At 41.9% G+C, this 126,413-nt stretch overlaps 1 protein-coding gene and 1 pseudogene across 2 annotated transcripts; one reads left to right on the top strand and one right to left on the bottom strand.

Annotated features, from left to right (window-relative positions):
• The first annotated feature begins 18,277 nt into the window (after positions 1-18,277).
• On the top strand, positions 18,278-119,861 carry PAPSS2 (3'-phosphoadenosine 5'-phosphosulfate synthase 2). 2 transcript variants are annotated; one of them, XM_068961222.1, is made up of 13 exons: positions 18,278-18,392; positions 86,447-86,564; positions 91,115-91,350; positions 92,742-92,880; positions 93,404-93,522; positions 93,648-93,761; positions 95,755-95,866; positions 99,034-99,048; positions 102,844-103,049; positions 112,715-112,850; positions 115,744-116,012; positions 117,425-117,654; positions 118,194-119,861. In XM_068961222.1, the coding sequence occupies exons 1-13, from the start codon at positions 18,366-18,368 to the stop codon at positions 118,333-118,335; spliced, it is 1,863 nt and encodes a 620-aa protein (XP_068817323.1). In that variant the 5' UTR covers positions 18,278-18,365; the 3' UTR covers positions 118,336-119,861. The 2 variants fall into 2 exon arrangements, with proteins under 2 accessions (XP_068817323.1, XP_068817324.1); XM_068961223.1 differs by lacking the exon at positions 99,034-99,048.
• LOC138070605 (U6atac minor spliceosomal RNA) lies at positions 110,061-110,178 on the bottom strand (annotated as a pseudogene).
• Positions 119,862-126,413: the final 6,552 nt, after the last annotated feature.

The following is a 126,413-nucleotide window of genomic DNA, read 5'->3' on the forward strand; positions in this document are numbered from 1 at the left end:
TGGATGGGTCAGAGTTCTTTAAAGATATTCCTATAGATTCAACCAAAACCCTGGAAAATAAGAAGAACTCAGCAAACAAGTTCTATTCAGGCTTGCCTTTGCCTGTAGTGGAAGGGTAGGTGAGTCATCACTTAGTTTTACACCACAGTGAAAGAAACTTAAAATCCTTGGAACTTCCCCAGCTGACAAAGAGGGAGGAGCTGATGAGGTGGCAACTTTTTGAGCTTGAGTTTGAGATAACCTTGTTGAGTCAGGAGGTTTGCAATGTTGTCTTAGCTATACAGTAAAACAGAAGCAAGGCTTAGGACACTCTCTTCTTTCTTTCTTTTTAAAATGAATTTTGGAAATATAAGTCATATACCATAAAGTTCACCCGTTCAAAGTGTACATTTCCATGGATTTCAGTATATTTATAGAGTTGTACAGTACATCCACCACCAAAATCAAATTTAGAATATTTCATTTCTCCTTAAAGAAACTCTGCACTCATTGGCCATCACCCCATAATTCCCTCATCCTCCAGCAGGTAACCAGTAATCTACTTTTTATCTCTACAGACTTGCTTATTCTGGATATTTCATGCAAACAGAGTCATACAATATGTGGCCTTTTTAGTCTGGCTTCTTTCACTTAGCATAACAGTTCAAGGTTCACCCATGTTGCAGCATGTATCAGTACTTCATTTCTTCTTATGGCTAAATAATATTCCATTATATGAAAAGATCACTTTATTATTTTTTAATTAATTTATTAAAAAAAAAACTTATTTGCTGATTTGGCTGCACTAGGTCTTAGTTGCAGCATGTAAACTTTTATTGCGGTATGCGAAATCTAGATCCCTGACCAGGGATTGAGCCCAGGCTCCCTGCATTGGGTGCAGAATCTTTGCCACTGGACGACCAGAGAAGTCCCTCTTTATCCAGTGCCGGTGGACATTTGAGTAGTTTCTACCTTTTGGCCTTTACAAATGACACTATTACGGACATTTATGTGTGAGTTTTTGCGTAAGCATAGTTTTCCATTTCTCTTGGGTACACACCTAGAAGTGAAATTGCTAGGTTGTATGCTAACTGTACGCTTAATGATTTAAGGAACTGCCAGACTGTGTTCTGAAGTGGCTGCATTGTTTTACATTCCCACAATGTGTGAGGGGTCCTATTTCTCCATATCTTTCTCCATATCTGTTATTGTCCATCTTTTTTATTAGAGCCATGTTGGTGGGTGTGAAGGAATATCTCATTGTAGTTTTGCTTTGCATTTCCCTGATGGCAAATGATGTTAAACGTTATTTCATGTCTAATTGGCCATTTGTATAACTTTGAAGAACTTCCTATATATCACATAGTTTTTTTCTGCTTTGGTTTTCTCTCTCACAGGAAAAGTATTGCAATATATTGTCACTAGCTTTGTTCGCCTTGTTACAGAACAAGATCTCTAGCCAGTCATGGGAACAGATTTATTCAGCATATAAATCAGTCAGTGATTATACACATTATCAAAGTATTGATTTTAATAGAGTTCAAGACTTCAATAAAAACTTGAGTAGAGAGCTCAAAGGTCATTGTAAACGGCTTGTCTTAGGTCTCCTAGATTCTAATGGCCTATTTTAAATTTCAAGGCATTATTCTTGAATCTATCACTCAGAACAAGGTCCAGTCACAGAATATCAGAGGAAACACTCCAAATAGAAAGATCAATGAAATGGGACGGTCACATCATGTGACTCAGAGCCTTTCAAAACCCAAATCAGGTAAGTAACCATCACAGTTTGCCTGAGACAATCCTAATTTTAAATCCTGCACCCACAGAGATGTTATGGGGAGGGAGGTGGGAGGGGGGTTCATGTTTGGGAACACATGTAAGAATTAAAGATTTTAAAATTTAAAATAAATAAATAAATAAATAAATAAATCCTGGGACACCCTTTAGTCCTCAGTAGACCCAGTTGGTTGGTTAGCACAGAGCCACCCTCCATCTCCTAGTTACATAGGTAATGGAATTATGAAAGAGGACACAGTAAATATCAGAGGCTACATCTTTTGGCCTTGCTGGCAGCATGGGTTTGAATTCTGGACAAATATTGGCCTGTGAATTGTGGCTTGCTACTTCATCTCCGCAAGCCTCAGGGAAATTTCAGTGAAATATGCTGGGTCATACCTAATGTGTTTTAAGTTCAACCATGTTAAGTGTGCAGTTCATATCTTGTCAAAGGTAACTTTGAAAATCCTTCAAATACAAAACCAAGTATAATTCCATAAAAATACATGGTTTAGTGTGGTCAGTGTTGAAGATAATTTTAATAGATTGCCTAACTCTTCACTGATTACTCTCAATGAATTCCTCCCTTTCTTCTATCTCCACTCTTATACCCAACACCAGGAAAAATGGTTTGACTTTTTGGATCAAACCTTTGCAATCACTCACACAGCCTTCCTTAAGTTTTCAGACAAGCAGCATTGCCAGTTTTAGGCACAGTTGTATCCACTTCTGGGCAGATGTTCATTGGGTAGAATAGGAGGGCTGTTCCCTGCATTAGTTGAATTCTTTTCTTTGTTGCTCAGGACACATGATGGAATTCTCGCAAGGTAAACGTGTGTATGACGTTACTCCATGGTGAAGTTTCTAAACCACTCACAGAAAGCTGAGTAAGCTTCGGTAGAAAGACCTCAGACATGTCCAAGAAGAGGTCAAAGCCCCCACCCCCTCCAAATGATTGAGCTCATAAGTTCGCCTCCCAAGGAAAGAGTCGTGTGTGAGAGCGCAGAGCCCAGTTCACCACTCTGCAAGTGGTCCCACTTTGATGACTCTCCTACCGCCACTGTTCTGGAAGCTTGCCCAGGTCTGCCCCACCTAGCCTGTCATTTCACACACCGATCCATGATTGGCATGTGTTATGTGCTGGTCTCAGCCTATCCATAACCAGTGGTGTGGCTGGGCCAGCTCTTGTGGTTCTCATTGTGATTGCAAGATGTCTTTTCACAATAACGACCCGGAAACTCTCAAAAAGTAAAGGTTTATTATTTACAGTACCTGGAAATTACACAGCACACCTGGGGCTACACCACAAGGTCACAGGCAGGAAAAGAGAGAGGGTGTGTGTGAGGGCCTGGGATTCTGCTTTTACTGGGGTCAAGTGTGAGGGCCTAACGTTTGGAGGGCTCATCCTTTATTGGTGAATTTAGAACATGAGAGTGGAATTTAAATCACATGAAGAGAAAAAACAAATGCCCCAAATAGCTTCCAAAATAACTAAGATCTTTAAAACAAAGGAGCCTCAATAAGGGAGATGGCCTGGCTCCTTATCTGCTCGTGACTGGCAATGTGTTTATTCCAGATAGCCATCTTTGAAGTGGCTGCCTCTCTGTGGCAACTGAAGCTTAAGTCAGGTACTTGCTTACAAAAAGAACCAAAAAACAACAAAACACAGCCATCAGTGTTCACACTCCAACGTGACATGGTCATGCAGTTCAGGAAAGCAGTTGAGTTCAATCTGGTTGGGTCTAGAGTGTCAGCGTCCACTCTGGGGAGCAGCAGGTTTCCAGAACTGTCAATAAGGACCTCAGGAAGAATATAATATTCCTCCCCTTATCATCCAACAGGAGTAGGTAGAAACAGAGTATGAGGACAAAGGAACCATTTGCCAGGAAAACTAGGGGACTCAGAACTTTACCTGGAACTACAAAGTGGTACTTTGCAGTGCCATGCATGAAGTGTTAAGTCGCTTCTGTCGTGTCTGACTCTTTGTGACCCTATGGACTGTAGCCTACCAGGCTCCTCCGTCCTTGGGATTCTCCAGGTACAAATTGGAGTGGGTTGCCATGCCCTCCTCCAGGGGATCTTCCTAATGCAGGGATCAAACCTGCATCTCTTACATCTCCTGCATTGGCAGAAAAATTCTTTACCAATAGGGCCACCTGGAAAGCCCTGCCGATGCCGCGGCTTTAGATTTTTTGTTATTCTTATTTTTATTTATTCTTTGGGATGTTCCCCAGTGATGCTTTTTAATAAAAGGCAAACACTTTGTGTCAGCTGAAGCAGAAAGCCCTTATTGATGAGGTAGCAAAAGACCCTAATAACTTAGATGCCCATCAGCAGAGAGTAGTTGAGAGGATTACAGAATAGTCTTACATTAAAATACTGTGCACTCACTAAAAAGAACAAGGTGGGGCTTCCTTGGTGGTTCAGTGGTTAAGAATCCTCCTGCCAGGGCAGGAGACACGGGTCTGATCCCTGGTCTGGGAAGATCCCACATGCCGAGGAGTAGCTAAGCCCATGAGCCACAACTACTCAGCTACTGAAAGAGCAGCCCACGCACTGCAAGAAGAGAAAGTCCATGCAGCAACGAAGACATAGCACAGCCAAAAACAGATAAATAACATTATATGTTACAAAAACCCAGCTCATTTCTTTAAAAAATAAAAATAAAAAAGAACAATCTGAAGCCATCTTCTAAGATGGAACTCCCTGTGAGGCATATTAAGTGAACAAAACAAGGAACATGGTGGGTACATGGATCCTACCATTTATGTAGAAAGAGAAAGGGGAGCTATGGAGTTAAGTACATATAGATATGCTTATAAATATATAATATATTTAATATCTCTAGAAAGATACATAAAAAACTATTAGTAGTGGCTGCCTCCGTGGTGAGGAATCAAGGATAGAAGAGTTGCCTGTTCTTTTGTGCTGCTTGATTTTCTTGTTTTACTTGTGCTTGTATGAAACTTTAAAAAAAAACAATAACATGGAAGTCCAATTACAAGAGGAAAACAATCCCTGCATCTTATCTACATGAAAGCAGAATTGTGAGGAATAGAGTTTCTACTGCTCTTTTTTTTTCTTCTTCTTTTCTGGCAAAAGCGTTTTGCAATCTTTAAGTAAAGCAGTCTATGTTTGAGTTGGACTATTTCCCACATACTATTAGAAAAACTTTTCCAACAGTTTTTCAAAGACAAAATGTAAATCAATTAATAATATTGCCTGTATTGGAATTTAGAATTATGACAGTCATGCTCATTTTGTATTAATCCAATAGAAATTCTCATTTGATGGTTAGAAAACGAATATGGAATAAAGGCTGAAGAGGAAAATGATTTCATAAAAAACCTTCAAATTTCTATTAGTAGCTAAGATTAAAAATTATTTGAAAAACTGACTGAGCCACAACTTACAATCATAGAAAACATGAGGGCACCCAAAGGATCAGAATTTGGTGAGATTTAAGTTTCTTGGTGGAGAAAAAAGTGACAATTTACATTGGTCCTTCATTCTACAAGCTTTTTAGTGAGTCCTCATCCAGTTAATCGGAGAAGGCAATGGCAACCCACTCCAGTACTCTTGTCTGGAAAATCCCATGGATGGAGGAGCCTGTTGGGCTACAGTCCATGGAGTCGCTAAGAGTCGGACACGACTGAGCGATTTCACTTTCACTTTCACTTTCGTGCATTGGAGAAGGAGATGGCAACCCATTCCAGTGTTCTTGCCTGGAGAATCCCAGGGAGGGGGAGCCTGGTGGGCTGCCGTCTATGGAGTCGCACAGAGTCGGACAGGACTGAAGTGACTTAGCAGCAGCAGCAGCAGCAGCATCCAGTTAATACCAGACAAGATGCAAGGTGGTAAAGGTACAAATGAAAAGAGGTACGGTTATCATTTTTACTTGCTCAGAATTCATTTCTCCTTTTCATGGTGACAGCACCTTGATTTTCCTCTGGGAAACCACTCATTCCCCATTTTTGCTTCATGTGGTTCCTTCAGGAGAGACTAGCCTACACTCTGTCCCCCCGTGACCACCACCAACTACGGTTTCAGAAGGGGTACCTGGCAATTCTAAGCCCCTGGCTATAGTGCTGCATGTGGACCTCAAGAAAAGTAAGCTGGGACTTCTGTGGAACTACCAAAAAGATAAAGAACTCCCTACAAAGGAGACTGAAGCTATGAGAATGTGAGGCTGCCGGTAGCCTGCCAAGGAGGCCAACAGAAACAAAGGGAGAGCAGAGACAGAGTCCAGGTACCACCGTTTGAATATTAGATCCAGTCACGCCTGAACTAGATTGCCCCTGGACTTTCTAGCGCTAATATTAATTAGTTTCTCCCCTCTTCCTTTTTTTTTTTTTTTTTTTTTGCTTAAGTTAGTTTGAGTAATACCTTTTTTTTTCTTTTTTGAGTAATATCTTAATATTTGTCTCTTGAAACCAGAATGCTCCTGGCAAGTGGAGGAACAACAAGACTGTTCCTTCCTCTAAGATGCCCAAGTCCTTCAGGAAGAGGCAGACACCGGGTAATTAAAGGAGAAGTTACTTTGTGATGGGTGGCACCATGACAAAGTATGTACCCAGCGCTCTGGCAACAGCAGAAAGGCACAGAGAATGAGGTAAAACATCTCAGACTTGTAAATGGTGTTAGAGTTTATGGAACTAAACTCGTTCCTCTCATTCAAGTAAAGACTCTGAAGCCCAGACTCCTCCAATAAATGCAAAGGGGCTAAGAATGCTTCTGAACTGTACTCTAACCTCTGGTGTAAAAGCAATTATTTTAATAGCACTTTTTTCCTAGTAGGTAAAAATTATGCATACTCATTATAGAAAATTAAGAAAATATAAGAAAAGTCAAAGAATAATATTTAAATCATGCATATTACTCACTTTTACTCACATCATCCATGGAATTGCTAGATCAAAGAATTCACATATCTCAAAATTTCACATTTCAATTGTAAGTGAAATAGGTAAATATTTTACAACACAAACTTAACCTTTACTAGAAGGGGCACAAAACTCAAGTGAGTTGCACATAAGAAGCTACATGTATTATAATAGTAGAGATTATCAGCCTAAGGAGAGGAGGAGGGAATAATACAATACATTGCAATATATTACTGCATACGTATGTGCTAAGTCACTTCACTCATGTCTGACTCTTTTGTGACCCCATGGACTATAGCCTGCCAGGCTCCTCTGTCTATGGAATTCTCCAGGCAAGAATATTGGAGTGGGTTGCCATGCCCTCCTCCAGGGGATCTTCCTGACCCAAGGATCAAACCTAGGTCTCCTGCATTGCAGGCAGGTTCTTTTCCATCTGAACCACCAGGGAAACCCAGTTGTTCCCTACCTGGCTGCAAAGTGGAATCACCCCCAGGTTTAACATAGCCTATTTTGGGCCCCATCCCAGAACTCTGTAGATTTAGAGGGAGAGAGAGAAGTACAGACCCCTGATTTTTTTTTTTAAGCTTCCAATGTGATTTTAATGATTAGTCAGTGTTGAGAATTCCTGATAAGGCTTTTTTCCTTCCTCATTAATCCTGTAAGACATTTTATTCACTGTAGTGGGATGATTTTTAAGAACATTATTCAAGGTTATCTCCCCAACATAGCTATTTCTTCTCTTTCTACTTACTTTTAAAATTTCCTATAAAAAAGTAAAACAAGTGGGTGAGTTGGAAGACCCATATCTAAGACAATGATCTGCAGAACCTGGCCCCTGGATTAGCAGCATCAGGATCCCCTGGAAATTGATTGGAAATGAAACCTACCCTAGACCAGGTGGGAAACTCTGGTGGTGAGGGAGGGGCAGCAGTTGGTAATTTCACACAAACCCTCTAGATTTTGAGAACCAGTGATTCTCTTAAAGACAAACTTGGCTACTATGTATAAAATGGATGATTAATGAGAACCTACTGCGTAGTACAAGGCGCTCGCTCAGCGCTCTGTGGCGACAGAGGGATAGATGTGTATGCGTGGCTGATTCACTCTGCCGTCCGCAGAAACTAACACAACAGTGTGAAGCTACTATACTCCAATTAAAAAAAAAAAAAGACAAGCTTTGAAAACTACCAGTGCCTGAGACTCACCCCCAGATTTTGGTTTAATGAGGTGTGTGGTTTCCTCAGATGGTTATATTAGTAATATACAGTGAAGTTTGAGAACTCTTGGGGCTTGAAAAGAGCTTCCCCTATTCAGAACAGAATCGTCTTTCTAAAGTAAAAGTGAGAGGAAAAAAAAAAGTGTGTGTGGTGGGAGGGGTGGGGTGGCTTTAATGAAGGAAAGAAGGTGTTTTAAGAATAAGGAGATTTCAAGGTTCAAAACTAAGTTTGTTTCAGTAGTGCATATAATAATTTGGGCCAACGTTTATTTTTTATTATAATGGGACTATTGCTCCATTTATCTTTAGGAGACTATGATTACCCTTATGATTATAGCTGCATTTTTAGTATTTGATGATTGAAAATATTATATGAAGATCAGGAAATGAATTTGATAACATTGTGTATTTTATTTTTACTGCAGCACCTAAAGACATTTGAAAAATAGAAATATATACGTAGAACTATTACATTTTAAGAAAATGCTTAGCATTCATATGAACTTTCTTATAATACTTTCAGGAGGCCTGATGCTTATAAGTTGGTGACTGTTAAGGATTTTTATACTTTATGTAAAAGAGATGGAAAGAATGGGAGATTATATCGATGTTTTTATTGCTTATCTTCCTATGATGTGAATGCCCAAATTTATATATCCTTCCAGAAGGTTTGTGACCCACTAATAAATTATGCTTAACATATTATATTCCAGTCATTTGCAAATTCAGTTCAGTTCAGTTCAGTCGCTCAGTCGTGTCCGACTCTTTGTGACCCCATGAATCGCAGCACGCCATCACCAACTCCCTGTCCATCACCAACTCCCAGAGTTCACTCAGACTCACGTCCATCGACTCAGTGATGCCATCCAGCCATCTCATCCTCTGTCGTCCCCTTCTCCTCCTGCCCCCAATCCCTCCCAGCATCGAGTCTTTTCCGATGAGTCAACTCTTTGCATGAGGTGGCCAAAGTACTGGAGTTTCAGCTTTAGCATCGTTCCTTCCAAAGAAATCCCAGGGCTGATCTCCTTTAGAATGGATTGGTTGGATCTCCTTGCAGTCCAAGGGACTCTCAAGAGTCTTCTCCAACACCACAGTTCAAAAGCATCCATTCTTCGGTGTTCAGCCTTCTTCACAGTCCAACTCTCACATCCATACATGACCACAGGAAAAACCACAGCCTTGACTAGATGGACCTTAGTTGGCAAAGTAATGTCTCTGCTTTTGAATATGCTATCTAGGTTGGTCATAACTTTTCTTCCAAGGAGTAAGTGTCTTTTAATTTCATGGCTGTAATCACCATCTGCAGTGATTTTGGAGCCCAAATTAGCCATCCATTTATAGTATCTATGATATTGCCTAATAATTATAATCTGAATTTATTACATCACCATATTTATCAGTTATGTTGAGAGCATTTACCATATAACCCCATATAAGTTATTACTAAATGGAATATCTTTGTCCCTCTATAATTATAAACACTTTTCTCAAATTATAACTCTAATTTCTTGAAATATGTCATGTTTTATGATATTTTCTCAATTTTAGGCCAAATGTCAGAGTTTCCACTTCTTTCTTCTTGTTTTTCCTTCTCTCTTTCCTTTCTTCCATCTTGCCTTCCTTCCTTTAATATATTGTCTTAAAATATACTAAGTTTGGGGCTTCCCTAGTGGCTCAGTGGTGAAGAATCCACCCACCAAAGCCAGAGACACGGGCTTGATCCCTGGGCCGGCAAGATCCCACGTGCCGAGGAGCAACTAAGTCCATGGCCCACAATTACTTAGCCTGTGCTCTAGAGCCCAGGAGCCAAAACTGCTGAGCCCCTGTGCCACCTCTGCTGAAGCCTGTGGGCTTTGAACCTGTGCTCCACAACAGAAGCCAGCACGATGAGAACCCTGCACCCCACAGCTAGAGAGTGGCCCCCACTCGTCACCACTAGAGAAAAGCCCAGAAGCAGTAAAGCAGAGCCAAAAATAAATAAATACTTTTTAAAAGATTTAAAAGTTCTACTAAGTTCAGTTGGATATTTTTCTACTAATTTAATGCCTCTAAGTCACATGGATCAGGATATCTTCCACATCTTTTGAAAGAACCTGCAAGGAGAGATAAAAAAAAGCCTTCCTCAGTGATCAATGCAAAGAAATAGAGGAAAACAATAGAATGGGAAAGACTAGAGATCTAGTCAACAAAATTAGAGATACCAAGGGAATATCTCATGTAAAGATGGGCACAATAAAGGATAGAAATGGTATGGACCTAACGGAAGCAGAAGATATTAAGAAAAGGTGGCAAGAATACACGGAAGAACTGTACAAAAAAGATCTTCACGACCCAGATAATAATGATGATGTGATCACTCACCTAGAGCCAGACATCCTGGAATGTGAAGTCAAGTGGGCCTTAGGAAGCATCACTACGAACAAAACTAGTGGAGGTGATGGAATTCCAGTTGAGCTATTTCAAATCCTGAAAGATGATGCTGTGAAAGTGCTGCACTCAATATGCCAGCAAATTTGGAAAACTCAGCAGTGGCCACAGGACTGGAAAAGGGCAGTTTTCATTCCAATCCCAAAGAAAGGCAATGCCAAAGAATGCTCAAACTACCGCACAATTGCACTCATCTTACACGCTAGTAAAGTAATGCTCAAAATTCTCCAAGCCAGGTTTTAACAGTACGTGAACTGAAAACTTCCAGATGTTCAGGCTGGATTTAGAAAAGGCAGAGGAGCCAGAGATCAAATTGCCAACATCTGTTGGATCATCGAAAAAGCAAAAGAGTTCCAGAAAAATATCTCTTTCTGCTTTATTGACTATGCCAAAGCCTTTGACTGTGTGGATCACAGCAAACTGTGGAAAATTCTTAAAGAGATGGGAATTCCAGACCACCTTATCTGCCTCCCGAGAAATCTGTATGCAGGTCAGGAAGCAACAGTTATAACTGAACATGGAATAACAGACTGGTTCCAGATCGGGAAAGGAGTATGTCAAGACTGTATATTGTCACCCCACTTATTTAACTCTTATGCAGAATGCATCATGTGAAATGCTGGGCTGGATGAAGAACAAGCTGGAATCAAGATTGCTGGGAGAAATATCAATAACCTCAGATATGCAGATGACACCACCCTTATGGCAGAAAGCGAAAAAGAACTAAAGAGGTTCTTGTTGTAAGTGAAAGAGGAGAGTGAAAAAGTTGGCTTAAAACTCAACATTCAGAAAACTAAAATCATGGCATCTGGTCCTATCACTTCAAGGCAAATATATGGGGAAACAATGGAAACAGTGACAGACTTTATTTTCTTGGGCTCCCAAAAAACTGCAGATGGTGACTGCAGCTAGGAAATTAAAAGATGCTTGCTTCTTGGAAGAAAAGCTATGACCAACCTAGAGAGCATATTAAAAAGCAGAGACATTACTTTGCCAACAAAGGTCTATCTAGTCAAACCTGTGGTTTTTCCAGTAGTCACGTCTGGATGTAACATTTAGACTGTAAAGAAAGCTGAGTGCCGAAGAATTGATGCTTTTGAAGTGTGGCATTAGAGAAGACTCTTGAGAGTCCCTTGGACAGCAAGGAGATCCAACCAGTCCATCCTAAAGGAAATCAGTCCTGAATATTCATTGGAAGGACTGATGCTGAAGCTGAAACTCCAATACGCTGGCCACCTGATGCAAAGAACTGACTCACTGGAAAGGACCCTGATGCCAGGAAAGATTGAAGGCGGGAGGAGAAGGGGATGACAGAGGATGAGATGGTGGATGGCATCACCGACTCAATGAACATGAGTTTGAGCAAGCTCCGGGAGCTGGTGATGGACAGGGAAGCATGGTGTGCTGCAGTCCATGGGGTTGCAAAGAGTCAGACATGACTGAGCAAGTGAACTGAACTGAACTGCCTGAAGACAGAAAATGCAGCCAATTAATAGACTCAAACCATTAAACAAATACAACTTGTTTTCACTGAGGTTTGTTGAATTTTGGAGTGAATTTCCCTAAACACCCTAAGTGTTTCTGTTTTCCAAAATATGTACATATATTAATAAACATATTTCTTTTAAAAATAATACAAAGAGGAGACAAAAATCTATGTCCTAGATTCCACCCAGGAAATGGCAGAAGAGCACTGCTTCTGCCTGGAAGTGTGTGGGCTTTTCCTCTGGGCGCCTAAGTTCTGTGAGCAGCCTTTTGGTGACTGGGTCATAGTTGTTGTGCAGTCTGGGTGTCAGTGGCTTTTCTCTGCTCTACCTGGGTCATCAGTGACAGGCTGGGACACTTGAAAGAGGCATAGGGTATAGCAGGCTAGGAAGTGAGAGCTTCGTGCAGCTGGGGACATCAGCCCAGGCAGCCTGGACCGTTGGTGGGGCAACAGATCGCCCTCCTATCTGGCTTTCTCTTAGCCTTGAAATGCAGGCTAAATTACCACGACCCACTGATCTCTTCATAGGCATCACCTTTGTCTCGTGTGTGTGTGTGTATGCACACACTTCCCCTACAACTTCAGTTCAGTTACTGAACTTATATGTTACATGCTCTGCATATAAGATAAACAACAGGGTGACAATATAGGCCTTGACGCGCTCCTTTCCCAATTTGGAGCCAGTCTTTTGTTCCATGTCCAGTTCTAACTGTTGCTTCCTGACCTTTATTCAGGCATTCCCTTGGAATTACTTGTGTACATATCCATCTCCTTCACCTCCTTCTCATCCTTGGGCACAGCAAGTGTCTCTATGACTAATGAACAGCTACATGGCTAATGCACCCTGATGGGCATAAAGAGATCATGCAAAGTTGCTCCCTGATGGCACATGGCACGTCCTCTATTACAGCCTTCCGCCTTCCCCCGAGCTCCTCTGCTGTTTCTCCTAAAGTCAGCGATACAGATACTTATAATTTCCTGAACATACCATGTTATTTCATGCAGCTCTCTGCCTTTAACTTTTCAAATTTCCACATGCCCCTACTTTGGGGAGGGGAGGGCTGACAAGCCCTACCCTTCTTTCAAGTCTCAGCTTATGTATCATTTTTGCCAAGTAAAATCCTAGCATCTCTCTCCACTCTCCCTCCTTTCAAAGTTGAACTGGATATCCCCTCCTCTGTGCCCCCACAATATCCTTCCTTTTAATTTACTGGCCAGTTTAATCTGTGCTCTCCATCTCTTCAGGAAAAGATAACGACCGATGCCCACAGCACACTCCGTGTTCTTTGACAGTGGGACACCCACACACTTTAGCACGTGCACTCCCTAGGAGCTGGGCACTTGCTGAGATCCACTGTGCTTGTTCCCAGACTCATTTATGCCACTTGTAGCTGTTAGTGTAACTAAGTAATTTACTTAGATGTGACTTAAGTGAATAGTATATGAGTGGGGAAAAGAGAGATGTGTTTTCCATGAGAACAGATGGATGCTTTGGAAAGACAAGCTGCTAAAAATGTGTACTGCTGAATTAGGGACAGGCAAGAGAGCAGATAAAGATGGGGGAGGAGTATATAGAAACTTGAAGAAATCTTCTCTCAAATTCTTTCCTCCCTTAGTATTTAACTCTATAAAATTCCAAACTGGAAATTGTTGAAGATGCCTTTGGAGAGTGGTTTTTGGAATTCCCATCAGTATACCCACACCACAATAGAAGCCTTTAGCCCTACCTCAAAGATTAGTGAAGTGCATGTGTTTTTAAGTTAAAATAAAATGTCTAAGTTATCCATGTATCATTTTTACCTGTCCCAGTAATATACTGTGGGCTTCCCAGGTGGCACTAGGGATAAAGAACCCACCTGCCAATGCAGGAGATGTAAGAAACATGAGATCACTCTCTGGGTCAGGAAGATTCCCTGGAGGAAGGCATGGCAACCCACTCCAGTATTCTTGCCTGGAGAATCCCACGGACAGAGGAACCTGGAGGGCTACAGTCCAGAGGGTCCCAAAGAGTCAGACAAGATTGAAGTAACTTAGCATGTACCTATGCAGTAATATGGAGAAGGAAATGGCAACCCACTCCAGTGTTCTTGCCTAGAGAATCCCAGGGACGGCAGAGCCTGGTGGGCTGCCGTCTATGGGGTCGCACAGAGTCGGACACGACTAAAGTGACTTAGCAATAGCAATAGACCTATGGACGGAGGAGCCTGGTAGGCTGCAGTCTATGGGGTCACGAAGAGTTGGGCACGACTAAGCGAATTCACTTTCACTTTTCACTTTCATGCATTGGAGAAGGAAATGGCAACCCACTCCAGTGTTCTTGCCTGGAGAATCCCAGGGATGGGGGAGCCTGGTGGGCTGCCATCTGTGGGGTCGCACAGAGTTGGACACAACTGAAGTGACTTAGCAGCAGCAGCAGCATACAGTAATATATTGCAGTGTATTGGGGTGGAGTTGGGAGGCAGAGACTATCTCCTTTTGATTGTTTCTTGAAGACAGGGACCGTGTCTTGCTTGTCTTGGTAGTATCTGTGCCTAAGACTGGGAAGAATATCTGAATCCTAGAGAACTTTCTGTAAGGATTTCTTGACCCACGGGGATTGCTGTACTTATTATTGTACAGGTGCTTGTGTGTGTTCAGTTGTGCCCAGCTCTTGATGACCCCATGGTTTGTTGCATGCCAGGCTCCTATGCCCATGGAATTTTCTAGGCAAGAATACTGGAGTGGGTTGCCATGTCCTTCTCCAGGGGATCTTCCCAACCCAGGGATCGAACCCAGGTCTCCTGCATTGCAGGCAGATTCTCTACCATCTATACCTCCCCGGTAGGCTTAGGAAGTGCTTAGTTGCTCAGCCATGTCATGTCCGACTCTTTGCAACCCAAGGACTGTGGCCCGCCAGGCTCCTCTGTCATGGGATTCTCCAGGAAAGAATACTGGAGTGGGTTGTCATTTCCTTCTCCAGGGGATCTTCCCCACCCAGGGACGGAACATGGGTTTCCTGTAGGCAGATTCTTTAATCATCTGATCCACCAGGGACGGTTCAACAATTAGGTCTCTTTTATGCATTACAGCCACTAGGCGGCAGTGCAGCTGCATTCCTTTGGAAAGGCCAACCCAGGGAAGATGCCTCCAAGCTACATCCCGCAAAATTGATGAGCTTCCTTAAAGTGTATTGGTGGAGAAGGGCATGGCAACCCACTCCAGTACTCTTGCCTAGAAAATCCCATGGACAGAGGAGCCTGGTGGGCTGCAGTCCATGGGGTCGCTAAGAGTCAGACACGACTGAATGACTTCACTTTAACTTTTCACTTTCATGCATTGGAGAAGGAAATGGCAACCCACTCCAGTGTTCTTGCTTGGAGAATCCCAGGGACGGGGGAGCCTGGTGGGCTGCCGTCTATGGAGTTGCACAGAGTCGGACACGACTGAAGCGACTTAGCGGCACAGTGTGTTGGAGAATCTGTGGCATAAACGTCTCACTTTGTAAATGTGTTTCCCCTTGTTTATTTGGGGAAGTTGACTCCATTGTTTTTAAACAATGAAAAGCCCAAGTAGAAATCACCACCTCATTAAGTTAGTTATTAAAGCCAAGCCAATTTCTGGAAGGGAAAAAACAAGAAAATAGGAAGAAAAGCTTAATACCGTCATGCAAATGTTACGACCAGCATCAAGGATTTTAAATTGATACCAGCAGGCCACAGAGTCTTACAGCGGAATCTCACAGGCAACATTACTGAGAAACTTATGGAGACTGTGTCCAGATGACCAGACAGATCTCAACCCTGCCTTCCTTCCCTGAATGAGTGTTCTCCAGTTCTGATGTGCTAGAGTCACAGATTTCAACACTTCAGTGCTAGCTGCTCATATCTTTGCGAAGGAGTGTCCTCTCCCAGAAGAAAGAGCATAGTAAGATGAAAAAGAATTCCAAACATCACCGTTAAAAGAAAGACCTTGGAAAAATAAAAAAGAATGATTATTTTACTTTTCAGTGGGTTGCCAGGCTGAATTACAACTATACTGATGATCTATCAAGTTAAAGGGTCTTAATGCAGTTTGGGTCCAAGGGAGCTGAGGCATCCTATTTCCACAAGTCTTTGAAAGCAGTGAAAGAATATCTGTTCCGAAGTACTCTGTTTGAGAATTAAATAAATCTAAAACAAGATAAAACAGTCCAGTTTATAATTACCATAGGGGCTTTGAAATGACTCACCTAGAGGCTGAGTGATTCACTGCATCTGGGGTGCCAGCTGACCTGGGCTTGAGACTGAACACTGCCCCTAACAGTGACCAATCAGTTTACCTTCCTCTCTCAGCACCACATGGTGCATCTGTGAAATACATGGAGAGGGAAACTGGACAGCTGATCTCAAAACCTCCCCCAGGTCTAAACAATCATATATTCCTTTTCCAGGAAGTTACCCTTACAGTTAAACTTGACTTCCTTCTGTTTCGGCTTAAAAAAAAAAAAATTATTTATTGGCTGTGCTGGGTTTCCGCTGCTGCGCAGGCTTTCTCTAGTTGTAGCGAGCATGAGTTATTCCCTAGTTGTGGTGCCAGGGCTTCTCAATGCAGTGGCATCTCTTGTTGCAGAACACAGGCTCTAGGGCCCATGGGCTTTAGCTCTAGAGAGTGGCCTCAGTAGTCACGGTGCACAGGCTTAGTTGCCCCTCAGCACATGGAATCTTCCTAGACTATGGATTGAACTCGTGTCCCCCGCATTGGCAGGTGGATTCTTATCCATTGGACCACCATGGAAGTGCTGTTTCAGCTTTTAAAGACATAATATGAAATAAACCAAACATGAAAATTGCTATTTCTCTATCCAAACTTAGTTTTCTCTTAGGGCAGGATCTGGCAGGGTTCCAAATACAGTTGGAACTGATACCAAAGGATTTTTTTCAATAAAATTAGAATGAGATGTTACAATTTAAACCCCATAAAATCAAAACATGTTAGTTCGTGTGCAGAACAGAAACTCAAACCCAGCATTTGCCCTCCAGTTGCTCACAGTTGAAGGGAGTCGTGGCTGCTTACTCTAAATGAGTAAGAAAATAAATATACTGATATCTCAAGACTGGACAAACATATGAGTTCCCATTTAGGTTTCTGACTCCTGATTTATTTTCCCACTTTCCATGGAGAAGGGCGGTCAGCTCAGATCTTCAGTGTCTGTCTGGAAAGCTGGCAGTCTTCCAGAACTACAACTGGATATGGAAGTGAAGTTCCAGTCCTCACCTCCTTAGGCCTTTATTTCAACCTTTCCACAGAAGGAAGACCAGCGTCGGAATGGGCAGTGTGGCCCTTGTACATCTTCATGGTGCCTTTGTTCCTGAAGTCCCATCGATCTGTTTGTCACTTTGTGCGCAGAATTAAGGTACAAAGGGTTGGCCTTGGGACTGCCCTCAAGGCGTTATCCCTAACCATAGCTTCTCCTTCCTTCCCTTTGATTGTCCCAGATATTTGAGTTAAAAGCGCTGCCCTCTGATAAAACTTTAAAGCCCTAGGATGTAGTCCATAAACCAAGACAACTGGGCCTTCTCTTGCTTTTCCTCCTCAGGGCCCTTGCTGGTTGCTGACCACAGGGAAGTACTATAGAAAAGGTTTGGAACATGGATTGAAAGAAGCCGCTGGGCTACCGTTTACCATTTTCAGGGGCTGGAGTTGCTTACTCAACCGGGTGAATAGGAGCAGCGCTTCAGCCCGCCCATCTGCAGCAGGAGGCAAATATTGTGGGCTCCAAAGGAGTGATTGCATGTAGAGCCCTTAGTCCCCGGCCTGGCGCCGAAGATGCAGGCCGGCCTTGCCCATCGACACTTCTTCATCAGCGTCATCCATGATGATGCTGGTGCAGAAAGACTTGACAGTGGAGGCCGGCCTGGGCCTGGGCGTCAGTCCCCTCACTTGGAATATCATCTTGATAAAGTCTGAAAGCCTCCACTGGTTCACGGGAGAAGGCAGGATTCGATGCCTGGGGCGAGGGGTGCCGGAGGCTTAAGGCAAAGGTCAGCGGAGCGCAGAGTGAGAACCAGAAAATGTTAGCCCTCGCTGTGATCACTGCCCAGGAAGACGAGCTGGGGCAGCGGCGCCCACGGAGGACCCTGACGACCAGCTTGGCGGTTTCAAGCAGGTCCCAGAGGCAGGAAGCCTTCCTTGAGAGGCGCACGGCTGGGGTGAGAGGTGAGGGGACGCTCAGGCACCCGCTGGGAGTGGGAACTGGGAGACGCGGACTTGACCTCCGACTACGCGCGGGGCGTGTCTGTCCGCGCCTTCGGCTGCAAGGTCCTGCCTCCAGCCTCGGCGGGCCCAGCGGAGCCGCTCCCGGGCGTCGGGGGCCGGGCCCGGGACCCCGCCCAGGCGGCGGCGGGGTACCCTGGGCTGGGCGCTGCTGGCGGAGCCGACGGGGCGGAGAGGAGCGCGGCGGGAGGCGGGGGAGGAGGGGGCCGGTCAAGGGAAGTGCGACGTGTCTGCGGAGCCTTTTTATACCTCCTTCCCCGCGAGTCCCGCAGCCGCCGCCGCCGCCGCCCGCGCGTCCTAGCGCCTCCGCTCCAGGGCTGGGCTCCGAGTTGCAGCGCGCCGGGCGCCGCCGTAGCCAGCCAGCATGGCCGAGGTCAAGAAGCAGAAGACGGTAGGCTGCCTCGCCTGCCTTCCTCCTCCGCTCTCGGCCCCGGACGCTCGGATCCCATCCTCCCCGGGAGGAGGCGAGCAGCCCGGGCGCGGAGGCTGGGGAGCAGGAAGGGGCGGAGGGAGGCAGGCGGGAGAGGCGCGGCCGGGATTCCCGGGGCAGCCCTGGCGGGGCAGTCCCTCCCCGCCCCGCGCCGCGGGGAGCCTGCGCCCGGTGGGGTCGTCACGGCCGGGCTAGACCTCCGGAGCCGGAGCATGGGCCCCCGTCCAGAGAGGTCCAGAGATGGGAAATGTCCTTTCTTCCCCCGAGAACTTTTTCTGGACCCGTCTTTCCTTCTGAATGGACTCCGCACGGGTCCAAGCGGTGGGGGTTGAGGGCCTGAGGGGACCCCGGTCCTGCCAGGTCTGGACGCTGGCGACACTCAGGGACAGTCACTGGGGTTTTGTCCACGGAACCTCCTCGGAGCGGACTTGAGTGACAGACGTTCATAAAGGGCAAACTACGGCTGTCTAGACGAGGGAGGGAAAGTGCCTTTCTACACACCGGCAGGGTTCTAGCTCCTTGTTGGGATAGGATGGCACCTTAAGTTCAGCCATGGGGTTGGGTGGCGCGGGGGGCTCCTCAGCCTGGGGGAGTGAAATGAGCGGACTGTTTTGAGGCGGTTCAATTTTATCCACAATGAATCCAGGTCACCCCCATTTGTAGGAAATAGATGGTTGTTGAAAAGTTCCATTCCCACTTAGTGATAGGATAGGGGCTCCTGTAAATCCTGCATCCTTAAAAATGGCAGCGATGATCACAGACTCTTTTAAAGCTTGAAAGAGCCTCGTATAGACAGCATTGGGGCCACACCAGGGGTGGTGTGCAAGCCAGCCTCTGATGGCTGAACACTCATCTTTTTTTAACTACCAGACTGAAAGCTTCAGGTGATTATGGAGGTCAGGGAAAGGGCTGACCTCTCTCAAACAGATTTGTGCTTGGCACATAGTAGGTGGTCAATAAATGTTTTATTACTATTATGTAATACTTATCACTGAAATCTCTTTGAGGTGTTTTTGTGGCAGAAGAGATGAAAAAACGTAAATGGGGAAGGGGAGTGGAGGGGGCACACAGGGGCTAGGAGTGTGGGCTTGAGCAGCAAGGAAAAGGGGATGGGGGCTCTGTGGTTTCAGGGACCACACAGCCCTCAGGAAGGTTCAGGAGGAAGGAGGTATCTATTTGAGAAGGGAGAATGGTCAGGATTCTGTTGCCCTTTATAGGAGCGATTTTAAAGTGGGGAGTCTCTTGGTATTATATTTGAAAAGACTTAAGTGCAAATCACTTGTGTTTTATTCCTATTTAATTGTATTAATTTCTGTAACATTCTAAATGGTGTCTTCTAAGCGACAAGCTGCTGAGGCACTTAGTAGCCTTTTATATCAGTGAGGTTTCAATTATTACCTCCAGCATCAAGAATTCCTTCCAAATGAGATTGCTTTCTCAAGCATCAGTAATGAGGGGGCAGGCGGTCTCTCCCTTTCTTGCCTCCAGTCAGCAAGAGCCTGTGAAGTGAAAGGCTTGAAAACAGGGGCTTTACACACAAATCATGGCAACTGCACAGACAGAGAGAGCGAGAAACCTGAGGACCAGAAGATTTTATTTTTGTATTTACTCATTTCACTTCAGTTCAGTTCAGTCGCTCAGTCGTGTCCAACTCTGTGTGACCCCATGAATTGCAGCATGCCAGGCCTCCCTGTCCATCACCAGCTCCCGGAGTTCACTCAGATTCACCTCCATCGAGTCAGTGATGCCATCCAGCCATCTCATCCTCGGTCGTCCCCTTCTCCTCCTGCCCTCAATCCCTCCCGGCATCAGAGTCTTTTCCAATGAGTCAACTCTTCGCATGAGGTGACCAAAGTACTGGAGTTTCAGCTTTAGCATCATTCCTTCCAAAGAAATCCCAGGGTTGATCTCCTTCAGAATGGACTGGTTGGGTCTCCTTGGAGTCCAAGGGACTCTCAAGAGTCTTCTCCAACACCGCAGTTCAAAAGCATCAATTCTCAGCCTTCTTCACAGTCCAACTCTCACATCCATACACGACCACAGGAAAAACCATAGCCTTGACTAGACGGACCTTAGTCGGCAAAGTAATGTCTCTGCTTTTGAATATACTATCTAGGTTGGTCATAAATTTTCTTCCAAGGAGTAAATGTCTTTTAATTTCATGGCTGCAATCACCATCCGCAGTGATTTGGGAGCCCCCAAAAATAAAGTCTGACACTGTTTCCACTGTTTCCCCATCTATTTCCCATGAAGTGATGGGACCTGGTGCCATGATCTTCCTTTTCTGAATGTTGAGCTTTAAGCTAATTTCTTCACTTTCCACTTTCACTTTCATCAAGAGGCTTTTAGAACCCTCTATTTTTTTAATTTGAGGTGTGTGTGTGTTCTGCATAGGATTAAATTAATAGCACGACTTGGGAACTTTTATATAGCTGACATGATTATAACACAGGGGACCAGTATAAGTCCCCCAAAGTGCCAGATAGATACTATTGGGTCAAACGAGGCAGCTGTAAATGCAGCTGAAATCTCTCATGCTTTAAATGTTAACGCAAACTGTGTTTTGAAACTTTGCAGGCCAAAACAAAATCTGCCCACATGTGTGACCTCTGAACTAATCAATTATTTGAAAAATGAGTCTTGCTGTCCTAGGAAGCTTTCCTGGAAGTGAGTCTGTGATCTGAGTTTCTGATCTTTTTCAGAAACTCACAGAAATCATTGCCTTATTTTCTATATTGTCAACTGAGGATGTCAGTTCACACCCCAGTGACTGCAGTCACTCTAAATATTTGTTGAGCCCCTACTGTGTGCCAGACAGTCTACTAGGACAAACACATTGTCCCCGTATATATATATATATATATATATATTTTTTTTTTTGGCCTCACTCTCTGGATGAATATAGCCTTTCAGTTCAGACCACTCTAAGAAGAGTAAGTACTTGTGGTTTAAATGTGAGAATGTAAGATGATTTTCTCACAAACTTGAAAAAATAAAAAAGGAAAAGTTCTGTTATGAAGGAAGGTAGTACATTCCTGCTGTGTTAGGCATCTTTACCATGGAATCCAAAGACAGCTAGGTGTCACAGCCCTCCCCGCTACCCTTGACTTCCCTCCAAACTTGGCCACCTCCCATCCCCTTGACACACACATCGATCCCAGGAGAAGGAAGGAGGCAGACAGCAGCCAGAGGATGGAAAGAGACGCAAAGGTCTGGTCCGTTCTTCTTGAAGCCTTTCCTGGATTAGCATTTTTCAAGGTCCACAGACAATGTTATTATGTCCTGGAGACAACCAATCTGAAAACTCTGAGAAAGTCAACTGAGATATTAAAGTATTTCCTAAAGGGTCAAAGAAGCCAGTGTTTGGGAGGGAGTGAAGAGCTATTGAAAAGTTAAAACTCCCCATAAATGTAAGCCATTATTCATCTTTTATTATATTAAAGATTCTGTACAATATCACGTTATTTTCCTGGAAGTGGCTACTTTTAAAACTATTTGAAGATACTGTGTGAGGCAAGACATGAATTTCCAACTGGAAGGAAGGAGAAACAAGTACTTCCTAGAGGCCAGGCCCTTTGCCTCATCCTTATAGCAGCCTTTACCCAGAAAATGGAGCCTCACCTCTAGGAGAGGAGAAATGCCAGCAGCAGTTCAGGATTTAAATTCAAGTTTGTCCAGGGACTTCAACAGTGATCCAGTGGTTAAGACTCCGAGCTTGCATTGCAAGGGGCACATGTTTGATCCCTGGTTGGGGAACTAAATTCCAGTTTGTCCAACTGTGAAGTTCCTGTTCCTTTAGCCCCTCTATTTCTCAGGCCCATGCATTTTCTCATCCATAATGACTTGCCCCTTACAGTTGCTGTGAGGAGTAAATAGCTCCTAAACACTGTCTCACTCAGTCCTAGACCCATATGCAGTCGCTACTGTTACTATTTTTTATTATACTATATTGTCTTGGTTTGCCCAGCAAGGAGAAGAATGTACAGGTCAGACCATTCCAAAGGCCCAGTAAATGACAACCATCAGAATATCTAATAACAGCAAACAAATACAGAAGTAGAGAGGTGATGACTTGATCTAATTGTAAAAACTGAATAGAAGATAAAGGTCAATAATTAGTGCAGGCTTACCAGAGAAACCCAAATAATCAGCAAGATTTTGTCAGCAACCTTGGCCAAGAAAGGCAATCTATATATAAGTAAATATTATACCAACTTCTCTCCACCCTTCCTGCACCTTCAGCTATTTCCAGATTTATCTTAAAATTAATGTTGTCCGATTCATGCTGTTATTCCACGACCATCTCTTTGGACTTTTGCCGTTACAGATAAATGTAGCTAACTATGAGTTTTATATCTCTGAGATAGTTATCTTTATCTTTCAGCCCTTTGTCTTCCTGTTTAGTGTGCGTGGTTATCTGGTTTGCCTAGGGGATAATTAGACTGAACTCAAACCTGGAAACCTGAGGGGATGAGAGTCCGAGAAAGGAATCAGTGATGTCAATCTTGGCCTTAGATTACTGTTTATTTCAAAACCTGTCACTAAATAATAATGGGCACTGTCTTTGTGTTTGGAAGTCTTCAGAAAACACAGAAAGGGAAAGTAAATAAACATACATGTAATGCCATTTCAACTAACCTTCCATCACTTGGGTGCTTTGCTCATGACAAGTGAAATGGCATGTTATCTCGGCAATCCTACATACAGCCTGGCACCGAGTAGGTGCTCAATAAATATTTTTTCCATATTAGGCTATAAAATTGATTCATGGATGAATTTGCTTTTGGACATCTCTATTGTTAGATTTCTCCCAGCCCCTCTTATCTGTCTGCTCTCATGTGCTGGCTCATTTTTGCCTGGAAATCCGTCAGTACCACTGAAAACTTACCTGCAGGGATTCTTGAGGCTGAGAGTGAATACCTCCAAACCCCACCCCAGAGGAGTTACTTTCGTTTCTGCCAGATGCCTGGTGACGCTACTACTCGGGCACCACTTTGGGATTCTCCAGGAAAGAATACTGGAGTGGGTTGCCCTGCCCTTCTCCAGGGGATCTTCCCAACTCTGGGGATCAAATCCGCGTCCCCTGTATCTCCTGCAATGCAGACAGATTCTTTACTCACTGAGCCACCTGGGAAGCCCCCTTTAACCTAAAGAAAGAAAGTGAAGTCACTCAGTCGTGTCCGACTCTTTGTGACCCTGTGGACTGTAGCCCGCCAGGCTCCTCTGTCCATGGGATTCTCCAGGCAAGAATACTGGAGTGGGTTGCCATTTCCTTCTCCAGGGGATCTTCCAGGTACCATTTAAAGTTTTTTAGACCACCTAGGTGATGAGCGTTTGAGTTGCACTTTTACACACAGGGACCAACTTGTGCAGGCAAGTCCTCATGAACCACCTACCCCTGTTGTACCCCTTCAGTGTCAAGGCAGCCGTCCCTGCAGTCTCTTGGAGTGGGAAGTGACTTAATTCTGGTTCACTCTTATTTTTAGGGAGTGACTCTTAGGAACCTCAGCCTACGGCAGACAGCAGCCTTTTCATTCTCCCCACTTGCGTATGTTCGAGGCTTTCTTGTCTCTTTCACCTCCGCTGTGAGGTTGTCAAAATCAGTGCAGATCTGCCCCTGGTAGGACAGAAGCCCCTTGTGCTTGCTTACATCTGAGGTTCTTGCTTTCCTGCAGATTTTGGCCAGGTGGTTCCTTACTATCTTATTGGCTATTTGATGTTTCTAATTAGGTTATTTTATATTATAACCTGAATTTTATTTTTTAATTTTTCTGAAGCCTTTATTGAATTTGTAACAGTATTGCTTCTATTTTATGTGTTGGTCTTTTTGCCACAAGGCATATGAGATCTTAGCTCTCTAACCAGGGACTGAACCCACAGCCCCTGCATTGGAAGGGGAAGTTTTAACCACTGGACTATTAGGGAAGTCCTCATAAACTGCATTTTAAATTTGTTTCTATGGAAAGATTGGATGGTTTAACCTAAAACCAGCATTGGTGGAAACAAAAATCTCTGCCTTTTCTCGATTCCTGATTATCATTAACTTATGTTGTGTATATGGATAGGGCAATGGCAACCCATTCCAGTACTCTTGCCTGGCAAATCCCATGGACGGAGGAGCCTGGTAGGCTGCAGTCCATGGGGTCGCTAGGAGTCAGAGACGACTGAGCAACTTCACTTTCACTTTTCACTTTCATGCATTGGAGAAGGAAATGGCAACTCACTCCAGTATTCTTGCCTGGAGGATCCCAGGGACGGGGGAACCTGGTGGGCTGCCGTCTATGGGGTCGCACAGAATCGGACATGACTGAAGCGACTTAGCAGCAGCATGATGTGTATATCATACCTTTCCCTTATACCTATAACACTTATTAAAGGAGTACTTTCAGAACAAGTAAACTGAAGTTAGGTTGCTAGTCAGAAAAATTTAATTGAGTCCTTTTTTCCCCTACAAAGTGCTAAAGTCTGGGCTAGAGGGAGAGGGGGTTGGTGCTCACCTTATCTTAGAGTTTCTGCCTATATGGACATCCTTAGAGCTGTGCATTGTCCTGTCTCATCCTCAGCTGTTGGTCCAGCTCAAGGGCATTCCTGTCTGAAAGCCCCTTCAGTTCAACACCTCTCTTTGCTTCTCCCAAGCTCTTGTGGGTACCCTGAGGTCACTACACTGCATTCTTGTGGTAACTCAGTAAGGCTATTGAAGATATTTGATGTTGTCCCCTGACTTCCAGAAGGGAGAGAGCTGTGCCCCTACTCTGGTGTGACCACGCTGGGACTTTGAGCAACTCTGGGGCTGCTCGAGTCTATCCCTGTCCCCTCTCCCTAGGGGGTCTGTCAAAAATCAGAAGCACAGCCAGTGCCCCCTCCTTTCAGAGTCCCCAAAGCTAGTTGATTCCTCTTACCCCAAGCCCAGCACCAGGCCCAGAACACCACTCCCCTTCTCAGACTCACACTGGCATCTGAGCTCCTTCTGCTTCTAATAAATATTAAACAGAGCTTTTCCAGAAAGGTTATTTAACATTAACATTGGGTTCCTTACAAATGTGGTCTTCTTGTTCCTCTTTCGTGCCTTTTGATCATTAAATATTTCTTTTCAATTTAGAATAAATTGGCACACAAGATGGAAATATCTTTTTCTATCTGCAAAAGAACCATTGTATTAAAACCTGACCTCTAAGTTGCCTCTGATAATACATGGTGTGTAAACTGACTTTCATCAGTTGGCTGATGTGACTTCCTTTAAAATCTAATCAGAAGCTCTTTCTGCACTTTACTTTTACTTTTGAAGTGGATTTTGCTATTACTGGTATCGTGAAAACATGACTGCAGCATAAACATGGCAAGCTCAATCTGTCTAGCACCAAATAAATTTTGGCCAAAAAAAATAAAAAGTTACCTGTTATAAAACTTCCCTAAAATATATCAAATGCTAATAATGAAAAGTGATCATTTCTATGCTAGGTTAGTATTTGTTTTAAATATATAGTTAACATCTTTGTATGTTTTGTTATAAAAATACGGATTTTTATCTACCAAGCATCTATGTTCAGTCTAATAGTACAATTACTTTTTCTTTTCTTTTTAATGTGTGCCAAGTGAGGGCTCGAAAAATTATTTGCAGACTTTGTTTGGAGACTTAAACCACCTACAGTGAAGATTTTGTCTCCATTACTTTATTCATCTGTACCTTTCCCAAACATTTATTTGTGGGTAATTTGTGTCTTCTCAACTTATAGCAAAATAAGCAACTAAGATGTTGGTGATGATTTTTATTTTTATATATTTCCTACTGTTAAAAACCTGAATTAACTTTTTGGTCCTCTACTATGATCCCACTTTGTTTTCCTTCAAGGGCTCTGAAAACCTTTCTTTTTATTTCCTGTCTGATCCTCACTTATGAATTTGTTCACTTCATTTACTCAACAGATATTTTTTAAATACCCAACTAGGACCTGTGCTTGCCATAATTTACCAGAGCTACCAAAGCCTTATATTCGTTAATTATAGTTTTTTAGATTGTTCAAATACTGTCTTTAAACTACTGTAAGCATAGCGTTTACGTTTTTCTAATTGCAACACCCCACCCACAAACTTTATATTCTTTCAACCTTCTGCCCAGTCAGTATTACAGTGGCCTTGAGCCAAAAGCAATAAAATTCTCAACTGATTTTTCATACATTTAAAAAAATCTTTTTCTCCCCCAAATTAAAATTTTAAATTATTTACTTTTTATTCAAGTTGTTCCTACTTTAAAAATATATTTTTTCCCCAAGACCCCTAGCATTTTCCTTCTGGGAGGAAAATGAAGAGCCCATCTTCAAGCCATACAGGTTGATACACAGAGCTTTGCTGAGGCACATGACTGTCTTCCTGGCCAGTTGGTGGTGATACCACCAATGAGCTGGAACTCTGCTCACATAACTAGAGGCCTAGCACTTTTCTCTTTTTTGCATGCCCTTGAAAAGAGGCCCTACCCATTTTCTGTAGCTCTGTCTTTTCTTTCACATACTGGGAAGTATTTTACATTAAAAAAAAAAACTTCCAAGTCGGTTATCAGTGAATCACAGTTACACTTTAAATTAGCTTTAGCATCTTGTTCTGATATTCTGAAGATAGAAAGCATGGACCAGAGAGAAGTGTTTGAAAAAGGAAGGACTACCCTATGGGTCCAGTGGTTAAGACTCCATGCTTCTGCTGCAGGGGACACAGGTTTGATCCCTAGTCAGGGAACCTAAGATCCCACATGCTGTGAGGCACGGCCAAAATGAATGAATACATAATTTTTTAAAAAGAGAAAAAAATGTAATTGACCATTTTGGAATATGTTTGATGGTCCAGTCTGTTACTCTTTAGAAAATTCAACTTATACCCTCTTAAACTCCTCAACCTCACTCACTCTTTCTTAAGCCTTCTCAAGCAGTTTAACCATTTTATCAAAAAAAAGAGAAAAAAGATAGTAATGATTGCATAGTGTGCAATACAGATAAATTTATATGAGGCAAATTTGAGGCAAATTCAGTTGTACATTGAATCCTCAGTTCTGGTTGTAGAATTTCCAGTTTTATCTCTTAATCCCTTCATTTCCATTGTTTCCTAAGTTCATGAAGTTGGTTACACATAACTATGTGGTCCAGCCAACTAAATCTAACTAAATTGCTGAGTTCCAATATTCTTTTCCTAAATAGTATGAATAAGTACAGCTGTTGGGCCCTTGTGCCGCTAATACAACGATGCTTTAAGTAGTTACTAAAAAAAAATAAAAAATAAAACACTTGCATTCCTCTATTGTGTTTAAATTCACCATGCACCTGAGAACTAATGAAACATAGATATTAAAATTCTCTCTATGGGATTTGCATATTTACCAGGAGTTTCGATTTTTAGAACATGTTTTGTTAGAAAATTCCTACTCTGTTGTGACTTATCTCTGCATTGAGCCCTTATGATGCGGCAGGCTTTGCCTCTGCATTAACTCACGTAGTCCTCACAGTCTCCTGAAGGAAGTTGGTGAGCAAATAGTCAGGAGGGAACTCATTTAACCGAAATAAGGCTTTAGAGAGTTCCCACAGGAGAAGCTAAAATCTTATTAGCTGCTCTGTGGTTAAGAAGTTGTTTATTTCATAGAGGGAATGAGACAAACGCCAAGAAGCAAACGCAGTAGGATTAGGCAACTAGTAATATACTACTGCTTCATTTGTAAAATATTTTGGCAGCTGCCTACTGCTAATATCTCAAGATAGTAATAATGAATTCTATTAAGAGACATTCCCCAGCACTTCTGTAAAAAGAGGAAATGGTACATGTGTGCAAACGCATGTTACCCTTGCTGTCACACACGTTTCTTTTCTTATGGTGACATAAAGCGAATAATTGGAAAGTAAATTTTCTTTGTGCTCAGACTCAACAAGTAGGGGTAATAGTTTTTATTGCCTAGTTTTACCACTGGGTCAGTATTCAACAAATGTGAACGGAATGATTTGTTTCCACTAAAGCTCCTAATACCTGAGCCAAGTTGTAACTGTGATTTGTCGATGATAAAAGGAAACCAGGCCACCCGTGTGTTTTTCACAAAATAAAAATTTGACCTAGCTGGAAGTCAAGGCTTAAGGATGTTGGCAAACTGGATAATGCTTCCGTTTTCACTGGGGACCAATAAGGAGTGCCTGGAAATTGTGAGATCGTGAATGACAGTTTCCAAGATGTTTGGAAGAAGTGTTTTGGGGAGTTTGTCTCATTCTGTCATCATCGGTTGGAAAAGTTTAAGATTTCAGCAATCCTGAGCCATAGACTCAGGGACCGCTTCTAGGAGGGCCTGGATTCTGATTGTCAGAAGACCATTGTGTTAAGAGGCCAGGGCCCATGCTCACAGGGAAGAGAGTGGCATTGGCTGCCCGTGATTGTAGGGGCTGAGATGGAAGTCCTTTAGTAGAGAGAGTTTACCTCATTTAAAGGAGAAGGAAATGGCAACCCACTCCCGTATTCTTGCCTGGAGAATTCTATCGACAGAGGAGCCTAGTGGGGAGATCGCAAAAGAGTCAGACACGACTTAGCGACTTCATTTAAAGGGGACTCCCAGGTGGCTCAGTGGTAAAGAAACCGCCTGCCAAATGGGAGACTTGGGTTCGATCCCTGGCTTGGGAAGATCCCCTGGAGAAGGAAATGGTAACCCATTCCGCTATTCTTGCCTGGGAAATCCCATGGACAGAGGAGCCCAGTGGGCTTACAGCCATGGGGTCTCAAAAGAGTTGGAGACAACTTAGTGACTAAACAACCTTATTTAAATAACAGGAGTGGTAGTGACAACATAGAAATTAAACCACAAAATCCATTGCTTCACAGTGTGAAACACCTTGGATACAAAATTCTGTCTAAAGGATGTGTTGTCTCTGCTTAGCTATTCAGTGAATGAAAAAATCCGGTCATAATGAACACCTGGTTTCTTTTATTTTCTTCTCAGTGTTAAGGCTCTGGTTTAAAAAGTCCTTTACACTTCACGCTATGATATGTATTCCTTTTATTTTATTTTCACTCAAATCTCCATTTTATTGACAACAACATGAACCTCCTAAAAAGATAAAACTTCAGAGATTTCCCTTTATACAAGCATTTTTCTTAGCTCTCAAATACACTAAACATTTTAAAGTCTCTTTGAAGAAAGAATAGAGAATATGTGTTATCTCCCCCTTTCTTTTCATTTTTGAAATTATTTTCTTCAAAGTTAAAAATTTGAAAGTATCTTATATTGGAATATAGCCAACTAATAATATCGTGATAGTTTCAGGTAGACAGCAAAGAGACCCAGCCATACATATACGTGTATCCATTCTCCCCCAAACTCTCCTCCCATCCAGGCTTCCACATAACATTGAGCAGAGTTCCCTGTGCTATGCAGTAGGACCTTATTGGTTATCCATTTAAAATATAGTGGTATGTACATGTCCATCCCAAATTCCCTAACTATCCCTTCCTCCCACCCTTTCCCCCAGCAACCATAAATTCATTCTCTAAGTCTGTGAGTCTGTTTCATAGAGAAGTTCATTTGTATCATTTCTTTTTAGATTCTGTGTATAGGGGATGTCATAACGATATTTCTTATTCTCTGGCTTATTTCACTCGACTTGACACTCTCTAGGTCCGTCCACGTTGCTGCAGATGGCCTTATTTCACCCTTTTTAATGGCTGAATAATATCCCATTGTATGCGTGTACCACGTCTTCTTTATCCGGTCCTCTGTCAATGGGCATTTGTGTTGCTTCTACGTCTTGGCTGTTGTAAACAGTGCTGCAATGAACATTGGGCTGCGTGCATCCTTTCAGATCATGTTTTCTCTGGGTATATGCCTGGGAGTGGGATTGCAGGGTCATATGGTAGCTAGATCCCTCAAGGCTGAGGAAGGAAACTTGTTGGTCCAGCTAGGTTTCTAAATAGGAGGAGGGAATAAGCGTTTATTCAGGGACTTTCGAGGCAGTCCCTCATGTCCTCCTCATAGTAACCTAGGGAGTAGTTGATGTTCTTATCCCCATTTTATAGTTGAGAGCAGTAAAGCTTACTGATAGGAAATAACTTGCCTTAGGATGTACCAGTGCAAGTGTCAGGGCTGACTCCCTCCTAATTCTAATGCCCTGTTTTCAATCTTTCTTTCCTCTTACATCTGTTAATGTAACAGATGTCAGGTACGCTACCATTGTCAAAATGAAGATTATTCTGATGATTGAAACATACACATAAACTGTCTTTGTGGATGCAGATGAAGGCAGGGAAGAAACCGAGAAGATAAGGTGGTCGCTTTGAAAGTGACTTCTCAGGGGCTTTTTGGAATGTTGTGTGTAATCTTTAAAAGATGTGGATTTGAGCAAATGCTGTTAAGAGGCAATAAACGTTAGTCTGGAGGAGGCTCTGCAGCCATTTTTAGAATGGTAGTGTTTGGAACTGAACCCAGCGTTTCACCTCAATCATACAAAGCTTCAGTGTTCTAGTGGGTGAATGCATACACTCAGGAATGAGTGTCCTTAGAAATAATCACAGTGACTTACATGTAACTCTAAACCTGGCCTTGTTCATTATGTGGGAGCTGCACAGTTGAGCATTCATGAGTTACAAGTTCCCAAAGCCCCACAAGCTACAGGCCTGTTCTCTGGATGTACTAGAGGTTTCACTGACATTTCCCCAGCTCAGCACAGAAGTTTAATCTTTCATGGTTCAAGGGGCCTGTGTCATATACACAGCCTCATTACCAGAACAAATTGCAAAAGAAGATGAAGAAAATACACCGAGGTCATGAAACACAGCCTTCAGCGGAACACTTACAGGGCTAGTATTTAGAGGGGCAGCTAAGACCTGTGCTGAACACTGTACTTGTGTGGTTCAGAGCATCTTCTGAAGGTAGTTACACATTTCTAGGGGACTCCACTTGATATGCGTTGTGTTTCCATGAGGGTAATTGCCACCTCCCAGAATTACTGCTAGGTTCCTCTGGGTATTCATGATACCTTCCTTTCATCATGCTCATCAAGGCTTTTTCATAAATTCTTTTTAATTATCCTAGCAACTCTCTGGAATAGGTGGGTAAAAGTATTATAAATCTATACTAAAATTAAGTGATGTTAAAAATTCCCTAAGGCCTTTTTATGAGCCCATATAATAACAGAGATAACCCAAGTTTGCTGAGTTTAGTTGGCCTAGTACTACATTTTGTCTCAGAACAGACAGACGCCCAGGGACACCTGAATGATATTTGGAATGAAGTCTTTCTTATTGGGACCAAGATAACTGTGCGCTGTGAAACACGATATGGCCTCATTTTCATTTTGAGAGCTGGTGCTGTAAACACTATAATAGATGAATTAAGTGATTCAGCTAATTATACTCTTTTTTTTTTTTTTAACATTCACCTGCAAAACTAACATGTGATCCCTGAAATAGAGAAGGTTATACGGTAAAATTTTTCTGCCTTTATTTTGATGTGATGTATGTGTTCATTTTAATGAGACTGGAAACTAAATCATTTCTTTGCTGCTGATTAATGCTGGATCACCTTCTTATTTCCATGAGACATAAAAATTTTGAAGTATGTCTACATGACAGCACCCTGCTTGGATCTGTGTGTAGCTGCTATGAAGTACAGAAAGAGTTATTACCTTAAGAAGCTGATTCAGACAGGGGCTTGAGGAAAGTGAAGGACGCAAGAGTCAAGGAGATATCTAACTTGATCCCATAGACCAGGAGTTAAGAAATTCAGTCCTGTGGCCAAATCCAGCCCAGACAATTTTGGTATAACCTGTAAGCTAAGAACGATTTTTTAAAAGTTCTGGGGAACTCATTGTCTGTCTCCTTTAATGATATCATTGAAAATATTGTTCATTAATTACAACACATGATATACTCTTCATAAAGATCTGTGGAAGAAATTTCTATTCGGTCTTAGTATCAGTAGCAGAAAGGTTGTATTTTTTCTGAGGATTTTTTTTTTTTTTTGTATAATCCTTTGGGACCTGTACACTCCATGACTGTCCAGGTCAGTCCGCTTCAAGATGCCTGCCAGAAAGCTCGGAAGTGGGTTTGTGGCTCATTTTCTATTTTTGTGCCAGTTTCGTGCTTGGTATCACTCACGTTATGCCCCTGTGTTATTTTCTCTTTTCTTTTTCGCATCTACTCAGAAGTGAGGCTTTGCTATGCTTGATGGATCTAGTAAGTCATGAACATATATTAAACATGACACATATATTAAGAACATTAAAACATATATTAAGGGGACTTACCTAACAGTCCAGTGGTTAAGACTTCGCCTTCCAATATAGTGGGTATGGGTTTGATCTCTGGTCAGGGAACTAAGATCATATATGCCTCATGGACAAAAAATCCAAAACATAAAGCGGAAGCAATATTGTCATAAATTCAATAAATACTGTAAATAAAAATGTTTTTAAAATATATGTATATTAAATTAAAAATAAGATGTATTGAAACTTTAGCTCCAGAAACTCACAGAGCATTCCTTACGGTCTCATCTCAGAGAACTCTTCACCTTTTCCTGACTGTTCTATGACTTTCCAGGGCTTTGTGTCTGTAGGACCTTATAGAAACCAATCCTGAAAATGCTTATTAAGTGCTTTGCGGTCTAATGATTTGTCCTTGCTGAAGGCTTATCAGCAAACCCCCTGAAGTTGGATAAAGATGTAGATCAGATGTTCTTCATCTAGAGTCTAGAGGACTTAGGAGGGTTGTGAACTTGGATGGAGAAATTATTTTTATAACCTATAATGAAAATTTATCACTTCCTTCAATGATGATCACAGACAACAAATTATCACATTATTAATAGTGCTTGTGATTATGTCAACAATAGAAGACACAGATATTTTCAGATCCCATAGTTTGTTGCTTATGTTTCTGATGTCTTGAAAATTTCTGTGTTCTTTATTTCTCTGAAAATAAGATAATTATTATAGCTACCCATCTAAACATCAGTATTTTTTAATTTAATATCCTGATAAGTATATTTATTACTGCCCTGTAATTTTTTAAAAAATTGCTAACTGTAATTCATTTTTTCCTTTGCAATCCTGTGTCTTTTATTTTACGCATTTAAAAATATTTTTCTGAGAAGGGTCAATAGTCCACCAAAGGAATTCTTCTAAAAGGATAAGAAAGTTCTGCACATGAGTACACCCACATAGGCCCACACACACAGTTTTTACAAGCAGTTCCAGAGGGTTCACAGAAGTCCAGACAAGGTTCATATCTAATAAGCAGTTTAGAAACTCAGGCCCTGTTAGCTAAAATCCATGATAGAAGATCCACATGAGGGAGGAGGTTTATTTTATTTTTTATTTTTTTGAGGCTCAGTTCAAATGAATCACTTTTAGGAATCAACCTACAGTGTTTAGTCATAATCTTAGACATAGTATTGATTCCAGCTGTCATCGTTTAGAATTATCTTTTATCCATTAAGCAAGGAATGTACAAATCTTCATAAAGATAATCTCTTGGCTTTTGCCATATCAACTCTTGACATTTTTCAGTGAGGAATTACAAATTTGCTACTTCGGGGACTTCCCTGGCTGTCTAGAGATTACGAATTCGCCTTCCAATGCAGAGGACTGAAGTTTGATCCCTGGTTGGGAAATTAAGATCCCACATGCCAACGGGCAACTAAGCCTGCATGTCACATGAAAAGATCCCACATGTCACAGCTAAGACCTGATGCAGCCAAATAAATAAATAAATATTTTTAAAAAATCTACCACTTCGCACTCTTTGATTTCTAGTTTGTATTGGAAAGAGCTTTGAGTCTTTGAATGGTCAGAGGTGGATATGTACATATTTCATAAATTTGGAATTGGATAAAGAGTACAAATGCCGCCAGATGTTAAGTACATGAAACTTTTCCTATCGTTCTGTTCTGCGTGGTTTTGTTGGTGGTGCCTGTAGTAATCGAGCACACGTTTTTGTTCATGAAGCCCCGGCTCGAGCATGTGTTTTGTTTGTGAAGCCCCGGCTCACTGAGAGTGTCATTCTCTGCTGATATCTGTGTGCTGTGCACCCCTGGTTAGGAGCTGCTTTACACTAGCATGGCGTTTATGTGCTCTTCTGTCCCTTTTATGGTACTGGAATTCTGAATTCTCTCCTTATTTTATTGAGATATGAGGGGGACCTTAGAGATTATCTAGTCTGCTGTTTCTCAACTCTGCTAAACTTTACAAAATACTGATGACACCACTCCCAGAAAACTGGATTAAATTGGTCTGCATGGGGCTCTTCAAAACTTGGGTAAGAGGTTCCTTGGTCTGGCCTGGCTAGAGAACCATCACCTAGCTTACTTCCTACCCCATACAAATGTGAAGCATGGTGACATGCCTGAGGTCCTCCAGCTAGCTAGTAACAGATGGGTTTTCCCTACTTCAGAATGCTATTTGCTCTTTAAAGATTTTTTTTTTCCCCCTAAAAAAATGCTAGGCCATTTACCAGCTAACTCAGACTTTTGTGATGGCCACAATCCTCATGGAATATTTAAGATTAAATAGTACAACTGCAATATTTAAAAACTTGCCATCCTTGTCCTATTTTAACATTACCTAATGAATAGACAGCTTTCTGGAAAAACCTGGAGATCGTTCTTTCTTAGTCAGTTGTTCCTGGCTGTGGTAACAATTTATCCCTGGACATTTGCCCCATTCCTGAATCACAATTAAGAGAGTGGCTTATTTTTGTAAGTAGCTTATAATTCTTAATAGTGCAAGTCTCTAGACCTTTCTGTTGAACCTAATGTGTCCCAGTGGGAATAAATCTAAAAAGAGCCCCTTGTCACATTTGATGGCTTTGAATATTAAAGATCCACGTTGGAAGAACTCTCCAAAAATAAGCCTGCCTTTCCATGTGATTTGCCAGCATAAATCCAACATTTCTGGGATATACATATAAGTACCTCATCAGCAGAAATGCTGTTCATTTATATATTTCATGCCTATCATCTGAACTTACTAAAGAAAGAAAGTGAAGTCGCTCAGTTGTGTCCGACTCTTTGCGACCCCATGGACTGTAGCCTACCAGGCTCCTCCATCCATGGGATTTTCCAGGCAAGAGTACTAGAGCGGGTTGCCTTTTCCTTCTCCAGGAGATCTTCCCAACCCAGGGATTGAACCTTTGGGTCTCCCGCATTGTAAGCAGATGCGTCTGAGCCACCAGGGAAGTTACTAAATGAATCAACTTACTGAAATGAATCAAATCAATTTATAACCATTCTGACTTTTTCACCCACACTGATAAACTTCTTGCCTTGTTTTATCTGATCAAGGATTTTGGTCAAGTTTATATATCTCATTTTGCCTTATATAACACATCTTCACAGAGATTATTCATTCTTAATGCAGTAAATGAGAGGGGAAAAAACAGATTTAATATAGATAATAGGTTTAAAAAGATTATATGACTCAAGCTAGTGCAATTCCTTTTTTCTAATTTATTTTTTATTGCAGTATAGTTGGTTGACAATGTTGTGTTAGTTTCAAGCGTGCAGCAAAGTGATTCAGTTTTATGTATGGGGGGGAGAGAGAGGGAGAGGGAGGCAGGGGAGAGCCACCAGGGAATCATATATATATATTCTTTTTTAGGCTCTTTTCCCATATAGATTATTACAAAATATTGAGTATAGTTCCCTGTGCTATACAGTAGGTTCTTGTTGGTTATTTATTTTATATATGGCAGTGTGTATATTCTAATACTATCACTCAGATATGTTTGACTCTTTGCGACCCCATGGACTCTAGCCCACCAGGATTCTCTGTCCATGGGATTGTCCAGGAAAGATTACTGGAGTGAGTTGCCATTTCCTCCTCCAGGGGATCTTCCTGACCCAGGGATTGAACCCCCATCTCCTGTGTCTCCTGCATCATACATGAATTCTCTACCCGCTGAGCCATAGAGGAAGCGTATATTTTACTCCCAAATTCTTAATTTATCCCTTCCCCTGCTTATGACAATTCTTAAATCAATGGCAGGTTTTCTGATCTACAGTTGGTTTCTTTATGACAGAAGCTTCCATTTACCTTCTTTTTCCTTCTGTCTCATTTTGAAATGAGTTTGGTTATAACTATTTTGAAAAAGACCCTGATACTGGGAAAGATTGAGGGCAGGAGGAGAAGAGGGTGACAGAGGATTAGATGGTGGGATGGCGTTACGACTGAGCAAATTCCAGGAGATAGTGAGGGACAGGGCAGCTTGGTGTGCTGCAGTCCATGGGGGTGCAAAGAGTTGAACACAACTTAGTGTCTGAACAACAATTTCGAAAACAATGTGTCATATATATTAAACGTAACAAAATTCAAATTCTCCTTTTCCTATAATTCTCTTTAAAACTATCAGGACAGAAAATAAACTTCACCTGTAGCAGGTCAGAATATCTTAGAATCAAAAATGACATAGATTAACTGGCTTGGCCTCTAGTAACCAGGATAGAGAAGAAAAGGGAATTCTACGCTAAGCCCTCTCACCATCCCTGTGGAGAATCAGCACGGAGAATTGCCTCCCCAGGAAAAAGCTGTGTTTCTCTTCTAGATCATCTTCATTTTTGCAGGCAATTTAATTTCAAAGTTTTGTAGAGTAGAATCCCTTAATCAAGTTACTCTGGGAGAGCTATCTGCTTTCTCTTTATGGGACAACAACATTATCTATGCCGTGCATAAGGTTTATGCTATACACGTGATTGTGAATTGCACTTTGAACCACTCCATATCTAGGGCTGATTCTAGATCTCTACCTGCCAAAGGATGAACGTTTAAAAAACGTGATCACAGAGATGAGAAAACAGTCTTTTTTTAAAAGCTATGCTTAGCCTTATGAATATAGATAAGCATTTTAATGAATTAATTTTGTTTTTTTAATGAATTAATTTTGATAAGACTTGATGGAAGAAAGATTTAAGCATAGAAAAATAAAACCAAAAAGCTACAAGAAAAAAAAAAGAATCTTATGATCTCATAGTTGGGAAGACCTAAGTATGACACAAATTCAGATACCACACACACACAAATACATGTACAAAAATTTTTTTAATTAAAGTAAAAGACAACCTGTGGGAAATTTTATAACTCAGAGAAGACATAGTTCTGCTTTTCAAAATATACAGCATTCCTACTTTAAATTATCAACAATCCAATAGGGGAAAAATTGTGGGAAAAGAATATGAAGTTCACAGAAGAGGAAATGCAAATGATTCTTAAATATATGATAAGATGCTGAGTCTCATTTATTGTAAGAAATACAAATTAAAAGTATGAGATTGAATTTTTCACCTATCAGACTGGCACAGGTGAAAACTTAACATATTGGCAAATGTGTGAGAGAAAAAACATTCTTGTACATTGCTCGTGAGATATATATACATATATTAGTAAAATCTCCATAAAGATGTTTAGAAATGTCTATTAAAGTGAAAACTTTGAGCATATTCTTTGACCTAGCAATTCAAATTCTAGAACTCTTTTCTATAGAGATCTTTCAAATGAGTGAGGTGACATATATAAAGATATTCTTGCTAGCATTTTGTAACAAAGGGTTGCTGCTGCTGCTGCTGCTGCTAAGTCGCTTCAGTCGTGTCTGACTCTGTGCGACCCCATAGACAGCAGCCCACCAGGCTCCCCCGTCCCTGGGATTCTCCAGACAAGAACACTGGAGTGGGTTGCCATTTCCTTCTCCAATGCATGAAAGTGAAAAGTGAAAGGGAAGTCGCTCAGTCATGTCTGACTCTTTGCAACCCCATGGACTGCAGCCTACCAGGCTCCTCCATCCATGGGATTTTCCAGGCAAGAGTACTGGAGTGGGGTGCCATTGCCTTCTCCAAACAAAGGGTTGGAAACAGCCTAAATATCAATCAAGGAGGATTGTTTTAGTACATACTATGTTCTCTTCTGTTATTACTGTAATATATACATAGTACAAATTAATTTGCCACCGTTTAAAAGAATGAAGTATCCCTGAATTATACCAATCTGGAAAGATTTCCAAGCATTTTATTAAGTAAAAAGGGCCTGATATAAAAGAGTGTCTGGTTACATTTGGAAGAAAAAGGAAAAAAGATGTACATAGTTATAAGCACATAGAATATCCCTGGAAGGATACATAGTAAATTAATAGTATTTCTGCCTGCAGCAAAGAGAACTGAGTGGCTGGGTAGGAAATTTACTTTTCAAAACGAGAAAGCTGTATTTATCTATCTTTCTAGATAATGTATATCGAGTCAGGAACTGTGAAGGGTCTGTGATTTTATCTCACTTGCAGTCTAATTACCTTGCCATAATTTCATGGATAGTGGCAGAAAATAGCTCCTGAGTCAGAGACAAAGGGCTTTATTACTTACAGCGCAGCAATCATGAGCATCAGCTTTCGTGTTGGTTTCTCTTGCCCCCATCTCCCAAAAGGGGCATGCATCTAGATGGATACCTGCACGAACAGTGAGCCATATTTCAGGAAAGAAACTGTAAGTGAAGGGAACCTCAATCTTTTTCACAATGGGCAGTAGGGAGGCTGGGCTTCCCAGGTGGCTCGGTGGTAAAGAATATGCCTGCTGATGCAGGAGACACAAGACACTCGGCTCAGTCCCTGGGTCGGGAAGATCCCCTGAAGAAGGAAGTGCCAACACACTCCAGTATTCTTGCCATGAGATCATGGACAGGGGAGCCTGGCTGGCTACAGTCCATGGGCCGCAAAGAGCTGGACATGATGGAGCACACACACACGCAACACTCGCCCTTTGTTCTGGAGGGGATGTTATCTCTCTCAACCAAGACTATTCACTATACAAACATCCTTGAAAAGATAATCTGAAATAAAAAGCAATTAACGCTCTGCACAGCAAAAGATGGGCAGTGACACAAGAGAACAGTGGAGAATTATCTGAATCTCTTATTTATTTGTAATGTTGCGCATTCATATACATTTATGGGCTTTTTTCGGGGGTTGGATATTTTATATATTTTATAAATGTGTATATACACACATGCATTTGGCCACTCGGTGCGGCATGCAGAATCTTAGTTCCTTAACCAGGAATGGAACCCGTGCCATTAGGACCACCAGGGAAGTTCCCATATATGAGGTTTGAAGACTAACAGTAACTTGATCATTTGAGCCTCTCAGATAAATTGTGTGGAGTGTGAACTCGTTGGTCATTGGTCACGTTACTAGCCCCAGATCTGGTGTCACTTAACTACCTCGATCAAAGAATGCAATGGCCACAAACTGCACTCTGCACCCGGTCCCCTACTATAAGGGTGAGTTGCTGATCAGGAGGAGCCCCAACCAAGAGTAAGAGCATGCATGAATCACCACAGCTGCTTCTCCCCGACTGCAACAGACAACAGGAGCTGCCGCTTTGGGCATTGCAGTACTGTCGCTTTGGGGGATTAGACCCATTATTTTCTTTAGCATTGGAGTGAATGCTAAAGAAAGTGCGTCCTTTATTTGGCTTCATTTAGCTCCATTTCACACTGAAATCAGTTTCAGGCCTTTCCTTTGCAAAGTATGAATTGAAAATGGGTGATGAGGAGGGAGAGACTTTCTTGGCTTTGGCACCTGGATAACACAGTAGCCCAGGAACAAGCTTTCATTCATCCGTGGGACACACTGGATTTGTGTCTTAGAGTTCAGGGTGGGCCCAGAGGAGTCACGATGGGTCTGTGAAGGGATGAATTAGCGTCCTGTTAGAAAGGTGCTGAGCCCCTTCTCAGTCACCTTGAATGCCCTCTTTTTGCAGCAGCCACAGCAGTGGCCCACATTTTTAAACTTTTTATTGAAGTATAGTACATGTATATGAAAGTATATAAATCTTAAGTGTTCTGCTCGATACATTTTCAAAAAGTGAATATAGTTGTGTAACCAGCACCTGGATTAAGAAACAGAATATTATCCGAATCGCAGAAGCCCCTTTCAATTGCTAACTCTTCCTCCACAGGTTATAATCTGATTATTTTTGCTTGTACAAGTTCAGTTCAGTTCAGTCGCTCAGTCGTGTCCAACTCTTTGCGACTCCATGAATCACAGCACGCCAGGCCTCCCTGTCCATCACCAACTCCTGGAGTTCACTCAGACTCACGTCCATCGAGTCCGTGATGCCATCCAGCCATCTCATCCTCTGTCATCCCCTTCTCCTCCTGCCCCCAATCCCTCCCAGCATCAGAGTCTTTTCCAATGAGTCAACTCTTCACATGAGGTGTCCAAAGTACTGGAGTTTCAGCTTTAGCATCATTCCTTCCAAAGAACACCCAGGGCTGATCTCCTTCAGAATGGACTGGTTGGATCTCCTTGCAGTCCAAGGGACTCTCAAGAGTCTTCTCCAACACCACACTTCAAAAGCATCAATTCTTCAGCGCTCAGCCTTCTTCACAGTCCAACTCTCACATCCATACATGACCACTGGAAAAACCATAGCCTTGACTAGACAGACCTTAGTCGGCAAAGTAATGTCTCTGCTTTTCAATATGCTATCTAGGTTGGCATAATTTTTCTTCCAAGGAGTAAGTGTCTTAATTTCACGGCTGCAGTCACCACCGAGTACAAATAGAATGTCGTACCATGCACTCTGTATATGGCTTCTTTTGCCCCAAGTTATGTCTCTGAGAGTCCTCCATATTGCTGTACTGTTTGAGTGGGATTGGAATTTGTTTACCCTTATTGCTGCATAGCAGTCATTCTCAGTCAGGGTGATTTTCTCCTCGGGACATTTGGCATTGTTTGGAGACACTTTCTTGAGGTTACAACTAGGGAAGGAGGGAAGTTACTGCTAACCATCTTATATTGCACAAGACACCCTCCCGCAGCAAAAGCCCAAAATGTCAATAGTGCTGAGGTTGTAAAACCCTGCTGTATAATAATAATATCCCATCATGTGAATATACCACAGTTTTTTACTCACATATTTCTTAGAGCCTCAACTATAGCATTCATGAACATTATACAACTCAGGCCTGGCTTCAAAATTCTGGAAACCATGGTTACCACAGTCTCATCAAAATAAAAAATTACCAAATAAGATATGCTTTTTATATTCAGAATAAGTGTTAAAGTCAAAATGAATTACTATGTACAGTCTTAGTCATAGACAAAAATTGTGTATTTTGGAATCACTACAAGAATTTGAAGAGATTCTGAATGAGAAGTTGGAATGTGCTAAATCCAGGTTTTTACCAAAGAATAAAGATCTGAAGGACTGTTGTTAAAAACATCTTTATTGAAATAAATTTACATATCATAAAATTCATATAATTTATTAAATAAACATACAAGGCAAAGATTCTGAGTAGATTAACAGAATTGTGCAACCCTCGCCACAATCCGATTTTGGAACATTTTCATCACATCCAAAAGATCCCTTGTGCCCATTTGCAGTCACTGCTGTTTCTACCCTGACATCATTACTTCATTCTTTTTCATGGCTGCATAGTATTCCATTGTATGGATATGTCACGTATTGTTTATCTGTTCACAAGTTGATGGATGGTTGGGCTGTTTCCAGTTATGGCTATTATCACAAATGAACATGACGGTTTTTAAAATTGAATTATACTTGATCCACAATGTTGTGTTAATTACTGCTGTACAGAAAAGTGATTCAGGTAAACTATATACACTCTTTTATGTTGTTTTCCATTATGGTTTGTTGTAGGATATTGAATGTAGCTCTCCGTGTTATACAGTAGGACCTTGTTGTCTATCCATTCTATATGCTAAAGCTTACATCAGCTAACCCCAACCTCCCCCTCCATCCTCTCCCCAGCTCCCTCCCCTTGGCAACCACCACTCTGTTCTTTGTCTGTGATTCTGTTTCTGTTTCATAGATAAGTTCATTTGTGTCATATTTTAGATTTCACATATAAGTGATCAGTTTAGTTCAGTTCAGTCACTCAGTCGTGGCCGACTCTTTGCGACCCCATGAATCGCAGCACGCCAGGCCTCCCTGTCCATCACCAACTCCCGGAGTTCACTCAGATTCATGCCCTTCGAGTCAGTGATGCCATCCAGCTATCTGATCCTCGGTTGTCCCCTTCTCCTCCTGCCCCCAATCCCTCCCAGCATTGAGTCTTTTCCAATGAGTCAACTCTTCGCATGAGGTGTCCAAAGTACTGGAGTTTCAGCTTCGGCATCATTCCCTCCAAAGAAATCCCAGGGCTGATCTCCTTCAGAATGGACTGGTTGGTATATGGTATTCATCTTTCTCTTTCTGACTTACTTCACTTAGTATGATAATTTCCAGGTGCATCCGTGCTGCTTCAGATGGTCTTATTTCGTTCTTTTTTTATGGGTGATTAGTACTCTATCGCATAAACGTACCACATCTTTATCCATCCATCTGTTGATGGATATTTAGGTTGTTTGCATGTCTTGGCTGTTGTGACTAGTGCTGCTATGAACAGAGGAATACATGTATCTTTTTGAATTATAGTTTTGTTCTGATTCGAGCCCAAGAGTGGGATTGCTGGATCATATGTTAATTCTAATTTTAGTTTCCTGAGGAACCTCCATATTGCTATCCGCAGTGGCTGCACCAAGGTACATTCTCCCCAACAGCATAGGAAGGTTCCCTTTAACGTGAAGAATTTTGAAGCATAGCTAGGTAATTGGCAAACACAAGTAGGCTTTTGAAGGAAGGACATGATTCTGGGTCAGATAATCTGTATCATTTTCAAGGATAATTTGACTAATTAAAAGAAAACAGGAAGGAAAAAAAGACAGGAGAATGGCATAAGGAGTATTAGACTTAAAGGAAAAGGAAATATCTGACATTTAACCATACAGACGCTAGCATTTTTGCAGGAATTTTATAAACAAATAGGCTAAACTACAGGGCAGCGAAGCTCTGCCTTAAAGAGAAGGATAAGAATAATTGGTTGTACTCAGAGAAGTCTTAAACATGCCTCATTTTAGTATCCTGTGATAAAATAAATCATAGCTTCAAAGGATAGACTACTACCAGAATGGATATACAAGGGACCACTGTATCCATTAATAAAGAGTGATGTAGAGAAAGGGCACTCAGGTGAAGTCAGGCTTATACTTCATAGGACTGTGAAGATCACGGACAAAAGCAGCAAGAAAGTATTCTTTAAATCATAAGGCTATCTTTAACAGATATTAAGGCTTGTGCGTTAGTTGCTCAGTCATGTCCGACTCTTTGAGACCTCATGGACTGTAGTCTGCCAGCCTCCTCTGTCCATCGGATTTCCCAGGCAGGAATACTGGAGTGGGTAGCCGTTTCCTTCTACAGCAGATCTTCCCCGTCAAGGGATCAAACATGGGTTTCCTGCATTGTAGACATATCCTTGATCATCTAAGCCACCAGGGAAGTCCTATTAAGGCTTACCCCTTACTAAAGAATCCACCTGCAGTGCGGGAGACCTGGGTTCGATCCCTAAGCTGGGAAGATCCCCTGCAGAAGGGAAAGGCTACCCACTCCAGTATTCTAGCCTGGAGAATTCCATGGACTGTACAGTCCACGGGGTTGCAAAGAGTTGGACACGACTGAGTGAACTTCACTCACTTACTAAACACAGTAAGACTCCTGAGGCCAAACATAGGGAAATTGGTCACTGAGAGTCAAAGGGATTTCCTAGAGGTAGAATTGCCTCCCAGACACCAATGGAATGGAGAGCTCCCAAAGTAATGAACCGGCAGCCCAACCCCATCACCTTCACTGAAGGTGTTCAAACAATAGGAACCTAGTCTCCAGACACATGGGATCATGTGGCTTCATGGAATGAAAGTTGTTCATTTTATTAGACCTGCGTAATTACCCAGTAGCTGTGCTTGTGAGGTGTCAGGTGAGAATGAAGACGGTCAGAACACTTGCTGATGGGTTCCCTCTCTTTTCCTCCCCTTCTCCTCCCTCATTCCTTCCAGGGGATAACTTTTAAAAAATTATATACAAAATTCTTAACATAACAACTCAATCTCTGTTTTGCAATAGAATAAACAAGATAAGGGACTTTTCACATTACAAAAAGACATCCTTTTCAAGGATTTGTTTATACAGCTTACATATTCCAAAAGGCAAAATGAAGCTGACCTGTTTAAAAACTAAGATAAAACAAAGCTTATAAGTTTCCCCCCTCATATTAGTAGAAAGGTAGTTAAGCTATATCACAAATTCAAGCTCATATTTTTGGTGAACCTGTTAGTTTTCCAAGTTTATTTGGCCAATGCCCACTTTTTTATTCCCACAGAAGACAAAGTATCCCAAGAGACAAGCTGGAGAATGCAGTTTGTGAGATGTTAATATGGCCAGACTTTATCATTTATGGCTAGTACCTTATTTACATTACAGATTGAACTCGCAAATGAATCTAGTTAGTTTAGATGAGAAATTGAGTAGTCCTTCATGCCCATTCAACAAACTACCAGATTTTTCTAGTGCCTCCAATGAGGTGGATTGGCTCTACTTTAACTGACCATAAATAATGTGATGTCCAGCACCACTCATCAGTCAACTGCATTGCTGCACCCAAATGAATTATTTGTCATGAAATCTTATCCTCAGTGTTCCAATCAGCCAATCTAAGCTGAGTGAATATTTGTTGTCTTTAGTATGTTTACATTCAGGCTCAGTATGGGCATACTCTGGCTGCCAGAAAGCATGCAACCCTTGTAAATAACAGAGAAAACAAAACTAAAGTCTAATATTGGAAACTGTAAATGACATTCATGCTTTTTAAATCATGTTTTTATCATATCAACTCAAAGAAATTCAAGTGTACATTTCTATCCAGGTTCAACAAACATCTTAAGAAAGAAAGAAAGGAAAGAGAGAGGGGGAGAGGGGCAGAGAGAAGGAAGAAAGGGAGGGAGTGAAGGAGCAGAGGCAAGGGGTGGGAAGGAAAGGAAACGCAACTGTAACTTTTGCTTACCTGACTCAGCTTTCCATCTTGATAGTTATGTCCATAAAAGCTCTGTGTTTGCTTAAGTTTTGCTGAGTTAGTTTGTTCCTGTGGGTCTTGCAGAAGAGCAAAGCTTAACACCTAGCACCCCACCCCCAGTCTTGCTGGCACAGATCAACAAAGGGACAGCTTGTAAGGTAAGTACACAGAATCCAGTTGGAACAGCCTCGAGGCTGACTTTCCCCAGTGGAAGCAAGAAGACCCTTGTTTCTGTGGCAGATTTAATAACTAGTGTTCAAACAGGGCATTTTTATAATTTACATCCTGAGAGGATTTCCCTAGGCTATAAAACCACCTTAACTCAATGAAAGTTGTTCTCTATTCTTGCACTGGAGTTTTAAGATGAAGTCCTTAAGACGGAAAGTTACGTACACGATAATCACTCAGAATATTTATAATAGACAAGTTATAAAACATGGCATTTAAAAATATGTTGGGAAAAGAAAGAAAATACCTTAAAAAAGAAGCATGAAATGATAAAAAAAAAAAAAAAAAAAGTCCCACCATCAACATCAAGCCATCTGCCCCAGATGAAGCTGCTGTGGACAGTGTTGCTCTGGGAGGTGTGCAGGGTGTGTAAGTGGGGGTGGCTGCAGGGCTCCCTTTTAGCCTGGGAGACATAGGCAAATGCAGGGGACTGAGTGAGTCAGAAGGAGGAGAAGCATAGAGGGAAAACACAGCCAGGCTGAGAGGCTGAGCTGAGCCAACTGACCGAGCCCAGTGTCAGGACAAAGCACCTGGACACCTCACTCATCCAGCCAAGGAATGGGGTTAGAGGGTAAGGAGGCCTTGAGCCCTGAGATGCAGTCTGTGCTTCTTCCACAGATTCTGAGGGTAGCGCAGATTATTCCTAATTGTGTTGTTCCTACATGCAAACTAGGTCCAGAAGCATGGTACTTCAACAGTGTGGGGCTTGTGTCTGTCTGTCTAAGGGAATAATGCCTTCAGCCTTACATCTGCTGTTTCCATCACCTGCCAGGAACCAAACAGATCTCTGTGGTGTGAATGTGTGTTAGTGTGCAGAGTTCCTGTGTGGATCCTGCAGAACTGTGGTTGGAAATATTTTGTCTTGCTGTGGATTCATGAAGGTTTAAAGACATGGTCAGGCATAGAGAATACACTTGTGGTTGCTGAGTGGGGAGAAGGGTGGGAGAGGGATTGGGAGTTTGGGATTAGCAGTGGACTAGTATAGATAAGATGGATAAACCGCAAGGTCCTACTGTAGAGCACAGGGAACTATATTCGAGGTCACGTGATAAACTATAATGGAAAAAAAAAAAAAGACTGGGTTAGGCAACCCAGCTGCAGTAAGAGCCACTTTTCACTTCTACTTATTCAGAAACATCTTGCTTGTGCTACATAGTAGCAAAAAAGTAACAGTTGATGGGGCCTGCCTAGCCAATTTGAATCCATTTATAGCTACATTGTATCCATATAGTCTAAAAAATGCAGCAAAATAGAGTTGTGGGGTGATCTTAATGCAGGGTCAATGAAGACTGAAGCCCACCCATCAAGTTAATGCTGTGTTTAAAAAAAAGAAAAACAATCTTAGTCTTTCCCCTCCAGACCTAGATTTTCGCTTTGACTTAGCTGGATCATTGTTGCAAGAGTCTTTTTTCTGCCTACTTGTGTGAAAGCAGCCATGGGGAATATAGCTGCTCGTGGGTCGTTTGTCATTCAAGTTGTAGTTGCAAAGGTAAGCCATGCTGTGTGTGTCCTCAAAGAGCAGTTCAGCTGTGCTCATCGCAGGTCTGATTCATGGCATGGCATGTCAGCCGCACAGTCAGCTGTCTCAGGAGGTCGGCCTTGGCTTTGAACACTGCAGGTTATTTGCTTTGCCTGTTTCTGAGCTCTAGGTAAATGAAATCATTCTGTACGTCCTTCTTTGGTGCCTGACTTCCTTCAGCATTGTGTTTGCAAGACCCTTCCTTGTCGCTGTGTGTCGTCGTACATTGTTCATTCTCGTTGTATCGTGTTCCGTTTTAGTGAAACGCCACGATTTACTTACCAGACTGCTGTTGAATGGCAGTTGGGTGTCTTTCAATATTTATAACAACTTGTGAGGTAGGTGCTACTATTCTGTCCATTTGGGGGAGAGGGAAACCAAGACTTTGAGCAGCTTTGGAATTCATTTATCTCAGGTTAAATAGGCCTCTGTGGTCGAGCCAGACCTTGAGGCCAGGTCGCTTGACCTGTTATCTCCACTCTCGTTCTGTTTCCTTAGTGAAGCGCTTCTTTGATCTGCTTTTTGGCTTTCTTCTGTCCTTTAAACTGATTCAATTGTGAACCTGTAGGACTGGTCGTTATTTAGCTGCTAAATCATGTCTTTTTTGCAGCCCCATGGACTGTAGCCCTCCAGGCTCCTCTCTCCATGGGATTTCCCAGGCAAGAATACTGGAGTATGTCGCCATGATGTATTCCAGAGGATCTTCCAGACCCAGGGATCAAACCTTCATCTCGTGCATTAGCGCACAGATGTTTTACCACTAGTGTCACGGGGGAAGTGCCTGTAGAACTGGAGCAGGAGACAGATCTCTGCCACCAGGCTACGTGTGGACTCATCCCTTCCCCTAAGAGTAAACAAAGCTTTGTTCCTGGGTCAACTTTAGAGTAAAGGCTCTCCCAGGTGGTTCCAGTAGTTCGCCTGATGTGTCCAAATCCCTATAAATTCCGTATGTGGACTCAAGCTGGGCTCCCCACTTCAAAAATATATTTAAAAGCTGAATTGACTCTGGAGAGGAGAGTTTAGCACATCTATTTTGTTTGTATATCTCTGGCTTTAACTGTTTTGGTTTTATGATATATGAAGAAGCCTGAGGACCATTTGGGGGTTTTTATTTGTATTTTTCTATATCGAGGATTTTTCCCCCTGTATTGAGCCTTCCCTGGATATTTGTAGGGAAAGAAATGTCAGTTCATGTTTCATTTTTTTAAGAAACATTTCACAAGTGCATTTTTCTTCCTGTTGCCTCCTGGGAGATATTCAAGGGAAGGCTACAGATTAACTGGAAAGAAAGACCAATTTTCTAGCTGTGGGGTCAGGAATCCAGTATGTTTATAGGGTGGAAATGAGAGGCATCGGCAAGACTCCTCACTCCCAAATTCCATCAGGCATCTCTTCCCTACCATCTTAGAACAATGCAGAAGTTTGCTCTATCTTTGCTGTGATGACAGGGTAGAGTCAGAGGAAGCCTGCATCTCCTCGCAGGGGACAGATAATCCCACCCAGAAAGGCAGCCCCTTCATTTTGTTTTCTGCTCTGGAATGGAAGGGGTAATTTCGACAGCCTTCAAACCTTGATGGATGTTTTGTCTTTAAATAACAAAGTTAATTGTCCATGTATGTATAAATAGGTTTTAGAAAAACTTTTAAAGGCATTTAATAAAAGTTAAATGTGCAGTCTGTCCTTTGTAGAATTTCATCATTTTCTTCCAGACTCTTCTTTCTACTGTGGAATCTGTGAGCTGTGCTAGCCAGAAGAGCAGCAAGTTTTTGTTTTTTGGGTTTTTTTGTTTGTTTGGTTGGTTTTTTTTGAAAAGGGTAATTTAACTCATTGGTGGATAGAGGGGGAGGGGAAAGCTCTTTAAGGGTGTCTGAACTGAGTCTTTCTCCATTTGTGAAACTGCATTCTCTTCTCCCCAGTGTCTTCATGTAGTCATGCTCTTGCCCTGCCACACACTCCGCTGCCGCACCAGGATTCTGTGTTCCATCTCAACCACCTTCTTAGCCAATGAACCTACTCACAACTAATTTAAGGCAATGTGGAAAGCTGTTATTTCTTAATATAGGGTATTAGGTCTTGCCGGAAAAAATTATCTAATCTTTGAAAAATATTATGTCTGACATTTCAGAACTGGTTGTAAAACTCTACTCTCTTAAGACAAAACAAACCGTTCTCCTATAATGTAGTTATCTTTAGCAGCTAACAGTTTGGAACCCAAACTTTTAAGCCATCCTTTCCCTCTGGTTGACACCAAAGAAGAAGGGCATTCCTTTGGAAATACTTTATAAAGAGAGAATTTTTAAATGGAGTATTGAAAAAAGAATGAGGCACAAAGATAAATATCTTCAGTGTTCAAATGGCTTACGTATATAATAAAGGCAAGGCTAGAACTTTTTTTCTGAGATGTAAACTGCTAGTAGTGTGGTAGATAAAATACAAGATGTCCAGTTAAATTTGAACTTTAGGTAAACAACACATAATTTTTAGTACAGCCATAGCCAAACTATTGCATACTATATTTTTATTTGTTAAATATGGCAACTCACACAAGGTTTTCAATACGGTTTAAGCACAATTTCAATCAGTTAATATGTTCTGAGTGCTTTCTGCCTGATGGTTAAGCTCAGCGGCAGCCTTAGGCAGCTCTTATGTGTGTCTTTGACCACTGTACCCACACCTCCTAGCACAGCTTTTGGCACATAGCTGGTGCTCAATGAACATTTAAAAAAAAATTAATCAAAAGAATAACATAAACTCTAGAATATGATGAATTTATGACACATATAACCTAGGTAGGAATACAACTCACACATATAACAAGATAATATGACTTTGTTGTTGTGGGTCAGTCACTAAGACTTGTCCAACTCCTTGCGACCCCATGAACTGCAGCACCCCAGGCTCCATCCAGATTCTGAATATATAAAGGTTTAATCCTACTTCAAAAAGAAGTGATAACTGAACAGGATATTGAACTTATCTGAATTTGATGCAATCTTAATTATCTGATTTAAAGCCGCTACTGGCGTGTTACTGAAACAACTCTTTGGTTTTCTCCCTTGCTTGAAGTTATACTTTCATTCAGTTGCACCAGCTGCATCCAAGCAGTAAAATGGGAGAAAAATGGAAGTTCCAGTTGAAAGATTGAGAAATTTAACTACACTTAAAGAAAAAAAGTATGGCAAGCAACACCATAAACACAGTTATAAGTAACATGATTTATAAAGTCAAAGTACAAAAAGCCAATGGGAATATTACCTAATATATCAAGAGTTTCTATAAATCAATGAGAAAAAGACCAACAATGCAATAGAAAAATGGAGAAACGGTATAAATTTGAAGAATAAATAAAGAAAATACAAAAAGTACTAAACATAGAAAAGGTCTACAATCACTCGTAATAATAGAAATTCAAACTAAAATCGTATTGAAATACCAGTTTTGTCTATCAAATTGGAAGAAATCCAAAAGTTTTGATAATGCACTCTGTGGCAATGCCCTGGGGAACCTGAAACTCCCATGTATTGCTGGTGAAAGTACTGGTAAATCTTCTGTGGATAGCAATTTGTTTATGTGGATCAATATCAAAAATGCCCATACTGATTGACCTAGTAATCTCACTTCTAAGAATCAATCTCATAGACATATGTTCACATGTGAGAAATCAAGGTAGTTAATTGTTGCATTTTTTGCAGTAGTAAAAGTTTGGAAGCCTTTGAAATTGTCAAAAGGGAACTGGTTAAATAAATCATGGTATATCCATACAGTAAAACAATTTCCAGGAATAAAATGAATAGGAAATCTCTCTGTATTGACGTGCAAAGATTTGCTGACATAGACACACATGTGCAAGGTGTGGCATAGTATGGAAAAGTGGATTGAGCAAATAGTGTATGCACATTTTAAAACTTGCTTCTACTTGCATACAGAAACTCACAGGAGGACTTCCTCGGTGGTCCAGGGGTTGACATTTTGAGCTTTCACTGCAAGGGGTGTGGGTTTGATCCCTGGTCATGGAAATCAGATCCTGCATGTGGTGTGATGTAGTCAAAAAAAAAAAAAAAGATTCACGAAACTGACAGGATATAGAAGAAACTAATAAAAGTGGATACCTGTTTGCAGAGGTAGGGAAAGTGGAGATGGGGCACATGAGTGATGGGGGTGAAAGCAAGACTCTTCCCTGTATCTTTTGTATATACCTATATATTAATATTTAAGGTTTGTGAGTCATATAGATATTACTTATTCAACAACTAAATAATTAAAAAAAGAGAATGGCTTGTGTATCAGCCCAGAAGCAGAATACAGCTTAAACTCTGAGAGGAACTTCAGGGATTCAGACTGACAGGTGTGTAGAAAATGAAAGTAAAGAGTGTGAGAAGTGAGAGGAAACCCAGGAGCTGCCCTGACGCTGAACTAGGTCAGAGCTGGCAGGAAGCAAAGAGTCAAGCCAGGCAAGTAAAGGCGATTTCTGAGAAGTTTTAGAACAAATAGACTCCCTTCAGAGGAAGGAGCCCAGGAATGGATTTGGGAAGGGGCCCAGGTGATCTGTAGGAGCCAGATCTAAGTAGAAAGGAGTCAGGGTCGGGAAAGTGTGTCGTGAGATAAGGAAGATACACATTGTCTAGAGTCCAGACTATACACTCTAGGGTGTGTGTGTGTGTGTGTGTGTGTGTGTGTGTGTGTAGGGGCAGGGAAGGCTTCTGTTAGGCAGCATTTGTGTGTTTTAGTGTTTTGTTGGTCAGCCCCAAACACATCTTTATCAAGAAGCTATGGTAAAAAAAAAAGAAGCAGCAGCAGCTATGGTAACTTCTGACAGCTGATTTGCCTGCTACGGTCTTATTTCTAAACTGAGCTTTTACGATCCCCAAAGACGGCTCAATTTGGAGTAAGAAGACGGATTTGAGACCCTAAGTGACCAGCTGTATGACCTTGGGTAAGACACTTAACCTCTTTGAACCTCAGTTTTTCTGTCTGTGAAATAGACATGAAACCATACTCTGCTGTGTTTTGTGAAGCTCACATGCAGCTTTAGAAATTCTGAAGTTGCTAGGACAGGTGAGGGAGTGCTATTTTTGTCTCTGCTTAGTTAGTACACACAGCTGCTCATTCTGCACCTAAATGGGATGGCCACGCACTATTTGCTCAGTGCTGAGTTAGAAATAGCAGGGTACAAGGAGCTTTCACAGCTGGACAATAAAGGAGAATGCCTTTAACAATATTGCTTAACTCCTTTAAACAATAAAGGAGTTTTGCGGGAAATCAGATTTCTTTCTACACTACATGTTTCAGAGAAGACTGAACAGAGGGAAGCAGTCTTCATAATTTTAACTATCATCATCCACTTAATTATTATCATTGTAATTATTCATTACCATGAGTAACAACTATCTGTCTCATTTTAGCTAACATTTAGTGCTCACTACTGGCCAGGCCCCCATGCTATTTTATGTACATTTTCTTATTTCATCCTCATATGACTTCCCTATGGCAACAACTGTTATGAAAACTATTCTACAAAAGAAGGAATGGAGAGTTTAAGGAATTTGCTCAAGGGCACACAGCTGGCAGAAGAACCAGGATGCGGTACCAGTCACTCTGACGTGGAGCCCATGCTCTTAACCTTTACACCATCTGTTTCTTTAAGGCAGTGCAGTGGAGGCAGGTGGGGTGGGGGCAAGAGCATCCCTCTTTCTGCATGGTGAGTTTTAATTCATGTTGTTAATTTCGTCAGACAGTACTAGCAGGTTTGGCTGCCTCCAAATCTGTAACTCAGCCAAGATTTTGAAAAGATGTGTGACATCTTTATCACCCAATCCTACCACCTGGGCATGCATATTCTTCCAAGACTATCAGAGCCCCTGGCCCTCTACCTTTGCCCATAATAGAATCTGAATAATGAATCAAATTTTATCAAATATGATGGGAGTGAAAAATTGCATAAAAATACTAAACATTCCTTCAGTAAATTCTAAACTCCTCCATGATAAATCCTGGTAGAGCAGACTGTCGAGTTCCCAATCAGCGAGGTAGATAGACATGGCAGCAAAGAGTTTGCTTATTTGCCACCCCCCTTATCTGCTGTTTTCCTTTCTGCAGTTGTAGTTTCCTGAAGTGAAGCATAGTGTGAAAATAGTAAATGAAAAATGCCAGAAATAAACAAGTTATAAGTTTTAAATTGTGTACTGTTCTGAGTACAGCCTTCCCTGGTGGCTCAGACAATAAAGAATCGGCCTGCAATGCAGGAGACTCAGGTTCAATCCCTAGGTCGGGAAAATCCCCTGAAAAAGGAAATGGCAACCCACTTCAGTATTCTTGCCTGGGAAAGTCTGTGGACAGAGGAGCCTGGTGGGCTACAGTGCATGGGATTACAAAGAGTCAGATGCAACCGAGCGACTGCAGTATTGTAGAGTAGCCTAGTGAAACCTCACATTGTCCTGTTCCATCCCATACGGGACATGAATCATTCCTTCGTCCTGCATGCCCACAGTGTATATAAGCTACCTGCCTGTTAAGAGGAAAAAGCATAATCTATACAGGGTTCAGTATTATGTGCCATTTCAGGCATCCACTGGGGATCTTGGAAGGTATTCCCTGCAGATAAGGGGAAACTACTATGACCACAATTAACATGAGTTCTCTAATATCACTAGTGTTTCCTAGATATGCCTGAGCATTAAAATCACCCGTGGGACTTTAAAAACAAACTACAGGTTCCTGGGTCCTAACCCAGACAAAATGAATCAGAATCTCTTGGAGAGGGTCCTGGGATTTGTTTTTTAAAAATCCTGTGCTTTTAACAAATACCCTCTCAGAGTCTTGTGTCAGAGTCTTGAGTAAGTTTGGGAAATGAGCTATCAGTAGACACAGGATATTGTGGGGTCAGAGGAAGGAGCTCAGTCTGGCTGTGGGTGGGGAGATTAGTCAAAGCCTCAGAGCAATGTTTATGCCACGCCTTCATGAGTGAGTAAGCAGACATGTTGAGAGAAGGGCAGTCACACATGGAGAATGTGGGTGAAAGCGCAGAAGCACAGGGGAAAAATGGTTGTTCTGGGGTTTGTGTGACTGGAGTTCATGGAGTTCAAGGCCACAGAGGGCAGTAGGTAAGAGCAGGTCATGGCCCAAAGTGAGGCCTGTGTACTTTACCATAGAAGCCGAGGGATTTAAGCAAGAGGATTTTACTGTGGAGGCAAAGGGGAGGATAACTTGATGAGGAAAGAGGTGAGGGGTCCAGTTTAAAGGTTGTCAGGAAGGTTCTCATGAGTGCTTAGCTAGTAACAGGTGGGAAGTGCTTAGTCACTCAGTCGTGTCCAACTCTTTGAGACCTCATGGACTATAACCTGTCAGGCTCCCCTGTCCGTGGGATTCTCCAGGCAAGGATACTGGAGTGGTTACCCATTCCCTTCTCCAGGGCATCTTCCCAATCCAGGGATCAAACCTGGATCTCCTGCACTGCAGGCAGACTCTTTACTGTCTTTGTCACCAGGGAAGCCCAACAATAGTGAGGTGATTTGAGAGGTATTTGTTAGCTAAAGTTGGCAGGACTCAGTGATATATTGATTTTTTTTTTTAATGAGGGAGGGAGCAGTAGGATGTATCCTAGCTTAAATAACAGAAGTGTGGGCCATTACAAGTAATGAGAAATATGGGGAAAGGAGTAAGGGGCAATGACAAGAAAATGAATTCTTGATGATGCTGAGTTTTAGTGGCTCTGGGGGACCATACCTGCTAAGCATTTAATAATTGAAGATAGAGATTTTGCATAGCATTTAGATAGTAAACAAAGCCTTGGGAACAGATGAGAGTCACTGAAGAATGTACGGGGGAAGAGCAGAACCCCAACATTTAAAGGGACATGAGGATTGTGTGAAGGAGCCTATGGAGGAGAAGTGAGAAGGCAGAAAGGCACAGGAATAGAATGATATCCTGAAAGCTAAGGAAAGAGAGAAGTTTCCAGAAAAGTGTGGGCATAGGGATAAAATGAAAGGGCAACATTGTTGTAGTTCTTGGCTGCTCCATTTCTCTTCCCAATGCTTGAGTTGGCAGCTTTTGTACAGGTTCTACATGGATCTCTAAGAATTGAGTATGAAACTGGCTGGGTGTTTTGTATAGCTGCTTGAAGAACAGGTAGTGTATTGAAGGTATGGAGAGATTGTTCCAGGTAGGATGGGCTGAATGAGAAAAGTTGCAAAGCCAGAAGGAGCTGTATTCAGGAAACCTTGAGACCTGCTCGGAGCAGAGGTTCTGCAACTCAGAGTAGCAACCGTGATTGAAAAGATCACTGAATCCTGTGCGGGGGGCCTAAATTCCAATCTAAGAATCAGGACTTTATTCTGTGGAAGGACTTTATTCAATGGGGAGCCATTGAAAGCTTTGAATATAAAACTAACATGATTAAAGGACATTTTAGAAAATTCATCTGATTGTCTGTTAGAAGAGGAAGTGAGAGAACTAAAAATTATTAAAGGAGTTCTGAGCCAAGGGGTGGATGTGATGGATGCTTTACAATCCTGCGGAGATCAGAAAGAGCAAGATTCACAGGCAGCTGTGGCAAGGAGTAAGGTCTGAAAAGCAGGGCCATTTATTCACAGAGATATTTATTCACAGCAGTGGAGGGTAGTCCAGCAAAGAGGGGACTCCAGATCGTGGTCAAGAAGACAAGCAAAGGTCAGATCTGGAGAAGGAGGTCATGGCATCCAGAGATCTGGGGACTGAAAGGTGATTATATTTGAGCAGCAAGCCAGGAGGACCCGGAACAAGTTCTATTGGAGAGAATGACACCAATGAAGCCATTGGTCATGGACCAAAACTGAAGACCATATGGAGGCCTGCTCACCACATAATGTGGAAATAGGCCTGAGCACTAAAGTGGTTATGCTGAGTCATGCTAAGAGTCTAAGTCAGGGTGTCAGCAATAGAAACTGGACTGAATATCCTCATATGAAAGATACTATGAAGAAAAACAGGACGTGTGGATGGATGATGCTTAATTAGAGAGGAACGAGAGCAGTGGCTCCTTTAAGCCTTGAGTCATTTTAAGAACAAGTCACGTTCCAAAGATTAACCTGGAGATGAGTTATGCAGGCCTTAGAAAAGTTTCATCCTTAAGAACCTTTCTCTATCATGAAATGGTTCTTTTTTAAATGGCAGTCTAATGTACTAGTCGAATACTGCTACCCCTAGTATAACCATGGGATCTAAACTTCCCCTGGCCTCACGCACCATCTTTCAACCCGCTTCTCGGTGCCAGTGTGAGCTGTCCCCCTCCAACCAGCTGAAGGAGGCTTCTTGGTCCACATGTGAAAATGTGTAAGCATCTGTGTGTGTGGGACTCCCCTCCCTGGGAGGTTCTGCAAAGGAACTCCACACACATACATCCCCAAATTTCAGCCACATATTCTTCCAACCTGGGGACACTCTAGGACTGTATGCAATTTCAGGATTCTTTGATCCAAAAATGTTAACTCTTACCTTGCAATAAACTTCATCTAATAGTTTCTCTTCCACTTTCCTGTTTCTGAAGCAAAAAAACATAGCCCTTTGACGGTTGTTTTTTGTTTTTTTTTTCCTCCTCCTTTTTCTTTATTTATTCTCCTCCCTCCATATGGAAAATTAAGGGCTATGTGTGTCATAACAGGAGGTTTGGAGACTAAAGAGGGCTGAAAGAAAATTAATTCACCTCCATTTTGGAGGGACAAAAGGAATTCAGAAGAGAGAGAACACTGCTAGATTTCATCAGTTTCCTCTAAAACCAAAATCTCACTTGTAATATTTCAGAATGTCCCCATAAACCATGTGGGTATGTCACAACTTGCTATCTACGTGTTTTACTCATCAGTGTCTTATCTGTTTTTCTTTCTGTCCTTCCTCTTTAATCCTCGATATGCTTATAAAGGATTTCTCAAAAACTCTGAGTAATTTTATTACTTAAATTAGAAGGAAAATAATAAGAGTCTGTGATTTTTAAGAAAGACAATCAGGACAGATAAAGAATCCAGCAATGCAGAGGCTAAGGTGATTATGAAATGTACAGGTATTCACAGATTTTTCATCACCAAATCTTGTAAAAATGCACTCTTTTAAGAAATAGATTTCTTTTTTTAAGAACAGTTTTAGATTAACAGAAAAAATTGAAAAGATGATAGAGTTCCCAAATACCCTGCCCTTAGGTTACCCTGCTATTAACTTTACCTTCAGTTCAGTTCAGTCGCTTAGTTGTGTCCGACTCTTTGCGACCCCATGAACCGCAGCACGCCAGGCCTCCCTGTCCATCACCAACTCCCGGAGTTCACTCAGACTCACGTCCATCGACTCAGTGATGCATCCAGCCATCTCATCCTCTGTCATCCACTTCTCCTACTGCCCCCAACCCCTCCCAGCATCAGAGTCTTTTCCAATGAGTCAACTATTTGCATGAGGTGCCGAAAGTACTGGAGTTTCAGCTTTAGCATCATTCCTTCCAAAGAAATCCCAGGGCTGATCTCCTTCAGAATGGACTGGTTGGATCTCCTTGCAGTCCAAAGGACACTCAAGAGTCTTCTCCAACACCACAGTTCAAAAGCATCCATTCTTTGGCGCTCAGCCTTCTTCACAGTCCAACCCTCACATCCATACATGACTACTGGAAAAACCATAGCCTTGACTAGACGGACCTTTGTTGGTAAAGTAATGTCTCTGCTTTTCTTTTTTTTTTTTTAATAAATTTATTTATTTTAATTGGAGGTTAATTACTTTACAATATTGTATTGGTTTTGCCATACATGAACATGTATCTGGCTTTTGAATATACTATCTAGGTTGGTCATAACTTTTCTTCCAAGGAGTAAGCGTCTTTCCATTTCTTGGCTGCAGTCACCATCTGCAGTGGTTTTGGAGCCCCCAAAAATAAAGTCTGACACTGTTTCCACTGTTTCCCCATCTATTTCCCATGAAGTGATGGGACCTGATGCCATGATCTTCGTTTTCTGAATGTTGAGCTTTAAGCCAACTTTTTCACTCTCCACTTTCACTTTCATCAAGAGGCTTTTGAGTTCCTCTTCAATTACTGCCATAAGGGTGGTGTCATCTGCATAACTGAGGTTATTGATATTTCTCCCGGAAATCTTGATTCCAGCTTGTGCTTCTTCCAGCCCAGCGTTTCTCATGATGTACTCTGCACAGAAGTTAAATAAGCAGGGTGACAATATACAGCCTTGATGTACTCCTTTTCCTATTTGGAACCAGTCTGTTGTTCCATGTCCAGTTCTAACTGTTGCTTCCTGACCTGCATACAGATTTCTCAAGAGGCAGGTCAGGTGGTCTGGTATTCCCATCTGTTTCAGAATTTTCCACAGTTTATTGTGATCCACACAGTCAAAGGCTTTGGCATAGTCAATAAAGCAGAAAGAGATGTTTTTCTGGAACTCTCTTGCTTTTTCCATGATCCAGCAGATATTGGCAATTTGATCTCTGGTTCCTCTGCCTTTTCTAAAACCAGCTTGAACCTCAGGAAGTTCAGGGTTCATGTATTGCTGAAGCCTGGCTTGGAGAATTTTGAGCATTACTTTGACTGAGCAACTTAACTTACTAGCGTGTGAGATGAGTGGAATTGTGCGGTAGCTTGAGCATTCTTTGGAATTACCTTTCTTTGGGATTGGAATGAAAACTGACCTTTTCCAGTCCTGTGGCCACTGCTGAGTTTTCCATTTACTGACATATTGAGTGCAGCACTTTCACAGGATTTGAAATAGTTCAACTGGAATTCCATCAACTCCACTAGCTTTGTTTGTAGTGATGCTTTCTAAGACCCACTTGACTTCACATTCCAGGATGTCTGGCTCTAGATGAGTGATCACACCATTGTGATTATCTTGGTCGTGAAGATCTTTTTTGTACAGTTCTGTGTATTCTTGCCACCTCTTCTTAATACCTTCTGCTTCTGTTAGGTCCATACCATTTCTGTCCTTTATCGAGCCCATGTTTGCATGAAATGTTCCCTTGGTATCTCTAATTTTCTTGAAGAGATCTCTAGTCTTTCCCATTCTGTTGTTTTCCTCTATTTCTTTGCATTGATCACTGAGGAAGGCTTTCTTATCTCTTCTTGCTATTCTTTGGAACTCTGCATTCAGATGCTTAAATCTTTCCTTTTCTCCTTGGCTTTTTGGTTTTGTTCTTTTCACAGCTATTTGTAAGGCCTCCTCAGACAGCCATTTTGCTTTTTTGCATTTCTTTTCCTTGGGGATGGTCTTGATCCCTGACTCCTGTACAATGTCACAAACCTCCGTCCATAGTTCATCAGGCACTCTATCTATCAGATCTAGGCCCTTAAATCTATTTCTCACTTCCACTGCGTAATCATAAGGGATTTGATTTAGGTCATACCTGAATGGTCTAGTGGTTTTCCCTACTTTCTTCAATTTAAGTCTGAATTTGGTAATAAGGAGTTCATGATCTGAGCCACAGTCAGCTCCTGGTCTTGTTTTTGTTGACTGTATAGAACTTCTCCATCTTTGGCTGCAAAGAATATAATCAATCTGATTTTGGTGTTGACCATCTGGTGATGTCCATGTGTAGAGTCGTCTCTTGTGTTGTTGGAAGAGGGTGTTTAGAACTAACACCCAAAAAAGATGTCCTTTTCATTATAGGGGACTGGAATGGAAAAGTAGGAAGTCAAGAAACACCTGGAGTAACAGGCAAATTTGGCCTTGGAATACAGAATGAAGCAGGGCAAAGGCTAATTGGGGTTTGCCAAAAAAATGCACTGGTCATAGCAAACTTTTACTTTAGTGTGGTACATTTGTTACAGTTAAGGGACTGAAAACGCATTTTCATTGACTGAAGTCCATACTTTCTTTTTTCAGATTTCCTTAATTTTTACCAAATAATTTTTCTGTTCCAGGATCCCATCCTACATTAAATTTAGTTGTGATGTCTCTGTAAGCTCCCCTTGACAGTGACAGCTTCTCAAGCTGTCCACGTTTCTGATAACCATCACACTCTTCAGGAGTGCTGCTCAGGTATTTGGTAGAATGCTTGGACTTTGCCTAGTGTTTTCCTCATGTGAATGGGAAGTGACGCCATCTGGTTGTTCTGTCAAACATGAATGTCAGGCCATGGCAGGGATCCTGCTGGTCTGCCTGGTGTGCACCCTGCCCCATTGGCAACTTCTAACAATTGGACCCAGGACTTCCCAGATGGTGAAGTGATAAAGAATCCACCTGCCAGTGCAGAAGACATGGGTTCAATCCCTGGTCGGGAAGATCCCCTGGAGAAGGGAACGGCAACCCACTCCAGTATCCTTGCCCGGGAAATCCCAAGGAGAGAGGGCCACAGTGGCGGCCCATAGTCCATAGGATCGCAAAGAGTTGGACACGACAGCACACACGCAAGCAACTGCACCGACAGAGGCTCAGGCCGGGCCTTGCGGCGTCGAGGGGACGTGAAGAGGCTGGCTAGGGGACAGAGCTGGCATCCTGGCACGTGGGTTCACTGGGTCCTGCATTGCACTGCGGTGGGCGCGCGGCCAGCTCCGGGGCTCCAGAGGAGCCCCTCTTCCCTTCGCGGGTGGTGAAGTCCAGTCCCGTGCAGCATAGACCCCAGACGCAGAGGGCGCCAGGGAGCTGCGCGTGCTTGTGCCTCCTGAGCTGCAGGAGAGGCTGGGACCGAGTGTGATGCAGGGAATTGGGTGGAGACCAGAGCCTGAGGAAGAGCCAGATGGCCCTGCAAGCGAACGCCATGAGGGGCTGCAGTCAAAGGAAACTCAGGCTGACTCAGGGGCACATGAACAGAAGTAAGACCGGAAGCACAGAGCATGTCATGTTCTTGCAGTCACTGGTGTATTAGACTAGTGGGAAGATTCTCTGACTATACAAAGAGAGCTGCAAAACGTGGAAGATGGTGTCAGAGTTCTCCAGGGTCATAAACTTGTGCCTGCAGAGTATCTGCTGCTGCTGCTAAGTCACTTCAGTCGTGTCTGATTCTGTGTGACCCCATAGACGGCAGCCCACCAGGCTCCCCCGTCCCTGGGATTCTCCAGGCAAGAACACTGGAGTGGGTTGCCATTTCCTTCTCCAATGCATGAAAGTGAAAAGTGAAAGTGAAGACGCTCAGTCGTGTCCGACTCTTTGTGACCCCATGGACTGCAGCCCACCAGGCTCCTCCGTCCCTGGGATTTTCCAGGCAAGAGTACTGGAGCGGAGTGCCATCACAAAGTATCTAGAAAAGCCAAAGCTGAGCTGTTCCCCAGCCACTGGACGCTCACAGTCTCTTTCCTTCCCTTCCAGATGAGATGCCACCTCTTGACTGCTGCACAGACTCTAGGTTGCCATCTAGCTGTAGCCTTCCAGGCTTCTCTGTTCATGGGATTTCCCAGGCAAGCATTCCCTTCTCCAGGGGATCTTCCCCATCCAGGGATGGAACCCGAATCTCTTGCATTGCAGGCAGATTCTTTACTGCAGGAGCTGCTACGGAAGCCCATCTAGCTGTTCAGTTCAGTTCAGTCACTCAGTCATGTCCGACTCTGTGACCCCATGAATCGCAGCACGCCAGGCCTCCCTGTCTATCACCAACTCCCGGAGTTCACTCAGACTCCCGTCCATCAAGTCAGTGATGCCATCCAGCCATCTCATCCTCTGTTGTCCCCTTCTCCTCCTGCCCCCAACCCCTCCCAGCATTGAGTCTTTTCCAATGAGTCAACTCTTTGCATGAGGTGGCCAAAGTACTGGAGTTTCAGCTTCAGCATCGTTCCTTCCAAAGAAATCCCAGGGCTGATCTCCTTCAGAATGGACTGGTTGGATCTCCTTGCAGCCCAAGGGACTCTCTTCTCCAACACCACAGTTCAAAAGCATCCATTCTTTGGCGCTCAGCCTTCTTCACAGTCCAACTCTCACATCCATACATGACCACTGGAAAAACCATAGCCTTGACTAGATGGACCTTAGTCGGCAAAGTAATGTCTCTGCTTTTGAATATGCTGTCTAGGTTGGTCATAACTTTTCTTCCAAGGAGTAAGCGTCTTTTAATTTCATGGCTGCAGTCACCATCTGCAGTGATTTTGGAGCCCCCCAAAATAAAGTCTGACACTGTTTCCACATCTATTTCCCATGAAGTAATGGGACTGGATGCCATGATCTTCATTTTCTGAATGTTGAGCTTTAACCAGTTTTTTCACTCTCCACTTTCACTTTCATCAAGAGGCTTTTTAGTTCCCCTTCACTTTCTGCCATAAGGGTGGTATCATCTGCATAGCTGAGGTTATTGATATTTCTCCCGGCAATCTTGATTCCAGCTTGTGCTTCTTCCAGCCCAGCGTTTCTCATAATGTACTCTGCATAAATTAAATAAGCAGGGTGACAATATATAGCCTTGATGTACTCCTTTTCCTATTTGGAACCAGTCTGTTGTTCCATGTCCAGTTCTAACTGTTGCTTCCTGACCTGCATACAGATTTCTCAAGAGGCAGGTCAGGTGGTCTGGTATTCCCATCTGTTTCAGAATTTTCCACAGTTTATTGTGATCCACACAGTCAAAGGCTTTGGCATAGTCAATAAAGCAGAAAGAGATGTTTTTCTGGAACTCTCTTGCTTTTTCCATGATCCAGCAGATGTTGGCAATTTGATCTCTGGTTCCTCTGCCTTTTCTAAAACCCGCTTGAACCTCAGGAAGTTCAGGGTTCATGTATTGCTGAAGCCTGGCTTGGAGAATTTTGAGCATTACTTAGAGCAACTTAACTTACTAGCGTGTGAGATGAGTGCAATTGTGCAGTAGTTTGAGCATTCTTTGGCATTGCCTTTCTTTGGGATTGGAATGAAAACTGACCTTTTTAGATGCCCTGAATCGAGAGGACCTCTATCTTCACCATACCATCTCCTGAGGGGAGGGGCTTCTTTATTTTTTTTTACAGACATCTGAATGATGCTTGCAGATTGTCTGGACTTGCCATCCAGAATTTCCAAAAAATAGCGAGTTTCTCAGATGCTTTGAAAAAATTATGTAAAATATTTTAATAAGCAAAGCCATGTGGGTTTTTTTTTTTTTAAACAGACTTGTACTTTTTCGGTTGTGGGTTTTTTTTTTTTTTTTTTTTTTGCATACAAATTCTTGTCATTTGACCTCAGTCTGTGGTTTTATTTCACAGTGGTGGCTTCTAAAAGTCAAACCAACCTATTGCAGGCTTATTTTTCCCTTAAGTTATTTTCTCATTCACAGCATTAGCTTATTCAATAAATCCTTCAGTAGTGGGAACTGGTGAAAAGTGATCATTTTGGATCTTAAAGAAATTTGATATACATTCTTCTTTTATGGGGCCAAGTTTTAATTTATAAATTTCAAATTTGGATCATTTCTATATTGCCCAGTGACTGTTTCTGACAAATGATTTAGTTTGGTCTTTTCAGAAATTTGCCAACTCATTTGCCTCCATTTTCACAACTGGTCGTTTGTCACTGGCTACATGATATGGATATTTCCCTTGTAATTCAAGAGTAGTTTAACACAAAGTATAACCTTAGGGAGTTAGTGATTTCATACCCTCTCAGGATGGTATGAAGCAAATACATCTTATTGCAGAAACTGTATTCCTAGAATTGGATTTAATGTGCTCAGATGTCTAATCCTATCATCCATGATCTCTCTTTAGACAGAATAACTTAGAACAATATTATCTTCAGTATTAGAGAAGGAAATGGCAACCCACTCCAGTATTCTTGCCTGGGAAATCCTATGGATGGAGGAGCCTGGTAGGGCTACAGTCTGTGGGGTCACAGAAGAGTTGGGCACAACTGTGACTTAACAACAACAGTCTTTAGTATAAACTCCTTTTGAAAATATATTTTCAGTTTTGAATTTAGTGACACTTTTTCGGTTAAAACTTCCTAATCTACTAATAACCACAGGACTGGAGCTGAACCTTAAATGTCATGTGGGTAGTGATTGCACTGAAGTTGAGTTAGATGGCCTTCATGATTTTCAGCTGTTTATAGATCTTAGACGGAGATTGTTGGGGCACCTTTTTCTGGGAGCTTCCCACAAGGGAGTCAGCTGACCTAGACTCTGCCTTGTAAGACAGAATGTATAGAGGAGTGAACAGAGATTCCCGCTTGTGATATCAGCTTCCAAAAGCCACAGTGTTCTTCTCTATGGGCATTTTTCCTCTGCATGAAATAACGGTATGCCAAAAACAACCATCACTCCTGATCAAGTGAAATAGAATGTATTTTAAAGTTTATCTGTTAGAGTGCAGTGTACTTTATTATGTATTTTAGGGAGACTTGTCTCAAACATTTAGTTTCTTAATTTTGAATTTGACTGGTTATTGTTGGTTGTAATGTACTTTGTAACTCAGGTACACAGGTCTGTTAGCCTTCGAGCATCAGACCATTTAGTTTTACCATTTTCTGGTTGAGAAATCCTTTATATTTAAAAATATGTTTATTTCCAAGTTCAATGTAGAAATATCAGAATGTCGAGATAAGAAGAAATATAATTACTTAGAATTACCTGACCCTCAATGAAAGAGACAGAAAAGACATGAGTTCAGTCCCTAGATTGGGTAGATCCCCTGGAGCAGGAACTGGCAACCCACTCCAATATTTTTGCCTGGAAAAATTCCACGGACAGAGGGGCTTTGCAGGCTATAGACCCTGGAGTCACAAAGAGCTGGACAAGACTGAACGCCGCAGAGTTTGACAATTATGCTTAGCATTTCCAGATATTTTTCTCTGTAGCCCTCTACATATAGATACACATATTTTATTTTTTTCCTTAAAATGTTCATATTTATTTTTTAAAAAATTTTATGCAAAAGAGACAAACACAAAAATATGGTAAGTAACTTACAATGTGAAAAAACACATATTCTTTCTAGTAACTAAATAGGTACAAAATAATCTGGCAGAGGGGAAATATTAAAATGGCAAGCATAACAAATCATTTGGAATATTTAAAAACAAGTATACCATGTAGCCTGGCAACTTGACTTGATCTTAGAAAATGAACTGGCAGTACATAATGAGGCTTATGGAACAGTTCACGAGTCTTCATACCCAGTTGTTTCACTTTGGGTTATAGCCCCAAAGGAAATACTCTGAGAGGAAAGAAAAATAAATAAATATCTGCAATTGTGAAAGATTTGAAGCTACTCAGTTTAAGTAATGAAAATGGTATAAGAATAATCTTTTGATTGTTTACATTTTATATGTAGTATCAAAAGCCATAATGGACATGATCTCATTTAGTCCTCACTGAGGAAGCTGTGCAGAGAAGGAAATGGCTACCCACTCCAGTATTCTTGCCCTGGGAATCCCATGGAGAGAAGATCCTGGTGGGCTGCAGTCCATGGGGTCGCACAGAGTCGGACATGACTGAAGCGACTTAGCATGCATGCATGCTTTGGAGAAGGAAATGGCAACCCACTCCAGTGTTCTTGCCTGGAGAATCCCAGGGACAGAGGAGCCTGGTGGGCTGCTGTCTATGGGGTCGCACAGAGTTGGACACGAGTGAAGTGACTTAGCAGCAGCAGCAGAGGAAACTGTGATGCGGAGGTCACACAGCTGGGACCTGGAAACTAGGGAGTTCTGTCTGGGTAGAGTAAGACCTGCACTGAGAGCTGGAAAGCCTGGCAGTGTGTCTTGCGCCTTCCAGGTGTGGGACTTCAGTTAGTAGCTTGAGGATACTGTAAATGGGTCTGTAAATGGGTCTGTAAATGGGTCACAACACACAGCCTCCAGAGCTCCCAGGCTTTGAGCAATCAGTGAGATAATGCCTGGGAATGCTCCTACCATGAGCCTGAGAAGACACTTACTGAGATCACTGCTTTCTGCACCTAAATCTTTAAATGAATCTTCAGACTGCACATTGATGTCAGAGAGGTTTGGAGCACTTCTAATCAGCAAGAGAGCAATGAAACCATAGCCCAATAGCTGTGAGGGCCAAGTTCAAAGGCGACAGTGGTGTTGTCTTCAGTGAAGTAAAGTGGATTTGTGTGAGCTGTGTGGGAGGCAGGAGGGTGTAGAGGAAATTCAAATCCAATTGCTTGTTTTTGACTGAAACATTATGGACATGTCAAAAAACCTTTGAGCATTGAGAAACTCACAATCTGGCATGTGGTTTCCAGCTTCCTCATTCCTCCAGCGTCCTCTCTTGCATAATCCTGCTCACTGTGACACAGGCTGGAACTTGGCTCCCAGGATGCCCTGCCCCTCCATCAATCATCTGAAGTCCTTTCCCCGTGTAGCTACTTTTCTTCCAGTCACAAAAAACCAGGGCTGAGGCAGTTTGCCATGACCTGGAACCCCGAATTCCAGACACTCCTTCCTACTTACTCCCCTTGCGGCATTGCCGATGGGAGTGAGGGGTGGACCTGGCAGAGACACACTCTGCAACCCTGGGCTGGGAGATTAAAGTCCCAACTCAATAGCTCATGAGGCTGACTGGGGCAAAGGCCGTTTTCGTGCTGATGACGAAGGTTTCATGACTGAGACAGCCAACAGAAGAGCAATCAGTCTGGGGGAGAATGAGGAGGCATCAGACTCATGCACGTCAGAGCGGCGTATTACTGGCTGGGCTTTGGGTCAGAGAAAATGGTGACTGGAATAGCAGCAACATCCTTGGGTGTGCACACGCGCGCGCGCGCGTGTGTGTGTGTGTGTGTGTGTGTGGTGTTTCAGCCCTACAAAGTGTTCTCTTAGCCATTGTCTGACTTGATCAAGAGCCCCACAATCCCTAGACTTGACTTAGACTGGACATAAGTCTTAGAAAACTCCTAAATCTGGGTAAGTTCAGCCTCAAGTTACCATGCTGTGTCCATAGTAGATTAATGCCACCTTTGCTTCACCAGCCTCAACATCTCACCCTGTCCTATGTTTTGTTTGGCACTTTATATAGACAATTATTTAATCCTTTTAGCAGCCCTACAAGGAAACTTATTCTTAGCCCCATTTTATATGGAAATGGAGGTTCAACAATGTTCATCACTTGCCCAGGGTCACTGAGCGAGTAAGTTATGAAGAGGGTTTCAAACCCATATTTGCTTGACTCCAAAATCTGTTCTCTGTGACTCCTGTGCATGCTGGAGGGTGTTTTTCTGTGTCAATGTCCTGGAAGAAGGTAGGGATTTTTGCCCTTTTTTTCTCCCTTAGGGATCCAGAATAGAAGTATGCCACCAACTTTGTGGTTTCCGGGCCACTTCCTGCTAGATGACAGTGTTAGATGAGTTGCGGGGCAGAGGGAAGCAAGCATTTTTTTCTTTAACATGTGCTTTGCTTTCCGTAGAGAGAATCCTTTTTCTGACAGCCACTTTCTTTCCAAAGTTTAGAACACCATATGCTCTCAACAAGGGAGGAAACGTTTCATTCAACAAGGAAAAATTTTCAGCTGCCCTGCCCCTCTGCAGTTCAAATAGTCTTCAAAACATCTGTTTCTATTTTATTTGTTTGCCTTTTGGAGAAAATCAAGAGTAAATTTGAGGTTAATGAGAAGCAAGATATCTTCCTGAAACAAACAACCCCCCCTCCCCCACCAGTACCTGGCAATCTGAAAAGATTTTGTTTGTTTGAAACGTTGGAGTAATAGAAAATCTGGATAAACACCCATGATTAAGATACAGTTAATAAGAACCATAAATTCAGAGATTAACTATTATATACCATAAGAGAACAGGTCCTTCCAGTGGATTCTGATGTTTTTGAAAACAAAGCACTTGTTGGGGAAGCAACTAACAAGATCATAACAAAGTTTCCACAGAAGACTAACATAGCCTGGAGTTTATTCTGGGTCTCAGCCTGTAGGGAGCTGCTGCTGCTGCCGCTAAGTCGCTTCAGTCGTGTCCGACTCTATGCGACCCCATAGACGGGACTATGCAGTCCACCAGGCTCCGCTGTCCCTGGGATTCTCCAGGCAAGAACACTGGAGTGGGTTGGCATTTCCTTCTCCAATACATGAAAGTGAAAAGGAAAGTGAAGTTGCTCAGTCATGTCCAACTCTCAGCGACCCCATGGAATGCAGCGCACCAGGCTCCTCCATCCATGAGATTTTCCAGACAAGAGTACTGGAGTGGGGTGCCATTGCCTTCTCCAGCCTGTTGGGAGAGGGAACCACTAAAAGACAGAAATTAAAGGAAAAAAATCTCTGTGAACAAACTAAACTCTGGTGGGCATTCACGTGCCTAGGTGGACAGGAGCCCTTTAGGTCAAACATACTGTGATGGGATCAGAGCCCTTTTCTACAAATGCAGCAGAGTTGAACAATATTATTCCACCATCTGACTCTCTGACTCGTATTAGGTATTTTCTTATTTGGTTACTTAAAAAAAAAAAAAGAAAGCTCTTTTTTGGGACATCCGTGACGGTCCAGTGGTGAGACTTTGTCTTCCGGTACAGGGGGTGTGGGTTCCACACCTGGACTGGGAGCTAGGATCCATGCGTCATGGCCAAATAACCAAAACAGAAAAAAAAAAAAAAACCAGAAGCAATACTGTAGCAAATTCAATAAAGGCTTTAAAAAAGATCCACATTAAAAAAAAAATCTTTAAAATGGCTCTTTTTTGCATGTGGTAAAATTTACATGTAACGAAATACCCATCTTAAGAGTACGTTCTGTGAGTTCTGGCAAATGCAAACACCTGTGTACCTCAAACCCTTATCAAGGTGTACATCATGGCCATCACTCAGAGACAACTCTTGTTCTGATTTGAAAAATTCGTTTTCCCTGATGGGGGATGTCACATACATAGAATCACATGTAGTATTGTTGTGTGAGATTTCTTTGACTCAGCAAAATGTTTTCATTTATTATCATCTTTTTATTGCTGACTAGTATTCCATTAGAAGAGTATTCTACAATTTGAGAGGTTTTTTTTGTTGTTACCTATTTTCCTGTGGATGGACATTTAAGTTATTTCCAGTTTTTGTCCCCCCAAATCACTAATCATATTCTTTGTATAAGTCTTTTTGTGGATAGAAGTTTTCATTTCTCTTGAGTTAATAGCTGTGAATACAACTGCTGAGTTAAAGGGGATGGTAAATGTGTAATTTTATAAGGAACTTACAAGTTTTTTTTTTCTTTTTTCCAAGATGGTTGGATCACTTTACACCTCCACTACCAACATATGAAACATATCCTTGCTGACATTAGATGTTATGAGTAGCATCTCATTTTGATTTTAATTTGCATTTCTCTCATGACTAATAGCATTGAGCACCTTTTCATGTGCTTATGGTTCATCTGTGTATCTTCCTTTGTGAAGAGACTGTTCAAATCTTTTGCCCATTTTCCAAAAAGTGGGTTGTCTATTATTGAGTTGCAAATATTCTTTATGTATCCTCACATCAGAGGACGGAGGGAACATGAAGTGCCCACTGAACTGAGAAGGCATCTTGAGACCAAAAGAATGAGGCAGGCAACTCCAAATAATCAATGGATCACTTTATTATACAGCAACTTACAGGCTGGGATCAGGATTGAGTCAACAACAATCCAGAGGCATTCACTGAGGGGCCATTGGATCGATTTTATAGTTAACCTAGAATGTGGGGTTGGGCACTTGGAAATAGGATATGCATTTCTATGGTAAGATTTATGAATGGGTAACTTTGTGGACATCAGGAATACGTCAGTGAAGGTTTTCATCATTGTTTGGGGACTAATAAAGCATGCAGGTCACCTGGTTCTAATGATTCTTAAACAATATCTGTTAACTAAAAGCCCTGAGGATAAAGAATTCATTCACTACAGTACAGCCCTGGGCAGGGTCAGCAGAAGAACAGGAAATACCATAAGGGCCCAAGATGGCTTCGGTTATGCCAACAGTCATACACTTCATAGAGTAGAGAAACATATGTCTCAGACCACCCCTCCTCCTCTGATGGGCCCAGTTACGTGAATTTTTTTGGTCTGTGTGCATGCTAAGTCACATCAGTCATGCCTGACTCTTCAACGCTGTGGACTGTAGTCCACCAAACTGTCTATCCGTGGGATTCTCCAGGCAAGAATACTGGAGTGGATACCCATTCCCTTCTCCAGGGGATCTTCCAGACGAAGGGATTGAACCCACATCTCTGTGTCTCCTGCATTCGGGAGGCAGGTTCTTTACCAGTAGCACCACCTGGGAAGCCCAGTGTTGCCAGGAATTCTGCTTCGTGGTTTTTTTTTTTTTTTTTTTTTTTACTGTATTCCCGGTATGGCCTCTGGCACTTAGTAGGAGCTCATTTACACAAACATTTGCTAAAAAAAAAAAAGTCAGTGAATGAACAGATGAATGGACTTTTGGGCCTGATATCCAGACACACTGTTCTTAAATTTAATGACAATGATTAACAAGGAAATGGAGAGAGAGAAAATCTTAGTGTTATCCTTGAGTTATAAAGTGTACTTGACACAAAAGACTCAGGATACCTTCAGGGGATTTGTTCACCCAGGGGAAAGACGGCTAGAATATCTCATGGAGTAGGCTCATTTGTCCCTGTTTCTGAAGCCTCTCGTGCAAGCCAACCCTGCTGTCTAGTGTGCTGCGTTCTGTGACTGTCCCAACCCTTCCAAGCCTTGGATTCCAACTGGGCTTGTGTGATGGATGGTTAGAGCCTCTCGCCTGGGAGAGTTTTAGGTAACTTAACCCAGCTGATCCTGGCTTCAACACCTTCCCCTTGGCCGCTGCTGACACTGAAAATGCAGTTTCCTGCCGACTGTTGCCTCTGCTGGGCTCTGTGCCTCACTAGCATGCCCACCTCTACGGGTGTGCACTGTCTTTCTGGGCCCCCAAGGGCCAGCAGGGGGCTCCTTCCTCCTTGGTCTTGAAGTGGTTTTCCTGGTCCTAATCCACCTGTCTCCAGACTCTCCTGCTGGGGCTAGCCACTGAATGATCGTGTCAGAACCCATGTCTGTAGGGAACTTGGCCATTTACAAAGTATGTTCCCGTCCATTATCTGCGTGTGTGTGCATTAGTTGCCCAGTCATGTCTGACCTGTGTGACCCCATGGTCTGTAACCTGTTGGACTCCTCAGTCGATAGAATTCTCCATACTGGAGTGGGTTGCCATTCTCTGCAGCAGGGGATCTTCCTGATCCAGGGATCAAATATGGCTTTCCTGAATTGCAGGCAGATTCTTTACCATCTGAGCCACCAGGGAAGCCTGTTATCTATGAGTGAGTGAAGTCGCTCAGTCATGTCCGACTCTCTGTGACCCCATGGACTGCAGCCTACCAGGCTCCTGTGTCCATGGGATTTTCCAGGCAGTAGTACTGGAATGGATTGCCATTTCCTTCTCCAGGGGATCTTCCCAACCCAGGGATCGAACCCTGGTCTCCCGCATTGTAGACAGACGCTTTACCGTCTGAGCCATAGGAGCCTCCAAATAGCCCTATTTGTATTTTTCTTGATTCCTTCCCCCCCCCCAAACCCAAGGAAAACCATAAAGAGGTGATTTAATTTGCTCCAGAATATAAAAGTTGCTCGTGTGACCCAGAGTTTTCTAAGAGTCCCTGGGTCTTGCTCAAAGAATATTGGAGCCTTTTTTTTTTTTTTTTTAGCTTTGATGGGTGTACATGTTCAGTGTTTGAAAGGTTTCATAGATTTTTACAGTTTGGCAACTTGGGTTACATCTATCATTGTTGTTTAGTCATTAAGTCTTGCCCATCTCTGCGATTCAGTGGACTACAACTACAGCACGCTAGCCTTCACTGCCCTTCACTGTCTGCTGGAGTTTGCTCAAATGCACATCCATTGAGTTGGTGATGCTATCTAACCATCTCATCCTCTGCCACCCCCTTCTCTTTTTGCCTTCAGTCTTTCCCAGCATTGGATCTTTTCAATGTAATTACTATATCAAGGACACATATGGGTGGTTCTCAACTTTTTAATTTTTATGTGACCATCATTAAGAATTTCCCTGGCCCACCTCCTTTTCCCTCCTTGGATCACATATTCACATATTACTTTTTAAATGTCCACTACAAACTGTATTTACTGACTCCTTTTACCTTTTTTATTCATCAGACATGTATACCTTCCAGAGTTTAGGGTCAGGATCAGATAATCTGTGCCCTCAAGGGCTGATTTTATTGCAGACAAAATAAAGACATTTGAGATTTGAGTTCGCCTCCAAGACTAATAACTGGTACGTTTCCATTTCTACAAGGCTTTTTGTAGATTAAATAGTTCATGCACTGACCCTTGGGAAAGTGGAAGCAGATTTTAGTGCTTGTGAAAACGAGTCCTATTTCAGGGAGAAACTCTCTAGTCACTGATGTCTATGTCTGGGTGGCAGAGAAAGGGGTATATGGGTCTTTAACACTTCTCCGTGGCTCTCTAGAGAGTGAAGCTCAACCAGCCTCACCCTAGTACTTCCTCAGCAGTTGGGGTATTTGGGCTGTTCATGCCCAGGACTTGGGAAGAACTTGCATTTATAGAAAAAGACATTCTGCTAACCATTGGCTAAAGGTAGACATTTTTAAATAGTCCTGGGACCAGAAGTTTTACATTGTATCTATAGTTGTCTCACTCAAAGTTTACCTTCCAGGGGCTGTGATGGGTCTTCTAAAGGCAGTGTCTCTTTCTAAATGAGTACAATTAATTAATGTCACTCTGTATGCCTGTTGAGATCCTTTAATGGACTGGAACCTGGTGGTCCAGAGTCGACAATAAGAAAGTAAAAGAGAAAGAGAGAGAGGCTGATATTCCTTGGTTTACACAGAAAAAGAATTAAGCCCTTGACAAGGGGCTTGCACTGCTTCATGTAGGCAACGGGCACCCTCTCGAGGAGGTGAAGGCACCGTGTGCCTTCTTGAGAGGGTCTTAGAAGCCTGGGCAAGAAAGTGAGCTCAGCGGGCTTCTGAGCTCCAAAGAAATAGCCTGAGAGAGAGAGAGAGAAAGAGAAAGAGAGAGAGAGAGAGACAGAGACAGAGAGAGAGAAAGAGAGAAAGAAGGAAAGAAAGAAAGAAAAGACACGGGGACCCAAGCTCTGATGGAGCAAAGGTGTTTTATGCAACATAATTTGGGTATATATACTGTCTTACAAGGTAGCTATTTTCAGCAAAGATAAAAATGAAAAGTCCAGACATACAAATTATCAAGGAAACATAAGGCAATCCATATCAAAGACAGAGGGTTGTAAATAGTCACTTTTACCATACGGTTCATAAAAAGAAAGAGGGTCGTAAATAGTTACTTATCACCGAATGGAAAAACCAGTGAAGGAAATGCATGCGTTCCTCAGCCCAGGGAGCAGTTTGCCAACTCCTCTTAATCCTGAATATTCAGGATTGGTAAGGGACAGAGGATTCGTGACAGATGCAAAACAGCACACAGGAAGCCTCCTATTAAATGCTTCCTGACAATTCCCCCTGTTTTATTATATTTGTAAAAAAGGTCCTGACCAATTGAGTTTGTTTAGTATCAACCAACCTTATAGAAAGACAATGATAAACAACAAATATAATTACGAACACAATCACCAAATTTACAGTTCCAGACCCGATGCGGTGAGTAATACTTTGAAACTATCCTCATGGGTCTAGCCCAGATAATTGATCAACTAGTTGTTCAGCTAAAGTTTCCAAATTAGTGGAAGAGGGCAGATGTTTAGAAGAAGTTTCAAAGATTTCCTTTTGTAGTATTGTACATTCAGAGAGGCATTATCATGTACATTTTGTAAATGATATCTTTGTTCCCAGTTGTAGGCACTATGAAATGAACAGGAGTAATACAAAATTGAGTAGAATTCCAATCACATTTTAGTATCATTTTTGTTTTCGCAAATCTATTAATTGATCTCTGACACATTTGCTGGCTGTTTTAATTTCCTGTATTTCCTCTTGAATATCTTCATCTACCTGAGCCTCAGTAGCCCACATATTATGAGCATCTTCAGTCCAATTTTGGATAAAATGTGTTTGAATCAAGGTATGTAGAGCAGCGCCGGCAACAGCAGCAGTGGTGCAAATCGCTATTAACCTCAAAATGCCAAGGATCAGCCATCCAACGATTCGTTCAGATCGTTGCAGCAGTTTAGTAAGTAGTCTGGAAGCAAGTCCAGCCATGGGACCTTCTTCCCGGTGTCTTTGGAGATTTATTGGTAACCACAAATTACGTCGAGATCGAAGAATCAAGAGGGAATCATTTCTGAAAGAAATAGAGGAGTTAAGACAAGTATATGGTTTGCAATTGACACAAGTTACAGAACGTAAAGTCTTATTAAATTGCAGATTTCCTATGGCTATAACAAAAGGAAGTGGGACACAGGCCTGTATAAAGTATGATCGATTATAGCGAAAGAAATAGTAACTATGACTACGACTGGTAGTAGTGAAAAGTCTGGTCCAACTTCCAAGTTGTTCGGTGGTCGCAGCAAGTTTCCAAATGTCCCATTGTTCAGGCCCACTCTGTTTATTGAGGACGATCCTAGGACGAGGTGGGGCTAATCCACCGTCAAGCCACCCAAGAAGTCCTTTGTCGTGGTAATGCTCCATTGCAGTGTCATTAATTTTCCGTGTCACCTGAGCAGCATAGTCACAAACAGAGCTATTAACATCTTCTGAGCTGTTAGATCACCACATACCATGGGGTCCCCAATCAACAACTGTATGATTAGCCACAAGCATTAATTTTCCCAATTTGACTTGACATTTGTCCCAGCGAACGTGGAAAGTTCTTAAAGTAAACCCTTTGCATAATGTTCTTTGTTCTTTCCCTAACTCTTTCCCTAAAGTCGCAGTAGTATAAACATGGTTCACAGACAAAGAAAGGGCAGTAAATAATCCAAGCAACATCCAAAAATCCTTTTTGGGAGGCAGGGCGAAAGCCCAAGTTTGTGGGCTAACATTTATGCATAATTCTGCTGGGCCCACGCACAAAGGAAGGACTTCATAACCTAGAGAAATATTGATTAGTTTTCCTTCTTCTTCAGTGTGTGAGGGCCCTTTAATGCTCCAGGGAGAAGGCATATGTATAGAGTCATTAGTTGAAATGATTGTCCTCTCTCCATTCATTCGACCACCTGTAGTAGAGGGGGGTTGGGTATGTAAGCCCAGTAAGTGTGATCAGTTAGAGCTCGAACGGGGAAGGTACAGGCCAGGAGGCTGAGCATTACCAAGAGGATGTATTCAAGACTCTGAGGCATTTCCTGTTGAGAGACCAAATTTTCGGCTCGATTAGTAAAGGTTTTTATGTGTCCCCAAGTCAGGAGATCATAGGGTTGATGCCACCGAGGGCAGTGCTTCCTAGAGATCATTAGAGCCGCCATGGCCCATATTGGAACTTTTTCCTCCTGGGAGTTTTGTTGTTTCATCTCTATTTTGAAGGCCAGGGCCCTCTTGGGTCAAATCTTCCAAAGAGGAAGCCCTGTGAGTTCGTTGAACCATCTGGGGAAATACAAGCATATCCCTTTCCATGTAAGATTAGCTTCCCAGATTTCCATTGTTTCATTAACGCATCTTGGTACCAAATAGGCAGAGGAAGGGAACTGTCCTTCAATTCCTCAAAATGCTTTTCTGCTCTTGTTAAGCTATCTCCCTGTGGTAAATTAAAACAATTTAAAACAAAGCTGTATTAACAATAGTTATAGGTTTAGAAAATATCTTATGTTGGAATCTAGTAAAGTCTGCTTTAGATAAGGAAGACAGTCATGTTCCTGTGTATTGCCCCTTTCTAAATTATTTTATTTGCAACTTTAGTGTGTGATGTGCTCGTTTGACTATGCCTTGTGCCCGTGGATTATAAGGAATACCTGTAGAAAAAGATTGTAAAAATTGTTTAAAGTGTCTAGCAATATAGGCGGGCCCACTGTCTGTTTTTATAGAGCTAGGAGTTCCCATTACAGCAAAACAAGGTAATAAGTGAGTTATAACATGTTGCGTAGCTTCTCCGTGAAGAGGTGGGGCCCAAACAAAAGAAGAATTAGTGTCGATACAGACATGTAAGAAAGAAGAGGGAGAAAGTTCAGGGCAGTGAGTTACGTCCATTGGCCATAGTTCATTAGGTTGGAAACCGCAGGGATTAATACCTTGTGTGATGGGTCTAGATGTATGGATCTACAAGTAGAGCAATTACTAATCACTTCTTTAGCCTGGCGGTGTGGGATTTTCCACAGCTGGTGTTGGGTGCCAGAACTGTTACACAACAGAGCATGCCGTTCCTCCGGAGTAGCAAAGGAAACCAGTGTATCAGCCTGCTCATTACCATGAGTCGTGAGGCCACGAAGGCAAGGATGTGCTCGAATATGTGTGATATAAATGGGAGCATTGCAGTTTCTAACAACAGATTGTAGTTTGAAAAAGAGTTGTTGAATAATAGATTGATTGGAGTTTATGGTGGAGGTTTCTATATTTTTTAATGCAGAAACTGAATATATAGAATCAGAGACTATATTAACAGGGTAAGGATGTAGGCAAATAACTTGAATAAGAGCACATAATTCATTTTGCTGAGCAGAATGAAATTTAGTATAAAAGACGTTATATTCCTTAAGAGACCAGAATGAAGCTTTGGTGTTTTTAGTCCCATCTATAAAAAAAAAAAAAAAAAAAAATCCTCACCTGTGGTATAGGCTGTGAGCTGACAATGTGAGAAATAATAAATTCAGTATTTCTGAAGCAATTCCACAGCTTACCAAAAGGATAATGAAATGAAAATTCTCCAGAATATTCCAGAAAAGCCATTTGGAAATTGGTCGAAGTTTGTAATGCATTCTCAAATTGAGATTTATTCATCAGTATTACAGTTTTATGAGGATCAGAGCCAATTAGAGTTTTAGTCCTATTTCTTCCATTGATGATGATTAGAGCAATTAAATCAAGGTAGAGTGTAAGTGGGAGAAGGCAATGGTACCCCACTCCAGTACTCTTGCCTGGAAAATCCCATGGATGGAGGAGCCTGGTAGACTGCAGTCCATGAGGTCGCTAGGAGTCGGACACGACTGAGCGACTTCACTTTGACTTTTCACTTTCGTGCATTAGAGAAGGAAATGGCAACCCACTCCAGTATTCTTGCCTGGAGAATCCCAGGGACAGGGGAGCTGGGCTGGTTTCTGTCTATGGGGTCGCACAGAGTCGGACACGACTGAAGCGACTTAGCAGCAGCAACAGCAGGGTGTAAGTGACTTTATTCCCCTAAAATGGGTATAGATCCATTCTACTGGGTGTTCTTGTTGGGCAAGAAGTCCTGTGGGTGAATGAGGTTAGTTAGTTAGTTAGTTAGTTAGTTCAGTCACTCAGCCATGTCCGACTCTTTGTGACCCCATGAATCGCAGCATGCCAGGCCTCCCTGTCCATCACCAACTCCCGGAGTTCACGCAAACTCATGTCCGTCGGGTCGGTGATGCCATCCAGCCTCCTCATCCTCTTTGGTTCCCTTTTTCTCCTGCCTCCAATCCCTCCCTGAGCAGAATATAAATAATTCTAGAGGTATATCTAGTTTGATGTGAGTAAGAAATTGTTTTTGTAATTTATTTTGCACTAATATCAGTTCCTCTCGTGCCTCTTGAGAAAGTGAACAAGGGCTATTTAAATCAGGATCTCCTTTTAAAGTATTAAATAGGTTATTCAGTTGATAATTAGCAATGCCTAAAGAAGGCCTAATCCAGTTTATATCACCTAAGAGCTTTTGAAAATCATTTAAGGTTGATAATTTATCAGTATGGATCTGGGTTAGTTGGGGAGTAATACATTGTCTATTAACAACAAACCCCAAGTAATGGTAAGGTGTAGAGGTTTGAATTTTTTTCAGGGGCAATGACTAATCCAGAGATTTTTAAGCATAGTTGAGCTATATCAAACATGTGTTGAGTTTCTAAGACATGTGGAGCCAAAAACAATGTATCATCCATGTAGTGACTGACAGGAAAGTTAGGAAATTCCTTTCTCACAGGCTCAAGGGCTTTAGCTACCTAGTACTGTCAGGTGGTGGGAGAATTCATCAGCCCTTGCGGCAGTACAGCCCATTGGCACTGTTTATGAGGTCTGATATGATTCAGATAAGGGAGAGAGAAAGCGAATCAACTCGGTCTAAAGGGTGTAAAGGTATATTTAAAACGCAGTCTTGTAAATCAATAATGATAATATGCCAATTTTGAGGAATAGTGGTAGGTGATGGGATTCCTGGTTGTAATGCACCCATAGGTTTCATAGATGCATTAACTTTTCCAGGGTCTGTTAGGAGACGCCATTTGTTAGATTTCTTTTTTATACCAAAAATAGAGTTCCAGGGAGAACAAGGTTCCTCAGTATGCTTTAATTCTAGTTGTGTATCTATAAGATCCTTCAGTTCAGTTCAGTTCAGTCGCTCAGTCGTGTCCAACTCTTTGCGACCTCGTGAATTGCAGCACGCCAGGCCTCCCTGTCCATCACCAACTCCCGGAGTTCACTCAGACTCACGTCCATCAAGTCAGTGATGCCATACAGCCATCTCATTCTCTGTCGTCCTCTTCTCCTCCTGCCCTCAATCTCTCCCAGCATCAGAGTCTTTTCCAATGAGTCAACTCTTCGCATGAGGTGGCCAAAGTACTGGAGTTTCAGCTTTAGCATCACTCCTTCCAAAGAAATCCCAGGGCTGATCTTCAGAATGGACTGGTTGGATCTCCTTGCAGTCCAAGAGACTCTCGAGAGTCTTCTCCAACACCACAGTTCAAAAGAATCCATTCTTCAGTGCTCAGCCTTCTTCACAGTCCAACTCACATCCCTACACGACCACAGGAAAAACCATAGCCTTGACTAGACGGACCTTAGTCAACAAAGTAATGTCTCTGCTTTTGAATATGCTATCTAGGTTGGTCATAACTTTTCTTCCAAGGAGTAAGCGTCTTTTAATTTCATGGCTGCAGTCACCATCTGCAGTGATTTTGGAGCCCCCAAAAATAAAGTCTGACACTGTTTCCACTGTTTCCCCATCTATTTCCCATGAAGTGATGGGACTGGATGCCATTATCTTCATTTTCTGAATGTTGAGCTTTAAGCCAACTTTTTCACTCTCCTCTTTCACTTTCATCAAGAGGCTTTTGAGTTCCTCTTCACTTTCTGCCATAAGGGTGATGTCATCTGCATATCTGAGGTTACTGATATTTCTCCTGGCAATCTTGATTCCAGCTTGTGTTTCTTCCAGTCCAGTGTTTCTCATGATGTACTCTGCATATAAATTAAATAAGCAGGGTGACAATATACAGCCTTGACGTACTCCTTTTCCTATTTGGAACCAGCCTGTTGTTCCATGTCCAGTTCTAACTGTTGCTTCCTGACCTGCATACAGGCTTCTCACGAGGCAGGTCAGGTGCTCTGGTATTCCCATTTCTTTCAGAATTTTCCAGTGTATTGTGATCCATAGAGTCAAAGGCTTTGGCATAGTCAATAAAGCAGAAATAGATGTTTTTCTGGAACTCTCTTGCTTTTTTAATGATCCAGCAGATGTTCTAGGTTTAGAAAATATCTTATGTTGGAATCTAGTAAAGTCTGCTTTAGAAAAGGAAGACAGTCGTGTTCCTGTGTATTCCCCCTTTCTAAATTTTTTTATTTGCAACTTTAGTGTGTGATGTGCTTGTTCGACTATGCCTTGTGCCTGTGGATTATAAGCAATTCCTGTAACATATTTAATAGAAAAAGATTGTAAAAATTATTTAAAGTGTCTAGAAATATAGGCGGGCCCATTGTCTGTTTTTATAGAGCTAGGAGTTCCCATTACAGCAAAATAAGCTAATAAGTGAGTTATAACATGTTGCGTAGCTTCACCGTGAAGAGGTGGGGCCCAAACAAAAGAATTAGTGTCGATACAGACATGTAAGAAAGAAGAGGGAGAAAGTTCAGGGCAGTGAGTTACGTCCATTGGCCATAGTTCATTCGGTTGCAAACCGCAGGGATTAATACCTTGTGTGATGTGTCTAGATGTACGGGTCTACAAGTAGAGCAATTACTAATCACTTCTTTAGCCTGGCGGTGTGGGATTTTCCACAGCTGGTGTTGGGCGCCAGAACTGTTACACAACAGAGCATGCCGTTCCTCCGGAGTAGCAAAGGAAACCAGTGTATCAGCCTGCTCATTACCATGAGTCGTGAGGCCAGGAAGGCAAGGATGTGCTCAAATATGTGTGATATAAATGGGAGCATTGCGGTTTCTAACAACAGATTGTAGTTTGAAAAAGAGTTGTTGAATAGTAGATTGATTGGAGTTTATGGTGGAGGTTTCTATATTTTTTAATACAAAAACTGAATATATAGAATCAGAGACTATATTATTGGGATAAGGGTGTAGGCAAATAACTTGAATAAGAGCACATAATTCATTTTGCTGAGCAGAATGAAATTTAGTATAAAAGACATCATATTCCTTAAGAGACCAGAATGAAGCTTTGGTGTTTTTAGTCCCATCTATATAAAAAAAATACCTCAGCTTGTGGTATAGGCTGTGAGCTGACAATGCGAGAAATAATAAATTCAGTATTTCTGAAGCAATTCCTCAGCTTACCAGAAGGATAATGAAATGAAAATTCTCCAGAATATTCCAGAAAAGCTATTTGGAAATCGGTCGAAGTTTGTAATGCATTCTCAAATCGAGATTTATTCATCGGTATTACAATTTTATGAGGATCAGAGCCAATTAGAGTTTTAGTCCTATTTCTTCCATTGATGATGATTAGAGCAATTAAATCAAGGTAGAGTGTAAGTGGGAGAAGGCATTGGCACCCCACTCCAGTACTCTTGCCTGGAAAATCCCATGGATGGAGGAGCCTGGTAGACTGCAGTCCATGAGGTCGCTAGGAGTCGGACACGACTGAGCGACTTCACTTTGACTTTTCACTTTCGTGCATTAGAGAAGGAAATGGCAACCCACTCCAGTATTCTTGCCTGGAGAATCCCAGGGACAGGGGAGCTGGGCTGGTTTCTGTCTATGGGGTCGCACAGAGTCGGACACGACTGAAGCGACTTAGCAGCAGCAACAGCAGGGTATAAGTGACTTTATTCCCCTAAAATGGGTATAGATCCATTCTACTGGGTGTTCTTGTTGGGCAAGAAGTCCTGTGGGTGAATGAGGTTAGTTAGTTAGTTAGTTAGTTCAGTCACTCAGTCATGTCCGACTCTTTGCGACCCCATGAATCGCAGCACGCCAGGCCTCCCTGTCCATCACCAACTCCCGGAGTTCACGCAAACTCATGTCCGTCGGGTCGGTGATGCCATCCAGCCTCCTCATCCTCTTTGGTCCCCTTTTCCTCCTGCCTCCAATCCCTCCCTGAGCGGAATATAAATAATTCTAGAGGTATATCTAGTTTGTGTGAGTAAGAAATTGTTTTTGTAATTTATTTTGCACTAATATCAGTTCCTCTCGTGCCTCTTGGGAAAGTGAACAAGGGCTATTTAAATCAGGATCTCCTTTTAAAGTATTAAATAGGTTATTCAGTTGATAATTAGCAATGTCTAAAGAAGGCCTAATCCAGTTTATATCACCTAAGAGCTTTTGAAAATCATTTAAGGTTGATAATTTATCAGTATGGATCTGGGTTAGTTGGGGAGTAATACATTGTCTATTAACAACAAACCCCAAGTAACTGTAAGGTGTAGAGGTTTGAATTTTTTTCAGGGGCAATGACTAATCCAGAGATTTTTAAGCATAGTTGAGCTATATCAAACATGTGTTGAGTTTCTAAGACATGTGGAGCCAAAAACAATGTATCATCCATGTAGTGACTGACAGGAAAGTTAGGAAATTCCTTTCTCACAGGCTCAAGGGCTTTAGCTACCTAGTACTGTCAGGTGGTGGGAGAATTCATCAGCCCTTGCGGCAGTACAGCCCATTGGCACTGTTTATGAGGTCTGATATGATTCAGATAAGGGAGAGAGAAAGCGAATCAACTCGGTCTAAAGGGTGTAAAGGTATATTTAAAACGCAATCTTGTAAATCAATAATGATAATATGCCAATTTTGAGGAATAGTGGTAGGTGATGGGATTTCTGGTTGTAATGCACCCATAGCTTTAATAGATGCATTAACTTTTCCAGGGTCTGTTAGGAGACGCCATTTGTTAGATTTCTTTTTTATACCAAAAATAGAGTTCCAGGGAGAACAAGGTTCCTCAGTATGCTTTAATTCTAGTTGTGTATCTATAAGATCCTTCAGTTCAGTTCAGTTCAGTCGCTCAGTCGTGTCCAACTCTTTGCGACCCCGTGAATTGCAGCACACCAGGCCTCCCTGTCCATCACCAACTCCCGGAGTTCACTCAGACTCACGTCCATCAAGTCAGTGATGCCATACAGCCATCTCATTCTCTGTCATCCCCTTCTCCTCCTGCCCTCAATCTCTCCCAGCATCAGAGTCTTTTCCAGTGAGTCAACTCTTCGCATCAGGTGGCCAAAGTACTGGAGTTTCAGCTTTAGCATCACTCCTTCCAAAGAAATCCCAGGGCTGATCTTCAGAATGGACTGGCTGGATCTCCTTGCAGTCCAAGGGACTCTCGAGAGTCTTCTCCAACACCACAGTTCAAAAGCATCCATTCTTCAGTGCTCAGCCTTCTTCACAGTCCAACTCACTTCCCTACACGACCACAGGAAAAACCATAGCCTTGACTAGACGGACCTTAGTCAACAAAGTAATGTCTCTGCTTTTGAATATGCTATCTAGGTTGGTCATAACTTTTCTTCCAAGGAGTAAGCGTCTTTTAATTTCATGGCTGCAGTCACCATCTGCAGTGATTTTGGAGCCCCCAAAAATAAAGTCTGACACTGTTTCCACTGTTTCCCCATCTATTTCCCATGAAGTGATGGGACTGGATGCCATGATCTTCGTTTTCTGAATGTTGAGCTTTAAGCCAACTTTTTCACTCTCCTCTTTCACTTTCATCAAGAGGCTTTTGAGTTCCTCTTCACTTTCTGCCATAAGGGTGATGTCATCTGCATATCTGAGGTTACTGATATTTCTCCTGGCAATCTTGATTCCAGCTTGTGTTTCTTCCAGTCCAGTGTTTCTCATGATGTACTCTGCATATAAGTTAAATAAGCAGGGTGACAATATAGAGCCTTGACGTACTCCTTTTCCTATTTGGAACCAGCCTGTTGTTCCATGTCCAGTTCTAACTGTTGCTTCCTGACCTGCATACAGGCTTCTCATGAGGCAGGTCAGGTGCTCTGGTATTCCCATTTCTTTCAGAATTTTCCAGTGTATTGTGATCCACACAGTCAAAGGCTTTGGCATAGTCAATAAAGCAGAAATAGATGTTTTTCTGGAACTCTCTTGCTTTTTTAATGATCCAGCGGATGTTTTAGGTTTAGAAAATATCTTATGTTGGAATCTAGTAAAGTCTGCTTTAGAAAAGGAAGACAGTCATGTTCCTGTGCATTCCCCCTTTCTAAATTTTTTTATTTGCAACTTTAGTGTGTGATGCGCTTGTTTGACTATGCCTTGTGCCTGTGGATTATAAGCAATTCCTGTAACATATTTAATAGAAAAAGATTGTAAAAATTATTTAAAGTGTCTAGAAATATGGGCCCATTGTCTGTTTTTATAGAGCTAGGAGTTCCCATTACAGCAAAATAAGCTAATAAGTGAGTTATAACATGTTGCGTAGCTTCTCCGTGAAGAGGTGGGGCCCAAACAAAAGAAGAATTAGTGTCGATACAGACATGTAAGAAAGAAGAGGGAGAAAGTTCAGGGCAGTGAGTTACGTCCATTGGCCATAGTTCATTCGGTTGGAAACCGCAGGGATTAATGCCTTGTGTGATGGGTCTAGATGTACGGGTCTACAAGTAGAGCAATTACTAATCACTTCTTTAGCCTGGCGGTGTGGGATTTTCCACAGCTGGTGTTGAGCGCCAGAACTGTTACACAACAGAGCATGCTGTTCCTCCGGAGTAGCAAAGGAAACCAGTGTATCAGCCTGCTCATTACCATGAGTCGTGAGGCCAGGAAGGCAAGGATGTGCTCGAATATGTGTGATATAAATGGGAGCATTGCAGTTTCTAACAACAGATTGTAGTTTGAAAAAGAGTTGTTGAATAATAGATTGATTGGAGTTTATGGTGGAGGTTTCTATATTTTTTAATGCAGAAACTGAATATATAGAATCAGAGACTATATTATTGGGATAAGGGTGTAGGCAAATAACTTGAATAAGAGCACATAATTCATTTTGCTGAGCAGAATGAAATTTAGTATAAAAGACGTTATATTCCTTAAGAGACCAGAATGAAGCTTTGGTGTTTTTAGTCCCATCTATATAAAAAAAATCCTCACCTGTGGTATAGGCTGTGAGCTGACAATGCAAGAAATAATAAATTCAGTATTTCTGAAGCAATTCCTCAGCTTACCAGAAGGATAATGAAATGAAAATTCTCCAGAATATTCCAGAAAAGCTATTTGGAAATCGTTCGAAGTTTGTAATGCATTCTCAAATAGAGATTTATTCATCGGTATTACAGTTTTATGAGGATCAGAGCCGATTAGAGTTTTAGTCCTATTTCTTCCATTGATGATGATTAGAGCAATTAAATCAAGGTAGGGTGTAAGTGACTTTATTCCCCTAAAACGGGTATAGATCCATTCTACTGGGTGTTCTTGTTGGGCAAGACGTCCTGTGGGAGAATGAAGTTAGTTAGTTAGTTAGTTCAGTCACTCAGTCGTGTCCGACTCTTTGTGACCCCATGAATCGCAGCACGCCAGGCCTCCCTGTCCATCAGCTGGTCACCAATCATGGGGAATAAAATTTCCAATAGAGGATGTTATAGAATTTAGAAGTGCTTTAGTGAAAGGTGAATGTGGGCCATACGTAGTTATAGCTTTTTAAATTTGTTGCATGTGAAAAAGGTTAATACCCTCATATTGACGTATTATGTGCCCTTGAGCATCAGGATTTCTAAAACTGGAAAGGCGATGAAACCATTGGCTTCAGAGACTTGTGATCACAAAGCCAGGAATTCAGAGAGCCTCTGTGGTGAAGGAGAATGAGTAGATCGCAAATTCTTACAGTTAAGAGTATGTGGTAAAAACTTATCATTGTTATTCAGAAAGGTGTCATCAGTTTTAATGTCAAAAAGTGTCTTAGTGGAGTCGTTGCCAGAATCATTAGGTTCTAGCAAGGAAGAGACTTTGGGATTTGTGCCCACTGGCAGGGCGGAGAGCTTGGAGCAACCGGGGAAGGGCTTGTAGGAAAATTCTGAAATATTTTACATTGTTCTAATTGAGCCTTTTGTAAGGTTTCATCATCTAATTCAGATTCATGTAGTAAGTGTTCTTTCTGTTTCCGAATATCAGGAGGGCTAGAATTGCCTTGAAATGGCAGAAATCACAGCTTTAATGAGAGCCCATAGGGACCAGAAATCTATCGGAATACTTTTCCCTATCTGGCAGCCTGTTCATCATTCTCTTTGACCTGGTGTCAAATTTTAAATCAAAACTACCTTCATCAGGGAACCAAGGGTTACATTCAACCACTGTGTGAAGAAAAGCCTCTATTTGCTGGCATGAAACTGAAAGTCCCTGCACTGTAAATAAGTGATGAAGTAAAGTAGAAAAGTGATGGGGCTTTCCAGCCGCTTGACCCATGTCTTAGTACTTACCGACCTCAGTAGGCCCTTGGAGTCACTCCATCCGAATCTACCACGTGTACCAGGCCCCTGTTCTGGACGCCACTTGTTGAGGTCCTTTAATGGACCATAACCTGGTGGTCTGGAGTTAACGATAAGAAAGTAAAAGAGAGAGAGAAAGAGGCTGATATTCCTTGGTTTATGCAGAAAACCAATAAACCCCTTGACACGGGGCTTGCACTGCTTCATGTAGGCACCGGGCACCTTCTTGAAGGGGTGAAGGCACTGTGAGCCTTCTTGAGAGGTTCTTAGAAGCCAGGCAAGAAAGTGAGCTCAGCAGGCTTCTGTGCTCCAAAGAATTAGCCTGACAGAGAGAGAGAGAGAAAGAAAGAAAGAAAGAAAGACACGGGGACCCAAGCTCTGATGCAGCAAAGGTGTTTTATTCAACATATTGTGGGTATATATACTGTCTTACAAGGTAGCTATTTTCAGCAAAGATAAAAATGAAAAGTCCAGACTTACAAATTATCAAGGAAACATAAGGCAATCCATATCAAAGACAGAGGGTTGTAAATAATCACTTTTACCGTACGGTTCATAAAAAGGAAGAGGGTTGTAAATAGTTACTTATCAGTGGATGGAAAAACCAGTGAAGGAAATGCATGCATTCCTCAGCCCCGGGAGCGGTTTGCCAACTCCTCTTAATCCTGAATATTCAGGATTGGTAAGGGACAGAGGATTCGTGACAGGTGCAAAACAGCACACAGGAAGCCTCCTGTTAAATGCTTCCTGACATATGCCAGTTATAAAGGGAGGTATTTAGTTAGGGAAGACTATGTAGTCTATTACTGTATTGTATGTATATGTATAACATTTATTATTTTATTAATCGATTATTGTGCTTTCTCTTGTTTCGTAGGAGAACCAGCAGAAATCCACCAATGTCGTGTATCAGGCCCATCACGTGAGCAGGAATAAGAGAGGCCAGGTGGTTGGAACACGGGGTGGTTTCCGAGGATGTACCGTATGGCTGACAGGTGTGCTGTGTTGAGATCTAAATGTATTTTATTTTGACTAAAAATTGGTGGTAAGACACAATTTTAAGGAAAATAATGTGACATATTTTATGTGTCACATATACATATTCCATGTGTATTTTAACATTAGAAGGAGGCTGAAAGCTGTAGTAGAAAGTTTGGGTGTCAGTCCTAATTCTACAAATCTGTGAGAAATAAGGCTTACATCAGGTCATAGAATGTCTCTAGTTCTCTGTTTTCACCTCTTTGACAAGAAAGAATGGACAAGTTGATTATGACATTCCCTTTCAGATCTAAGGAATTCTGCAATCCTCAATTTCATGCCTAAGCACATTTCAGTTCAGTTCAGTCACTCAGTCATGTCCAACTCTTTGTGACCCCATGAACCGCAGCACGCCAGGCCTCCCTGTCCGTCACCAACTCTCAGAGTTTACCCAAACTCATATCCATTGAGTTGGTGATGCCAACCAACCATCTCATCCTCTGATGTCCCCTTCTCCTCCTGCCTTAAATCTTTCCCAACATCAGGGTCTTTTCAAATGAGTCAGCTCTTTGAATCAGGTGGCCAAAATATTGAAGTTTCAGCTTCAACATCAATCCTTCCAATGAACACCCAACATCAGTCCTTCCAATGATTTCCTTTAGGATGGACTGGTTGGATCTCCTTGCAGTCCAAGGGACTCTCAAGAGTCTTCTCCAACACCACAGTTCAAAAGCATCAATTCTTCGGTGCTCAGCTTTCTTTATAGTCCAACTTTCACATCCATACATGACTGCTGGAAAAACCACAGCCTTGAGTAGATGGACCTGCTTTTTAATATGCTGTCTAGGTTGGTCATAATTTTCCTTCCAAGGAGTAAGTGTCTTTTAATTTTATGGCTGCAATCACCATCTGCAGTGATTTTGGAGCCCCCCAAAATAAAGTCTGAGACTGTTTCCACTGTTTTCCCATCTATTTGCCATGAAGTGATGGGACTGGATGCCATGATCTTAGTTTTCTGAATGTTGAGCTCTAAGCCAACATTTTTACTCTCCTCTTTCACTTCTATCAAGAGGCTCTTTAGTTCTTCTTCACTTTCTGCCATAAGGGTGGTGTCATCTGTATATATGAAGTTATTGATATTTCTCCCAGCAATCTTGATTCCAGCTTTTTTTCTTCCAGCCCAGCATTTCTCATGATGTACTCTGCATATAAGTTAAATAAGCAAGGTGACAATATACAGCCTTGATGTACTCCTTTTCCTATTTGGAACCAGTCTGTTGTTCCATGTCCACTGGCAGTTAAAAATGAGGCTTTCCTAATTGACATCAAGCATTTGGCTGTCCATTAGAGATGTTCTTTATTCTTTTCAGATGTTAACATTCTAGGGGGATATTTTACTTATTTAAAAAAATTAAAATCCAGGCAAGAAGAAAAACTCTATGTTTTCTATGTAGCAGACCATGGTCCCTTTGCATAAAAATAACTCATTCCCGCCGAAGTGGCCAAATGAATCCTGTTTTACTGGTGTTTTTATTGCCCCAGAATGTCACGTCTAAGGGTTAGTGACAGAGCTGGAGTTAGTCCTGGGCTGTCACCTATATTTTCTGAGTATAGGTAGAGGAAGCTGATGCCTGGAAATGCAGGTCTGACATAGGCTGGACTCAAAAGAAAAAAAAAACAGGTTCATTTTGTAGACATAATATTTCACATCAAGATGAGCTTAGATGCAAAGATACATTTATCTGGGTTTTGAAATCAACTTATGTGTTACTGTCTGCTCACAAATGTGGCTTTATTCTAACCTGAAGATAATTCTAAAAAACACAACAAGCGAGGACCTGCCTTGCGTCTTTTCTTGCTCCTCTGAGTCTTTCCTGTTCCTGTCTAAAGCAGCCTCGTTCTTCTTTTTCAAGTTATTTCCTAGTGCCTGTAGCACTTGTCCTTGGTTTCCTGGTTTTATCCATCCCTAGAACGGCAACTTTTCCCACTTTCCAGGGTGAGGCTACACAGTGGGTATGGAGCCTGCTTTGTTCCAGAAGGCAGGTTCACTGGTCTCAATGCCTGATATGTGTCTCTAGGTTCCCTCTAAGAGACGTATTGTGCAGCAGTGGATAAAACGGCTACACTCCAGACATTTCCCTCTTGCAATGTGTTTGCCTTCTTGTGTTCATTTAAATTCTGAATCAAAACATATACACAGGGACTTCCCTGGTGGTCCAGTGGCTAAGACTTGGTGCTCCCAATGCAAGGGGCCCGGGTTCCACTCCTAGTCAGGGAACTAGACCCCACATGCCACACATAAGTTCTCATGCCACAATGAAAGGAAGATTGAAGATTGCATGTTCTGCAACTAAGACCTGGCACAGTCAAATAAATAATAAATATTTTTTTAAAAAAACCATATACACAGGGTCCATTTTTCCTAATTTGAAACACTCTTGAAAAGAAAAAAAAAGAACTAGTGGAATAGAAAAACAAAATCTCAAAAGTATACTTCCCCCATCTTTTCTTGACTTTCGAAAAGTCTTGTCCTCTTTTATTTTTTATTCTCAAATTACGGATGTTGGATACTGACCAGGCAAATGAGAAGAAACCAGATTCTTCAAATCTAGGGAATCGAAGTTGGGCCTCAGCTTCACCTACATTAGTTGTATGATTTTGGATCAAGCTCGCTAAGCCTCTTATTTGTAAAATGAGAATGAAGATAGTACCTCTTCATAGAGATATAGGAGAAGGCAATGGCACCCCACTCCAGTACTCTCGCCTGCAAAATCCCATGGACGGGGAGCCTGGTAGGCGGCAGTCCACGGGTTCGCGAAGAGTCGGACACGACTGAACAACTTCCCTTTCACTTTTCACTTTCATGCATTGGAGAAGGAAATGGCAACCCACTCCAGTGTTCTTGCCTGGAGAATCCCAGGGACGGGGGAGCCTGGTGGGCTGCCGTCTATGGGGTCACACAGAGTCAGACACGACTGAAGCGACTTAGCAGCAGCAGCAGCATAGACATATAGGTAGAAGTGAATGAAATAAAACATGTATGTGCTTAGTAGAGGTCCTGGTCCCTAGTAACACTCTCAGTAAATACAACTGGTGTTACTAAAATGTATTAAAATAAATATTCCAATGATCTATATTAATACTCAGAGAAAGCAATGGCAACCCACTCCAATACTCTTGCCTGGCAGATCCCATGGATGGAGGAGCCTGGTAGGCTGCAGTCCATGGGGTCGCGAAGAGTCGGACATGACTGAGCAAATTCTTTTTCACTTTTCACTTTCATGCATTGGAGAAGGAAATGGCAACCCACTCCAGTGTTCTTGTCTGGAGAATCCCAGGGACGCGGGAGCCTGGTGGGTTGCCTTCTCTGGGGCTGCACAGAGTTGGATGTGACTGAAGCAACTTAGCAGCAGCATATTAATACAGTTAACTGTGTTTGGAAATTTCTACTATTTCTCTCATTTTCTGATACAAAAGAATGTACCAGAGATTCAGGAATCTCATTTCTCCTGTCCTACAACTGGACGTGTTTTAAGAGGAATTTATCAGATTGCATGCTAAGTCACTTCAGTCGTGTTGCCCTCTTTGCAACGCTATGGATGGCAGCCCACCGGGTTCCTCTGTCCATGGGATTCTCCAGGTGATAAGCTGGAGTGAGTTACCATATCCTCCTCCAGGGGAGGGGACAGGAGAGAGGGGCAGGATGGGCTGGGGGTATGGCTTAGGTGATCAGCTGACCCTCTTAGGGGTGCTGTGTGTGGGGATCATGCCACAGCACCCTGCTTTTGCTCCCAGGCACCTCAGAAATGACACTTGGTTTGTGGGCTTTTTGTATCTTTTTGTTTATAATTTGCTCTAACTAGGCCAGGGTGTCAGAGAAGGCAATGGCACCCCCCTCCAGTACTCTTGCCTGGAAAATCCCATGGACGGAGGAGCCTGGTGGGCTGTAGTCCATGGAGTCGCGAAGAGTCGGACACGACTGAGCGAGTTCCCTTTCACTTTTCACTTTCATGCATTGGAGAAGGAAATGGCAGCCCGCTCCAGTGTTCTTGCCTGGAGAATCCCAGGGACGGGGGAGCCTGGTGGGCTGCCGTCTATGGGGTCGCACAGAGTTGGACACGCTGAAGCGACTTAGCAGCAGCAGCAGCAGCAGGCCAGGGTGTAGTTATTTTGAGTCCCTTATAGTTTCTTTGTATCTGTTGCTCCAGGAGCCCTTTGTTCAGGTGCAAGCACTCTAGTAAAGGGTCCCAGGTCCCAGCCTGTCTCAAAAGCAGAACCCCTGGGGATTGTGTGGAGCCTGCCAAGGTCTCCCTATTGACAAACCTCTTCTGCTTTGAAAGGCTATAATCCTAATAAAGGACAAATAGTTATTTCAAGATGTGAAAGAAATGCTAGTACTTTCAGTAAATTTCACTTTTTCTAGATTTGAATGGTTTGGATTTGAGGTCAGTCAAATGATTGTCATGAGGGTTTTAATTACTCTTGAATTAGGTAAAACTTAGAATCAATCACTGTTTATCATCTTCAACAGAGACATCTCCAGTCTTGTCTTGACTGTTCTCAACAGGTCTCTCTGGTGCTGGGAAAACAACGATCAGTTTTGCTCTGGAAGAGTATCTCGTCTCCCACGCCATCCCTTGCTACTCCCTCGATGGGGACAACATCCGTCGTGGCCTCAACAAAAACCTTGGATTCTCTCCTTGGGACAGAGAAGAAAATATCCGCCGGATTGCAGAGGTGGCCAAGCTGTTTGCCGACGCTGGTCTGGTCTGCATTACCAGCTTCATTTCTCCTTTTGCAAAGGTAAAATGACTTGGCAACATGCACGATTCCCACACACAGCACCAGAGCTCTCCAACTGCCAGGAGGAGGAGCTGGCGGAGGGGAACAACAGAGAATGTCATGCTTTGTTTCCCCCACCTTCCCTCACCGCTCACTTGCTCCCTCATTTCCTCTCTTTAATATTGGTTATATAAAGAGAGTCCCTTCATTTCCAGATGCCAGGACACCAGTTGACATAAACCCTTCCACTTTCACAACAGTAGGTACACTTGGCCAGACTTGAAAGGAAGAAAAATTTAAACAAGAAAACTCCTAAAGCTCAGTAAGTTTTATTTCTCCAAAAAGCCAGAGAGTTTGCCTGACTAAAGAAAACAGCAGTTCATTGACAAGGCATCAGGTTTTCTGTGTTTAATGTTGAAATCAACAAGGTAGAGTGTCACTCCTCTTGTTTTAAAGCACAGAATTGCTGTGAGCTACAAATAAGACACAATGACTTTGAACATATCCTTCAAATGAAATGCCAGCCCTGTCTTTTAGTTGGGATTCTTTTCTGTGGTTTGTTTGTTTTTTTCTTTTAAAGTCCTTGGGAGAGTTGTTTACTAGAGTGAAACTTCTCTAAAGGGCTAATATCCTGCCACCTATGCAGAGCTCAAACCTTAGTGTTATCTTAAGGCCATGGAAGACCAGAGTACAGGGTTTGTGATGAATTTCATTGTGAAACCTCTTCTTACTTTCTTTTTTCAACATTCATTTATCTGGCTACATCAGGTCTTGGTTGTCGCACACGGTGTCTTTGTTGTAGCCTGTGGACCTCTCTAGTTGTGGTGTGTGGACCTCTCTAGTTGTGGTGTGTGGACCTCTAGTTGTGGTGTGTGGGCTCTCTAGTTGTGGTGTGTGAACCTCTCTAGTTGTGGTGTGTGGACCTGTCTAGTTGTGGTGTGTGGACCTCTAGTTGTGGTGTGTGGACCTCTCTAGTTGTGGTGTGTGGACCTGTCTAGTTGTGGTGTGTGGGCTCTCTAGTTGTGGTGTGTGGGCTCTCTAGTTGTGGTGTGTGAACCTCTCTAGTTGTGGTGTGTGAACCTGTCTAGTTGTGGTGTGTGGGCTCTCTAGTTGTGGTGTGTGAACCTGTCTAGTTGTGGTGTGTGGACCTCTCTAGTTGTGGTGTGTGAACCTGTCTAGTGGTGTGTGGGCTCTCTAGTTGTGGTGTGTGGACATCTCTAGTTGTGGTGTGTGGCTCTCTAGTTGTGGTGTGTGTCTCTCTAGTTGTGACGCTTAGTAGTTGCAGCGTATGGGATCTTAGTTCCCCAGCCAAGGGTCAAACCTGTGTCCCCTGCATTGGAATGCGAATTCTTAACCTTTGGAACACCAGGGAAGTCCCTCCTCTCACATTCTTATACGTAATTTTTTCCCAGGATCGGGAGAATGCCCGCAAAATCCATGAATCGGCAGGACTGCCCTTCTTTGAGATATTTGTAGATGCGCCTCTAAACATTTGTGAAAGGAGAGACGTAAAAGGCCTCTACAAACGGGCCCGAGCTGGGGAGATCAAAGGTAAGACGGCCAGTTCAGCAGCCCTTTTGCCACTTACCTATGCCACCAATTTGTATGTCTGTCCCCAGAAATCTGTCTGAGGTTTCAAAGACTGTTTTTCAAAACTACAAATAGCACACACAACATTTTATCAAACCGTAATATCTTCAATGTCTCCATGGGCTTGTGAAAATGTGGGCTTGTATTGCTCAAGAACTGTCACCCCAGCCACAAGCAATCAAGTTCAGACAACTAAAACAAACATATGTATGTGACTGTGTGGAGGAAGCTTTCAGAGTTTTCCTCCCTCTTGTCTTCCTTTTCCATTCTAATTAACTGCAGAGGGCTTGGACTCAGGTTTTATTGAAAACACAGGTGTATGTGTTCTTACCTATGGCTGGAGGTCAAGGAAGGCTGTTTGACCTTTTCTGTTTTAACCTGACTACAATGTTTGAAAACATTTATTCCAACCTGTGCTATGTCTTATTGAGTCAAAACATTGTTCTGTTGGTGCAGATGTTACTTTCAGCCTTCTGCTTTGCAGGGTTTACGGGTATTGATTCTGATTATGAAAAGCCTGAAACTCCCGAGCTTGTGCTTAAAACCAATTTGTCCTCCGTGAGTGACTGTATGCAGCAGGTGGTAGAGCTTCTACAGAAGCAGGTGGGTAGACTGAACTTTTTAAAAAATAATAATAATTTTACAAAGTCATGAGAGATCATCTATTTACTGAAGTGTCCTTTATATAGTTTTCATTCCAAATGGTTACCAAGTCTGCTTCCTTTCAGAACATTGTACCCCACACTGTAATCAAAGGCATCCACGAACTCTTTGTGCCAGAAAACAAACTCGACCAAGTCCGAGCTGAGGCCGAAGCACTCCCTTCATTATCAATTACCAAGGTAAGAGGATGCAAACTGGCTGATGGAAAATTTGGCTTGATATCAGTTATTATAATCCATTTACAGTTACTCTCAACAATAAGGTAGGTATGAATAAGGAAAATCTAATTCCTATAAAGAAAAACAGCTGCTTTCACCAGCTTTTTCTTTTTTTTCTTTTTTCTTTTTTGTCTGCTTTTCCAAGAATATCTCTCACCAAGAGTTGCTACAAAGCAGCTGATCAATTTTATGTTCTGGAAGATAACTTCGATACTTGCAGAGGACAGTTGTATATAGTTGGTGTTATACTTTCAGTTATGCCAACATACAGGCATTCTGTGCTAAGTCGCTTCAGTTGTGTCCAACTCTTTGTGACCCTCTGGACTGTAGCCTGCCAGGCTCCTCTGTCCATGGGATTCTCCAGGCAAGAATACTGGAGTGGGTTGCCATTTTTTACTCCTGGGGATCTTTCTGACCCAGGGATTGAACCGGCGTCTCTTGTATCTCCTGAATTAGCAGGTGAGTTCTTTACCACTAGCGTCACATGGGAAGCACTGGGCAGTAATTATTTGTCGACAATTGCCAAGAAAATAGTTTGTCCAGAATATAAGTGTTTCTTGGACCACTGAGAAGTTTTATTAAAACAAAAAGCAACCCTAGTCTAAAATGATATGAATGCCTTGATCTTTTTCTGCACTGCACATCCCACTTTGCCTTTAACAGGGAGAGTCCAGTCTAAGTAGAGGGAGTTTTAGTTGCATGGATTTACCACCTGGACGATGTTAAGACGCAATCCCAGCAAACAGCCCTCCAAATACCTTGACCTCTTTAGGGCTTCCCGGTGCTAGTGGTAAGGAACCCACTTTAAAGAACCCGCCTGCCAGTGCAGGAGACAGAAGGGATGTAGGTTTGATCCTTGGGTTGGGAAGATCCCCTGGAAGAGGAAATGGCAACCCACCTCAGTATTCTTGCTTGGAGAACCCCATGGACAGAGGAGCCTGGTGGGCTGCAGTCCATAGGGTTGCAAAGAGTTGGATATGACTGAAGCAACTTAGCATGCACACTCTGTAGATTAGGGTTAGTTGGTTCATACAAGGTGATCAAGTCTTCAGTGGTAACCTCTTGGTATCCATTAAAACCCTGGACATTTTTATGAGGCAGAGTACATTGGGAATGTGCTTCAGCTCATGAACACCCCAGGCTGTAGTAAGTCATGACAAGTTTATAAACAGAGCTCCCTGACTCTACACAATAAATTTTGAGTTCTCCCATGCTTCAGGCAGATGAGAAACACATAATTATAATTGTGAAATTTGAGTTCCAATAACAGAATGGTCTGCAAGGTACAGAGGAACTACAGAGAATCTAATGATTAATTTTTTTGATCCTAGCGATGACAGGGAAGATTTCAAAGCAATGGTCCACAAGCTGGGTTTTATTTTTTTTTGATTTTTGAGATGAATTTTAAATGATGAATAGGGTTTTCAGGTAAAGGGGGGATGGGCTTGAAACCATGTGTGTGTTCAGACTACACATAGCCTGGCACTGTTGTTGACTAGGCTCCTGGGTGGGGAGTGGTGGCAGGTGAATATTCCTACAGGAGCTCCTAGGGCCGGAGCTAGTATCATGCTAAGAAGTGTGGACATTTATCTTAGTTCAATCAAATAGCTAGCATATTGGTGAAAACAGTGTAGCCAAACCATAATTATTATGAAATAAAGAATGTACAGTGAATCTTCAACACAGTCACAAATTGTAAGAATAGATACAGCCCAAAGTGCTCAAAGAAATCATCCCAATTTGGAATCCTTTTGCCACCCTCCCAATAGAAGGTTCTAGACTCACACCTCCAGCCCCTAAATCATGGGCCAGCATCACATCTGGGAATGCTTAACACATAAAGTGTTCTGCCTTCATTCTCTTCTCAACTGAGTAAGAAAGGACTGCCCTGGGGCCGGATGGCTGGAACACAGTGCTCATGGAAACGTTCACCTGCTTTTTTTGTGTTTTGCAGCTGGATCTTCAGTGGGTCCAAGTTTTGAGTGAAGGCTGGGCCACTCCCCTCAAAGGTTTTATGAGAGAAAAAGAGTACTTGCAGGTTATACACTTTGGCACCCTGCTAAACGGTATGGGTTTTTGTTTGTTTCTTACTCTTTATCCTTAGAAAAATATTTCTCAGAAACATTTCTTAGAAAAATATTTCTCAGGAACAAGGAATGCTAATTGTTGGCTTGTAAAACATATTGTGAAAATATGTATTTATGATGTGTCCAATTATGTATAAGCTTCCATTTTTAGGATTTTTTTGTTGTTGTTGTCTTCAAAGGATTATTGATTACCGAAAGCTAAGAAACCAAAAAATGAAGGTTTAACTTCCACATAGTCAAGAGAAGGTTAAGTCTGTTTCATCTCCACTTGCCCTTTGCTGGCCCTGATATCAGAAGGCAGTGGACAGTGAGAAGCACCATTACCAGCTGCGTGGACCATCCTGGGGGAGCCAGGGTGAACTCCGCATCACTGCTGACTTGTGGGATGCCTCCCATCCTCCAGCAAACACTACTGCAGCAGCTGCCTTCCTTGGTGCATAAAGTGTGGCTATTCATGTCCATACATGAAATACATTAGGATGACTTCATCCACTAAATTCTAGTAGGGGATTTTAAGGCAGCTTTCTGGGCAGAAGCTGAATGGCTTTTAGAAAACTGCTCTTGTCAAGGTTGGAAGAATGTGTTATTCAGAACACTTCCGGCTCCTTCTATGATCATTTCCTTCCTAGAACTGTCTTGACCTTATCAATTAGCACTTATCTATTTCAAGATCTTGGGGTATTATTGATACATGGGAAAGGGATGGTGATAGTGCACAGTGAATGTATAATACTGAGCAGGGCTTCAAACCTTTTTAGGAAGAAAAATCAGGTGTTCTTTCTTGAGAAAGATGTTTGTGTTCTAGGCTTGTGCCCAGGGAATGGGACATAAAGCAACTCCAGCTGCAGTTAGGCTTCAAACCTCCCCATACTCTCCAGAAGTCTCCTTAATTCCTTCATAATTAATAAAAATAGTTACCAGGGATATAATAGGTAGTCCACCTCTGCCTAAGTAGAGGCAGAATATCATAGTGGATAAGAGTGAGCCTTGGAGCCCGACTCTGGGTTCATTTGCCAGTGATTAGCTATGAAGTTGGAGCACATTACTTAAACACTCTGGGCCTCAGTTTTCTTATCTGTAAAATGGGGATGTTAATAAAAGTACCTACCTCATTGGGACTTAGAAGACTTAACTTTCTCATTGGGATGTTGAGCATTTAAAAGGATACCTCGTCCAACATATTCCATATATTGTATTCCATAAAATATATTCCATATATTAACACCTCCCCACCACCCCCATGCACAATTAAAAGGACATGAAAGTCTTGAACAGACTAAGAGGCTTATCTCTAGTCACATCCATTTGGAAGTAGCACAGATAAGATGTTCATCAGCTGGCTAACAAATATTCATTGAGTGTCCTTGGATGTCAGGTTTTGTTCTAGCTGCTGGAGATAGATAACGAAGACAGATATGAGCTTGCTGGGTCAGGCTGTGCAGTTCATCTTCTGAACTCTATGGAGGGGTTTTCCAACCACATTAGTGGTTGTCAAGCTTTTTTGTTTTTTTAAGTCATAGCTGTTTCAGTGAAATCTGAGGCCATGTATAGAGCAGATGAAAATGCAACTGCTCCTGTAGAAGGGGTGGGCTCAGCCTTTCTCCTACCCATCAGCAGCCCTGGGAGCATTTACTAATAGCATAAGGCAGGTGAAACACTCTGTCCTCCACCGTACCATGTTAGTCTCATGGAAGAGCTTGGCTCGATGGATTTTGAACTGAGTGAAAAGTGAAGTCACTCAGTCGTGTCCGACTCGTTGCCACCCCATGGACTGTAGCCTACCAGGCTCCTTCCTTCTCCAGGGCATCTTCCCAACCCAGGGATCGAACCCGGGTCTCCCACATAGCAGGCAGACACTTGACCACCTGAGCCACCAAGGAAGCTGCTGGACTGAGTAGACAGGGTTAGATTTCAAAAATGACGTGTCTCTATATCAGAAGGTTGGGCGAGATACTATTAAACGAATATCATTTCATTTTAAGCAGCTTATGGAAGCTTGAGTCACCGCCATTGAAAATCTGAAATAACTTTTGTAGTCACAGACGTGGCCATTTTCATCCACCATTAAACAATCGCACATCTTGATCACTTAGCAGTCTGCAAGTAAGGTTTCTATTCTGACGCTGTCTCCCAAAACTATTTTTTGGTTTTAATTCCCTCAAATGTTCACAATTTCTCCCATAGTTAAAAAAAATTAGTCCAGTGTACTCCGTCCAAAAGCAAAATTAGAAATCACTGTTTAGTGTTTTTGATGATTATATGAGTTACTCCTTGTATTACTCAAGGATCTGTTTTCACGTCAGTGAAAACACTGATTATCACTTTATTTCTCACTGGATATATAGTTTCAAGGTTGTCACAGATTCTCCAATGATAAATGTCACATCTAAATTTACAAATGGAACCTTAAGCTTATATTCTTGACTGGTGGTGTCCAAGTAGGTTTAAGACTTGGCAGCCTTGTGTGACCTGCTCATTTAATGGCAAGTCTTCTGTGGCTTTGACTTTCTAAGGCAGAGCTTGAGAGCTTTCCTACATATTGCCAGCATTTATTCAGCACATAAAGTGTTCTGACCCTGGTGCTTGACATTGGACATCACGTTTAATCTGGATTAATGCCACTGTGAAGGTGTTTTGTCCATATGAGGGAATAGTATTGGGAAGGTTAAATAACGCACTTAAAGTCTGGATTCAAATGCAAGTTATCCTGGTTCTATATCTGTACTTTTTCTACTGGGCATACTTTCATGTCCTCCAAACATCTGGAATTCTAGGATATTCTAGAGCAGCTTGCCTCCACACTTCCCAAAGGGTGACAGTAGTTATAACATCACTGATTTATAAGAGACAACTACTTGCTGAAGTTGGAGGGGCTTTTGACATATAATTATTTAAAAACATAATCATTTAAACAATACTTTTGGATTGTATTGGACAGTATTCAGTACAAATTCTGTTTTCTCCAGCTTTTTGCTGTCTTATATTCTCTATTTTTAGAAATGGCTGTAGCAAAAATCTCAGTAATTTGTATGTTGTATGTATAAAGTTTCATAATAGGAATTTATTCTTTGACATTGTTGCTTTACTATTATTTTGATGGAAAGTTGAAAACAATATTTTTCTTAACTGTGTTTGTATTTCTCTAGGCATGTTCCTTCCTGGTATGTACTTTAACTTCCCAAGTAGTTAAATTATTATAATTAGATGTGTTATATTAACTAGAAATGGTAAGGACATGACTTAAAAAAAATCTAAATGTAACAGTTGGAATTGCTAACAGTTCATGATCCAACCAGTTATGAAAGAATAATACTGCCTTCTGTTGATAGGGGTCCAAGTAACAGGAAATTTCTGGATCAGATGCAGCTGTTGTTTATAATGTATTCAGCTGACAAAAGTAAAGTTGCTTCTAAATTTTTATTGCATATTTGTTCTTGAGATTTTAAAAATTTATTATTCTTTCTGCTAATTACTTCTACTGAGTGTTTGTCCTCATTTAGTTTCACAAATCTGGAATTTTTTTCCCATTGCATTTATAAAACATTTTTAATTGATGAAAGGTAAGTCAGTTTTAGAGGCAATTTAAAATGGATGCACCTGGTTGGATTGTGGGTGATTGTATTTCATTTGTTTGTGATAAGTGATTATGCATGAATTTAATTTCAAGATATGATGATTGATAGTTATAAGACTGGTAATAAATACATGCCCATTGTGATTGTAAATGTCTGTACTGTACCAGAAGAAAAAGGTAAAATTCTGAAGATATCATTTATCTTGAGTATTATTTTCATCATTGTTATTTTTCCTTGAAAAAAGATTAGTCAATAAAAAGCATTTTAGTTTTTGCCTAGAAACAGTGCCAAACAAATGATAAGCATATCTGCAAGGTTAAAACAACAAGCTTGACAATTATTTAAAGCAAAAGCAAAATTATTCAGTTAAACATGAAGTAAGTGCTGGACTAACTATAGCTAAAAAACCAGGATATTGTTTTTCACAGTGAGTTATACCACAGTAAAATAATCAGGGTGGTTCCCACCAGAGTTGAAGCACATAATGGAAAAGGACTGAAAACCCAAGTCAATGTCTAAAGCTATAGAGGATATTTCAGCACAGAGTTAAATAGTAGGATAATTTTATGTGTTATCAATGGAGAAGTTGATTAAGATAGGGAAACGACAGCAAATTTTTTGCCTGTGTGGAGTTATACCTACAGGTGCATGAGATCAGTTGGCATTTTTCCTTGGTAGAACTCCCTTCCACAACATCCCACAGATTAGCTGTCTTGACAACCTATCAGGGAGAGCTGTGTCCTTAGTTGGGATTTTCAGTCAAGGCCAAGATGAAGGTGGATCAGAGGCTACTCTGGGCTGGAATCTAGTGGACCAGAAGAGGCAATGGCAACAGAAGGGTGGAGCGTTCTTTGGAATTCAACCCAGAATCGCTGGTGGAAGGCAGCGCTGCAAGCACATTGCAGGCAAAGCTGGGCTTCCTCCAGCGCACTGCCGGCCTTTTGCTTTGCGTCTTGTTTTACTTTATTTTAATCAAGCTGCTCTTCATAAGCAGTGTGGTCAGTAATCCACAACCCACAGAAAGCATGATTTCTAATGAGATCATCGGCATCCTCGAAGGTGTGTTTCTTTGCAGGCCTCCTCTTTTTATCAACTATACTATGCGGTGGGCTTAATGATCTTTCCTCATAAATTAATAGAGTGCTTTACAGTATGGCTCTTCCCAGTAACCCAGGGATGTACCTATTATTTGTGATACTGTTTTCCAAGTGGAGAAACTGAGCACAGAGAAGGTGAGTGACACAGGTAATAAATAGCGATTACTTGGCTTTGAGTTTAGCGCTCTCTGTAGAGGGCTTGCTCGGACTACTTTTATTGTCTCTGAACTTTGAAACAGAGGAGTTGTTTGAGCAACAAAAATCATTACTGTGCGGTTATCTTCCTTGTTTAGAAGGCACCCAGAGCAGATTGCAGGATTTTATGATGGACATAATGTCTTTATTGCCGGAAGTTACCATCTATATCTGGTGACATTCCTTATGTCCTAGTAACTTTTAGGCAGTATTTTAAATGTGCAAAGTGATATGCCTGGAAACTTTTGTTTCATAGCTAACAGGAGAGTATTATGCCCCGAGGGGACAGAATTCAGACCTCAGACCTCTATCAGAGATAGTCTAAAGTTAGATTTTGACAGGATTTACCAGACTTCATTAATCTATGGTACATTTCCTCCAATCCATAGGTAACAGTATTTGCCTCCTGTTTTGAATTCCTGAGTTTGTAATGGGAAAGAACACCTCTCACTCCATATCTCCGTATTTGATCTGTTTCTTTAACTTTTGTATTCTATTGCTTTTTTCAAAATTTATTTATTTTAGTTGGAGGCTAATTACTTTACAATATTGTAGTGGTTTTTGCCATATGCTGACATGAATCAGCCATAGGTGTACATGTGTTCCCCATCCTGAACCCCCCTCCCACCTTCCCCATCCCATCCCTCTGGGTCATCCCAGAGCACCAGCCCTGAGCACCCTGTCTCATGCATCGAACCTGGATTGGCGATCTGTTTCACAAATGATAATATACATGTTTCAATGCTATTCTCTCAGATCATCCCACCCTCGCCTTCTCCCACAGAGTCCAAAAGACTGTTCTATACATCTGTGTCTCTTTTTCTGTCTCACATATAGGGTTATCATTACCATCTTTCTAAATTCCATATATATATCTATTGCTTTTTTTTTTTACAAGTTTATCAATAAGGGGATGTTGCCCATAAGCTTACATTATACATAAAGCCCCATCTCTGGGAACCCTGGCTCACATGAGATACCTTTGTTTAGCTAAAATACCTTTAAGCTAAAATACCTTAGTTTAGCTCATGGGAAACATCCTGACTAGGCCCACCTGAGGATGGCTGCAGTGGGGGAGATATTAACACATCCCCTCGGGAGTCTGACTGGAATTAGGAAATGTTTGACTTTATCCCCTCCCCTTTGGGTATAAAAAAAGCCTGGATTCAGGAAAGATGATTCTCTCAGACGCGAGTCTACCAATTTCCTGGTCTGCTGACTTCCCAAATAAAGTTGCCATTCCTTGCCCCAACAACTCATTTCTCATAGACTGATCTGAGGAGCAGTCAAGCTTAAACTGGTAACAAGTTGATGTTTTCTTTACTCACCTTTCTTTCATTCCCTTCTGAGTCTTGAACTTGGCAACACCCCCCAAATTGCCCAAATACTCTTTAGCGTTACACCCTTAATTCTGTGCCCCCATTTTCTCACTGTAAGTACAACAGAAAGTCTGACATACTTGCTGGAGTGTTGGGGCACCATTACAAAAGCGGGGAAACAGCTGTGTAATCTCTCTTACGTTCTCTGGCTTTATTAAGGAATCACAGTCCTCCCTTCCCATCTTCAGGGGGTTGGTTCCAGGATCCAGTGCATGCTCCAGCCCCATGGTCCAGCCTCTGTATCTGTGGATTCCTCATCCACGATTCAACCAAAGGTGGATCCTGTATAAGGCTTGCTATCTGCAAGGTGGTTTAATCTGCAGGTGCAGAATTCACAGAGACACCGGGCATTGCCTTTATTTGGTCTAATTGGATTTTTGAAGACTAAGCTCCCTAGTGTGTGGAAGTCAGGACGGAACTTTCCAAAGGGAACTCAGAAGGGAGACAATCCCTCCTGGGCCTCCAAGTCACTGACTGAAGCCATCTCCACAATCTGAAACAGCTCACTTTTCACAAACGCTCCATCTCTTGCTTTGAGAAGCCTCTTCTCAAAGGATTGCTCACAGATTCTAGAAAAACGAGTGCAGCAGCACAGCTATGTTAGAGTAGGGTCTTGATGCCTTTTGCAGGAAATGGCACACACAGGAGTCCCCTTTAAAGGAGCACATGCCTCGTACCCCACGTTCACACATCATGGGCTCTTTCCACAGATGGAGTGATCAACATGAGCATCCCTATAGTACTGCCCGTCTCTGCAGATGATAAGACACGGCTGGAAGGCTGCAGTGAGTTTGTCTTGACACACGGAGGACGGAGGGTGGCTATCTTACAAGATCCTGAATTCTACGAACATAGAAAAGAGGAGCGGTGTTCCCATGTGTGGGGCACAACGTGTGCAAAGCACCCCTATATCAAAGTAAGTGGCAAAACCTTCAGAAGGGCTTTCTTTCAACTTGGGGTGAAAAAGAAAACCTTTTTAATTCCTTCACGAAGGACTTAGAAAAATTGGGATGAGATGGAAAAATGTGTTTCTAAGGGTGGTCTTGCAGGCTTTGCCTGGGGAGATCTTTTTCGTTAGGGAAAAGAAATGACTTTCTGTTTGAGAGTTGGTCTGGATGGTCTCTTGTGATGGCCAGTCCCCTCAGCTAAATGGGAAACAAATGGACCGGAGAGATAATTTTGTCTAGCATCCTGAGGGGAGGACTAAAATCATAGCTGTGCTATGCAAAAAACCACAGTCAGAGCTTGCAGCCCTGTTTATCTTGAAATTCACAAGGGAAGTCAATTTCTTCATACAGACTGGATCCAACTGACCTCTGGAAAGAGACTTGGAGTTCATGCTCTGTGGCCATTGTGGGGGAGGAGGGTGGTGGTCAGTGACACTCTTTCAGTAAACAAAAGCACAAATAGCGGCAGTTTCCAGAAGGAAAATGCCATATTTTCATCAGTGGATATTTTTAAGATTGAAAAATGTGTTCATCTGATTAGGATTGTTTTGGAGTCAATCTGCCTAAAGGCAAAATAGACTAAAAGTTTTCAGATTCCTTTACCGCTTCTAAATGTTGGCAGTGATAGGGTGGGATGGCAAGGAGTGGAATTGCTAGATGTGGTTCATTTTCCGTAAAGAAAAATATGTGAAATTGAATGCAAAAGCCATCCTTCATCCAAGATTAGAGCGCTAGAGCTAAAATAAGAAAAGACACATACTAGTGATTTCAGAAAGTTCACAGGAATAAAGAACCGTTTGCAACCCAGGAGACTCTAGAAAGCCTTGTGATTAAGAAGGCAGTCCTCTCTCTGGCCCTCTGTTTCTTCATTTATAAAAGGAGTGGACCAGATTCAGAATAACTCCAAGATCCGAGATATCTTCCAGTCCCGTGACTGCACACAATGGATGTGTGAAGAAACCTGTCCAAATCTATTAGACAAACCTTTTTTTTTTTGGTTGTGAACTGTTGCAAGGTAGAGAGAGCTTTTTCAAGGCCCCTGGTGGAACACAGAGGTCAGTGGGTGAGCAAAGCAGCTTTTCATTTATTGGATGCAACTTTTCACCCTGCTGATAAGGCTCAGAGCCATCTGAACATTTTCTCTCCAAGAGCCTGGCAGACAGTCATTAAAGTAACTGGACAACAGCTATTTGAGGAATTATATTCCAAGTCTTAATTATGCCTTTATTTCATTCCTTGTCTGATCATAATCCTATAGGTTTAGGATCTTACCTGCACTCAGTGACCTAAAGCGCAGTGATCCTGCTTCATGCCAGTTCAGATACTTTCACTTTGGGGGCCTAACACACACATGCACATCGTTAGCACTAAAGAGAAAAAAAATCCAAAGAATTTCTTAAGCAGTTACTTCTTTTTATCTTGTCTTGCATCAGGTGTCAGTGGGCAGTTGGAGGTCAGAATTTCTTAGATGGTGGGAGAGTGGTGGTGTGATTCATGGCCTTGACAATATAGTCAGTGACTCAGTACCGTTAGATCATTAGGGGGACTCTGTCAACATTCCCAGTGAGCTCATGGTGAGAAATGAGCCATGGATAACCTGAGAGAGAGAACCACTCACTCTGTGTAAGCTACACTTTGAGTGTTGAAGGTGTGTTTATGGGAAAGGAACGCTCCTTATTGCACATTTTTAATTTTTATTTTTTTCCTTTAAGGTTCTTTTAAAATTTTTTATTCATTTTATTTTTGTCTGCACTGGGTCTTCAGCTCTCAAGCTTTCTCTGTTTGCAGCGAGCAGAGGGCTCCTCTAGTTGCGGCGCACCGGCTTCTCACTGTGATGGCTTCTCTTGTTGCAGAGCCCGGGCGATAGGTGCCTGGGCTCGGTAGTTGTACGCATGGGCTTAGTTTCTCCACAGCATGTGGGATCTTCCCAGACTGGGGATTGAACCCATGTCCCCTGCATTGGCAGGTGGATTCTCAACCCCTGGACCACGAGGGAAGTCTCACTGCAAATCTTGTAGCACCTTGAAATTCACAGTAATTAAACATTAAAAAAAATTTTTTCAGAACCCCCAGATTTTTCCAACAGTAATTTCTTCCGAAAGTATTCATAGGCCTTCTTGTATTTCCATGTGGCCCTGGGAGTTACATTTGCATGGGAAGTGGTCAGTCACCAAAGAAACCGTCTGCCTCTGTTACACAACCCCTCACTGCAGTTTGCCCTGACCTTCCATCCCGATCCTCCCAACCCTCCCTCTCACTAATACGGAACCACAGATGAGATCATGAGGAAAAGCAGGCGAAACCTGTAAAAGTAAAGCTTAAAGGAATCCTGTTGTCTTTTATCCGTGGCTCTCAAAGCTTTTCCAAATGGTAATTGTTTCTCACAACGCTCCTGTGAGCATCTAAGAATCATTATTCCTCTTTCACCATGTAGATACCAAGAGTGGCGAACAGGAGGGAAGGTTTTTATATCCTTTAGCCCTGCAGTGAAGACCATTATCGTTAGTTTGCCCAACATCATCACCTGTTTAAAAATGACCCATGACCAGAGCCCTCCCTCACAGACTTTGATTTCATTGGCCTCGGCTCAGTTCTGCATGTCATGGGTTTTGAAGCTGTTTGTGATTCTAATGTACTGTGAAGGTTGAGAACCATGGCGTTAGATAATTATCCGGAGCTTTTTCTCATGGGGCTCCACCAGGATATATCCTGCAAGCACCTCACACTCAACATGGGCAACTTCACCCCAGCGTGGTCCCCTGCCTGTGTGCCCCCCAGTTCTATGAAGAGCTCCACCATCCAAACAGTGGTCCGTGTGCAAATCCTGTATAGCATTCTTTTTTTTTTCTTTTATATTTTCAGACATAAGATCAACAACATTTGTTTTCCATAATGAATTTTCTGGTTTTAATGTACATCTTCTGGCATTCTGAAAAAATATATTTCTAATTTTCTGTGTTATTGTCAAAGTATTATTTTTATTTAAGTTGAAGTATAGTTGATTTACAATATTATGTTAGTTTCAGGTGTACAGCAAACTGATTCAGTTATATGTGTATATATACACAGACACACACAGACACACACAAAAACACACACACACACACACATATCCTTTCTCAGATCCTTTTCCCATATAGCTTATTACAGAGTATGGGGTAGGGTTCCCTGTGTTATACAGTAGGTTCCTGTGATAATCTATATTATATATAGTGGTGTGTATATATTAATCCCAACATCCTGCTTTATCCCTCCCCTTTTGGTAACCATGTTTGCTTTCTGTGTCTATAAGTCTGTTTCAAAAGGAAGTTCACTTGTATCATTTTTTAAAGATTCCACATATAAGTGATATATTTGTCTTTCTCTTACTTCACTTACTACAATAATCTCTAGGTTGGTCCATGTTGCTGCACATGGCATCGTTTCACTGTTCCATTGTCCATATATACCACATTGGATGTCATTCTTGCCTCTTTCTTCTCTCTTGTCCATTCAATCACCAGTCCTAACAATTCTGCTTCCAGAGTATTGCTTGAAGTTGTTCACTTCTCTTCTGTTCCAACTTGAGCCAGGACACTGAATTTCTTCCCTGTCTCTTGCCCTACTCCCCTCAAATCTTTTCTCCATTCTTCAGCTGGAGCAACTGTTCAAGCTTTATACGGAACTCATACAGAGATCTAACTCATCTTACTGCTCATTCCTTCCACCACTGAAAATGTGCTTTCATTCATTCTCAGCTGGCCACTGTAGCATCTCTCTCATGCTTTTGCATACGCTAGTCCCCCAGCCTAGGACTCTGTTCCTTCCCTTCCTTCCTCCTCACTGTGTCACGCCTTCCCGCCCTTAGCTGCTCCTTTCCTTCTTATGTGCACATCCCCTCTTCCTCTCGAGGTTGTTCCTTCCTCCTCTTCCTCACCTTGCCCTCTTGCTCCCCGTAGCTTTCCTGGTTCTCATCTGAGTGTTTGGGCTCCTCCTCTTATCCTTTATACATTCCTGCTGTCTGTGACTCTGAGCCCAGTTCCTCCTTCACTGTTTCACTAGACTCCCTTAAAGCTTATTATTTATACCGCTCTGTGTGTCCAGTTCTAAAGACTCTAACTGTGGTCCTACGCCTTTGGTAGGAGGCTTGGAAGGAAGTGGGGACTTGTGGGCCAGAAAGTCCTTGGAAATGGGGCAGAGCCACTGGACCTCCCTTCCTAATAGCTGGACCACAGTTCTGGGATCACCTTTGAGAGAGATGCCCTTTGTCCTTCCTGATCCAAGATATACCTACGGCTTGGTGTCAGCATCGCTCTCCATATATATTTTTAGGCTGGGTGGTGAATTAAACAGGTTCAGGATTGCCTTCACTAATAGAACAATGTAGGGTGGACCCCTGGCGTCCAGAATGAGTTACTGCATGCCCGAAGATTTGCGGTCTCTCAAAATTATATTTGTAGTTTAAGCAATGAGGAGAAAGTAAATGTATAGATACGGGTATTTGACAATATTCTTAAGTCATTTTCCTGAGCATGGAATTTAGGAGGCGGGCCATGAAAAAACAACCAAATCCCTTGCAATAACCCTTTCTCTACTCAGGGTTTCTCAACCACAGCGCTATTAACCATGGGGCTGGGTAGTTCTTTGTTGCGGGCTGTCCTGTTCCACACAGGATATTTAGTAGCATTCCTGGCCTCTATACACTGGAGGCCAACAGCACACCCTTCCCCACTCCAGCTGTGATGATCAAAATTGTCTTCAGATATTGACTGATGTCCCTGGTAGAGGCAAAATCGCCCTGTGCTGAAAAACCACGGATGGCGCTAGTCTCCCATTCCCTGAAGAGCTATGAAATGCAAGTCATTGTAAACTTTAACATCTGTCCATGACAGGAAATTGAACCAGCGTGCACCATCACCACCTCGATGTCTTCTGGCTGGGTGTTAAAAATTAATCAGCTTTCTCTCCCTTTTTCTTGCCTCTCTCTTTTCTGCTAACAGTACAGGATGACCACACTATCTTTGGAAGGTGCAAAAGGCAAGTCTGGAATCTGATCAGGAGAATGGTTGCACAATTATGATGTGGTTGAGGAGTAAGACCTTCCATAATGTTTGTCTTCGTGACTGACGAGATGCATTGCATTGCAGCATCATATGGAACATAGTTCAGTTCAGTCGCTCAGTTGTGTCTGACTCTTTGTGATCCAATGGACGATAGCACGCCAGGCTTCCCTGTCCATCACCAACTCCCAGTGTTTACTCAGACTCATGTCCATGAGTCGATGATGGCATCCAACCATCTCATCCTCTGTTGTCCCCTTCTCCTCTTGCCTTCAATCTTTCCCAGCATCAGGGTCTTTTCCAGACAGTCAGTTCTTCGCATCAGGTGGCCAAAGTATTGGAGCTTCAGCTTCAGCATCAGTCCTTCCAATGAATATTCAGGACTGATTTCCTTTAGGATAGACTGGTTGGATCTCCTTGCAGTCCAAGGGACTCTCAAGAGTCTTCTACAACACCACATTTCAAAAGCATCAATTCTTCAGTGCTCAGCTTTCTTATAGTTCAACTCTCACATCCATACATGACTATTGAAAAAAACTTAGCTTTGACTAGATGGACCTTTGTTGACAAAGTCATTCTCTGCCTTTTAATATGCTGTCTAGGTTGGTCATAGCTTTTCTTCCAAGGAGCAAGCATCTTTTAATTTCATGGCCACAATCACCATCTGCAGTGATTTTGGAGACCCCCCAAATAAAAGATCAATGCAAATAAATACAGGAAAACAATAGAATTGGAAAGACTAGAGATCTCTTCAAGAAAATTAGAGATATCAAGGGAACATATCATGCAAAGATGGGCACAATACAGGACAGAAATGGTATGGACCTAACAGAAGCAGAAGGTATTAAGAAGAGGTGGCAAGAATACACAGAAAACTATACAAAAAGAACCTTCATGACCCAGATAATCACAATGGTGTGATCACTCCTCTAGAGCCAGACATCCTGGAATGCGAAGTCAAGTGGGCCTTAGGAAGCATCACTATGAACAAAGCTAGTGGAGGTGATGGGATTCCAGTTGAGCTATTTCAAACCCTAAAAGATGATGCTGTGAAAGTGCTACACTCAGTATGTCAGCAAATTTGGAAAACTCAGCAGTGGCCACAGGACTGGAAAAGGTCAGTTTTCATTCTAATCCCAAAGAAAGGTAATGCCAAATAATGTTCAAACTACTGTACAGTTGCACTCATCTCACACACTAGTCAAGTAATGCTCAAAATTCTCCAAGCCAGGCTTCAACGTGAACTTCCAGATGTTCAAGCTGAATTTAGAAAAGGCAGAGGTACCAAAGAACAAATTGCCAGCATCCATCAGATCATCAAAAAAGCAAGAGAGTTCCAGAAAAACATCTACGTCTACTTTATTGACCTCGCCAAAGCTTTTGACTGTGTGGATCACAACAAACTGTTGAAAATTCTTAAAGAGGTGGGAATACCAGACCACCTGACCCGCCTCTTGAGAAATCTGTATGCAGGTCAGGAAGCAACAGTTAGAACTGGACATGGAACAACAAACTGGTTTTAAATAGGAAAAGGAGTACGGCAAGGCTGTATGTTGTCACCCTGCGTATTTAACTTATATGCAGAGTACATAGTGAGAAATGCTGGACTGGAAGAAACACAAGCTGGAATCAAGATTGCCAGGTGACATATCAGTAACCTCAGATATGCAGATGACACCACCCTTATGGAAGAAAGCAAAGAGGAACTAAAGAGCCTCTTGATGAAAGTGACAAAGGAGAGTGAAAAAGTTGCCTTAAAACTCAACATTCAGAAAACTAAGATCATGGCATCCGGTCCCATCACTTCATGGCAAAAGGATGGGGAAACAGTGGAACATATTTAAGCTCATGGGAAAAACAAAGGTTGTGATGTCATTCTGTTTTCAGGTTAATTGAGATATGATGAACATATAACAATGTATAAGTTTAAGGTGTACAATGTAAAAACCGCAGTTAGATGCCACAAAATAGATGGCAAGGCATTACCCGTGTGTGTACCGTCAGGCCTGGGGCCGCTTCCATTTTTGTCAAGGAAAGTGCTCACCCTCTCATCAGACACTGTCACGGTTTCCTTTTTCATCACTTGGCCATTCTTCATACCATGCTCACACCTAATATTTGTGGATTCCAGGGTGAGAATGAGCTGAAGTCCAGTATCATATTTAAAAGTTACTTATCTAAAAAATAAATAAATAAGTTACTTACCTAACAAATTTAAATAAAATGTTTTATCTTTCTCCTTTGACAGTATGCCTTGGTCACACTCTGGAAGGCCAGGCTCCATTTTAGACTTCTTGGTTCTGCGTCAGGATAAGGGCGTGTGTGGATAGTTGGCTGTTCGTTTGCAGCCACCCCGTCCTCTTCCAATGCTTGGCCTTGCTGCATGCCATGAGGACCCTCTGGGTCTGCTTGTGGGCACTCCAGGCCGAATGTCCCAGGTACACAGATGATGGTCTAGAGAGTAAATACAGATTTCAGGTGGGGCTGCTCACAAGAGGTACCTTGCGCTGACAGAAGGGACGCAGTTGAAGAGGACCAGAGTCGGGCCATCTAAAGTATGGGACAGTGCACAGATGGTTCTTTCCAAAAGTCTCCTTGTTCTGTTCCTCACCCACCCTTTCCTGAAGTCACTTTTTCAACTGAGACTAGGTATTGAAAAGTGAGAATATTGATAGTAACTTTAGAGAAAACTTCAATGAAAAATGTTTTGTTATCAATCATCTATTTATCTACCATCTATCCATTTTGGGCTTCCCCGGTAGCTCGTTAGTCAAGAATCCGCCTGCCAATGCAGGAGACGCAGGGGACGCAGATTTGATCTGGGTCAGGAAGATTCTCTGGTGGACATGGCAACCCCCTCCTGTATTCTTGCCTGGAAAATCCTATGGACAGAAGAGCCTGGCGGGCTGCATACAGGCTATGGGGTCGCAAGAGTCAAATATAACTTATAGAGACTAAATGACAATTCAGTAGTGTTAATTCACCTTGTGAAACAGAGCTCCAAAACTCTTTTCATCTTGAAAATCTGAAACTCTGTACCTGTTAAATAACAAGTCTCCTTTCCTCTCCCCAGCCCCTGGTATCAACTGTTCTATTCTCTATGAATTTGACTATTTTAGATACTTCATGTAAGTGGAAAAATACAGTATTTATCTTTTGTGCATTGCTTTCTCACTTAGCTTAATGTCCTCAAGTTCCATCCATGTTATAACCTGTGACAGGATTTCCTTCATTGTGAAGGCTGAATAATATTCCATCGTATGCATATTCATGTTCATCGTTGGTTCATCTTTCAAGAGAGATCTGGGTTGCACCCACCTTTTAGCTATTGTGAATAGCACTACTGTGAATATGGATGTGTAAATCTCTGTGAGACATTGTTCTTAATTCTTTTGGATATATATCCAGAAATGGGATTATCGAATCATGTGTCAGCTGCATTTTTAATTTTTTGAAGAAACTCCATACTGATGCACCATTTTATAATCTCACCAACAGTACAGGAGGGAGTTCTCCACATCCTTGCCCACGCTTCTTATTTTCTGTTTGTGATAGTAGCCACGCTAATAGGTGTGAGGTTGTATTTCTCCAATAACTAGTGATGTTGGACATCTTTTCTTATCTCTGTTGGCCATCTGTACATCATATTTGGATAAATGTCTGTTGAAGTTCTTTGCTGATTTTTAAATTTGGCTCTTTAATTTTTTATGTCAATAAAGAATATCCACAATGATAGAAAAAGGCTATTCAAGTATTTCCCTTTTCCAACCACCTACCTGAAGTTGAATTTTCTTTACCTGTTTCAGTCAAAATAACATATTACCATGGAATAAGTGAAAAAGTAGATATGAGAATCCAGCTGCCTTCTATTAAGTCAGATAATGAAGAGATTTGCAAACATGTAAAACAATGCTACTTTTCACTTATATTTTTGGAAAATATTATTTTTCACCAAAAACTAAAATGTTTATGTTACTATTTAATGACTTTACTATTGTTAGTTTTAGGTCAATAAATATTTTTAAGGATTCTCAGTTTGTTTATAATTCATTTTACTTTTGGCCGTGCTGGGTCTTCACGTGCAGGCTTTTCTCTAGTTGCAGCAAGCAGGGGCTATTCTCTAGTTGCAGTGCCAGCCTTCTCACTGCAGTGGCTTCTCTTGTGGAGAACAGGCTCTAGGGCTCAGTACTCGCGGCCTGTTTGCTCCAGAGCACAGATGCTCGCACAGCCTTAGGTGCTCCGGGGCATGTGGGATCTTCCCGGATCAAGGATGGAACCCTGTCTCCTGCCTTGGTAGGTGGATTCTTTACCACTGGGCTACCAGGGAAGCCCTAAGCGTTTTCACTTTTAATCTCTAAAATAGAAAATAATGATAGATACAATCAGTGTTAAAAAAAGCTCTTGTTTATCCTCAATAATTTTTAAGAGTAAAGGATTTGAGAAATCAAAAAGTTTGATATATACTGTGCTAGAAATGTTGGAGAACTGAAAGCAGTTAGTTTCAAGCAGCCCAAGATTGGTTCAGAAGAAGAAACTTTCTGAGATAAAATAGAAAACAATATGTATCACTAAGAATTTTAATAAATTCTATCTAGATGGTGATGGAAAGTGGGGATTGGCTGGTTGGTGGTGACCTTCAGGTGCTGGAAAGAATACAGTGGAATGATGGTTTGGACCAGTACCGCCTGACACCTCTGGAGCTCAGACAGAAGTATAAAGAAATGGATGCTGGTATGTAGGCTGACTCTCCTGCATTTGCTAATACTCCTAATCATCCTCTGTTTACAGAATTAAGGATATCAGGAAACAACATGTTTACAGGTTTGAAAAGTTGAAAACCTTCATTGTCTATTGATACGTCTCAGTTCAGTTCAGTCACTCAGTCGTGTCCGACTCTTTGCCACCCCATGAATTGCAGCATGCCAGGCCTCCCTGTCCATCACCAACTCCCGGAGTTTACCCAAACTCATGTCCATCGAGTTGGTGATGCCATCCAATCATCTCATCCTCAGTCGTACCCTTCTCCTCTTGCCCTCAATCCCTCCCAGCATCAGGGTCTTTTCCAGTGAGTCAACTCTTCACATGAGGTGGCCAAAATATTGGAGTTTCAGCTTCAGCATCAGTCCTTCCAATGAACACCCAGGACTGATTTCCTTTAGGATGGACTGGTTGGATCTCCTTGTAGTCCAAGGGACTCTCAAGAGTCTTCTCCAATACCACAATGCAAAAGCATCAATTATTCAGTGCTCAGCTTTCTTCACAGTCCAACTCTCACATTCATACATGACTGCTGGAAAAACCATAGCCTTGACTAGATGGACCTTTGTTGGCAAAGTAATGTCTCTGCTTTTGAATATGCTATCTAGGTTAGTCATAACTTTCCTTCCAAGGAGTAAGCGTCTTTTAATTTCATGGCTGCAGTCACCATCTGCAGTGATTTTGGAGCCCCCCAAAATAAAGTCTAACACTGTTTCCACTGTTTTCCCACTATTTCCCATGAAATGATGGGACCAGATGTCATGATCTTCGTTTTCTGAATGTTGAGCTTTAAGCCAACTTTTTCACTTTCCTCTTTTCACTTTCATCAAGAGGCTCTTTAGTTCCTCTTCACTTTTTGCCATCAGGGTGGTGTCATCTGCATATCTGAGGTTATTGATATTTCTCCTGGCAATCTTGATTCCAGCTTGTGTTTCTTCCAGCCCAGCATTTCTCATGATGTACTCTGCATATAAGTTAAATAAGCAGGGTGACAATATACAGCCTTGACGTACTCCTTTTCCTATTTGGAACCAGTCTGTTGTTCCATGTCCAGTTCTAACTGTTGCTTCCTGACCTGCATATAGGTTTCTCGAGGCAGGTCAGGTGGTCTGGTATTCCCTTCTCTTTCAGAATTTTCCACAGTTTATTGTGATCCACACAGAAAATCATAAAGCTTAAAGCTTCCAATCATAAAGATATGGAAAGCTTATAAAGTTGAACTACTGTAATATTATGCAGCTATTTAAAAAATATACACTGACACACAAAGATACCCAAAGTGTATTTGTTAAGGGAAAAAGCAAATTTCAGAATAGTATGTATAGAATAATCTCGGAAAACAAAGTAGAATGGGATAATTGCTTTTAAAACCCAAACCTACTTCTGTGTGTAGAAGTGGAAATGTCTGGCAACATGTGAACCAACCTGCAGCTACCTCTAGGGACAACTTGGGGCCAAGGGGAAGGGATTTTCACTTTACATATTTTGAGAAAAAAAGAAAAAGTAATGACAGGAAGATGGATGATTTTTATATTCTATTTTGGGCTTTTCTGTATTTCCTAAGTTTTCTATAATGGATATACATTAATCCATTTCATAACCAAAAGAAAAATTAAGCCTCCCAGGACTTCATCACTAAATGGAGTAGTTTTGAAGATTTTCATAAAGTAAAGAAGTGTTTTTATATCTTTAAGTTGTTAAGATTTTGCAGATTCCAGAAAATGTTCCTAATCAATATTCACACCCTAGGAAAATGAGGCTGGAGCAGGGCACAAGGGGACGGATCAATACCAGCCCCTGCCTGAACTGCGGTTTGTAAGAAAGGTCTTGGCAACTAATATGTTCATTTCTGAGTCAGGCTCTCCCTTTAGGGCTTCCTACCTGTGTCCTATCCCTGTCTAAAAAGTCTGGTACTGGTACCTTTGGGAAAAACACCCCTTAAGATCCAGGTGGTTTTCTAGCTGGTTCTTAAAAGCAAGTGGATATACTCAAATTCATTTTTTTAATGGCTGAGTAATACTCCATTATATATAGGTACCACAGCTTCTTTATCCATTCGTCAGTCATGGACATCTAGGTTGCTTCCATGGCCTGGCTATTATAAATAGCACTGCTATGAAAATTGGGGTACGTGTATCTTTTTCGATTATGGTTTTTCTCGGGGTATGTGCCAAGCAGTGGAGTTGCTGGGTCATATATGATAGATTTATTCCTAGTTTTTTAAGGAATCTCCATACCATTCTCCATAATAGCTGTATCAGTTTACATTCCCACCAACAGTGTAGCAGGGTTCCCTTTTCCCTACATCATCTCCAGGGTTTTAGTCAGTTTAGGGAGGTGGATGAACCTAGAGCCTGCTATACAGAGTGAAGTCAGAAAAACAAATATAGTATATTAATGCATATATATGGAATCTAGAAAATGGTATCAGTGAACCTATGTGCAGGAAAGGAATGGATGGATATGTGGATATAGAGAACGAACTTGAGGACACAGTAGAGGAAGGAGAAAGTGGGATGAATGGAGAAAGTAGCATCAACATATATATATATGATCAGGTGTAAAATGGATAGCTGGTGAGAAGTTGCTGTGTAGAACGGGGAGCCCAGTCTGGCACTCTGTGATGGACCTGGAGGGATGGGTCGGGGGGAGAGGTGAACGTATGTATAATTATGATTGATTTTGTTGTTGCACGGCAGAAACCAACACAACATTGTAAAAATTTTTTGAAAATTTAAATTTAAAAAATAGAAGAAAAAGCAAGTGGATATAACAAGTACACTGAGCAATACCCACAGCTGTGTCTTTTTCTGTTCTTGGAGGTGTTGCATGTCTTTGATCTTGGTGTTCTGCTTTCACATCCCAGACGCAGTGTTTGCATTCCAGTTGCGCAATCCCGTCCACAATGGCCATGCCCTGTTGATGCAGGACACCCGCCGCCGGCTCCTGGAGAGAGGCTACAAGCACCCGGTCCTGCTGCTCCACCCCCTGGGTGGCTGGACCAAAGATGATGACGTGCCCCTGGACTGGCGGGTGAAACAGCACACAGCTGTGCTGGAAGAAGAGGTTCTTGATCCCAAGTCAACCATTGTTGCCATCTTCCCGTCTCCCATGTTATATGCTGGCCCCACAGAGGTGAGAAGTTCCCTGAGCTGGGCTCTGAGACTCACAAGTGCAGGGTCAAGTCTCACTTAGAAAAGCAAGAGCGCTTCTGGGATTCTTTATGAGCAGATTCTGACGTCTTTTGGTCTCTTTTATTTATCTGACCTGATTATGTTTCCATATAGTATTTGTGGGCTTCCCTGGTGGCTCAGAGTCTGCCTGCAATGCAGGAGACCCATGTTACTGGGTCAGGAAGATCCCCTGGAGAAGGGAACGGTAATCCCCTGTAGTATTCTTGCCTGGAGAATTCCATGGACAGAGGAGCCTGGCAGGCTCATGGGGTTGCAAAGTCAGACACAACTGAGCCACCAACACTTTTCACTTTTCATTTGTGAAAATACTAGCAACACCAAATCAAACCTACAATATACTGCCTTTGAGGCTCTGAAAGTTGGTATGTGAACGAGGTAGGTAATACAGCTTACCTGGGTTATAGGGCAAGATGTATCTAGCCTAATATTTCAGAAGTCACCTCTTACTCTTCAGTGATTCACCATGCTCAGTGAGCTACATTAGAAGGGAGCGGTATCTTTAAAAGCTTAATGTCTCCCTTTCATCATAACACATTGGGCCTGTCAAATAGACTTTCTTTGTCACACAGCACCACCCGTGTAGTGGATATGAACAAGTTTGTGGTAAGAATGATGAATTGAAAAGGTCATAACACTTTGGAATGCTCCAAGGTGAGTTTAATGAATTGTCTTCAACCAGATCAAATTTCTAGGCCTCTGGCTCTCTTCCCTATCCTCTCTATTTCTATCTTAGCTTGAAAGAGGGCAACTTGTTTTGAAATCCCAGTGCTATGTTGAAATGGAATCAATGTGTACATATGAATGTTAATTAGCTCATTACTGGCAGTTACATGGAATTCCATGGTAAGAGATTAGAGTTTGTAATTTCCCTTAAACTGTGATTTATTTTGAATAGGGAGGAACTGAAAAGTAAAATTCACATAGTTCTGTGGAACAGTAAGATCTGGGTGTTCATCGTCTGTTAGTCTGGAGAGATTACGAACTATAACCTCAGGTTCTGAGGGAAGATTCTTATCTGTAAAGTTCCTATGTTAATTGCTCAGTCATGTCTGACCATTTGTGACCCCATGGACTGTATGTAGCCTGTCACGCTCCAGTTTCCATGGAATTCTCTAGGCAAGAATACTGGAGTGGGTTGCCATTTCCTTTTCCAAAAACTCCTATATGCTTCCCAGTAGGACAGTACAGATGAGCTAAGAGCAGCCTTGGACACCTCACTGCCTTTCTTACGGTTATTGGTTGACCCACATTGCTGAATTACTTTTGAAGCAGAATAAAAGGATGTCTCCATAAACTGGGGCCCAAAGGACTGGCCAGTGATGATCAGCGTGTCTTTGATGTGATATTTCCTAGGTCCAGTGGCACTGCAGGGCCCGGATGGTTGCAGGGGCCAATTTCTACATTGTGGGCCGGGACCCTGCAGGAATGCCCCATCCTGAGACCAAGAAAGACCTGTATGAACCCACTCACGGCGGCAAGGTCTTGACCATGGCCCCTGGCCTCACATCTGTGGAAATCATTCCATTCCGAGTGGCTGCCTACAACAAAGCCAAGAAAGCCATGGACTTCTATGATCCAGAAAGGTAGGCTTTCGGAGGAAAACTCTTTAGTCAACATCTGTACGACTGGGATGATGAGAGAGAATCTTGGGAAAGCTCCCAGCTGGAGTGACAATCCCTTGTAAGCTCAGACCTGGTCTTGCTCATTCTTGGTCCCCCAAAGATGTAGCGCATCTTGTGGTAGATGGTCCTTAAGCATTTCCTTTCCAACACACATTCCTTGCGCACGCTTTGAGTGCCTGGCACATTACATGGAAGCGTTGCATATGCGTAAAAAGATTTCATGTGTTAATAGAGCACTCAACACTGCTCAGAGCTCCCCAGGTAGTCAGAGCTACAGGAGACATGCCCCATGAACTGGGAGGCGCAGTGAGCGCTGACTGCAGAGCTGCTAAGATTTCCGGGTCTTCTGCAAGGTCCTTTACTGAACTGCTTAACTTAGAAAGATGCAGCCTTTTACAGAAAGAAAAAAATGTAGTCTCAGAACCTATAACATCCTCCTGGGGGCTTTGAGATAGATGTTATTTACCTATGCTGAGTTCTTTGTTGCTACCCTGTGACAGGCACAATGAATTCGACTTCATCTCAGGAACTCGTATGAGGAAGCTGGCCCGGGAAGGCGAAAATCCCCCAGATGGCTTCATGGCCCCCAAAGCATGGAAAGTCCTGACAGATTATTATGCGTCCCTGGAGAAGAACAACTAAATGCCCTTCAGAGCCCTTTTTGCTCTTTGATTTCTTTTTCTATTTTTGTGATTACTTTTCAATTGCTTTTCAATGATTGATTTTAGTTTATATATATGTATATATACCACACACACACGTGTATGTATGTATGTGTGTGTGGTACATATATAGTATATACAGTAAAACTGAAGACCCAACTTTAGCAGGTAAAATAAATATTGTTATCATTTCAGAATGAAATTACTTTTCTGCTGCATCTGAGCGGTAGCTCCTATTTTCTTAAAGCTTTGACCTTGTGTCTACTTGCCAAAAAGTAAAGCGTATTTTCCAGCTGAAGTCTTGCCAACTTGCACTGTAAAAGAAAATCTCGCCCTAAATGAGGGGTTGCTCACGTCAAGATTCTCCTTTGTTTCCCTCATGCCCAAATCCAGCCTTAATGCTCAGGCTCTTCTGTGCTGATGTATGACCCGACTGGAGAAACCCAATGAGTGAAAATGTGAAGTTAGTCTCAGAGAGATATGCAATCTAGTTCTGCCACAAAAATTACATTGTCTAATAAGTCTTTTTCTGTGAATAATAGAACTCCAGTTAAATGGTGACTTTTAATTAAATAGCATACAGGGCTTTGATGAAAAGATTTGCACTCAGGCCTCAAACAATCTGGCAATGTGGAGACTTAATATTTTTTCTCCTCTTTGCTGTGGTCATTGTGTTCCATGGAGATACTGCACCTATTAACTGCAGTGGAATCGGCTGTGACCAGACACAATTCAGACCCATCAGACTATTGAGCTGCTGGAACCGGACAAAAACACAGGAAAAGTCAGCCTCATCTTACAGGTGACCAGACTAAGATGATGCACGAGCACAGGCTTGGTGAGGGCACTGTAACTAAAGTGCCAAACAGTGCCCAGCTCTCCTGACTCAGGCTGATATACTGTCTGCACTGTACAACACAGCAGCTGGGTCTGGTTCCTGTCAACCGCTCAACAAAACTCCTTAACAGAGGCCACTTAACCAAGTAGTTTTCTTGGATGCTGAAAGGTCCAGTTTTTTAAAACCCAGCTGATTTTATTACAGTTGGGGAAAAAAAAAAAAAAAACACTTTTCCAAAGACTCAGCATGCTGCTCAGACATCCAACCTCTGATGGCTTTACTCTCTGGGAGGCAATCTGGCCCCTTATGTGTAATTCCGTGTTAGGAATATATGAAGAAATAGTACCTTTTGTAAATAGGTCTCTCTGGAAGAGACTCTGGAAAGAGAAAACTGATTTTTTTTTTCATATTGTTTTTAAAAGAAAATGCTAATCCAAGCTAATGAAACTTCTTTTGAGAAATAAATCACAATGGCCACAGCAAAGTGTGACTATCTTGAATAGTGTTATAGTGCCTATATTCAGGTAATCAGAGGTCCTACTGCCTTTTAAAAAACAGCATGAAAACACAGGACAAGACACAGTGCCTTAATCAATATATTTTGAGTTTTTAATATATTTAAAACTGCTCTTCTGCTTGAGTAGCACTTAGTGCGAATGACAATTTCTATGTACAACTGATGCTTATTCTTATTTTAATAAATTTCCAAGATAAAGGCTGAGTCTTTCCTGCCTGTCTTTTCAAGGATTGGTTGATATGTGTTGGTTGAAGCCCCTGTGAATTGGTGTAATTGGATAGAAACAGCAGCTCTTTCAGACCATAATTAAGAGGCTGTTTACCTCTGTTGGTGTCATTTTTTAACTGTGCTCTCTACGTGAAGGCACAGGATCTCAGCCAACACTGCAGTTCCTCAGGGACCTCACCCTGGGATTTCAATGCAGTGGGATCTGGTGACCTTTTACTTTTCCTTAATTTGTTCCCTTTTCTTCAAAGTGCCTCCAACAAGCTTAAGCAGTTCCAGCAGTTCAGAAGTAGCTATGTTTTTCCATAGCACCCACCGCTCGACTCACCTCAGCAATTGCTGCTGGTGTATTCAGTGGCCTTGGCACAGGCCTGCAGGTTTGGGGTTCTTTCCCTCCTAGAGTTCCTCGTCTCTTCTGTGTTGAAGGCTTCATGTAAATTTTTGTTCCTGAACTCACTCTAAACAAAACTGGTGTAATAGCCAACTCAAAGGTGCCTTTGTTACCACTTTCTCTCTCTCCAAATCTTTACTTGCTGGCTCCTGGACGAAGCAGAGCAGGGGATGTATAAGTAAATAAAGTCAGAAGTGGTACTGAGGGGGTAGGCCAGACCGTACAGGGCTGTGTGGAAGGCACATATGAGTCACTCATTTGTTCGGATTGTGGTGGACTTACACCGATCAGCATTTATATCAAGCCTACAAGATTCCTTTCCAACCCATCCTTCTTGCACAAAGAAACACACCTTAGTGATTTGAGAACAGTAAGTTCACTTTTGTTTTTTCCTCATCTTCTTCCTATTACCTTTTAGGTCTAGTATAGATCTTCAACATACTTTCCTAATAGGTAGGTAATCAGGAAATCAGGTGAGCACAAGAACAATCGTTTTTATGTTTGATGGAACATAGTGCAGCTTTTGTCTTTGAGATTTTGAATGATTCAGGTTTCTATTACATGTGCATATTCCCATTACCAATAATGCATAAATCATCAAGAATTAGCCATAGATTACTGCAAGAGTAAACCACTAATTTTTCCTTCCCCACGGCATGCATTTAATTCTTTGGTCAATATTAACTATTATTGGGCCATTCATTATACATACTCACCAATGATTAAAGTGACATATACAAGCAATTCACTCCAAAGGTGCCTATTTTAATGTTTTTTGCTTATATTTTATTGAAATTATTACTAAAATAAATGGGCCACTGTCTAGAGTTTGGACATTTTAATTTGATAAAGAAAACCCAGACAAAATAAATACTTTTTATATGGAGCTAGGAAAGAGTGATAATGCAAAGAAGTCTTGACAAACAGAGAAACAAATCTTTTATAGGTGAGTCTGCTATTAAATGGTTTTTCAATGTCTTATCTTTTGTTACTGAGGTACTCACCCTTCCCTGCCAAGCTATTACCATTTCCATAGATTTACTCATTTGGATTAACTGTAGGGAAGACCACTTTCAATTAGAAATCTAAATTACAGAATGCTTTCAAAAAAATAATGCAATTTTATTACATTCAAGTACATAAGCCACAAATGGGCACAGCTTTTTAAATGTCATAACATGTATTTGTAATTGCTGCCATCAGTGATACAGACTTTATTTGGTAAAGTTCTTCCATATGGTTGGCTTGTTTCAGAAACTCAAACCTGCTCTGCTCTAAATAACATTTGTGAAAGTTCTTATATACCATAAAACATATTATACACTTTATGGGAGGTAAAGAAAAACCTTGATTTATTGCATAAGCCTGCTTTCCATAAAGAGTTGAAAAGTACAGTTCAGATCAGGTTGAAATAATAGTGGCCTGTGTGTCTGTGCTCAGTCACTTCTCTCTGCAGCCCATGGATTGTGGACCTCCAGGCTCTGTCTAAGGAATTTTCCAGGCAAGAATACTGGAGTGGATTGCCATTTCTCCTCCAGGGTATCTTCGAGACCCAGGGATTGAACCTGGGTTTCCTGCATTACAGGCAGACTCTTTACCATCTGAGCCACCAGGGTAGCCCCAATAATGGCCTGCTCCTAAGTCACTCCAGTCGTGTCCGACTGTGTGACCCCATGGACTGCAGCCACCCAGCTTCTTCCATCCATGGGATTTTCCAGGCAAGAGTACTGGAGTGGGTTGCCATTGCTCATGTAAACAACTCCAATACTGATCTGGTCTTTTAAGCTAGTTAAAAGAATGGCCTCTATGAATGTATTCACTGAGAAGAACCTACTTTTATAGAAGACAATTCCATCAACTACTAAAGAGGTTGTACCCACATCTTATCCTCAAATTATATTAAAAAATTATATAAAGTATCAGATCTTTGGATATTCAAAGTAAACAACCAAGGAAGAGCTTACAGCTTTAAAAAAGCCAAAGAAACACGTTTAATAAGCAGAAACACCAAATACATGGAAGTGTCTATGACTTGTCTACCTAATGTCATGTTTTATAATTTAACAAGTCTATTTACAAGGCTGACACCTGTCAGTAGCTAACAAAGTCGCCAGTTTAAAGTTCCGATTATCAAGTCAGTATTGCTAAGGGCCCCAAATGTCTATCAACATGGGCACTGGTGCATCAGTGTGCTGTTCAGTGAAAACCGGAATGGGAACTTCCAGCACATCTATTTCAGCATCTCCATTATTGAACAGATAAGGAAATGGAGGCCCGGAAATGTGAGACGATGTCCCTAAGGACGTGACAACCTACAGACATATTCACTTTCTAGTTCCCAAAGCATTTTCATATGATGCCTAAAACCACCACAGAAGGTATATATTATAATTTCTATTTACAGATAAGGGTACAGATGCCCACCAATGTAAAGGGATTTTGCCCAAGGCGACACTATGTGTGTGCTCTGTAGCACACTCTGTTAATAAGAGTTCCACAACTGCAATGGAAGCTATAAAGCTGCAAGTGAACTTTACATGACTTACAATAAATATCTGCACAACTTCTTTTGCTAGAATGTAGAAGGATGCAAAAGACTTTCACTCCCATAGTAATAAGAAAAACCCACACAAAAGAAAAATAATACTTTTCTATGAAACTAGCAAAGAACAGTAGATGCAAATTCTTCCTCATGAACTGAATTCCACGGAGAAATAAGCCCTTCAGAGGGAGCAGAGCGCCTTGGTCCTTTTTTATACCAGGGTAGACTCCTGAGTCTGGATATGTTGTTTGGAAGAGCAGGCTTGGCTTAGATGGGAGACTTTGCAGGCATGAGAAGAGTTCAGTTAACACTCAAGACAGTAGTGATTGAAATCAGGAAAAAAGATTTTAAAACAAACTGCTAGGCTAGACAAGTACCCTTTCTGGATTGTATGGAGAAAATGGCAGAAGAGAGGTAGGAAGTCTTATACATCCTCGTGGTGACTGGACGCCAGAACCCTGTCAGAACTGAATAAAAAGAACCACAAACATCTGACCATCAGAGGAACGGACTTGTACTTCCTGGAAATAAAAACCCATGTTATACTTCAGTCTCCACCGTTCTTTTTTTACACCTACTATCTTGAAAAAAATAAATTACAAGTTAGAGAAACAATCATCGTGCTGAAGAGTTTGGCATGCCAAGTAGCATTCCATCCCTCATCAAGTGGTAAAACCTATGGGATTGCACCAAGCAGTTTCTGAAGCCCTGTCCACACAAACTGGAATGTGTGTTGCTCGTTATGTCCAGCAGGCCCACCTGAGTCATAATACTGCCCTTCACTTAGCAGTACAGGTCTTGTGTGATCAGCTGACTCCACAATACTCCTTTCAATGAAACACCACTCCTTTTGTAGTTGACCGGTAAATCCAGATAGAGTTAACCTTTGAATAAAGTAGGGGTTAGGAGTGCTAACACTCTGTATCCACAGTTCCCCTATATCCAAGGTTCTAAACCTGCATTCAACCAAATGCAGGTAGACTGTGTAATACTGTAGTACTAACTGTTGAAAAAAATCTGAGGATAAATGGACCAATGCAGTTCAAACTTGTGTCATTCAAGAGTCAACTGTATTTGTTCTCAAACCATTCAAGCCAAAGGAGTTCCTGAAAGGTCATTCTCTTAAAGCTCCAGGATTGCCAGGGATGACTTTTTAGTTGGGTTTGCACACTTCTAGGATTCTGAAACTTGTGTGGGGCAATTTAAACATTTGGAGTTCATTTAATCTAGTGGAGGAATAAAAGCAACTTTCTTAAGCTATTCCTGTTTAAAAAAAAAAAAAAACCTTCTGGAGCTTTCAGAGTTCCTAACCTAAGTCCACCTTCTTAGCCTATGATCTTAACAGTCTCCTCATATCTTTCAAATAAATCAGTTATCCCTTAGGTCAGCTAGAACTGATTGCCTGCAACAGAACCCTAACTGGTACTCTTTATAAGACTGTGACTGTGGCCCAGTGGACAGTGCTCATCTCCCCAGACATGTCTGCAAAGACTCTGCTTACTGGATGATATACTACCAACCCGTTTGAGTATCTTGGTCATTTTTAGAATTTCTAGATGCTGTGTATCCTCAGGACAGTGAGGCATACATACATCACTATGTTCTATTCTCAGCTCCAAATCTTGCATGTCAGTAATTATTTCAATATTTGGCTCTAGTTTCACCAACCTATTATGATGTGCAAACCTGTGTCCTGAATGCATTCCATACTAGCCCTAACGTTCACTGAAACTATATCCCACAGCACATAAGCTTTTATCTAAAATTGTTCTCAAGCAGGTTTATAACAGTAAATGTTAGACAATCACAAAAATATACTCCCAGTTCAGTATTTTGGTAATGAGACCTTTATGTTTGGTTAGTAGTAACAGTGTGTACACCAGTGTTAAGAAAGGATGCTTTGTTTTTACTCACATGCTAAATGGTTTCTTTTAGGTTTGATCTTGTTTGCATTTGGCATCTGTGCTATGCAGGCATACCTAGGACATTATTGTGCCTTTTGCTGCAGACCATTGCAATAAAGAAAATCTCTCAATAAAGTCATGCAAATTTTTTGGTTTCCTAATGCATAAAAAAAAGTTATGTTTACACCATACTGTAGTCTATTGAGTATGTAACAGCATTATATCTAAAAAAGCAAGGTACATACTTTAAAAGTACTTTGTTGCTAAAAAACGCTAACCATCATCTGACAATCCGGGGTTGCCACAAATCTTCAATTTGTAAAACACACACCCAAGTAAAAGCACTATCTGTGAAGCACGATGGAACAATGCATGCACTTTTATCTTCTTCTCAATACAAGAACCTCCTGCATACCATAGGGAGCTATATTCAGTATCTAATAGCAACATATAATGGAAAAGAATCAGAAAAAGGTTTTATATACTTAGGTATACTTATGTATATAAGATATGTACATGTATGTTAAGTATATACAGATATATAAAATCAAATGCATGCACTTTTATCTTCTTCTCAATACAAGAACCTCCTGCATACCATAGGGAGCTATATTCAGTATCTAATAATAACGTATAATGGAAAAGAATCTGAAAAAGGTTTTATATACCTAGGTATACTTATGTATATAAGATATATGCGTATATGTTAAGTATGTATAGATATAAAAATCAAATGTGTATGTCTGCGTCACTTTGCTGTACACCTGAAACTAACAAGAATGTAAATCAACTATACTTCAATTGAGAGAGTGAGCACTGTAAACTTTAACAAATGATTGGTAAACTATCTTTGGTAACTAAGTTGATAATAATTTTGGTAATGAAAGCTCTCTAATCATTCTGTCAGCTTTAAATGGAATGATTCTGTGGCTTTATCTGAGGCTTCTAATTCGTGCTGGGGTTTTAGTCTTGCAAGTTACAAGTCTAGCATCCAAGTTACATGCTTAGCATATTAGAATTCTATTCACTATTCTGACACTGACCTTAAGAGAAACTTAAAAAGGAATTACAAAATATGTACATAATCCAATTCCTTTCCTTTATCCAGAAGCTGTAATATTTGTCTACAAATAAAACAATTCCAGCTGAAAAACAAACTCTACTGACGAATGTGTTTATTCAGGCACACTCAACGCTTGAGACATCTGCAACACCAAATCTTCCAGTTATAGCTACTAAGCAGTGTTAGGCTACTGTGATCATACAGGCTATTTAAATTACTCCAATCCAGCTATTGATCACATGGTGAGTTCTGGATCACGCTATACGTGGGGGACTGAATGAGAAAGGAGAGAAACTGGACAGGAGACACTGAATTGATTCAAATATTGAGTTTCTAAAGTCTATTTTAAAAAGGCCAAGGAATAGTTTAAGATACACCAGACTTACCAGAAGTCTTCCAACAATGAGGCTTTTAGAGAAACACCACAGCTGATCATTTCATCTCAATCCCTAGAATAAAGATCTAGGGATATCATGGAAACAGGATAACCGTGAAGAATGCTCAAAAACTGAGCCTGGCCAATAGATATGTACATCAGTGTGTAAGAGTAATAAAATGTGATAGTGAACATTTGAACA

This window comes from Capricornis sumatraensis, chromosome 23 (assembly GCF_032405125.1).
Source record: "Capricornis sumatraensis isolate serow.1 chromosome 23, serow.2, whole genome shotgun sequence".
Taxonomy (NCBI): domain Eukaryota; kingdom Metazoa; phylum Chordata; class Mammalia; order Artiodactyla; family Bovidae; genus Capricornis; species Capricornis sumatraensis.

What these genes read in the sequence shown, in the direction of transcription:
- PAPSS2 (XM_068961222.1), top strand. Translation starts at nt 18,366, where the DNA reads ATGGCCGAGGTCAAGAAGCAGAAGACG. An exon ending in AGGTCAAGAAGCAGAAGACG is followed by an intron (nt 18,393 to 86,446) that starts GTAGGCTGCCTC and finishes CTTGTTTCGTAG; the next exon opens with GAGAACCAGCAGAAATCCAC. An exon ending in GACTTCTATGATCCAGAAAG is followed by an intron (nt 117,655 to 118,193) that starts GTAGGCTTTCGG and finishes ACCCTGTGACAG; the next exon opens with GCACAATGAATTCGACTTCA.